This window comes from Phoenix dactylifera, chromosome 8, assembly GCF_051530095.1.
Source record: "Phoenix dactylifera cultivar Ajwa chromosome 8, Ajwa_hap1_PhDact_Kaust_v1.1, whole genome shotgun sequence".
In the NCBI taxonomy this organism is placed as follows: domain Eukaryota; kingdom Viridiplantae; phylum Streptophyta; class Magnoliopsida; order Arecales; family Arecaceae; genus Phoenix; species Phoenix dactylifera.
Genome location: NC_143197.1, coordinates 31915099 through 32048999, shown reverse-complemented (window position 1 = coordinate 32048999; position 133901 = coordinate 31915099). Strand labels below are relative to the sequence as shown.

The window sequence follows — 133901 nt, the reverse complement described above, 5'->3', positions numbered from 1 at the left end:
TTTATGCTTCTTGACCGGCTTTTGCTGTTCTGGTTATCGGTCGGACTCGCGTCTTCTGAGACCCCTGCGCTAATTAAGTGCGGACGTTAGAGGTTAACCTCCGTACACGTTCTGCTCGCTCATTAATTGGGGTTCAGTTGTATCTTTCGCGACATATACCGTTGGATCACGCAGCAGCTACTTCAAAAACTGTGCAGATGGATCATTAAAAAATTGTAGTGTTTTAAGATCTGTGCAAAATGCCGTGTCCTTGATATCGCAAGGCAGATCCGTCATTCTAATTGCCAGCGCGGAGAGAGCGAGCGAACTCGACTCCCAGGGTCCATGCACCTCCGGTATTCTCACCTCCCCGTTCCATGCTCCCCTCCCCCGTTTTTTTTTTTTTTTTTTTTTTTTTTGGTTGGGGGGGGGGGGGGGGGGGGGGGTGAAGTGAGAGTTATCAGATGAAGATATCAAAATATGTTTACCGTTGTCCTCTATCCGCTCCGTTTAAGGTAAGAATGCCGAAGCAATTAAGCATCAGCTGTCTTCTCACGGACAGCAATCAGCTCGACGTAATAACTCGGTATTATCCGATTTGTTGCCATATGGACCTCATTAAGACTGTGTGACTACAATGTGACACGTCATCAAAGAATGGTGTATGGTGTGCTTTCCCCAGCTCTCGATCTTTCTCTCTGTCGGGTACCGCGAAAAGACGTAACGGAAGGCTTTATTATGTCCTTTTTTTGATTTTTTCTCGCCTTGATGAACGTCGCGCTGCTCCCGAGGATGACGCCAGCACATTCCCCTCTGAGATCACCACCGACCGACCGCAAAAACTCCACCCTTCCCTTCCAAGTAACTGGGCCCCACCTTGCTCCCCCCCTTTCGCCCCCGCAACCCTTCGTCTTTTCCCTTCCGCGTGCCCTTCTTTTACGCTGCTGCCAGGGCCCCCGCTGTTTATATCCCACCATCTCATCTGTTCCCATTCTCCTCTCCCTCCCTCTCTCTCTCTCTCTCTCTCTCCTCTACTATTCCCTCCATCATTTCTCTAAGCTTCTCATCTCTCCTCATTACTCTTGGCCTTTGCTTCTTGGTGGCCTCTGGATTTTAAGGAAGACGGCGCTAGCATTTTTCTTGAGCTGTAAGTATCTCTTTACCTTGCTATCTCTTTTTTTGTAGTTGTACTTGTGGCTAACTATCACTTATTTGTGAATCTTTACAAATTAAAGTTAACATTATTTTTAGTTAACCAAGCGGAAGGAAGGTAACGTGGCACGTAGTAAGTCTAGCTGCTCTGTTTCTCTAGTCTTTTACTTAGTACGTTGGTATAATATTTGGTAGGGTACGATCTGGGTTTTTTTTTTTTTGATAGGATCTGAGCTTATTTAACTGCAGCAATTAGCATCTTGTCAGGAGATTGAAACGATTATATGGAAAGATATGGCGCCTTGGGCTCAAATGGTTTCTTGTCTTCGTAGAAATACATTTCTATGGTTTTAGACCTCGTTTTAGTTTCTCCAGGATGGACAATTTAATTTACAATTATAATGTTTCTTGTCAACTAAACTTGCTTCCGAATCTGTTGGATCTACCGCGGATCCATGTTTTTTTTTGGCCTTTTGACGTGTCCACGGATCCATGTCGACTTACTTATTCCTTCATTTTAAAAATTGTATCCTCGTAATTTAATCAAGAAACTAGCGGTTGCAAGATGGACCTAGTTGACCTGTAGACCCTCATTTACTTAAATTCTTTCTATAGATGATCTGTGTTGTTAAAGTTAGCTTAATCTGATGATGATGATATAAAATTTTGCAAATCTTTGCTCTAGATCACAGATATAAGAGCTAATGCGAAGGAAAAAAAGAGAGTCAAAATTTATACCGCACCATTTTTGAGTGTTCTGTGCTACCTGCTTGATTTTTTAATATATATATGTACATGTACGTACGTACGTACGTACGTACATATATTTTATTCTAGTTGTTGAAAACAATTACACTAATGCAGTTATATCTGTAGATTAGGACATCCATTTGGTGATGTTTACTCATTTCCTCGCAAAATCATTTCCTCGCACGCCTGCTGCTTTCTTGCTAAGCAAATTTTAATTCATCCCCGTTTTCATCTTCGCTTAATAAACACAACCATGTAACACGCCAGATAAAAGCATTGGTGATCATCAGCCCATGTCCTCTTAAGATTCTTTTCCTACTTGTTTTTGGTCATCTTCCCTTCTCTAGATGCATGTATCCGTCCGTCTCATCTTTGCCGGTTTGCCTTTCTTTTTTTTGTGTGTGTGAGTGTGTGTACACAGACAAGAAGCCATCTTAATGCCTTATATAAGGATTTCGTTCAGTAGATGGATTATTCCTGAATACTATTCTGAGATGTTGATATATGTTTCATTTTTGATGGATTTATTCTTGAATACTGTTTGTATGATGCTCGCCACCTTGGCTAACTGAATGATCATGTGCTTCTGTGATTATCTGTCATTGTTATGAGTGTTCGCCGGTTGTCTGAAAGCCTACTCCTCCACGTCCTTCGGATGCTTTTTTATATATATTTTTTGATGGATGTGCAGAAGATTTGGAGTCTATTGGTAATGGATGAATGCTAGAGTCTAGAAGCATTCATATACTGTGTTCAATCCTTCTCAGCCCAGATTCTTGCGCCTGCTTTGGTAGTGCCTCAGAATGTGTCTTTTTGCTAGCTTTCATTAGTATTTTTTCATGGTTATTTATGTATCTTCATAATTTGTTGCTATGAAACTCTTTTTGAACCATTAGGATTCTTGGACCAGCTGCTGTTATCATGTCAAGATATTCTGGCTGCCTTTGTTTCAGATACGTTATGAGGAATTCGAGGGGATGGGCGGAGGCCACTGCAAATGAAGGAAAGGCAGCGCTGGAGATCTGAAGAGGACGCAATCTTGCGCGCATACGTGAGGCAGTATGGACCCCGGGAGTGGAACTTTGTGTCCCAGCGAATGAATGTGCCGCTTCACAGGGATGCCAAATCCTGCTTGGAGAGGTGGAAGAACTACCTTAAGCCAGGGATCAAGAAGGGATCTCTTACTGAGGAGGAGCAGCGCCTTGTAATCAAGCTCCAGGCCAAGCACGGTAACAAGTGGAAGAAGATTGCCTCCGAGGTCCCGGGCCGCACCGCCAAGAGGCTCGGCAAGTGGTGGGAAGTCTTCAAGGAGAAGCAGCAGAGGGAGCAAAGAGAGAGCAGCAAACCTGTTTTGAGCTCCTTGGAGCAGGGAAAATACGATCGCATTCTCGAGAACTTTGCAGAGAAGCTGGTTAAAGAGCGCCGGATCTCCCCACTGCTCATGGCTACACCACTACTTCCTCCATGGCTTTCGAACTCCAATAGCTCCCACAGACCGTCCTCGCCTTCTGTGACTCTAACTCTCTCTTCTTCCACCGTGCCTCCTGCATCGATACCCTGGTTTCAAACAGAACGAGGAGCGCACAATACTCTGGGCTTGGCTGGTTCACAGCAGAACACGGTATCAGGAGTTCCTTCAGTTGATGGCCGGATAGTCTCAGAGCTGGTAGAGTGCTGCAGAGAGTTAGAAGAAGGGCATAGAGCTTGGGCGGCGCACAAGAAGGAAGCAGCATGGAGGCTGAAGAGGGTCGAGCTGCAGCTGGAGTCGGAGAAGGCTTGCAGGAGGAGGGAGAAGATTGAGGAGATCGAGGCTAAGGTCAGGGCGCTCCGGGAGGAGCAGCAGCGGGCGCTGGAGAGGATTGAAGCAGAGTACAAGGAGCAGATCCTAGGATTGGGCAGGGATGCTGAAGCTAAGGAACAGAAATTAGCAGAGCAGTGGGCAGCGAAGCACATGCAGCTGACCAAGTTTCTTGAACAGATGGGTTGTCGTCAATGGTCGGGGACCGAGATCAATGGTCGTCGGTGAGGTGAATTATAGTAGGAAGAAGGCAAGTTTTGAGGTCGCTTGAATCTGACCTTCTGGTCCTGTTTGATTGTTCCCTTCTCTTTATAGAACCGAGCACTAGTTGATCAATGTGTTGTTGTGATTTAAGTTTTGCCAGCCAATTAGTATGGTAAAAGTATCTGTTCTAGTTTGCCAGCGGACAAAGGAGACGACCATGTTCGATCTTCCTGCTTTTTATCTCAATAATTTTGAAGTACACTATTTCAATTCGCCAGTCTTGTTCGATTCGGATTTCCTTGTGCTGTATGCATGCTTCATCGAGCTTGCTTTGTTATTGCAAAACATCATATGATTTTTGAGGCTATTGCAAGCAAGAATCCTTCTCCATGTCGATGATCTGCCTCTAGAGGTTAAATGGTGGTGTTGTAGATGAAGACAAATTTGTGAAAAAGCTGGAAAATGAAGTCCTGCTCCCCTCCCCAGAAAACAAAATCTTGCTTCATGGAGATGGCCTACCTCCAATGGCAGTACAGTTGAAGTCAATTGTCAACTTATCTGAGCGTGCTCGTAGGCATTATGTCTCGTTAGTTAAGCTATTGCTGTTGGAAATTTTAATTGATTTTTTTTTTTTTGGAAAGGTTCATTTTTTATTGAACTAAAAAAGGAGTGGATTTTAAAATGCAATCTAATAATTTCTTATCTGCAGTTGCGCCGCGTGGATGTTGGGCGTGGGTGCGGGTGTATTTAAATTTAGATTTAAATTAGACTTACTCGTGCATCATACTGTAAGTATTACTCGTTTTCCATCCGCGTGCTGTCTCTATTAAAGTCTTTATTGAGACAGTCGCGAAGGTCGTAATAGGCTTACCTGAACCGAGCTTATATAAAAGTCCCACGTTCTTGGCCTTGAGCATAAGATAGAACACCTTGTGTGAGTTAGCGAAACCTTCTCCTTTTTATGAGTTAGCCTGCATTGTGCCTTTTTTCTAATCTTCCTCTCCTATTTTCTAATTTCTCCCTGCTCTCTTCCCCTTTTTCTTCTTGGGCAATAGGAGTCGTTTGTGTCATATCTCCACAGATCATGCTTGTGATCGGAGGATTCAGGTTGGGATGAATTCATGGTACATTGGAGATGATCTCCCAATATACATGCATGAGGGGGCTGAATTCGTTCTTAGGATTATCTTCACATGCCTTCTACTAATTACTCTATGTAGGACTAAACCTCGCACATAATCCTCAATATATTCTCCCTTTACGTATGAGCCAATAAAAACTTCCTCAATGCATTGCTCTTCGATCAAGGCTTTTGCCTTTTTTTTGTTTTTCTTTTTTTTAGTGCACTACTTGCATGCCACTTTTCACTGCACCAAACATTTACAAGAGTATTCTCTTCTAAGAATCATGCCCGAGTCTGCATTCAAACCAACACACCTATACTCCATCAAGTGCACTTGCCGCATCCACCTGAGATACTGCAGCCGCATAACTTTGTTCTAACAGCTTGCATGTTGTGTTTTTTTTCCTCGAGAGCCACCAATTCTTGCACCTTCGTAGTCTCAAGAGTTCCATTGGATTTCACTCATCATCTCTGATACCACTTGTTGGAAAGACAGAAAGTCGGAACCAAGGAACTTGATTTATATGTTGGAACTTAAATTGATCCAACAAATTAAGTTGTTAAATTTTAGGCTTAATCATGCATATCATTCTTCTACCTCCCATGGATAATTTTATATAACAAAGAAATCTAATAGGGAAAGGAACAAACTTTATCTTTGTTCCTCTTGCTTTTGCCAGATTGCCTCTCCCTTGCAGTTGTCGTCAGGCCCGTTGGCAGATTACACTCCTCTAGTCGCCGCTGCCGTCGCACCACCCGCTGTCGCGGTCCCTCCACCGGCACATGCGCAGCGCTGCCCTCCGCTGGCGCGTTCCCCGCCATTGGTACGTCCATGGTGGCGGCGGCGTCCCCCGCCGTTGGTGCGTCCATGGTGGCGGCGTCCCCCACCGCCAAGGCCACGAGCACCAACTCGCCGCCTTGCGGCAAAGCGTCCAAGAGGGCCTTGCAGTCCTCAGGGTCGAGTTCGGGGGAGGGCTCGAGCTCATCGTCGGAGGGGATTCCGTCGAGGTGGCCGGAGAGAATTTGGAATATTCGCGCGAGAGGGGAGTCCAGGAGGTCCCTCTTCGGAATCTTGGATGAAGGCTGCGGGGCGGCCGACATGGGTGTGTCCGTGTGTGATGGTGATGAATGGCTGGTGATGGTGCGAGCTACAATAGGCGGCCACGAGGCGGCAAGTGGGGGCTCAAGGATCTTCTTCTCTCTGTCCCCCTTTTCTTATATTAAAATATTGAGATTTTATGGTCTATTCATATTTTATTTAGTTATTATTAGTGATGCATGCTGTATAAACACTTGCGCCATATTTCTTGCAAACTTATCACAGCTCTGTTCTTACTATATATATTATAAATTGGTCGATTATGTTTTGTTGATTCCTTATTCATATTAAAAAATTATGGCATCTAATAAAAAAAAATGTGCCAATTTGACATGTCTAAGTGTGTGGTGAGATTTCGGATTGTTAAATTCCAGATGGTCAGTCAGTAAGCAACAACTGTGATGAGGGTTTTGTTGGCAGTTGATGTAGTGAAATGGCAATGGTTATTAAGCAAATTTGGATTGTATTAGTTTTGTTCGAGAACTTTGAATGTATCTCTATCTAATCTACCATACATGACCAGATGTTTTAATGTAGTGAGATATACACAAGATATGGCCAACATAAGATGATGATTGTCACAAGGTTACTATCAGTAATAAATTAACGTAGTGAGATGGCAGTAATTACTACTCAAATTTGGACATATCACTTTTTCTATTTAAGAATTTTGGAGTGTATCTCCACCTACTATGTAGGTTAAAAGATTTAAATGGAGTGAGATATATGCTTAACTAGTAAATTTGGATTGTGCATTTAACTTTTGGGTCATATTTTTGCCTATCATTTATTGCAATACCTAAGTGTCCGTCTACATAAAAATCTACTTTGTGTAAATTATGGAGCAGTACTCCTTATGTATATTACATCTACACTCGTGCCATATTTCTTTCTTAGTCATGACTGTTCTATGCTTTCTAAATATTGTATAAATTTTAGGTTATGGTTTGGTTGGTTTCCTATTAAAATTTTATGGCAACTAATAAATCAAATTTGCCAGTTGCCATTAGACCCATCAAAGTGGCATGTTCACATGCTTTAGGCTTTGTAGAAAATTATTGATTGATTGGCTCGAGTCGGTTGATATGTCTAAGTGTGCACGGAGACTTTGAGAAGTTCGAAAAAAAATTAGATTGTTGGGTTCAAGATGGTAAATCTAAAGTAGCGACCATCACAGAGTTTTTTTTGGTGAAGTTAATGTAATGAGAAGGCAATGGTTATTTAGCAAATCTGGACTGCCTCTTGTTTTGTTTGAAAATTTTGGAATATTCCTCTGCTTACCATACGGGGCAAGAGGTTTCAATGTAGCGAGATATATGCATTATTAGTGTGAGAAAAAAATTAGGCTTTTAGATTCAACATGGCCAACAAGAGACAACTGTCACTTGGTTTCTATCACTAATAAATTAATATAGTGAGATGGCAGTAATTACTAACCAAATTTAGGCTAGATTTCTCTTTCTTTTTAAGAATTTTGAAGTGCATCTCTATCTTCTAGAAATGTTAAAAGATTTACATGTATATATATATATGGGGATTGATAACCTACTCTCCGTTATGGTAGGTTATCAATCTACCCATTTTTCATTGGACAAAAAATACCCTTATTTTTTGTAACTTTTCAGGGTGCTTTATGTCTTTTTATAATCTCACATTAACTCACCCTCTCAACCCCCAATTAATGCTCTCTCCCTCTCCCCCTCTCTCTCTCTCTCTCTCTCTCTCCCCGGTGTATGTGTATGCATGTATGTACATACATACGTATGCATGTATGTATATGTATGTATGTATGTCTATGTATGTATGTATATGTGTGTGTATGTATGTATGTATGTGTATGTATGTATATGTATGTATGTATATATGTATGTGTATGTATGTATGTATGTGTATGTATGTATGTATGTATGTATGTATGTGTATGTATATGTATATGTAATGTATATGTATGAGAGAGAGAGAGAGGGAGAGAGAGCATTAATTGAGGGGTTAAGAGGGTGAGTAAATGTGAGATTGTAAAAAGACATAAAGTACCCTTAAAAGTTATAAAAAATAAGGGTATTTTTTGTCTAATAAAAAATGGGTAGATTGATAACCTACCATAACAGAGAGTAGGTTATCAATCCCCTATATATATATATATATATATATATATATATATATATATATATATATATATATATATATATATATATATATATATATATGCTTCTCTTTACTTTTTGGACCATATCTCTAATCTATCATTTATCGCAACAACAATATGGGAGTCTACATGGAAATCTACTTTATCTAAATTTAGGAGTATTACTCCTTTCAAATTTTTAATTTAAAGATAAGATCCCTCTCACTCATTTTAAAATTTAATTTTTCAGTCCTTGCTTTGGCCAATATTTGACAACGAGGCCTATTCATATTTTGTTTCATAGTTATGACTGCTTAGACTTGTTTGGTAGCTATTCCCATGGTTGGTTTTCTATTTATAGTAGGATTTTATGACAACTAATAAGAAAACTTCGCCATTAGAGCCAACAAAATGGTATGTTCAACTGCTTCCGGATTTGGGGATAATCCGTGGCGGATATTAGTCAGTTTAACATGTCAACTATGTATTGAGACCTCGAGATGCGTGTAAAAACTTTGAACAGTTGGATTCAAGATGGTCGATCGGAAGGGACTGTCACGGGTTTTTGTTGTTAATGTAGTGAGATGGTCATGGTTATTGACCAAACTTGGACTATATCTTGTTCTGTTTGAGAATTTTGGAGTGCAAGAGGTTTTAATGTACTGAGATATATGCACTACTAGTGCAAGGGAAAAATTGTGCTTTTGGATTCAAGATGGCCAATAAGAGACGAGCTAGTGGTTGCCACTATGTTTCTGTTGCTAATAAATTAATTTAGTGAGGATTGCGTGAGTTGTTCCTCCCTCTGCCGTGGCCTCTTTCTCTAATTGGAGTCGCACCCCTCGACCCTGAGGATTGCGTGGCCGCGGATGCATCAATGAAGTAACGGGCATCCGAATACTCAATCTCATGGACAGCGTGGCACAGTAATTACTAACCAAATTTGGACTATATCTCCTGTCTATTTAAGAATTTTGGAGTGTATCTCTATCTACCATATATATTAAGAAAAATCAATTGTGTATATATATGTATATATTCTTTACTGGCAAATTTTTGATTGTATCAGGAAACTATCTCCATCTATCATTTATGGGCATGTAATATGCTTTATGTAAGTTTTGGAGCATTACCCTCTTGCAAATTTTAAATTTAAAGATAAGCCCCTTCTTGCTCAATTTAAAAATTAATTTTTCAGTCCTTGCTTTGACTAGTATTAAGAATAGGCCTAATTTGTATTTTGTTTAGTTATTATTCCTGATGTATATTATATCACACTCGTTACGATTATTTTATATACACTCGTTTAGTTGTTATAAGATTGATACTTGCATGGTGCAGGGGAAGATACTAAAAACCAAATGATTATTTGATATAGTAGAAGAACGATAAGATCTTGAAAAAAATAAAAATATATTTAAAATCAAGGTTTGCATAATTGGCCCGAATAACTAGGTTCGGAGCATACTATACTGAACTGGTGCAGAACCAAGCCATCAGTTTGCAGGTTCAGTTTGGGACTTGATGGAAACTGGCATGAATCGAGCTAACCTGCCTTCTTCCACTCGATTTGAGTTGGTTTTGATCGCTTCTATAGCTAAAAAGAGTCGAGAAGGCAAGTGCTAGAACAAGAAGAGGGGTGGGAAGGTAAGGAAAATCATTTGGATCGAGCTGCCAGATTTTCTTGTTTTCAGTCTTGATCATTTGGAGCTACTAGATTTTCTTGTTTTCAGTCCTAATCTAAGGTAGTATTAGGTATAGACACTTCCCTCCTCCATTCCTTTTTTTCCTTCTTTTTAAGTCTAAAATATGTTGAAGATGACAAAATAAGGGGAAATCGTGCATACTTCTATTGTTAGTCTTGATATGTATTATATATACACCAATACCATGTTTCATTAAGCTTAGCTGTAACTAAAGAAAAAGAATATTCTATATAAGATTTGATTGATAACAACGCATGGTTAAAAATAATAGCACATATTATTGACTAACTGTATGACAAAAAAAAAAAAACTAATTTCTTATATTCAAGGAGGAATTTAAAATATATATTGTACTAGTTTAAAAATGGTTAAGGTTAGTTCGGTTTCAATTGAAAAGTTTAGTGATCCAAATCCAATTTATATTCAAAACAGGCAATATTTCTGAATCCGAACTTAATCTAAACAACTTCAGTTTAGGTTAGACTGGATTAATTTTGGATAGATTCCCGATCAGAAATGGGTCAATCCATCCCATTTGCAACCTTAACTAGGAATAAAGAATATTCTATATAAGATTTGATTGATAACCACACATGGTTAAAAATAATAGCACATATTATTGATGACTAACCATATGACAAAAAAAAACTAATTTCTTATATTCAAGGAGGAATTCAAAATATATATTGTACTAGTTTAAAGTTGGTCCAGGTTAATTCGGTTTCAATTGAAAAGTTTAGTAATCCAAATCCAATTTATATTCAAAACAGGCAATATTTCTGAATCCAAGCTTAATCTAAATAACTTCAGTTAGGGTTAGACCGGATTAATTTTGGATAGATTCCAGATCAGACATGGGTCAATCCATCCCACTTGCAACCTTAATTAGGAATAATAATCAATTCCATGCTAGTTAAATTCAAGAGAAGGAACCAGGTCTTATGGTTCAAGAAAATAACAACAAAATTACAGACTTTGGCATCAAATACTGGAAGAAAATTTTCAGCGCTTTCTAGCATCTTGTTAAACGTAACTGGCTCAACCTATCAGTCCATATTCCAAAATATGCCCTAATTCATTGACAATGGCAGCAAAGTGAGCATCCTACGAAGACGAACAATCCAAAAAAGTGCAGCTTAACTGTTATCCTTTAGTAGCAATTCTCGTACAGGATACCTCCTATTGCTGTGTACATTGTGGAAGAAGTTCGGATATTCAAAAAGACTACATGTTTATTTATCACCATCATATGATGGTATTGTAAAAAGAATATGTTGATTCCATCGCAACCATATAATTATAATGAAGAAATATTTATCCCATGTTTCACAGAAATTATTAAATTCTTCTCCAGTTTGTTGTATGATCTCATACAACATCTAAACATCCTTGAAAACACTGCAGAGTTTTGTAACTACTGATAGGAACATTATTGGATTTTGAAATGGTAAGCCTATACATGACAGGTTTATATAGGCACCAAAGCACTGCAGAGGGGAAAAAGAAGTGCTGCACCAATAAGAGAATTATTTACAAGGCAAAGCTGAAAAAAAAAAGCGATCCCCCTCTTCTGTTGCCTCAAAGGTTCTTGCGCTTGTGCCTCCGGGAACGCTTGAACAAGTTCCGTTGCACGCATACCTTCGGTCTACTTTTAGGTCCTTCTGCTTGTTCCTCATCTTTTCGAAGATAGACACAGAAAGCAAGTAAGATTACCAAGAAGCTGAACAGGTGCAGATATCTTAAAGCAGAAGACTTTTGTGTTCTTTTCCGCCCACATGAACTAACAAAGGAGGAACATCTCACACACCAACAAATGAGGAGCAAGGATATACCAAGCGTTCATACAATGCATGCAGTCTAAATTTACAACCCAGCAATATATTCACTTGCTTTTGTTCATATATTTTTCTCCCTGATAATATATAAGTCTAATATGTCAAACAGTCAAAAAAGAAGCCAGCAAGCGAGGAAAAACTTCGTATCTGAATCAAGTCAGGCCAGTACGCATAAAGAAGCAGCATGAAAATTAGATTGTATAAATCCAAAAAGTTTGGGAATACCGTTAGTTTGTTCTTTAGGTTCCTCTGGAGAAGATTCTGTAGCTGGTTGTGGGTCGACCAATGGGTTAGAAGAACTTCCGGCCGCTTCAGCAGGTTGGGAAGGCCGAGTTCCAGAATTCTTAGGCAACTTACAGGTAAACGATAGCAATGAAAGGAATTCTTATGGGTCATCAAAAATATATTAGAAGAAAATTCTGAGCACACTATAGCGTCAGATGTTGAATCTTACCTTCCTCCAAATCCTAGCGGGTTTTTTCTCGAGATGCCTTTGGACTTCTGGTATGGACCTGAATTTTGTGCTTACCCCCGGAAGAGTGTAATACTGTAACACCCAAAAATGTTACTTTGCTTTGGATATGATATTGTACAAGTAGTTTGCAGGAAAGAAGAGGTAGACATTTGGTGAGCCTGATTAGAAAGATTCAGAGAAAAGTTCAGGAATATTATTGCTGTTCTGCAGGCAATTGATTCCAGGGGAAAAAGGAAAAGAAATAGTGTTCTGATGATGCAAGTAATATCTTAGTTTTACAGCATTGCTATCCAGTTTACTTACTAGAATGTTGCTAGATACAATTGCAATACCGTAAACTTTGAGATGTCAGATTTTCTATGGGGCCGTAGACAGGTATTAGTAAAGCGAAATGATCCGTCATATTCAACATTTGTATGCTATGCACAATGCAAAATAGAAAATGATCAAGATTAAAAAAATTATCATCTGCCAATTATGGTATTTTGATTGCGTTAGCTTCACATGTTGCGATTAATACAGTACAACAATTAAAATCCTGGGTGTGGGTGCCAATTTGTTCAGTTGGCAACATCTTTGGGAGTGACCTAGGTTTGAATCCTGTCCACACCTAGATATTTCATCTATCCAACTGTGATATTTTACTTTCGGTAATAAATCTAGGAAATCTATCATATAAAAATTTCTTTCGTTAACTTGTTCATCACATAATACCGTCAATTCAATGCCAAACCTTAATGAAAAAGGTGGAGTGTTGACATTAGGTTGACCATTAGCTATAAAAAGCATGACAAGCCATGAAATAACTTCAAGTATGATATATATGAATGCTAGGGCATCCCCTTAAGCAGCCCTAAATATGAATGCTAGGTGAAAGAGGGTCTATAAAGCCTAACCCAATTATTGGGATAAGACTTTATTGTGCTGGTCGTGCATACATACTTACATACAAACATACACATATGTAAGTACATATGTATGTATATGTAGATATGGCCATGGAGTCCTAAGCTAAATTAAATTCTTACTTTAATCCACATGAGATTGATATTAGCCGGTCCTACATATTGGAAAGATCAAACACAACCTCTAGTACGAGGGACCGACACTGGCTAATGACTAAACAAGAAACTCAAAATACTATCAATTTGACCAAAATCATGTGGTACAATTCTAATGATAATGAAAAATGTTGAAGCCAAAATTTGTAACTCCCAAGTCTACTCCAGTTGAATCTTAAATCTTGTCGGGCACTAGGTTTACATTGTTTGATTACTTTGTAGTCTTTTGGAAGAAAATACTTGAGTTTCAACAAAAAAATATTGTTAACAATTTGAAGTAAAATCATAGCTTCCCTTAAACAAGATAAAACATGGATTACAAATGGTTCTAGAAAAGAAAAGGTTGCCTTATGAAAAGCTAATGGGATCGTCTTGAGCAGCATCACAAATACTTGCAATCTTCTTCTCAAAAATAAAAGTGAAGATCCTGCCTTCTAAGCATCATTTTACACAAGCAAACAACTTACATGTTTCCGACCCTCTCTTGGCATCCAACTAACGACCTATAAATAGCATAGAAAAGTCCTTTGCAACATAGGAAATTAAGTTCACCCCTTCAAATCTTTGGAATTAAATTTGATCATATCCGAATAGCCAAATGTAGAAAAAAATAGTGGTAATATCTATCTCCCACTACAGAAAAAGGAAGTTTTCCCAACTCTTTTACCGCGATGCTAGGTAGAAGCATCGACAAGTTTGGCACAGGCGCCAAATTTTGCGGACGCTTTTAAGAAGCGTCGGTAGGTATGGGGTGTAGACGACGCTAAGGTGCATCATTGTAGTCACCTTAGCCTCTGACGACGCTTATATGCATCGTCCAAGGCATGGACTAATGATGACGCACATAAGCGTCAGAGACCACCTCCCCCAAATACCCAGCCTGATTGATCTGAAGACTTGCCCTAGCCCTTTTTTTCCTCCTCTCTCAGCCCGCTGGACCGACCTAGCCCTAGCCCTTCTTCGATCTCCTCCTCTTCGGCACCCACATACTGACCCGAAGCCCCGATCGGTCTCCTCCTCCCTCCTCTCCGGTGCGAGCTCCGCCTCCGCCCGAGGTGTTTTCTCCTCCTCCTTCTTCTCCGGCGTCAACCGACCGGCCTTCAAACCTCGATCGGGCTTCGCCTTTGCCCGAGGTTCTGGTGTATGCCCTAGAAGAAAACACTAGGCTAGGCCCACAGAGTTGACACTTTTGTCTTTAATATAAGTTCCTTAAGAGCCACACAATAGGAAAATAGCTAGTACATTTCCTAATTTGCATCTCATACTTTACCTCTCTAACAGTGGAGGGTCTTTCAAGATGTATATAGGGACTACAAAAATGAAATCTAGGGTTTTGTTTTTGTTAAACCGAATTGTTCATACTTCCAATAAGTATGAGTACATTCTAGAAAATTAGAAAATAAAATATCATGAAATTCTGACAAAAAAATGCCATTGAAATGCTCTGCGATAAATGATGACATCCAATCTGCTGCTCGATTAGTTTCTGTGTAAATATGGTGAGCATGAAATGACACGCAATACTTGAAAAGTCTCCAGATGTCTAATAACAAGGGATGCACCGCTACATATTTAGTCTGTCTCGATACCCAACCGATCACCATTGCTGAGTCTCCTTTATGTAGATCATAATTAAATCCTTCTCATGTTCCTCTCAACTCCACCCCTCGAACTGAGATGTCAAAAAGCTATTTCCCCCAGCTGCCACCAAACTAGACTTAGCCCCTAATGATAAAACATGCGCCTCCTTTTGCACCACCATCCGCAACACTCCCAACAAAATTTATTTTTTAGAGGGCATGGGGTGGAGGCTCCCATGTAATAAATACTATTCTAGAAACAGCAGCTGCTGAGGAATACCAATGAGATCTAAGTTTGCTAGTTGATCCATCTAACAAAGACCCATGAAGAACCTTTTATGTTATTACTATGTAGAATCTTAATGTTATATTGCTGTGTGGTAGGCCACTATAGTATGTATCATGGTATTTGCTTCAATGTTTCCTCAAATTCCTTACAAGTGCACGGGTGTTTTCATGTGAATTTAAGGATACAAGTAACAACTGAATATGCCAATGTTTTTGTAACTATATTCAACATAATGGGTATTATTGCAATGACCCATCTCTATCATACGAACTTTCAGGAGAATCTTTTATGTGAATTTGGTGCCAGCGGTTCTTTTAATTTGGCTCAGCAGAGCCTAGGTTCCATTGCACTATGTAGGAAGTCCACGCAGCCAACTGAGGCCCTGCGTGCACCATACCACCAATGAATAATAGGTACCTGGCCTCACCCTAGGCAGAGTTTTTGAGTCGTGTAATAGGCGACCATTTTGCTCGGTTCGGGGGGCACTTGAAGAAGCTGTCGGCATCCAGCCGCGTCTTTACTCCTATCCAATTTTTGGGCCAATTCACCCTTTGTACTACCAAACAATGAGATTCTTGCCGAATCCGAGTTTGTAGGTCCTTAGATAATGTTAGAATTATAGTCCTTCTAGAGTGATCTCGCTGATGGATCAGGCCCCACCAAAGGAAGGCCTTCTTTGCCTTCCACCTAAGCCATGCAGGAAAGACCCAAAGCCACACAGGAAAGACCCAAAGCCAATCCCAGAGAACAATAAAGCTTCATACAATCTTTCTATTTAGGTGTAAGTAATCCATATATTCACAGACATTTATTCTACCGAGCCACTTTTTGAGACAGTGCCCAGACCATTACGTCTTTCGTGCAGGTCGGAACTTACCCGAGGAGGAATTTTATTACCTCAGAATCGTTATATTGTATGCAAGAGGCTTCTTTGCCGGCCATTATTCTCGGCTCTACGTTGGGAAAAAAATGGAAGCTAAAGTAAATCTAAAGCTTAATTGTTTTTTGCTTCTTATTTTTGCCAACCAACCACTTGGTACCAAGCAACCGGTTAGTTGTAGCACTTTCAAAGAAGAAGACTCAGAACCTTTTATAGAGAAAAACTCATTTTATTAACTCCCTTTGAAAAGGGAAGCAATAAATATGAGTAGATTGGGTTTCGTTGAGTCAAAACAAGTTGATTGGATCAGTAGCAGAGGTATGCCTCTCTTGCAAAATTACCTTCTCATACTGCTAGTCGTTGTTCTTTCCGCTAACGAGTTTATCTGCACCTTCGTGTAGTTCACTATCAAGCTTTATTTCCTTTTCCATCACCAGGTAGCAAAAATTAGTAAGCCTAGTGAGAGGTAAGTTCGGGTATTGTACTATGCTTTGTCTTTGTCCCAGTCTCGATATGGGAATAACCGTAAGTAAGACAACACAATCATATGATCCAAGAAAGCATACCATAGATTTCTTGCTGAACTTTTCTTTGCTCCTCTGCATAAACAAATTGATCGAGCTGCATTGTTGATGCAATGCACATCAGTGGGTGTTACGAGCAGATCTCTTCCATTAACAAAAACTACTCTTCCCTTGGGTAACCAAGGATTCATCCATAGCTTACTGCACTTTCCATCCCCTATTTGTTGTCTCAAAATCCAAGAAGAAAATTAACTTCAACCTCATTGATTCTTAAGATATTACTATAGTAGCAATTGCGCCCATAAAGATTTCCAAAAGAACAATTTCAACAAAATCTTTGAATTTCTTATTTTACTATATTCAATTCTATGTATTCCTCTATCTGTAGAGTCCATTGAATGCACAAATATGGTCCTAAGAAAAGATCATAATATCATATTCATCTAGAGAAAAAATAGAAATTATATTTTCATCATAGTCTGACAAAGTGACAATTAGTTAGATATGTACAAAGTTAATTTAAAATAAAAAATTTCTAAAATAGGTACTTATCATTCATTGGCGGAGGATAACCATATAATAAAGAACTCGAGTTTGCTTGATACTATCAAGAATTCCTTACTATTTATTGCATGAGAATAGATTCATATTAGAACCATTTTCCCCTCCCAATATTTCTTTATTGGAGCTTCCCTCATTCCTTTTATCAAGCATAATGATATTGTGATTTAATGAGTTCTAATATGCAGCGCCAAGTAGTTCCGCTTTTTTATTTGAGAAGTGCATTGTTGGAATTGGGTTAGAACAATAAATAGCTCTAGATTCAGAGGTTTTAGCAAATGCCTCTGCAAGCGACTTTGATCTAATTGGGCGAAAGAAAGAATTTCTTTTAAACGACCCAAGTGGGACCTCTCAAAAGAATAATGAAAGTAAAAGAATTTTGAAAGTAGAGTTCTAAGTCTCTTTTTTTCTTTCATCAATTCTCTTTCTAACATTCGTTTCACTCATATACTTTGAAATGGCAAGCATTTAAAGAACTTTTACTTTGAATGGTACCAAAGCCTTCCAAAGTTGAGGCACCCATGGTTGCAGTGCTTGATTAATGAAGTTGTAAAATAAGCTGAATAAGGAAAGTGGTCCATTTCAATGCCAAAAATGTTAGTCTTCATCGTCTAATAGTTCTCTTTTTGTTGGAACACATCTTTTATGTATCTCGTATTGAACCAAAGTATGAGGAAAAAAAGACATCCAATGCTTGAGGCTTCCACTATTATATAGTATGGAGAGTGTCAGATGTACATTGCCTTATCCCTATATATAAAGAGGCTATTTTCATTTTTTGAACTCATGAACTCTAGGTCCTAATGGAGCGACCTTACATTGCGCCAAGACTCGCACTCAAAGTGCAAGAAATTAAATACAAATGGATTCATATAGCAATATTTCATAAATTCGAATTAACCATAAGCTTTTCACTGCTTGGCAATTCCTATTCAAACTTCTCCTTCCAAGGTTACAATTTGGAGCAATGGCTAGCACAGACAATGTTTAATAGAGAGTAGCAATAGCAATGGTTGGTGGTTGCACCTCTCTCTCTCTCTCTCTCTATCATGTGCTTTCTCAATGTCTTTGTCTCTTAGCAGCAAGAATCTCCCATGAGAGTAGTGTGCCCCCTTCTAAATCTCCCTTAAAACATGTCCCAACACCCACTTCCTAATTAATTCTTATTAATTTTTGTAAGAAATGTATTTCCATGCAACGACACTTGATGTGCTTCTGACAATCATGTTTTTCTCTTTATCCTTAGTCTTTGCTCCATTATTAATGGAACTAGGATTGGTCAAACATGGGCAGCTTAGCATCTTCTCCGGTTAGACTAGAGATAGATTGACACATTATAGAAAAGCTCACCTTTTTTTGGCGTTTTTTACAACCTTTAGCAACGCTTATAAGCGTCGGCTAAAGTTCCGCCGACGCTACTCAAAGCGTCGCCTATGTTGAAGTTCTCTATAGCTTTTTCTTGTAGTAGTTACCTTGTTTCTGTACGGGTGGCAATGTTTAACCCGTTTAATTTAATTCAATCCATTATGGCTTAGGTGCCACAATTGGTTGGGTTATTTGTTTAATAAAATGATCAGATTTGGATCTGAATTTTTGATCCATTTGATAAATAGATCAGGTTCAGGTTGATAGATGTTTAACTTATCCCATACCCTACCCAACTTTATTTGGTCCAACCTAGCCTAATTGCCACCTCTATTTGCAGCATGCTTCTAATTGTAGGAAAATATAATAGGATTCATTTCCTAGATTCATTTTGCAGGATGCATTAAGTAGAGTAGCAGACACATATTTCATGGTATTTGCTTAAGAAGAAAGGTTATCTATATATAGTAGGGGGAAAGAACTCTCTTTCAAAGGAGATGGGGCTTTTGCTTAAAGAGTTCTCTATGGAAGCATAATTGATCTAGAAGGATCATCGGACTCGATGTGGACTACTTTAACCACTATGAGTATTCAGAAGGATCACCAAACTCAATGTGGATCACTTTGGCCACTACGAGTAGTATCAAAGAAGATTACCAAACTCGATGTGGAATACTTTGACCATTATAAATATCTAGAAAGATTACTAGACTCGATGTGAAATACTTTAGCCACTATAAGAAGGGCTGGACAGGGTTTAGAAGCGAGATTTCTCAGACCGAATAGTCGAGTCGCATACCAAACTTTTGAAAGCCATAACTTGGTCATACGATGCTCGATTGAGATGATATTTTTTTTAAAAAAATTGCGTGTCTTTTCAAAATCTATAACTAGAAGGCTGAATTAGAATAAAATCCACCATTAGACTCCAAAACAGGACGGTCAAACCAAGAGTTTTCTTTTTGGGTTTGACTTTAACCGAGCGTAGCTCTCTTTCTGATTAAAATTTGGCAGACAGAAGGCAGAGTTGATGTAAAAGTTGAGATCTATCTTTTCAATTTTTTTTAACTTTTTTCTACTAGAAATATCTATTTAAGAAAAAAGAGTCCTACTAGGATTAGAAAAATGAATCCAACCCAAATTATGTTAGAACGAACCTCACATTATAAATAGAGGTTATATACCTCATTTTTTGGAGGATCAATAAAAAAAAAGACTTAAAGTCCTACTTTTGAGATTTGTCTATCTTTTTCTATTTTTTTTTGAGAGATTCGAGTTGAGTTGGTTGAAGAAAATCTTTCTTCTTTCCGATCGGATCAAGTCTCTATCGCTCTGCTTGATTCTTCTCGATATCTATTTTGGAAAAAAAAGGTACTTTCTACTACTATTACTGATCGACTCCAAGAAAAAGTTTGTCAATATATCCCTCTTACTGATGCTGGTCAACTCTCTTAGAGGAATTGAAAGTATGAGACTAGACTCACTTTCCACAATTGGATGAATCAAAAGAAAATAGGCTATACTTAGATCGATTAGTCCAAAAGAGACCTATTATCAATATGATTTCTCTACTAGGTGCAACAAAGGAAGATCTATGTGAGGTTTAGTGCTCTCTTTCTTCAATCAACCAGGGCTCTTTGGATTGATCACCTGTCAAGGATAGCCCGTAATTTCTGCTATCCATCCAACAATGGAGCTATAAATAATAAGTTATATTATCGAGCAACTCCATCCACGACAAGGTCCCATAGATCTTGGTCGAGGGCTTCGACCCATAGAAAATAGTGTGGGTCTCAAACTGAAACACATGTGGTAATTAAGGACTTTCTTTGTGTGCATGCCAGCCCAAGTCGAATCAATAAGGATGGTGTGATGTAACCTCTCAATCATTGGTTTCACCATTGGAGGACTCCCTCACTTTTGTCTTTCATTTCGACAAAGAAGAACATGGAGAAACAGAAGGGGAATCCAGATTGCACTTGACCGCAAACTTGTAGCATAGGTGAAAATTCTTCACTTTAGGTAATGAAGGTGGACAATTCATCGTCTTCAAAAAAATGAAGGGATGATTCTTGCCAAACTCTGTCATGCCCGTCTTCCTTGGAGTTCCAAAAGAAACGCCATCTGTATAGTCAAGCCCCATAGTTTCATGCCTATGCTCTCAATTGAAGCAAGACATTCATGTTATACATGAAGATGTTTGTTTGACAAACTTAGTATTGCACACAATGCTGCAAAGAAGACCATTGTGACAATTTTGCTCAACAAAACCATTATAACAATGGCGGATCTACAATTGCCATTGTTTTGTATGTGTATGATGTAATTGAGATGTAAGAGAACCACCAATAACAGCTAGCCTTCATATATTACTAGGTCTGTTATTTGATCCTAACATATGACCAGGAATTTTGGCTTACAAATGTAGCATATTCACTGGCCAACAGACTTGTAAAAAGGTGTTTCAACATAAATTAATTAACTTTGTAACAATATGCTTTATTTGGTGGCTTTTTCCATCAAAGCAATGCATCATTCTTCGAACCTTGCTTTTCCCTTCCGTTTTTGTCTGCATGCGTCTTGCGTTCTGTGACCCCTATTTGTTGTCATGTTTAACTGCAGCTTATAGCCATGCACCGATCTTTCACTTGATATTTTAACTCCTCGATCCGTTCCATGATTGAAGTTTTTCACGCTAACTTTTGTGTTATCCGTGGATTTCTTATTTCTAATTTATATCTTCTTCAAAAAGATAAAAAAAAAAGAAGAAGAAGAAGATTAAAAAGGAAATCCTATTATAACGAAGCTGAAAAAACAGATCAGCTTATCAATCACTCTAAGAATAATACAAATCTTTCGTGCTTAGCAATAAATCTAAGATAATGATCACATGGATTCATTTCATTCAAACCAAACACCAAAAGATCAAGAACAAAGAAAAGATATATAATTAAGCTTAAACACAGCTTATCAGACAATCACTTATAATGAAAAGAGTCAGTTTCAGGTAATGAATCCAAGAAACCTATCACACAAATTCTTCTCACCGACCTTATGTTCGTCCCTTGCAAGCTTGCCTTCTATAAAACAACGTACATACGTAGCAGGTTAGAAACAGCTTGTTCTCACCTGCCACGTTGTTCAATATAGCATGCATGCTTGCAGGTAACAAACATAACGCTAGTTTTATCTAAAATTCAAGAACGTACACGAGAACAGATAGAAGGAGAAGAGCAAGATGAAAGAAAGAAATGAGATCGGGGAAGAGACGAACTGTATCTTTGTTTCCCTTGCTCTTGCCAGATTTCCTCTCTAGTACAATCGTTTGCATGCCCTCCGGTGGAGTCCACTCCGCCCGCCGCCGGGATGCTCGCCGTCGCGGTTTCTCATTCAGCGGCGCCACCTCCAACGCCGGTGCATCTGGGGCCACGAGCACCAGCTCGAGGCCTTGAGGCAGGGCCGGAGAGGGGTCGGGCTCGTAGTTGGAGGGGACTCCGTCGGGGTGGCAGCTGGAGAGGGGTTGGAGCTCCAGTGGCTGGGGAGAGTCGAAAGGCTCCCTCTCTGGACTCTGGGACTTGGGCTGGGAGTCGCTCGACATGGTGCCGGTGGTTCTGTGGTGGCGATCAACGGATGGTGACGGGGCGAGCGCCACCGACCGCGACGGCGGCGCTTCGGGCAGGTAATAAGTTATGGGGGCTCTCGCGGGTCCGAACAATGTTTTTCTCCGGATTCGCATTTTATCAAAATTTTATGGCAACCAACGAATGGGACTTGGACTCTTGTTGACGTCGCATATTTAGATGCTCGATTTTTTTGAGATGAGCGGTGGTTGATCGTTAGGGTTACTTCGAGTACCCATTCGTGGGTGTCATTCTTTCAAAGCAGCGGAAAATTGTGGGCCGGTGGAGTTAGGACGGAAAACTGGGGGTTGCGACCACCTCGTGGTTTCCGTCGGGGAAAAGTTAGCGTAGAGAGATGGCAACGGCTGCGAGCAAATCGTGACTGTATCTCTTTTTCCGTTTTGATATTTTGGAGTGTTATCTTTCAACCAGCCATGGAAGACAAAAGGTTTAAAAAGAGTAGGTATATGCTTTACCAGCGCCAACAAAATTCCGAGCTGATCATGGATTTAAGATGGCCAATTAACAGTTATGAGGTTCCTCTTGCTACAAATTAAAGCAGTCAAAAAAAAAAAAAAAGAATGGAGAATCTCATACTAGATATTTCTTCTCAATATATAGCTTTTACAGATATTCTTTCTAAATTTTTGAATATATTAGATGTATTCATACTAGATTGACGTAATAAATTCAACTTACTAAAATATAAAAAAGAAAGAGCGTTACTAAATTAACTTTTTTCGGTTGAGAAATTTGGACTGCATCTTTACCTACCATATAGAACAGAAGATTTAAATGTAGTGATATATGTGCTTTACTGGCGAAATTGGACTGCATCTTTGTTATCTTTTGGACCATATCTCAACGTACTATTTAATGCAACCCCTATGTCAGTTTGCATGGATATGAAAATCGGTTTTAGATATATTTTGGTGCATTGACCCCTTAAAAGAATTTATTTAAAAATGAGTCCTCAATCACTAATTTCAAAATTAACTTTTGATTCTTGGTTTAGTGATAGGTTCTTCAATTTGGTTTCTTCTATATATATGCACGCTTGTGCCATGTTTTGCATATAGTCATACCCACTTTATGAGGTCAGATATTATTGAATTCTAGGTCAATTTTCAGTCCACTCCCTCGTATATGAAACTTTTATGCCAACCAATGGATAAAACTTGTGCTTTTAGGCCGTTCAACATGACAACTACACGTCTGTCGGGTTTTGAAGACAATTGGTTGCGCTGACTTTAAACGCCAACAAAAATTCTGGTTATTGGATTCAAGATGGTCAATGAGAAACCCCTGCCGTCATGATGTTTTTGTCGATAAAAAATAATGTAGTAAGAATGGCGACAGTTATTGAGCCAATTTGGATTTTATCTCCTTTTTTTTATTGGGGTGGAGTATGGCTCTACCTATCCTACAGAACAAAAGATTTAAATTTAGTGGGATGTATATATACTTGGCAAGTTTTAGAAGAATTCTAGGTCATTGGATTCAAGATGGCCTATCAGAGGCAACAACTATCATGAGATTTTCATTGGTAAGGAATTAATGCAGTAAGATGATAATGGTTACTAACTAAATATGTGTTGAATCATCTTTTCTGTTTGGAAATTTTGAAGTATATCTCAATCCACTGTATAGGACAAAAAGGTTTAGGTTTAACGAGATATATACCTTATTAGTGTTATAAAATATCTCGATCATTGGATTCAAGATGACTAATCAAAGGTGACAACTATCACGAGATTTCCAATAGTAATAAATTAACGTAGCGAGATAGAAGCAATTGATGATTAAATTTGGATTGTATTATTATTATTATTATTTTCAATTTCAGAAATTTGAAGTGTCCTGGTTGAATTAACTTAGTCAAATTTGTTATACTTTCTTTCCGGGATGTAAGTTTTATATGATACATAGAAGAAGTCACGATTTGGTGAGAGATGTTTTTTCTTTATTATAAGTTATAACAGCACAATGCAGGGCAAAAGTGTTAAATATAACATGATATATACTTTGCTAATTCCATAAAAATTTATGAAAATTTATTTCAAGACAACGAATTAGACCTGACAATTATCAGGGGGTCTTCATTGGTAATAAATTAACAAACTGCTACTTAATTTCGACTGTATCTCTGTCCGCATTTTGAGAATACTAGAGTTAATTTTTACATAGCGATCAAAAGGGAAAAAGGTCTATGGATTGTGAGGTGCATGCTTCTTCTCTTCTTTTTTTTTCTTTTTCTTCTAAGAAATAGGAGGGGGGAGGGGAATTAACCCCACCCGCATAGCAGCCCCCACTGACCCCCCCCTTCCATCAGAAAATGTTCGACGCAGGTAGAAAGTTTCTCATACCCTCCCCATTCGTGTGAGTACGTCACCCCAGCACCACCTCAGTATCAGAGAACCAGTAACGCTCCTAACGGACAAACCAGACGGGGTCTCCGTATTTAATCAACGCCCGCGCGTTTCAAATCTAGGTCACTCCATTGGAAACAAAGCCTTGTTTTAACTGTGCTACCACCTCGGTGGTTGAGGTGCATGCTTTACCAGCACAAGAAAAATTCGAAAATGTTGGGCTCCAAATGGCCAATAAGTGACAATGACTGTTATGAGACTTTTATTAGTAACAAATTAACATAGTGAGACAGAAGCAGTTGCTAAGTGAATTTACACTGCATCTCTCTTTCTATTTGATAATTTTGAAGTGCATCTCTACAAATTGTAGCAAAATATATGCTGCGAGTACCAAAAAATTCTAAGCTATGGGACTCAAAATAGCCAATCAAAGCCAACCACGGTAACAAACTAAAGCAAGGACATAGAAACAGTTGCTCCGCAAATTTGTACAGAATCTTGAAGTTTATCACCTTCTATCATATTAGGCCTTTTTTTTTTTTGAAAACCAGCGTCTCATTACATAGTATAAGTATGCCTCGAACAGTCACTGAACACGGGCTAAACCCTGTGGAATGGGGAACGAAAGGTTTAAATATAGCAGATCTTTTAACTTTTGATCCATCTTTGGATATATATATACATATATATATATATATATATATATATATATATGACGACCAATGAAGTTGTTTGCGTGGACATGAGAATCTACTTTGGGTAAATTTTCAGTGATTGCTCCCTTATGAATTCTTAATAAACATGAGCTCCTCTTCCGTAGTACTTCAAAAATTAATTTTCAGATGTTTTGGATTGTCCAGCATTAATGATAAATTCATTCTTTGTTTAATCATCAATCCTGGTATGTGTTGTATAAACTCTTGTGCCATGTTTCATCATTCATGGTTATGCCTTTGAAGATGCGTTATACGTACATATATTTTAGGTCAAGTTGTGCTTTGCCCTATAGGCTTTCCAACCCCAGCTTTTGTCCCACCCAAATTTGTCAGCTGGGCCAAGTAGTTGTACCTTTGACATCAGTTCAGTCCAAAACATATTGGCCCAACCCACTAAATATGTGAATTGAGTTCAGCACGTCACGCTTTGGACTACTTCGAGGTCTATATCATCTAGGAGGTTTACTGTGTTCAATTGTTGCTTAATTTCAGGCTGTTCAGAAGGGTGATGTAGATAGCTTTGATACCTTGAATGGCGACTTTGTTGATAAAGAAAAATTTTCTTGCAAATCAAACTAGTGTAACCTATAGGAGATTGTCCATCCCAACATTTGGGGTGCTAAGGGTACGCTTGTAAGTCATATTGGATTAACCCCTTGTGAGAAGTCACAAAGCTGTTCGGTCTCATCAAATTTGTCAACTTGGCTGTCGAGGGAACACCTTCGCCACTAACTGGACTAAGCATCATGGAGTACGGACACTCACATCCCGTTTTGTCCGCTATGACTACATAAATGGAGCAAGAGACTCTTGACTGGAAAATGGAATTGCCGAAGGATGTCTGCTCTTGCTTTTAACCAACGCAGAGCAAGCCTTGACATTTCGCTTCTTGCTGACTCATGAGGTGCGTTTCTTCTTTCTATGAAATCCTGGCTTCAAGATCTCGCTTTTCCTTTTGCCCCTTTATATCATTTCCTTGATGGTTCGACTGCAAAAACTGGTTGTTACTGACGCTCTTGTTCTTATGCATCTTTGGTTTGCTTGTCTTTATAATTCTATGTTGATAACTTCTATTATTTCAATATTTTAATACATTTTAGAATATCTGAAAGTAGAAGGAATCTAGACTCCGCTAGCCATCAAAATGATACAATTCTTAGAATACGCTGAGCTTAATACTACCACAGCTTGATGAATGAAGTAGAGGTTCCAACCGATAGTTTTTTCACTAGTCTCAGTTGGCTGATCATAAATAAAAATAGAAATTAGTGAGGTCTAGGAGCTGATTTTTGGCACTGTAAACTGCGATATAATAGAAAGGGAAAAAGGAAAGGGTGATGGATATAATTCTACCTGAAGCTCTCATTCAACTAAAAGTTTCTAAGGCCACTTATCTTTTTGCGAAGGTCTATGTACAAGTTATTCCTTCTCTAACATCTGAACATCTTGACTTTATGTATATCCTGGTTCTGTACTGAAAAAATTACATGCAGCATGAGAGATGTTATCCAAACTGTTTGACGGTGCAACGTGCAAGCTTCTTAGATTTTCTCACCACTATGCCTGACGCAGAGACCGTGGTTTTGTCCAGAGCATCAATCTACAATGGAATTTTTACTCATATTTTCTTGTTTGGAGCTATCATCCGGTGATGAAGACATCTTGAGACTTCAACCCTTCTGGATCAATGTGAAACTTGAAACCTACAACATACAAAAGAACATAATCAGTGGTCAACTCATAACCACAACATAGTTATAAAACAAACGCAAATAGGACTCCAGAATTCAACTCCAAAGTCGGTTCCTGGAGAGCCAGTATCTTTCATTTCAGCTGAGATGGAGAAGGACAAAGTGATGAGGAGGAGCAAACTAAAAGGACATTGAGCCTGAGATAAGAAAAATTTGAGACCCACAAATCACCATTTAAATGGATTGTGATATCCTGCTAGTCACTGTAGATGGCTGCTCCCAAACTAAACCAAGTAAAACATCAAAGCAAGTAACAAATAAATGCCTGTCATTTCCTAAACAGCTACATGTAATTCATGCAGTGAAGGAAAAAAGGGTGTTTTATGAGCTTTTAAATATTCAAGCTGAACTTGGTAGATTTTGAACAGCCTTTTGTCAACAAAGAAAGACAATTACATGGCTGTCTCATCTATCACTTATACCACTATAATAAACACACATCTGAGAAAATTATCACACAGATAAATATAGTTGCCAAAAAATTATCATGCAAAAGTTTATGAATTTATCAAACTTTTTAGGTATCTCAAGATAAAATTGGCCTAGTATACAATTATTACTCCAACTAAAAGCCTTGTCCCAACTACTGTGTTCAGAAAATTTGTAGAATATGAATTTCTTTTGTCAAATTAGGGCAAATTTAGTTTTTTGAAAATGCTTTGGGGCCCAAACCCGGTACCAAGAAAATGCTTTGTCGGGCAGCCCTCATTTATGAAGCGCCTTTTTTGGCTACCATGCTTGGCCCCCGTAGCATTACTCTTAGTTTTATTTACGCATTGGATGCACAGGATTGTCCCCTAAAAATAGTACTCAAACACATTCTGCGTGCATGCCTGCATTCATGCACACATGCACATATATAAATATACACAACAATATTCAATGATTGTATATCAAAAAGAACTTTGATAAAATGATTTAATAAGGTATTAGTATTTAGCCTCACTGAATATGGATCTAAAAAGAAAATTAAAATAATTAATGAAATTAGAACATAATCTATACTAATGGAATAATGAAATGATTACATGACAAGTTATCAAGTCTTCAAAGCTGTCAAAAGTATTAAAGCAAATGAAAAGGCTAAATAACAATTTCACAAAAAGGGCTGATTTGCTCATCAATGAGATGAATTTTTTTTTATAAAAAAAAAAACCTATTCCATGGGAAAGTAAATGCATCGTACATTCTAAGATATCCATAGACAACAGAATATAGCAACTGATATGCATTTATTAATTGAATAAAAGCTCACACTTACAGTTTGTGTTTAGGTCACACCTAACTTAGCTGTATGGGCTAAGTCATTGGCCAAACTTTCCAATCCAACAGGACATTCACTCAGTTTCCTCCCCTGCATGCTTGGAAGGTTGCCATTGCAATCAGCGGTATGAGAACTGCCATTGATAGCCAAGCTCAGAGACTTGGTTTTACCATCAATATTGTCTTCCTTCAATGTAAAATCAAGCTGCTTCTCCACAGATTTGATAATTGCAGTTCTTTTGGACCTCAACCGATATGGAGGAGAAACATTGAAGTTCTTACTATTATATGGCACAACTCCACCATTACCACATGGACTTTTAGAAGACTTAAAGGGCTCTGGTTCACTTCTAGATTTTCCTTCTATAGGAGTACAAGAACTGTCCTGGATTTTTATCCGATCTGTTTGTGCAGTTATATCAGGTGGAAGAGGTGTGCTTCCCTCTCTTTTTCTTCTTCGTAAAATAGAGGGAGTATTAGGAAAGCTCCTAGCTGCATTCTTTAATATGGATTCAGCATTATGTTGACCTGAACTCTTTCCACTCACAAAGGGTGGAGTGGAGTAGCCAATGGGGGATGTAACCATCCCTGAGCTGTATGACTGCTGAGCGGGATCATATGTGCTTAAAAGAGTAGAACCTACAGAAATACCAAGATCTTCTAACTGAGGTGGCTTATAACAGAGAGAACCAAATGCAGAAGAAAGTTCAGAGTGCAAAGTTATCCCAGGTATCTTGTTATCTTTATCAATTTCACCAGTGTTGGTACAATTCCCCAACCTTACTCCTGGATCAGATCCATCGCACAAATTATCCACTTGCAGGGTTTGTGCCTGGCATTCAGCAGTGGAAGTATTAAGTCCTATTATTGGTACACCTGTAAAAGCTTCTGAACAAGAAATTTGTACGGTCGTGGGCTCCAACAACTCCCTATGCTCTTCCAATTTACATGATTCAGAAGGCAGGAGAGAATGTGTGGAACCAGCAGTTTCTGAGAAAGCTTCAGTACTTGTATCTGACCCTTTATTCGAAGAAAGAAATAATTGCCCACTAGCCTGGTTTACTATATCTTTTGAACCACCATGGGTACCAGGATTTGGAACTGGCGGAAGTTTACCAGTTGCCAAGTAGAAATCTAACTTTTTCTTTAATGAACTATTCCAGTGATTCTTTATCGAGTTATCAGTCCTAGACACAAAAAGAAAAAAGGAAGAAAACAAACATAGATCAGATAGCCGCAGACCATCAACTAGGATGAGCAGTTAACCATCCATAAAATGGCGACCACATTCTATAGAATTATACAATTTCTAATTTAGTAAGCAGAAGGAAGCAAGCATTTAGAAGCCAGTATAACATGGATAGAGTACCCTCAGAAATAATAAAATTTAAAAGAATGATTACAAAAGCAAACTATGGTATCAATGGACTCTTGCACCAAACTGGTGGAGCAGAAACAGCAAAACACAAGCATCAAGAAAAAATTCATACTCCAGTAGAAAAAAAAGTTATCACTATTCAAACCTCAAGCAGTCAAACCAAGTGAGAGTAATTTCTTAAGAAGAAACAGATATCTATACTCATTTCAACATAAAGAAATTCATTACTTTCATTTCTCTTAATACTACTAAAATACTACTATAAATTTTCCAATGGTTATACCAGGCAGGTAAATAAATACATAATATAAAAAGGTTGATCTAGCTTCTGTTTTACTGATACACACACACACACACACATATATAAATATATATAAGGTTCACTGCAAATAATAGATTAAGAGAAAAGCACTTGAGAGCTGGTCAATCTGTAGGAAGATTGGTGACGACAAAATTGAAACAGAGGAACTGACAATGTTCATTCACAGAGATAGATATTATATCCACTCAAAGTAAAGACAAAATGTAACAAAAGCTAAATATGCTAATAGCCAAGTCAACCAAAATGAAAGATAAATCAACCTAATTCACTCAATTGATATGTTAAATATTGTAAAATTCCCTTCTATGTTAATTGAGAAGATTTTTAGTTTGTCATGTGATAATGAAGATACAATATGGCATTATAGCATATCGAGGCATTGTGGTGTATGAAAAGGCCTCCCTGATTAGCTACTTTGACCAGTTGACTACTTCCCCTTTTTGTGAAGAAAATCATAAAAAAGTTGGTAAATTTTAGTAACAGAATTCTGTTCTTTGAGAGAATTCAGCATAAGATCAATTTGACAGTCTTGTGGTTATTTCTATGACTAGGGATGAGAAGGTAGGTTTATTATCATGGAAATTCAAAAATAGCTTTCATTTGGAGCATCATGGAAGCCTTTGAGGTTGGATAGACTTTGAAGCATGAACTAAATCATGTCACAGAAAGGGTTATTAAGATGTTAGTGGGGCAGGGGAAGAATCGACCTACTGAAGCAGTTATTGGCCTCCTGTATGTGATATGTCTAACCTTTATAGCTCTACTTTTCATAATCGCTTAAACAAGAAGATTGCAACATAATAATCTGTAGAGAGAGAGGATGTGAAATGGTTGAAAATAACTTCTCTACTAGCTTTTAATAAGAAACAAGGAGGGCTCTAAGTAATCTAAGAAATGGATATGTGGTCCCCTTGGTAAGTACTTTTGAGGTTCACGATGATAAGAATTTCATGAAGTTCACTTGGACAGATATGGTATAGGAACTCAGGGATGGGATGACAAAGTGATTAAAATCATGTCAAGTATGCAGAAAGACATTCATCAGGAAAGGGAGTGGCTTGTTATAAGGTGAGGGTTAGGTTTCTTGGTGGAAACGTGACAACATCCAAATTAACATAATAGGTGGTCATAAGGACAGTGTTTGCAATTCCTTGTCCATTAGGACTTCAGCAGGTGCAAGTCCTTGATGCTTCTATGAGGAGTTACCTTTGTGAACAGGAATACAGTATGTAATCATGTGTTTAGGAACCTACAATTAAGGAAACTAGTAAAGCTTACCTTTGTTATTCATGATCTCCAAAGTGGTAGAGAATAAAGACTGAAAATTACACATGTACAAGATGGAAGTCCAATGGGGCATCTTCTTAGTTGAATCTTTCTATAACTTTCTTTATTCTAAAGGCACACCTTGCTGTTGGAAGAAATATGTTTTATTATCCTCTTGATCACATAAAATCCAAGCCTTTTTATGCACTGAAATTTTAGAGGGCATCACTAGAGAAAATGTCAATAAAAAAGTGATTGAGGTCAATGTAAAGTGACAAGCCTTTTACTTCATTTGACTTTGCTAACAATGTCACTCCAAACAAGAGTGGTGCCACAAGTAGCATGCTGGGGATATTACAAACAAAACACAACCTTTTGAAGATGTTCAAGAAATTAATACTGTCCTTAATAAAGTAGTTGGAAGATCTGTTTGTTTACCAACTTGTACTCTCCTCAGTTTTAGATGAACTTATAGACATACATGCTCATGCATGCATGCGCATCTATGCATTTCAATTTTCTAAATCATAGGATCCAATATACAGCTTCTACAATAAAGGGGTACATGTTTTCAAAAGATGTTCAGTCATTGCTAATAGTTAAAGAAGCAAATTAAAGGGGACATTAAGACACTGTTACTTTAGGGGGAAAATAGGAAAAAGATGTCAAACGAATAATATTCCATGGGATTCAATACCTTCCAGGTAAAACTTTTGCAATTTCTGCCCATTTATTTCCATGTATGCGGTGAGCATTCATGAGAGCGAGTTCCTCCTCTACTGTCCAAGCATCTTTTTTTATCATAGGATTCAAATGATTATGCCACCTAATAAAATATTAGAGACCCAAAGAGTTAAGCAAACTTAATATGATAAAAACATAGAATCTTATGATGTCAAGTGGAGCAATTTACAACTGTAAGAAACTTAGTTTCTCATATCAATAAATTTTAAGGAGTTAATGATGCAGGATTTTACTTCCAAAACAAAATGGGCGATTAGCGAGCCAATATTTCACTTGTTTTGAACATATAGAGAAGATACTTGCAAAGTAATGCAAACAAAATACCTAGAAATCGTTACTAGGAGGTGATGAGCCCTTAAAGTGCGCTCTCTTAACAGTTCTTGTAATAGATAATAATGATCAAAACAAGGGGAAAAGGTGGGACCTACTCTTTAGCAGATGCAAAGTTTATCTAAGTGAACTCGTAACTTACCACGTACTAGTCACCTTGCATGAGATCAGATATAAGGGTATTATAGCAAGCCTAGCATAGTTGTGTTCCTATAAGGCCTCGTATTTAACATAAGGATACAGCCCCTGAAGCATCTTTTGCCTCAAGACTGCGCTGTGAATTATCCTAAACACCACTATAATAAGTAATCTCATAAATACCTGATACATGAGCTTAAACCATTCTGTTAGGCTTTAAGCTACCTATTTGAGGAACTCTTTACACTTCTCTATAATTGACAACATAATAAATCCAACAAAACATGATAGCAATAGCATATAAAACCGATCCTAGTTAACATTGATCTTCATCCAAAATCACAGCCAAAAAATAGCACAGGAATCCACATATCATGCAACTATGTTTACCTCTTGGGAAAACACAAAATCGTAAAACAATTTATCGTGGAAAATGGAAAAACATATTAACAAATAGTTTAGAAAAAAATAAAAAGTTTGAAATAAACAATATATCATCATTTAATTACGTTCCCTGACAGGCCCTGCTACATGAGTCATGATAATTTTGATAAGGAGATGGGTAGGACTGCTGTCCCACTTTCTTTCTACTCTTCTATTCCTAATGAAATCTTCTTCTCAAAAATAAATTATGGGTCAAAGAGTTGGAACCTGCCACCAATTTGCAACTATTTGCCAATGATGGTAATGTACAGCGAACAGTAACATATTGGGATTCATTACACCATCTTTTCTAAATCCTGATTATGGTTATTCTGCACCTTGCATCATACAGCTAGCTAGTATTAAACAATCAATGGACTGTAAAATTTCTCCACGAAGTATGTAATTACAGAACTAATACAAAAAATGATTTTAGTAACTAGTACTTAGAATATTCGGAAGTACCTCTCCCGACATTGTTTTCCAATGCGGCCAGGCAGAGATTTAGCTATAACAGACCATTTTGTTGGCCCGTACTTCTGTACAAGATTAATGATTTTTTCATCTTCCTGTAAGGCAAAGGAACCATGGGAAAGAAAAAAAAATATTTATCTCAAAGTATTGATTTGTTAAAACTGTTACTGAACTGGGGTAGTAGGCCAGCATCAAACCTCTGGAGTCCATGGACCTTTAATTAGTTCAGGATTGAGAACCTTTTGCCACCGATGCAGACATTGCACTTCTGTTCTATCAGGAAAAAACTCAGCTGCACAGGCACATATAAACAACCAGAAAATCAGACCAAATTCTTATATGGATTGCATTAGAAAAAGTTAAAATTGGGAGAAGTTAGTTTTAAATAATCAGAAAGCTCCTCAGATTTCTAATGCTCATAACTATGACCATCAGGACTGTGCCAATTTGTTCAAAGACTATTAGCAAATAAGTTGATCTAAACATGCATGAGAGACATATAAATGCAATAATGCAGACAAACAAGGCTCATTCAATTATTCAAATTGGCAAGGGAAATCTACACCATATTGAAGTTGCACTATTCAGAGTTATGGATATTAGATATATTAAAGATCAGTATTAGGTTATTCTATCAAAGGCCGTTACCCCTGTTATGGTCCTAGCAATCCAGGTTTCTGGGAGGGGCGGACTGAGGACAGACCTAACATTTGGCATCATTTTTGCACAGAGTGGCTGCCCTAATACTCAAACCTACACCATTGTGCTTGTTGGCCCAAGCCTTTTAATCTATCTATGTGAATAAATCAAAGCCCAGATGTTATAAGTTAGGGGGTTAAAATTTTTCTAAATCAAAGAACTGCTGTAAACTACCAACACTAGCACTTTAAGTTACATCAAGATTGCTGCAATACCTTCAAAGAGTCACCATTAGAAAATGGCACATCCATTGCCACTCCATGCAAATAAATTTAACCTCCACTCCATCCTCCCCGCACCATTTGCCAGCAGGTTTCAGTGCCAAAGACTGGCGACTTTGTAAACAGCAATCATCAGAGAAGTTGATAAAGTTGGATTTGTTAGACAGTTTTCCTTATTTTTTTCATTATGGAGCGCAGCTCATTATAAGATTTGAAAGAAAAAGCTCAGCCCCACCATTATCTTGCATGTCCATTTCACCAATGCATGGGAACTCAAAATATTATATCTGATTTATCTCCATCAGAGATGCTTCAAGTAAGGCAACATCTACTGCATTTGCATAGATTTCGAATGCAGTTTTTTTTTTTTTTTTTCAGCTGTCAGGCTCTGATTCTATAGATGTTTTCACCTATCAGAGCCAACATCCAATATTAAGTCATTCTATCAATGTGAATAAATCAGAGCCCAAATGTTATAATAGGGGCTATTACCTTTTCTTTTGAAAAAAATTGTATGTATCCAGATATCTCTCTCAACCATGGGTTCATTGCATTGCTGTAAACTTCCAAGACTGGCACTTCAAGTTACTCTGAGATTGTTTTGATAGCTTCAAAGAGTCACCATTGGAAAATTGCTCATCCCTTGCAATCCACCCAAATAAATCTAACCTCCACAGCTTCCTCCCCATGCATTTTCCAGTAGGTTTTAAGGCCTAAGACCGGTGAATTCTTCAAATGACAATCATCATAAAAGCTAATAAAGTTGGATCTGTTAGACAGTTTGCTTTAGTTTTCATTATGGAGCACAGCTCATAATGAGTTTTGAAAGAAAAGCTCATCTAACCATTATTTCCATGTCCCTTTCACCAATGTATAATAGCTCGAGGTATTTTACATAATTTATCTTCATTATAGATGCTTCAAGTCACTAAGGCAGCATCTGCTGCATTTGCATAGATTCTCAATGCAGTTTTCCTTTCATCAACCAGACTCCAAAATTTTATGGATGTTTTCACGTATCTCCCCATTTATTTATTTGATCGAAGATAATGAAACTAATCAGGTTGCAGCAGCAGCACCACCCCCACCTGCAGTGCCATTGATTCTAACTAGTCTGCATCTCATTTCCATTCTCACCAATAATTGCATCCAAGTTACCACTTTAGATTGCTATAGCAAAAGGTAAGTCACATGAGTGCCCCCTCCCCTCCTTAGTGAATGAGTGAGTGAATAAATAAGTAGGTGAGTGAAAGAGTTTTGACTTGAAAATTTTCACCTATCAAATCTTACATATAACCAGAAAGATGACTCTAGTATTTATGACACTAATCTGTTGGAATTTATTTGCAAATCTCATATTTGGTACTAATACTTGATCATCAACCTTCATTGACCGGCCTATGACACTTCTTTTTTTTGGTACTTTCACTTTCTGTTGTCCCACTTGCTGAAATATCAAGTTATTCAAGGCTTCATAACACATCGGATCTTCAGTGCATGCACTAGTTGAATGCATTAGGTTAATGTGCAGTTCAGCTTTATGCTCTGATTTTTACACAGACCTTGCTCCTCATTCTCCCTCTTCTCCACCTAAGTTAAAAAGTGAAAGTTCCATCCGTTTCACCTCTTCTTTTAAAAGGCATAATCAAAATCACCTCTATGTCAAATTATATATCACTACAAAAACCTATGTAGACAACATAAAACAGGAGAGAAAAAAGTAATGAACACTGGTGTTCAGAATGATTTTCATTAGGTAACAACCAAAAACTATGAAAGAGAGAACAGGTAGGTGGAAACCTATTTTCTTCCAACATCTTCCCTTGTAAGCTTCAACTGCTTTCCTTAGTGTCTCGTCCTGTGACATGTTAAAGGTCAGCAAAGTTGGTAATATGATAAGAATTATAGAAAACATTATTACTATTCAAGCATCCAAGTAGTTAGAATCCAAAGGTACCATGGCCAAAACAATCTTCAAAATTCGAGAAGTCTAATCCATGGGGCATCAATTGAGGTAGAGGAAGGCCAAATGAAAGCAATGCACTAATGCACTCAAGGTTAACATACAGATATCTAACATGAACCTGCAATTATCCTACCAATGCAAAAGACATGGTACAAGGAGAGGCAACTATTAGGTTCAGATGTATCTACATATTTTTAAAAATAATGTTTGTGACAAGTAGCCTTCTGTATCACATAAAGAGAACTCCATAATCTAATAGTCATGAAGGTAAATGTGGGTGTGAGAAGAAAATGCATAGAAAAACTCAATTAAACCTTCTCCAAAGTCAACTTCATCGAGATCTTGGACAGCCTAAATTGTTGTGTGATATATAGACATCAAAGAAAAAAAAGGAACTGCAATAATGCTTCTCACCTCTTGGGGTGTCCAACCACCCTTAGCTCGCCTTATTGGGCCACTAGTCCTCCTACAGTAAAAGTAGATCAATAGCATCAAAAGAAAAAGTAGTAACAAAATATATTTTGCTATGGGAAATCTAATTGTTGCATCAAAAATCAGGTAATGACTAGGAATTTGTGACCAATAGAATAAAGACAAATATAATCATCAGAAGCAGGTAAACGAATCCAAACAACAAGTCTACTTAACCACTTAAAAGTTCAAAAGATGAATGAAAGCAGTAATTTTAGCACAAGGAAAAAAGTCACATCTATAGATGATGCGCAATAATCCTATCTACTTATTCACTGGGCTATTGAACTTATATGCGGTTGCTTATTCTGAACTCAACTTTCAATGTATTACATTTATGTTGTACTCCACAAAAAAAGAAGACCAGTTTTGTCTAATATTAGAAGTTTGACCACTTGAAAGCCTCTTTGGCAAAGGTTAGTAATGATTGTACAGCCCAATTGAAAGAGTAAGGACTCCTCTACCAGGAGAGAGAATAACATCATGCAATGAGCTCAGCCTGCAGTAACCAAGACAGCTCATGTGGCAGCTACTATGAGCTATAATTTTAATACACAAAACGAGTGGAAATTAGTCTGTTTAATTCCATTTAATGGATATGAAAATAACCATCTCCTTGATGTTGGCTTCACATGCAATTAAAACTAATGTATGTTTTAATCATCAAATGTTTCACAAATACTCCACTTGTCAAATATTTTGGATGCATGTTGTGCATATTTAAGATGATCAGAGTACCTTTATTGTCTTCACTTGCGTGAAGCTATCTGCAAATTGTGGTTTAGCCACTTTCATGGTGAATACGAAGTCTTTCCATACTCTCTCCCTCTATCAAATACAACCTAATCCTATATAATATGTTTATACAGATGCAATACAGTAACTTTGATTTTGAGGTGAAATGTCATCAATTTTGTGACAACAGATCACAAAAACATCAGATAAAAACCTGACAAAATTATGGACTAGAAGATCAGATCAAATGCAAGTAAAACTAGAGCAAAGTTAAAGTTTTGGACTTGAACTTGTATTATACCAAAATGAGAGAACAACCGGGAAATTTAAGTCATTGGAGGATCATTAATTGGGGGAAATGCCACAAAACAATTAAGAAGTGTCATGTGTCAATATCTTGATTGTGAAAGACCGTCTAATATAAGGAAACATGTGCTGTCATCTGCTACTTTAAGCACATAAATTAATATAAGTTTTGAATGTAGTCAATGTATTCAAACTCTTTACATCTATTTTCAGATCACTTTTTTTATAGATGAGATATGACATGAGTTCATCAGATGACCTTTTCGATGTTATGCATCTTTTATCTTAGGGGCACAGAATCATGTAAGTTATTCGATTCCTCTAGTTTGTAGGAGCCCTCATTTGGGTAGGATTAATCTTTAAGAGTCCTTTCAAATTTGTAGGTGTAGTTAAGAAAGTCCCAAGGATTAAGCATTTTAGGTGTCAATATAAGGAGCTCCATGAAAATCTAAGTTTTCAAAGAATTCTAAATAAAAGTTGTACTAACAAAGGTCATCTTTAGTAACAAAACATTCTTTTCTTTACTTTACTAAAGAATTTCTGATTGCAACAGGATTCCTACAATATCCCACATTGGAGTATGACAAGTATGGCCCTTTATCCTCATTTCCGCATACAATTCAATATCCATTTTAAGCTTAACAGTTTCTGTTTTCAAGAAAGGTATAATGCTTTTTCATCCTCATGATAACAAATCCAGGAGAAACTTTTGGAGACAAAGGTGACTACTACATCAGAGCTGCCACAGCTTCAACAACGCTCATTTTCTATACTTGACTTTTTGGAATCTCCTAAAAGCTTTTCTAACCCTTTCCCACCTATATTGGCGTTGAGTTAGAAGTTCAAACTTCAAATCAACACCCAATCTTGTTTTCCTGCAGTAATTTCAGTAACAAAGCTATCTCAAGTCCTTTCCTGCACAAGTGTTCGTAGTAAAGCTTAAATCTGACTCATCAATCAACACCATGGTCATACACAGTTACAAAAACTTCTAGAGAAAGATATCAAAAGGCCATTTTGACTAATAAATGTAAAGAAGATGAACAACAATCATTCATGTAGAAACCAAATGAGAGTGATTGAAAACTACATGAACATTCAACAATATTGAGAGACTTTGGAGACTACATGACGTAGAAATTCTTCATGTCAAAAAAAAAAAGAAATCAATCCATAACATTCTCCCTGTAGCAGTCCATTTTCATGTAAAAGTTTTAATATCCTCCACTTCTAAATCACACGCTGTACGATTTCTATTTAAGGAATTTAAGTAGATAGATCAACTCATAGTTTTGGTAGTATCTAGATAAGGTTTCATCGGAATCTGGAATTTGAATTTTGTAATAAAATTCATAGAAGCCTTAGTTATTCTTAGGGAAGTTTTAGTTTGAGACATGGGTTATGAATAGAATTTAATCCATAAACGAGATAGCTTTTCTTTTTGTAATGAGTTGCATGCAAAGTTTACTGAAATTGCTACTTCTTAGCACTCCCGTAAATAAGGCAACCATAAGTGGCCTTGCATTCTATTTTGAAGACACTGCGTCCTCCAAAGCAGAAGTATACTATCTAACACAGACGGTTGGAAGATCAAAGTAGAATACCAGTGATCCAAAAAAATTACTTCATTATGCATATTAGAAATCAAAATAAAGGTTGTTTAATTAGGCAAATTAATTAATTGTTGAACACCTAGCTGTGGCCACATTGGACTGTGAAGGAATTATTGAAATTTATGATCCAATGGAACGATAAAGTGAACATCTATTTCTTATTCTAAGTTCGGAAATCACTTACCAATGCTGCAACTGCTTAACAATCTAAAGAGTAGGGGGAAAATAGCTTAAGAAAAATTTCAATTCGAGAATTTAATTTCCCGTAATCAGATGTATTATATGTAAACTTGCATCAATATCCATTTTGAAGTAGCTTTAATCTGTAGTCTTCCCAAGAATCTCGCTATGGTGGCTTGTTTGATAACTACAGGACTTTTGAGTTGCATGAAGATATTTAATTCTATTAGCAGTATGACTTTTGGATATCCTAGAAAAGATTCATAATCAACTCACCATTAACTTACCCATATAATAATGCAAATTTCTGAAATTAGGTGAAGATTGTAGCATTCTTCAGATGCTGAAGAAAGCCAAAATCAAGCATGAATGAGTTAAATTAGATACATGATAATTGAATGCAACTAAGTGACAGTGGACTACCAAGAATAATTGCAGTTCAACATTCATAAGTGTAAAAGATAGGTTGTGACTGAGTGCCAAAAGGTATCAATGATTTCATTAACGAAATACAAACACAAGTTGTACACAAATCCCAGAATATAGGATGTCTGATAAGATGAGTTTAAACTGAATTCTATTTAACATGAGGGCTGCAAACATGTATCTTGATGATAGAGGCCATAATTGTTATGCTTCAGGATACTACAGATAAAACACTTTACAATTTTCTGACTTGCTTGAATACCTATGAGATAACAGAGAGTACTCTATCGTGTTAAGCATGGGCTGGCTGTTGCATCGTGACATGGGTGATATGCTAGATTATCATCAACAAAAGCTCCATAATCATATCTATTGAAAGCAAATGTGAAAAGCTTAATGTATCAAAACATGAAGCAGGTTATCTTGTTGAAAAGGGTGGCCCGAATTATCGATAAATCTGCAGACTTCACCACCACTATAATTAATTGCAAGCTAGCAACCATTAAAATTTATGTTTTAAAGAAGATCAGGAAACTTCATCAATTAAAATGGTCAAGTATGGGCATAATACAGTGAGCAGATTCTAAGAATTGCTTCCAGAATTTATTCAAAAAAAAATCTCAAAATTTAAGTAAGATTTCTGAAATAGGAGCACTGATAAGGAATAGCAGCAGCAAGGGCAAAAAGAAAAATGGAAGGGAAGAGATAGTCAGATTGATGAGAATTAAGGAGTGAAGAATAAGGACCTAAGAAATTTACCTACTTCACCCCAACTTATGCTTAGATCAGAATGATTAAAACTTTATAGCTGAAAAAGTGCTAAGTTTATCATTAGCTCATTGCTCTTCCTTTGATTTCACATACGGTAGTTGCTCATCAAATAAACTTAATTGTTTTGCTTCAATAATGATAATTTTGACCTTCTATCATCATATCAAAAAGTTGAAGACTCATATATATTCACAAGTTTCATTTTTACCAAGATGACCCCAGTAGAATATGATCGCCATGTTTTGTGGAATCTGAAGTTCTAACCATACTAGGATGTTTTCAGGAGTTTCAGTATTTTAGAAGGCTGTGCTTGGGGATAGAACTGCGTTACATTCAAAATAGCTGCCATGATGACATTCAGTGAGAGGTCTTCTTTGAAGTGTGCCAAACAGAAGATGTATTAACAAGTAGCAAGTGCACAGGTCTTGACGGCATTAAATAAAACATGAGCAACAGTTAATTTTGCTGTTTTCTGCTGAGATAATCTAGGTTCCGGAACCTTTCCAGCTAACTGAAGACACTTGCTCTTTTATTTTTCTTGCCTTAAAGCATGCATGTCTTCTTGTATCACTTATGTCACAACGCTTGGCAACTGTGTAAATTTTATTGATATGTGTTGCACTTCCGACAGAGAAACTTTCTAAAGCTGCAAGAAAATTGGTCCAACCTGGAAGCCTAAGCAATATACATAATCACAGAAAAATCAAGAAATCGAACCCTAGCAATCAACACGGAGCTAGTTCTTCTTTCCTACATATTCCAGCAGTTGGAACATCCACATCACCACTTCAAATTTGCAACTTACTTAAATTCAAACTCCAAGAATTAAGAAACAAGAAAAGTCACGGATTTAATCAAGAACATTCACATAGCACTAAATTAAAGCAATAAAGATCGAGTCCCCATTCAAATTCACCAAATAGACCATTACCTATGTGATGGCGAAGATGTCGCCAGGCTGGAAACAGCAGGGGACATCCTAGAAAAGCCATAACTACCCTCGGAGAGAGACGAACTGTAAGCAGTAGCTGATTGCTTGTTCTCCACACAGCTCTGCTCTATCTTCACAGCCGCCATCACCTCCATCGATCACCTCCCCAACGCCGCATCCTAAATCAATAAACCCCACAAGAACCCTAGTGTCACTTCCAAGAACTTATCAACAGAAAAGATAATAAACTGACAAAAAGAACTCCAACGTTCGAATCCCAATTCAAGAACCACGGATCTTGAACACCAAGAATTAGCAGTAAAAACGGGAACTGGAACCAGACCTCAGATTTCTAGGGTTTCAGATCAAGAAACCGGAGGAATCAAAGCGGGGACGGATCAAGAACTGCGATCCAACGCGGTCGGTGGGAATTCAAGAACTAAGCTACCTCCAGGGAGAGGCCGAAAGAATCGAAGAGGATCGACAAATCGAGAACCTTCGGGCGGGGATGGGCGGGTGCGGCAATCGCCGGAGAAATCGCCCGGGGGTGGAGGGTTTGGAGAGGTTCGAAACCCTCGAATCCAAGAAAGGTCTCGCCAAGCCGAGAAGCCTTTCAAAAAAAAAAAAACCTCGCCCGTTGAAGGAAATAGAAGAGAAAAGGGGGGAATTAAAATACTAATATTTACAGAAGGAAAGAAATGTTAGTGGAAAGCGACCGCGTCACGGAGTAGTGACGGCGCCATCAGAGATACCTCCAAGTGACCTGGAAAGCGCGTAACGGTCACGGACGGCTCCCGTTACCGTTGCCGAACTAGTTTGAACCTCAAACGGCACTCCCCCTTTTATGGTGAGGGTTAAGGAGCGGGTGGGGTCCGTCGGATCGTTCGCGGGTTTACGCAGGCCGTCAGATCGGGAGTGACGGTTTTAATGCAACGTTTTTGAGGCTGGAGGGTTGTGAGAGGCACCTTTTTAACTAACTGGAGATAACTAGGGCGTTATGGTGTTTTTAATGGCCGGGATTTAATTGGTGAGTTGATGGATTAAATGCTGTTCGTTGGATGAACGATGGGAAGGGGATTTAGCTAACTAGTTGAAGGAGATTAGTCGGATTTGGACGGCCCATATATGTTTTAAGTTTAATTACTGTGGTGGGTGGACCTCACATCAATATCATAATTCTTGCTGGTGTATGATTGGCATATTGTGATGAAGATATATATAAGTATTCATATATCATAGTTATCTAATCATTGGTTGACATGGTGTGTGTTTTTTTGCTTATATTGAAGTCATGCCAGAATAATTTATATTGAATCATATGATTCAAACCAACTTGCCAATGATTTCAGTTGAATCAAGTTTCCTGCAAAATAACTAAGTTCTGTGAATCAATCAATTTATTCAAACAAAATCATATCTGTAATGATTTGACATTGAATAGGCAACTAAGATTTGTCAAACTAATTCCATTTAAAAAATTGGGGTAGTGTCTTTCAAGATCATCATTTATCTATCTCCATGATTTAAATATTTAAAATTTAAAAGTTGAATATATATTTTTTTTGAGAGCTCTTTCATTGTTAAAAGGAGAAAGCTCAAAAATAGAAAAAAAAGAGTTAAAAATAAGGGAGTGAAAGAGCGAATGGAATAGAATGTGGAGAACTTACTGTTTAAGATTCAAAATTGTAGTTAATGGAAGAATAATTGGACGTTGAAAATTCTGGTTCTTCGACGTTTATATTCTGATATATAAAAAATAAACAAATTTTAAAAATTTGTCATCTCTAAGCCGCTAAACATGTGTAAAGGGCTTAATTTTCAAAAATTTTTATAATTCTGTTAAGACTTTATTTCTCAACTTTACATCCTTCTAGCATTTCTTGATAACAGACTTGGACTGCTTTATATAATCCTGACCTCCTTTTGAGCCAACAAGTCATCGTGGAGGCATCAATCTGTGTAGCTTTGCATCGTTTCTGCTCATTTTATGTGAGCCAGTAATTTTACATAGTTGGAGTGCCCAGAAGTATGACACTTGCACTAGAAGAGATTGTATTGAAGTTGCAAGACCTCATTACTTGTTTTTCCTCCAGTGTAATAAGAGGGTATTGTGTCAGGGAAAACTTCTCTAGTGAACATTTTGGAACTCATGAGGAGATAAGTTTTAGTAAAATACTATGTGGAGCTTGGCATGGAAGAGAGTAGTACCTCGGAACTTCTACTGTTCCTTGGTTCTTTTTTTGGGTTCGAGTTGTATTTTTCGTACCAAAGCATGATTGATCTTCTTTTGCGATGTCCAGTGTTAGATTGCAGGGCCTGCATCAATTTTGAAAACAAAAATAAAATGAAAGCAATATCACACTGGCCCTGCATCTAATTTTGCTTTTTTTATGACGAAACACTCTGAAAGTTTGAACAACTTGCATGAAAATTTGAAATGAAGTCAACACAGTAATATAGTTAGCCTGTTGATTTTAGCTGAAGAAGTGCTAAGCCGAGGCCTACAGGAGTTAGTATCATTGAAAATGATAACACCTTACCATGGTTTGAGATCGTGCCCAGCACTCTCCCACCTTCTCTTTGCGAACGATTTTGATATTATTATATAATGGCCATAAACAGAATCTTAAGGAACTGAAAATCTTTCTGGAAAGAAGTAAGAAGCTGATTGTAATGGCCAAAAGGTCAATTTCGATAAGAGCCAGTGCTTCTTCTCGAACAGAGCTGCTAGCAGAAATTCCAGATCATTGAGGAGGAATAAAAAAAGGTAGTTTTCCTATAAAGTACCTGGTTCTTCCCTTGTCCCCCAAGAGAATAAAGAGAGAGCATTGCCTTCCTCTACTGAAGAAAATGAAAAAGAGAATCGACAGTTGGAAAAGCAAATTGTTGTCCTCCGGAGGTCGACGAACGCTTATTTAAAGTGTTAAAGTATTCCGATGCACATATCAATTTATCTATTTTTTCATTATTGGCTGCTCAAATATCTCCGAGACAATTATATCAAGAGAAGCCAGCGTCCACCAAAAAGGTCCTACTTACCAGATTACTATATGTTCAATAGACAGAAATTATCTGTACATCCATTAACTCCATAAGAATCTACTTCTTATATTAACCGTTGCTATTTGCTAATCAACATCCTTCTCTCGAACATCGACAGGCCATCTTAGTTTGGCATCTTTATTTCAAAATATCAGAGAAGTTGCATGGCTTGCAGATTTTGATTTCAAACAATTTCTAGTAATTAAACAATCATGCTTCCAATAATGAATATAACGCTGGAAGAAGTACTCCCCACATAACTGTTGGTATATTTCAAATAATCAGAAACTGGAACCACTACTGTTGGTATATTTACTACCTCATCTACCTTCTTTAAAGTCCACATTCAGCACGAAGGAAAACTAGGGCATCTGTGGTGGCATCATCCATCAGTCACTGGTTCATAAATAGTCACTCCTCCAGGCCCACCAAAATAAAGTATTGAATTCAAAACCCAGCAGACCTAGAATACCTCTGATTAATTTAGTGACTTGAATCCTTCTCTCCATAATCTGCAAGGGGATCATCTGCAATTCAGAGATGAGTATTATGCTTTTAACATCTTTTGAAACACTGCTGTCACAATGCAACTTCTGCCTCATGTTTTAGGTCTTTTCCACAACCATCCAATTGAAAAGGCAACCATATTGCTTTTTGAGAGTTAAATATCAATTTCCATTCTAAAATAGATTATAGCTCAGTTGGTAGAGCTCCGCTCTTGCAATTAGGTCATTGCGATTATGCATTGGATGTATAATTGTTCATGCGGTAATTAGGGTGCAAATGGATCGGGTTGGGTCGAGTCGGGTTCTGGGTAATCCCGATTCGATTCGGTTTTTTGTTCGGATTCTAATTTTGGACCCAGAACCGACCCGGTTGAAGATCGAGTCGGATTCGGCTCCGAATCGGATTCATTTTTTTGTGCTCTTGGGGAAGAATTTGGCCAAATCTAATTTGGTCATATTATAATTATGAGGTGCTGGGTGACCCATAACTTGAAAGACTTGCAATTGATCTCCAGTCAGGACGGATGACCCATGACTTACTAAGTCGGTCTACAAGCCAAATTTCATATCACACTATTTTTTGTCCATATGACTGATTGGACCGAACTTGGTGTCTCCCAGCTCCCCACTCACGAGGACAAAAAAAATTCCAGACCTTCTTCCAAAATCCAATTCCATTGCACATGACCCTTATTCAGTTCAGTGCTCCCTCACTTCCTGCAAAAGTTTAAAAAAAAAACAGGAACAAAAAAATAGAAGGAAAAAAAAAAAAAAAAAGCCAGCTACCGAGACACTAGAGGTATCAACAGTGTAATAGGGGAGAGTATTCTGGCGGACCAATAGTGCCACGACCTACACCAAAAAAAAAAAAAAAAACTCTTTTTTGTTTTTTTCCCCCTCTCTCTCTCTCTTTGGGTCCATTCGGGTCGGGTCGGATCCGTTCGGTAAACCCAGATCCGACCCAAAAAATGATTCGGATCCAATTTTAGGACCCGACCTGGATCCGCGGGTCCTAAAATTCGGATCGGATCGGATCTACATGGGTCGAGCCGGGTCCGGTCTCGGGTCGATCCGATTCATTTGCAGCCTTAGCGGTAATGATAGTATTTTGCATTTGAACCGATGGCTCGTTTTTTCTAGGTAATGAGGAAGAGGACTGTCGTGATTCATCTTCACCTACCAACCATAGGAACTTACTTATGAATCTAACTTTTTTGAATAAGCTGTCAGCTCATGGAGCTACAGGAGAAGGGTAAACTGATCACCTCGTCTTGCCATCATCCTCAGCTTTGGTGGCAACTTGTCTTCTCTCGGATCTGGATTGATAGCATCCAAGTATACAGCTGATTTGCATCCTGAAGCAAAGTATGTAATCAGAAAAGATCGACGTAGCCCACATGGCTTGATCCCCACATTCTTTAACAAGGGCTCAGACTTTAATAGCTATTGATGCTGCAATCAACTCGGTGCTTGTTGATGTTGCTCGCTGTCAATGTTGCAACCTTCACTTGGATCCTCTTTTGCAACCTTAATATCCTATGGATTGCTCTGGCTTGTTCATCAGAAAACTTCTGAAGCATTTATGGGCACTTCAGCTTGGTATCGACCGAGGCGAGTCATCACCATGCTCCATTCATCAACCTAACTCTTTAGCTCTGCGTGCAACTGATCTCACCTTTTCACCTACCGACCTCAATACCGTGGTTTCGATTCTAGCGGCAATAGTGGTAAGTTCGGTTTGAAATGGTCAATACCAATTTGATTTGAAGCCAGTTTGATGACAAAAAGCAATGAACACCCTATCCAACTCTAACGGCTTGGCTCTAAAACCTTTGCCTTTTACTCATTGTAACTCAAAAGAAAACTCAGAAGACACGTTAACTACGCTAACTTAACTTACATGACCATTCCAAGGCTAACTAACATGCAACAATCCTGCTCAACTCGAGTTAGCTTTGGTTAAAAATCTTGGGAAACAAATTGGCTTGGTTGAGTTTTAAGTTAGGGTAGTTAAAACTCAAGTTATTAGCTCTATACTAGACCCAACAACATAAATATATATATGCATGAATATAATTGAGTTAAGTTTCTAAAATGGATTAGCCTATAATGGAAACGACACGACAGGGTTTTAGACCTTGCTCCGAGAACCAGACCCAACCAATAGCCTATTGAACCCGTTTTTTGGATTGAGACACCTTGTCACCATATTCTGCCTTCAACGCGAGTCCTATTGCCACCCCTTGGATCCATCTCTCAGACAAACAATCAAAATCAAGTGAAACTAGTTGGTCATGCTTAGTTAATTGGCTGTCCAAAATAAGACATGCTTAGTTTTCCAAAATCAATGGCCTCTACCGCCCCAGATGGCAACCAAAAGTACACAAACCGAGGGAACACATTAGAGAGCTCCATGTAGATGCAACGTTGGAAAACTAATTACGTCAAGGCGTAACGACGACAGTACTTATTTTACATTCTGAGAATCATGCAGCAATAACGCTAGAGCTTTCCCACCCTCTGGAATTGTATCTCTACAAAGTAAATAAATAACTTTTAGGAATTTAATAAGAGAACCCAATAGAAGACGACAAGATCTGAATGGAGAGCTTTTTAAACGCCAAAAAGCCTACTAATAAATGATTAACAACATTAATTAGTTGAAACCGTTGTTGCTTCGCTGTTAAAGTGTTACAGCATCAGACTCAAAACTTCCACCAATTCAACTAATACATAGATAGATACAATACTAGCCAAAAGAAGCTCACCAACGATGAAGGCCGAGAGAACTCAGCGAGTAAAATAAAAGCAGGAAATAAATAAATGAAGATAGACACCGACTCCGGAGGCTAGCTGCGCGGTCCGACGTTCACGAGCTAAGCTTGCAGCTCCCCAAGCCTGCAACCAAAAAAGATTAAAAGATAAAAATGAAAAATTATTACGGAGATCAGCCCAAAAAATAATGAGAAGAGAAAGCTCTCTGAAGTTTATCTTACTGGGGTCGGCGGTGGTGATGACGGCGGAGTTGGAAAAGTCGCAGTTGAAGTCGTGGCGGCCGGCGGCCTGGTAGTAGGCGTTCATGGCGAAGGCGGCGTGAGCCTGGATGGTGTTGGGGAGGAAGCACGCCCCTCCTTCCTGGATCGGCTTGCAGTCCACGATCCCGCTGCTGCACACGTAGTTTATGTCCGCCTGCAGCGCCGCCTCGCTCGCGCCGGACTTGGGCACGCACCACTTCCTGCTCGACCCCACCGACGGCGCCGGCGCCGCACCACCGCGACCACCGGACTGCACCCAAAGAAAGAAAGAACCAAGCTTGAGATCAAACAAAGTAACGTAATTAAGGGGAAGAAGAAAAGGTATCGTCGAAAAATAAATGAGACACGTTTCGTGCAATGAACCGCTTTGCCTTCTAAACGACAAAAATTGGACATCACAAACATGTGCTACGGGTGCGCCCATCAATTTGAAATAAAAGAAAGAGCCGTTAGATTGGATTGAGAACACGAGATCCGCGAGCGCGGCACACAGAAAGAGGTTATATTCCTTTTTTTCTTTATCCCTCTCGTCTCGGCTTTCAGCTAATTACGCGAACCACGAAAAACAAAACGCGTCGTGGCTGAGCTGGAAACCCACCAAGTTTGAAGTTGCCTATAACTACGAAAATACCACCACGCGCTGCATCGAGAAGCGGAGATAATGCCGAAGCATCATGTCCCCCCCTGACAGTCCGACACTACCAGCTGGCCGCTGGCCGCCAGCGTGATTCCACGGATAAACAAAACCCGAAAAAAGAAATCACACATCACGAGAAGCACGAAAAGGTGCGAAGTTTACCGGAGTTTTCGTAAGGCCGACGTTGTAGACCGGAGTCAAATCCGGTTGAAAGAGTCCCCAGTTGCGCTCCGCGATGGGCCCGGGCTTCAGGTTCTCGTTAAACAGGGCAAAGATGTAAGTCTCGAACGTCCGATGCGGCATCAACGGCGTGCCTTTCCCGGAGTTCACGTTCCGTATCAAGTTGCCGTTAAACGTCGCCGCGTCCTCCACGCTCACCCCGGCCTGCCCCGGCTCCGCCGCCGATGGCCACCCCGTCTCACCGACGGCGATCTCCACGTCGCCGTATCCGAGCTTCTTCATCGCTGTGTAAACGGCGTCGAGCTGCGCGTCGAACATGTTGGTGTAGTTGATCTTCGTGACGGGATCGAACACCCCGGCGTTAGGCTTAAACAGGGCGTAGTTTAAGGTCCTCGGATTGTAGCCGAAGTAGGGATAGGGGTTGACGACGAACGGGGATTTGGTTTTCCGGTGGAACTCCAGCATCGGAGCGAAGACGACCCGATCGTAGCCTCGCCGGAACCGGGAGGAGGACGGCGGCTCGGAGGCGGAGAGAATCCCGAGGGAATGGGGCGTGGAGACGCGGATCTTGGGGAATCCGGCCTGGCCCAAGGCGGCGGAGAGGGAGCGCATGGCGGGGACGAGGTGGGCGATGAGGGAGCGGTCGCCGGTGGCCATGATCTCGTTGCCGACGGCAATGAGGGAGATGTTGGTGGCGGGGTACAAGGGGGCGACGTTGGCGGCGACCCAGGCGCGGGCGCCGGGGAGCTTGGCGAGGGAGGGGATGTCGCCGTTGGGGGCTGTGATCATGACGGAGATGCCGGTGCCGGCGAATGCGCGGATGAGATCGGGGTTGGAGTCGAACAGCTTGACGCGGTCGATGAAGGTGCTCTCCTTGAGGAAAGCCGCCACCTGCGCCGGCGGCGGAAGGTTGTCAGCGAGGGTGCCGTAGTTGACGCCGATGGAGAGCGACGCCGCCGGCGAAAGGAGGAGGCCGAGCGTGAGGCCGAGGAGGAGGAGGAGAGCTGGTGGTGGCGCCATTGGTAGCGGAGACGGTTCGCCGTAGGGTCGGAGAATTGGGTCCCGAAAGGGGGTGAGATATTCACTATTTATAAGGGTCTCTGGATAAATACACCCCTTTTTGTTCCGGGGCTAAACTACCAGAGGGAATGTAAACATAATAAACATCCGGTTCGACCGAAAAAAAGAAGAAGAAAACTATACTGGAGGGAAGTCGGGGTGTGCATATCAAAATTGCCCCGTAATCTAAGAGAGGACGCTGGATTCGTTTGACGCGCTACAGCGTGAGACGCGTGTTCTGGCGTTCGTGGGGCGGTGCGGCGCGTCGAGCGATAAGAATTCCACTCACCGATCGGGAACGCTGATCTCTCTCTAGCTTATAATTTCGGATAGGGAAATAGGAAGATCGCGGCCGTCCGTTATCGTTCTGAATGGATGCCGGGTCAAACCAAAATGCTTTCAGTCTGGGATGCCGCGGTACCCAAATTAGTTACGACATATGATGACGGTAGGGATCTTGCGACTCGGCTGTCTCTTCTGGAACAGCGGACGGCAACCTGGTGTGGCAAATTATCTGACACGTTTCCTGCGCTTACGTATGTCACGACCGGTAATGAAGAATGATCGCTCCCCTCTTCCTCTCCGGCCGGGTCAGGTATAACCTCTCTCTGTGTACGAGGAGCAACTAAGGTTAGAATTTATTCTCAACTTTTCCTTTACTTCAGGTTACCTCTCATGTGACTGCAGGCTTTCTGGAGATGAAACTAACTTGTTCGAGAAAATGTCTCAAAAAAAAAAATTGTTTAGTTCAACTTCGCGTATCCACTGCTTTCTCCTTCTTAGATCAACTACTCTACATCGAATGCCACGTTTATTTTTTTTGGAAAAAAAAGAGAGAAAAGTTTAATAATGGAATCATGAACAGACGCCTGATTGTCAGAATGTTATTGTTATTAATGATAGTTCTTAAGATGGATCTTTCTCAAGTGGTTGCTACAATTGTTTTATTAATGTAGACTTGTATGGATATAAAAGGGCCGTCTTGGCAATCGGGCATCCTTCCAAACTGAGAACAAACCTAACCTTTGACCTTTTTTTTTTACTTTACAATATAGCTTCTCAAGGCTCGAACCTACACCATTGCACTTATCCGCCTAAGCCTTTCACTATTGCACCAAGCTATATAAACAAGAGAATGCATATATGGAAGCAAGCATCATATATATATATATATATATATATATATATGCACATGGCATTTGAATTGGTATATCTCATGTTATGCTTCTAGGTGGATTTCACTTGATTTGACTATTCTCAAGGTAAAGAAAGAACGCTTTCCTATGCAAAGTTGTCTTGCTTAGGATTAGACTATGGTGCTGTCATGATGTATATTCTTCTTATGAAACCTTAAATAAATGAGGAAAGGTATATAAATTTGTAACTTCTAAATGGTAGGAATCATGAACCTAGGTTCGAGAATTTATTCCCTTAGTTTTAACATGCTTCCCTGACATCGGTACATGTGTTGTTTCAGAAAAATAGAATCAATTTTCAAGATGGATGTGGTGGGAAATTTGCATGGTTCCTGTGATTAAATTAAAGACCTTGTGCTTATGAGCATAACGGTGATTTGCTGAGAGAAAGCATTCATATTATTGGTCCATCAAAAAAGTAGGTTGGGCTATTGCCTCACTGATGAATCAATACTTGCAAGTGATTCCAGATGCCTTTAGCTCATCGCAGTTCAGAATGTCTTAGGCTGCAGAATTGATTTTCCTTTCAAGTCTTTTTTTTTGGTTTTTTGGTTTCAGAGCAACCAACTTTGGTGTCGGCAGGGGTTGGAGGATGATACTTGCACAGTTGCAAACACTTTATTGGGGAAGGTAATAAAAATAGGATTGTTATGCATGATTGGTTGCTTTAAGATAGCTGCCGGTCTTAAAGTAAATCTGGTCATCGTAGTATGAGGAACAATAATTTCTTGCACTAGACTATATTTTTGTCCAAATTCCCCATCTAGACGAGAAATTCTTTTAAAAAAAATCCATTTGATCCTCTTCTTGAGATCACTGGCAATATTCATTTTGATTTGGGATCCAGAGGATGAAAAGAACTGAAAGGTGATTGTGGAATAAAGTGTGACTTCTTCTTTGCTGAAGGATAGCCATAGTCATGATAAGTGGCATTTTATGAAAGGAAAGTCACCTATCCTCTGGTTGTTTTTTGCTGGTGGGGGTGCCAATGGACCAGCCATGACTGCCCAAATTTTTTTTTTTCAATATCAGCATTATTTCCCTTTGAAAATGGATCATTTCAATAAATTGCCCCTTTATAGTCTTCTTTTATCATTATTTGGGAGCCATCCATTTACAGTTGTTAGAATAAAGAATCTCAAAAACACTTTCTCCAAAGTGTGAATGAAGCAAAATTGTTTGGTGATGGAAAAGGAAAATACAAATTTAAACAGGTTTGGAGACTGAAGTGCTTGAAGAAGAAACTGCGGTTACTTGGTAAGCAACTACACAGTAATGCAAGGCATACAGTAGCTTATCATTAAAACTTTACACAAATAATAAGATTTTGAAGATGGATGGTGGTTCAGTAGAAGTTGTAGATACTGTAGTCTCTCTTGCTTTCGAGGTGTATTGAAACATACGATACAAAGTGAGTGAGGGAAGGGTATGAGTGAACTCTAAGCTTCGGTCTGAGTTGCCACTGCCTCTGTAAAAATGGAAATCCTCTTTTTTTTGGAGGTAGCAGCCAAGAAGAACCCTTCTGGTGAAGTATAAGACCAAAACAAATTCTAGTTTTTGGACTATAATGGCCATATATGCATTAGAAACAAGAAGGCAGAAAATATAGTATCTTTCCTTGAGTAATTAGGATACTTTGAAGCTATTCAGGGTAAATGTTGACTCCATTGTTACATTGTTTGCCCATCTGCATATAAGATTGGAAAGCTAATCTCTCCAAATACCATTTGCTTCATAAGAGTTACCTGGAGAGAGGTTTAGGTCCCAAAGACTGATGAATCTTTGGCCATAAATTGTCACTGAAAGAAGTAATTACTGGTAACATAAATAATAAGACCTTTTCGATGTCTTATTCTTGCAAGAAATCTAAGTTTATGAAACTGAATTTGATTTGTGCCTGGAGAAAAATGTGCCACCTCCAGTCAAAGCTTGATAAGCGTGATATAGGTTAGTTTCCTCATCATGTGGCTAGAACAAAATGAACTCTCAGGGAGCCTATAATAGGACCCTAGATTCTTCCAGTGTATGAGGTACAACAGAGTGTTGAGCCTTAGGATGAAGGAGAGCACACATACACACTTTCTTCTACAGTTTGTAAGACATTATAATTGACATTGTTGTATCATTGATTGAATATTGAATAATTCAATGAATAATTCTTATTAATTATTATTGGCAAATGAGGATTTGAAAAACCAAACCCCAACTAGTTGGATCTTTGAATGAAGCTCAACAGTTATGGCTATAGTTATGAACGACTGTGAGAAACCAACAAAGAACAACTTATGTGACAGAAATCCACCAAAGGATTGATTTTTGTTCGAAAAAAACTGTTTCATTCTGGAAGTAATTTTTTTCCTTTTAATGGGCGCTGGCAATTCATTGGTGCTCTGCTAATGAACTACAACAATCATAAAAGTGCTGATCTTCGAGACTATTAAATTTCTAATTAACATAGAACTTGAAATGAATTACAGGCGGCTGTATTGTAACTTTCATCTATTTAGAATTGTAGTATATGATTAATAATACATTTGTTTTTTTGTGATCCCAAATACTCAAGAGGTGAAAGCACCATTAGTTAGAATGAAAAATATGTACTTTAGGCCTAAATATTTAGCAACCAAAAGATTTTTCTTTGTCGTGATCACAAGTGTAAAGACTGACACTGCAGCATCTTAAAGAAAGAGAGATCTCTCTTTATCTCATCCTTTCTTGGTTAGGTAATGTTCAAATCCATGACCTCACATTCTCAAGTATTATTCTATAGACTGGGAAGTTCTTCGGTTATTAGAATATTTAATTACTTAGAAGTTCTTCAGATACAGGAAGCACATTTGTCGTGATTCCTGACTTCAGGTGCATCTTTCTTCCATGTACACCATATAGGTTGGGAATTTATTGTTTTTTTTTGTGGTTTTTTACTTCTGTTAGATTTGCGTATATTTATGAGATTAACCAATTAGTTGGATTTAATTCACATTGAGAAGCATCTGTCCCTTGTTCCGAAACCAACTTACAGAACACAGTTATAGTAATAGCAAATCATGGAAAATGGATTCAGAATTAGGTACCTCTCATTGTCAGTGTCCAGGCATGATTTTCCAGCAGCATCAAGATTCAAGATAGTCAATTTTATGATGTTATCAACCGTATATAAATTAATAAAGAAGTTTGTATTCTTCTATATCTCATTTCTATTCCTTGGAGACTAATAACAGCATGATTGACCGTGAGTTGGCCTGTTCCAATGGTGGCATTGGATAAGCTCTTTCATTTAATAAAAACATGCAATGTTAGTGATAACTCCATTGTCCTCATTGTCTCGTATAGAACGCACACTTGTTAGGTAATATTATTAGTTGATAATTTCTACTAAGATGTCCTTTTTATGAACTCTACAACCATCAAATCAAACATTCATTATATCAAGGAGGATAAATACATTATAGGAGGTCCAGAACTACCAACCAAAACTAAACAAGCTGCTTATCTCCTTAGTGATTCAGAGCACTACAACACCTATGTTGTTAATTCTTTAAACTGAATAAAAGGAAAATAGACAAGTTCATACATAGGTTTGCATTGATGGAGGAGATATTATGAGGGAGAGACCATATTGCTAATTCAGAATATACCTGCAGAAATTAAGGACATCCATTATTTATATTACTGTAATCAACTTGTAAGATTAATAGAGTTGTTATCATACTTAAAGTTTGTTATAGCCGTGCCTATATATGCACCCTATACATATTGTTGTAAACAAGCAATTCGTATACAAACCAGAATTACAGAAATTTCATCTTCTCATTCTTTCCTTGTTTTTTCCTTTTTCTTATCAATTCAAATATGCATTCAAATGCTAACACTATCTCTCTGTTAGCATGAAGATATATACATCAAATTAGACTATACATCAATACCTCAAACATGCATAGTTGCTGGCTGAAAGCCGATAAAATATTATACAGCAAGCTAGTATTGGTTGGTGTAGCCCCTCTGTTGCACCATCGAAGGTTTAGATCTTTTTAGGAAGCAAGTATATTGTACCTTCCACTTCAAGAAGGGACCATTTCTCACTTATACCTACTCCCATCGAACAAGGTAGTTGATCAGTCTCTGGATGACTGCTCCCTCCAATTCTAGCCTGCAAGTAAGGCATCAGGACCATCGAGGTCGAGGTTCATGTGGAGACATTTTTCTTTATTTTTCTCGTCTTTTTTTTTTTGGTATACTTGCTTTTATCTTAAGGGCAATGAATAGGAAAGAGACATCACACGTTAGATTCATGAAGAATCAAAATTGCCTTCATATGAAGAGAAAGATCTTGTATTGCTTGACTTTAGCGAGCCTTGGCCGCAATGCTATAACTTTAGGTGTGCTTATCTTGATCAGCAGTTATGTGTTGCACATGCATTTTAGTAATGATTTATAAAGATCCATGCAGGATGTATTTAGTCTCATATCGATTATTCATTGGAAAAATTTTGGATGCTTGTACAAGACTCAGAAATCCAAAACTACATTCTGACTAACTATTGTGAGTGAGATTCTAGATTGTGACAAATATTATCAGAGCAGACTTAGTTCATAGTCTATGTAAACTAAGCGATACTGTAGTACAGACTCATGGAAATGAATTACGAGCCGACCGTGACGTCCAGCAAGATTGTCAGAACTTAAATAGAGAAATTATATGTAGATAGCATATGAAGAACTGTGTGGGTATGTGTTAATTGGCACGGAGATTTAACCTCTCCAACATCAACTACAGGGTGGATGGTCCTTCCATTTGACTATGGTGTGATGCAGCACCAAAAAAGCAAAGCAATAAAAAAAGAAGTTGGTCCCTGACCAGCGATCTCATTATAACTTTTTAGTCCACAAACAGCACGAAGCACTCAGAACCACCAAAGGCCAAAACCAAAAGCATGGCCGAGGAGAAGAAGAAACACAAACACAAACACCAAAATCAACAACAAAAGCAGCAACAACAACAGGCCAACAAATCCACCTCAGTCCCTCACTTCAAGCCAAGCTCCGACGTCAAAGGCATCCGCTTCGGCGGCCAATTTGTGGTCAAGTCCTTCACCGTCCGGCGGGCCACGCCGCTCGAGCTGCTCCGCCTCCTCGACATCCCCCCTTCGTTCCTGAGCCAGTGCCAGACCCTTCCCTTCCCTTCAACCACCACTTACCTGCCCACGAACTTCACCATCTTGGCACACCACGCATGGCACACCCTCACCCTCGGCCTCGGCACCAAGAAGTCCAAGGCGGTTCTATTCATCTTCGAGTCCGAGAGCATGAAGTCGGCCATAGACCAGCTCTGGCCGCCGATGACCTCTCTGGGCGACGTCAACAAGAAGCTCATTCGGGGGCTCTCGGGATGCGAGATGGCGAGGTTTAAGTTCAGGAAAGGGTGCTTGACGTTCTACGTTTATGCCGTGCGGCGGCTGGGGGCCGCCGGCTTCTCGTGCGCTGATGATCTGAGGAGCATTTTGGAGGCGGTTGTAGCTCTCAAAGACTTTTTGGACCATACGGCGATGCTTGCCCTCCCCAGCCAGCGAAGCATCACCTTCCCACCGCCGGTCGCCATGGCGCATTGAGTTCTTTTTTCCCCTTCTCCTGGCATGGCAGGAGCAGTAATCTGATGTTGTTTTCCAGCGTTCTCCTCCTCTTTAAATTATCGACAACTAAGAAGGTAACTTAAAACATGTTGTTGAGATTTTTTTGATTTGTTCAATATACCCCCTTCTGCTCCTCCCTCCTTTTTGCAGTGCATTTGTCGAGTGTGCTTAAGTCTTTCTCCAGTACAAGCGAACAGAGTGGCGTACGTGTCGGTTTTAACAGAATTCTGTACTCTAAATTTATGTGAAAAACATTTGAGCTTTGATCCAACAAATATGGTTGTCTGTCTCCGTTTATTTATTTATCTGTTTATTTATGCAATGCTTCGTTCTGTGCGCTTTACCTGAGGACAGGCGTTCGGTTTTTCTCGGGCGGGTTGGGTAGTGTTATGATTTTGATTTCCCTCAAGATAAGATGATATTGATCTTTCAATGCGTGTTGTTTACTTAAATTTGTTGGCGGTGACGGGAACTGAATTCCATGGGGGTGAAAGCGACCCGGCACAGAATCTTTGAGAAAGTGGGATGCTTTAGGTGGGGAGCAGTCATCTGGAAAGACGGGAGGAATTTTGCGGTGCTGCTTCCTTTGTTAAGAAGGGAAGGTTTCTATAAGTCCTATGAGGGGCCTAAGTGCTGGGACATCGACACTAGAATAGATTTTAGAGGATACAACATCAAGAGGGATAGGACTAGGGTGCGATCTTTGGAGACAATGAGATGGGCAAAGGGTGGTTGGGCGGATGGAGTGATGATGACTGAACTGTAAGAAAAGATGGCTTCCATTATGCAAGCAGTACGAGAATGGGGGCCCAACCTGACCGACTATGCTCATAATTTCCCACTTTTAGTCTACCAAAAAGAAAGACAAGCCTGCTTTACTTCATACCCCTTTAATCATGCCCGGGACCCAACCCCAACTCGCCCTCCCCCCCACCATCCCCCTTCCGGACCCGAGGTGGAACCATAAAATAACCACCAGGTTCGTGTACAAAAGCATGGACATTTTAGCACATCGCGCACCCTTGCGTTCGAGTGCTACTGTAGATTCCGCTGATGGAGCATGCATGGCTAAATCAGGGCATTTTCTTTTGAAAAGAATAAAGAGGAATAGATTAAGTGACAAGGCGTCCGCTGTTTTTCACCAATGTAAGCTGCCTTTTAAACCCAAATTTATTTCCATAATTAATTAGTACATGCGCAATTTTTGTACAGATGAATAAGAGTAAATATATAATAACATACAAAAAAGGGTTGCATACTAATTACCTTATGATTAAATAATATGAACCACCAATCACAGAAGGCCAGGTTCATGGTCGATCGGGATATGATAACAGGGAGCTCCTCAAAAAGGCAGTACTCTGAATTTAAATATAAAATATTTTAAGCATCGTTACAACAATTTGTTGCATAAGATGGTAACGGTCGACAGAACCATCATAATGTGGCAGAAGAGTAAGAGTAAAGAAAGGTCACCACCTCCATCTGAATTGACATCAAAAACTAGCCAACAAATATACAACCATCACAAGATGAACCAGCATCGGCTCCCCTCCCCACCAAACACTAATATATAGACCTGGTCCCACTCCAGCTGCTAGGAGCGTCGACCCACCCAAAGGGGTTCGGTCAGATGAGTTGGACAGCCTCATTCTTGCTGGATAAAGGTTTTCCATGCTATGTTGCTGGCCAAGCATGCTGTTCCGAGACCGCATGTCTTGGTCACCTTCAAGCTACTCGGTGTTTCGAGAAACAGCGTCACTAATGGATCACAAATACACAACCAAAAAAAGAAGAAGAAAGAAAAGAAAAGAAAGAAGAAAGTAGTACAGAACAGTCATAGAACAGCATAAACCACACAAGCAACTACATCGTATAAAATCATAAACTAAACTATCCATGCAGGATCCACCAATTACCAGATGGTCACATTATGGAAACCAATTTACCAAGAACCTGCTAATACAGCTCAGACACGTGTGTATTTTAAAGTAACTGAAAAATTAAAATGCAAAGATTTCACTAATACCACATGCATCATCATCATCATCATCATCATCTAATACAAAACGATTATGGTAAGAGAGGCTCTGGTTCAAGTTATTCACCTGCCACAAAGCTATGGACGCATGAAAATCAAAGGGGCTTGAAGCATCAAGGCCATCGGCAACATAAGAACCATTTACAATTTACAAGATAATTACAACCAGGTAAATAACAAATGCAAAGAACAGATGCAGTAGTTAAGATCATATGACATCAAAGAGGCAGGCTACCTTGCCATCATCATGTACATTACTCTATAGAGATGCAAAATATAGACCATTTGCTTTTCCCCATAGCTTGGTTAGATGAATCAGAAGATCTTCGATTTAGATTTTCATGTACAAAGTGAAGAAAAGCAAACTTCAAAATTAAATATAAGTAAATAATGTTGATTTCATTAATTTGAAATTTCCCCTACAAACTGGCCAAGTCATGGTAAAACACTTCACATTGCTGCACCTAAAGGAACTACCTTCAATAAGAAGTCAATCCAGAATAAAATAGCCAGCTAAAGAGAGAGATATTGAGAGAGAGAGAGAGAGAGAGAGAGAGAGAGAGAGAGAGGGGGGGGAGAGAGAGAGCTGGAAGCTTGTTAGTGCAAGTTTCCAGGTACAAAGTGGTGCTTGCAACTATTACAGAATATGCATATTTGAACCATCATATGCCAAAAGGAACTTAATGTCCACATTGGTTCAAATTCAATCATGTATATGAACAACTTCAACCTTAGATTTAAAGAGACAATTCCAAGTTGAAGAACTATATAATGCAGTATAGAAAAATAAAACCAATGATACGCCACTTTCTCACAACAGAAGATTAAACAAGATATACTTGACTCGTGATAAATCCTAAGATGTCCAGCAAGTACATCTCTCAGATCTCAAGCCATAAATAAATAGCAAGAAGCTTCATCGGCTGAAGGCAACAAGCTTACAAAGCAGAATTAAAAGAAAATGCGCATAAGATCCAATGATAGTATATGGAACAACAAAAGGATGGTTTCCCCTTTTCAGTTTTTAATAGGAGACTTCATCAGAAAGTTGACCGGTGGATAATCAAAGATAATTTATGCCATAGTCCAGATGTTCAATGCCACGAAACCATCTCACAGCAATTAATCATTAGTTTCGAGTTTAACTCACCATGTTTTCTAGGTTATGGGATTAGAGTAAAAACACAAATAAGATATGTACTCAATGTAGTTCATAAACCACAGTTGATTTCCAATTCCTTAAAGACAAACTTTTGGTTCAAAGCTGTTACATAAGTATTTAACAGGAGAAATATGAAGAAAATTTTCCGTTGGATGTCCTATTTTCAGTGAAATTAGATTCCACAAAAGTGATAGCTAGGTTGCAGGATGTAATGACAATGGAAGTTCCAAATTCCTGAATATGGCCAGTAAACCAGATCAACATACAGTTGATTTTTTAAAATAATGGAAAAAACCATCTATAGAAAATCAGTAATCCAACAACAGCTGAAATTTAAGCAATTGAAATTGGTTATAAGTTTGATGTGTCTTCCAGGTGATGGATATGCTACCAACCCAGAACACCGTATTGTAAGTTGTAACACCAGCACTGGTTAAGAAAATTTGTCAATTAGTTTTATACTTCCTTAAACAATGTCACGACCCCCGCCCCCCCGGCGGGCCGCCGCGACGGTCCTAGGGTGCGGGTAGGCATAAGGCCACCAGCCACCGCGTAGAACCCTACTACCTATCAATCATCAATAAATCTTGAAAAATTTGGCATGATACATGCACAAAATGATCACTTTTTCTATAGTGACCTGTCAGGATTATCTCAATACATACAACAACACTACCTGTCAGAGCAGCAATCACATAATCTGTCACATAATGAACCTGGACAATATATATCAATACATCATCTCAGGCATATAACTCATCTGCACACATATATATATATATACCTGCTTCCTAATCCATCCATGGTCAAACCCATATCCACAACAGGATCTATGACTGTAACTATGCACTATATACAATAGAAGGTTTATAATACACCAAAAGATATAAACCTCTATCTACATTATACTATACTATACTATGGAGCGGCACAGCTAGCAGGCAACCACTAATCCTGCTCCTCTCTATACAATACCTTTCCTGCAATCAAAAACATCAAACTGGAGAGTGAGTATATAAATACTCAGTGAGTGGAGTAGAGAGTACTATGCACATGAGACAAGATATAATTATGGCTCGAGGTAAAATCTCAAGATCAATAACAAGATGAACATGAACTCAACATAAAGAATATGGAGTAAATCATCAATATCACCACAATCAATATCAACTCATCTGAAGCATATATGGAATAATCAAGTCAACATATATGCTACTCATAAATATGTTCAACAGGTCATAGTACTGAATCATATAAATCAGGTGTCAATAGGCTGAATCATCAACAAGACAGCTATCGGGAGGTGGGTTTTACGCCCCAGGCGAACCAGCAACAACTCCCTACTGCCATATGCATACATCGAATATGACACCACACCAATATGTAAATCATCACTAGACAGCTGTCGGAAGGTGGGTTTTACGCCCCAGGCGAACCAGCAACAACTCCCTACTGTCACATGCATATGCAGGATAAGACACCATACCGATAACATAAATGCTAGACAGCTATCGGGAGGTGGGTTTTACGCCCCAGGCGAACCAGCAACAACTCCCTACTGTCACATGCATATGCAGGATAAGACACCACACTGATCATATAAATGCTGGCCAGTATCCAGAACAGAAATCCATCTCACATCTACATACTAAACGGCACCTCGCGGGAATTCTACATCCGCGGAAAGCCATACTGCACCTCGCGGGGTCTTACTATGCCCGGCGGCAAGCAGAATATAAGTCGTAGGACCGGCCGATCCTACGCCTAGGGCCGTGTCCCCCCTAGGAAGGGACTGGGCTCCGCCCACCCAGAAGGCTACTATGTGCACAAAGGCCGATGTTCAACCCCATCGACTATAGGTGTCCTGCAGATACTGCCAAGCCATGCATGAATGCCATAATGCACCCTCCCAATGCTCTACTAAAAGGAGCATAATTAAGACTACCACTCACTCGACTCCGACCCAATCATAAACTAACATCAGGGTTGGGAGTGAGGGGTCAAGGATGTGCAATGCAACTCAATATACCACGGAAATGGGCTCTACAAATCTTTGAAATAGAGGAAATGAAATCAATTTACAAAAGAAATCATTTCACAATTCGGAATCAATTTGATTACTCATCAACCCCTCGTAATTCCTCTCAATGTTCCCTCAAATGCATGTACAGAATAATCAAGCATGGAGAATCAAGATTATAGAGGAATCTACTACAATATCAGTCAATATGCACAAGTGGAATCAATTCACACTTGGCGACATTCATGAAAATGAATTAAGAATGCTCATGGTGCAAAGTACATGACTCCCACTCACCTGCCAATCCGGCACAGCCCTGATACGCCTCCAAAAATCTACAGCAGGCAGTGGGGAACTTCTTCCTCTTGTTCCCTAACTTCTTGCCCAACTGTGACATGCATTTACAATACATTTAGTCTTGTATCAAGGGCTATAATCTACGTGCCAATTATAACATAGGAAACTTTAATTGATTCAACTCCCCTGTTCCCTAAATCTTTTCTTTTCTTTCTTCTTTTTCTTTTTAATTAATTAACTCACCATTTATGTGTATTAGGGACTCCTTTGCATGAGTACAAGGTCCCTTTTTGCTTGATCTAGGCTTAATACTCTATTATAGCATGAAATCCCTTATTTTCCACCCGGATGAACAGTAACCCGGACCGACAGCCGGTTACTTCATCCCGGGTTTGATCCACTTTTCAGACTTCAAATTTGATGAAATTTTTACCTAACATTCTACACTCATAGAGGATTCCAGAATAGTAATATGCATCACTATCGGAGGCCGTTTGACCCCCGAAATAATTCGCCGAAGTTGAGACTTCGACACAGTTTTTCCGTAATACCGGAAAAATTTGTCGAAATCCGATTCTTCCTCTTTTAACCACCTCTACAACCCTTATCCGACCCCTCTAGACTATATCCACCCTTTGTATAGCCTAATGTCACCAAAAGACTAGATAGGGACGGATATTTACCTTTTTTTTTTTGGAAATCGAGGTCCTTGCGTAGAGGGGAAGGAGATCTACGTTTTTCCCTTCAGCTAGAAGTGCAGCCGGGATCTCCTTCCTCTTTCTTTCTTCCTTTCCTTTCCTCTTCCTTTCTTCCTTTCCTTCTTCTTCTTCTCTTTTTCTTTCTCTCTGTGTCGTCTGAGAACCCCCTCCCTCTTTCTCTCGGTTTCACCAGCTCAAACCCTCCAATTAAATCACATCAAAACACTATTCACCCTTTGTTTAATATTATTAAATTCCCATTTTGCCCCTAACACTTCAACATATCTACCGTTATGCCATTAACTTTTGATTCCTTCCAATTTTACCCTTACCACTTCAATGCATCTACAACTATGCCATTATCTTTTGATTCCTTCCAATTTTACCCCTTATATCAATTTTAAAGGACTATTCTATCCCTTTTTATATATAAAAAAAAAAATTTGGGGTTATTACAAGTACTGTTTGCAAGTACAAGGATTTCCTTACAAGTACTGTTTGCAAGCAAAGGTTCAGCTCTCATTAAATTATAGGAAGTTAATTAGAAACATTTTCAAATGAAAATAATTTTACCATTAGTATAGGTTTATCACATAAAAGTCAGAGAATAAAATCCAACAGGCTTTCATGGCCTAGTTGAATATCTTATGTATGAACCCAGAAGCGTTTTCCAACATGTGTCTATGTACAAATGCAATATGGAATAATACTTCCATGATAAGCTGAGTTTACCAAACTAGAAGTGCACCTCTCACTTGCAAGAGTTATAAAGCAGCTATACACCATGAAAAATAAAGTTAGGGAAAAATGGGGCCATCGGACAGAATACATGAGGTTCCCAAACCAGTCATCATCCTAACCTATTTGCAAGCACAAAACTTCCAGAAGGGATTCTTAAAGATCCACAAGATCCATTAGATAGAGATTGATCCAAGAATATCTATTGCAAATAAAAATGCTAACCAGGCAATATTTGTGCCTCAAATGATGGATGTTGAGCAACACATAGATCCGTTTTAGCATGATTCGCCTATGTCATCCATATGACCTTCCAAGGTTTATCATTTGATCAGAAGCAACATAAGCAAAGGAGCTTGCAATATTTTATTGCTAATCCAATTGTTTGATAACTGCATTCATCATAAGGTTTTCTTGCAAAAAGTATATTTTGCACAAATTATAAATAAAATTTCCCAAATTATAAATAAAATCTGCACAAAATCTTATACAGTTAGTATAACTATAAATTTGGGAAGATGGCTAAAATAAGTACTCATTGCTATATTTCTAAGAACCACAAAGTATGTAAGTAACCCTTTTTTTCATAAACATAATAACCTAAGTGTAATCTTGAGAAAATAGTTTGAATTGCTAGATTTGTCATTTACAATCACAATGAAAAAAGAAAAGGACAAACATATGCATCTCGTTGAACATACATCTAATTTAACCACTAGTCGACATCTAAATGAAACCAGCTAGTTATGACAAAATTAGCTGAAATTGATGAGATTTATACAGGTGTAAATCAAGTTTTGCCAGAGTCGAAATATTCTAGCTGAGAACAAAATGATCCACACAAAACTAAACTTATAAGATGAGATTTCACTCTAAAAACATAACATGAGTTACTAGCCATTATGGAGGCATAAATAAATATATATGATCCATTTAGGCATATTACTAGTAGTTCAGAGCATCACTCGAGTCACTCGATTCTTTTGGAAAAAGGACAATAAATGAAGTCCAGTGTTATAGCATCTAAGAAAATGCTTCTTCTCCCCAAAGTCTCCGCAAAACTTGTTGAACTCAGATTTTTTTCTGAACTGTCAGGGGAAAAGTTAGAATTTTGGCCCCTAATAAATCACCTATCTGCCCTGTTTGGCACAAAAAACAAAAATGATTTGTACCAGTTCCAGGGGGATTATTGGGTAACGTAGCAGTATCCTAGGATTTAATAATTGGATCAGCCTACAACACAGGATTGGTGTATAGTCTATTTTATTTGGGTGGGCAATATTTTGGAGTTCTTTGGTAACTTTATAATCATGGTTAGACTGCCATTAGTACAAAGTTGTTTGCAATCTTTTGAAAAACTGCCAGCTCCAGGGCCTAGGTGGAGCTGCCTCAGGGCTGACTAGGCGCCCATCTTACTACTACAAGTTTAAGTATGAAGGATGGGAACAATTTATGAATTAGTATTCAATGTTGCCAAGTTTGTACTTTATATTGACTTACTACATCAATTTTTTATTCAGTGTTTCATTTGACATTTTCCGAACTCTTCTAATTTATAACTTCCAGATGCTAGTTAAGCAGAATAATATTACTAGTTTGAGATTTGTTTCGGTGGCCTTACATGTTCAAGTTGCATTTAGAAAACAATTGATTGCTTAGAATTGAGTTTCCATGTGCATTTTTTTAAGGGACTGACAAAATACAGGACAAGGTTTCGATTCGTTTGATATGGAACCTAGCAGGCATTGAGAACTATTCTCTTTATTTTCTATCATATAATAGACAACATGGATCAACCTTCACCACTTTTCTACCCATGATCATTTGGTTTTTAGATTTCAATTTTCAAGGAAAAATGTAAACCTGATCTAAAATCAGATAACACATACCCCTAGAGCATAAAATACCATCTGCTGACTTAGTCTCTTAATTAATTACTAAAGGTTAAATATCCTTCTTCCGTATAGGATAAGCCTATTCATATGGATGACTGATTATTTAACACTAGTTCATTTTAAGCACAATGATACAGCTGTTGACCGGCTCATGGAATTTCTTATGATGCTATGGAAGTTCAGAGTTTTGAGACCATGCCATAGGAGGAAGAGCTCTTACAATTGCAACAATAACTAATACAAGATAAAAAAACAATGCAAAAATACAAGGAGAGAAAATAGTTGACATAAGGCCTAAATAGTTTCTATAACATGGCTATATCAGCGGAAGGCTCTTACAATTACTACAATAATGCACAAGAACAAAAATAAATAAGTTTGACACCATATGAGGATACAATGGCAGGGAGCAACATTAGCAGATTACATCCACTATCACAAAACATTATCGAACTCCAAGCATAATGGAAATCAATAGTACCCAGTATTGTCTAAACATGCAATCTTGAAGTTAATAGAAAATCCACATCACTAGCAATAGAAAGGTTGCATCAATGACGCACAGCAATTACCATTCCCTTCTTCGGTTATTCTCTTCACGCCTATGGTTCCTGCTCCTGTCCTCATACTGCATCTTCCCCTTTCTTCCACGAGGATCTTCATCATCCGATCCACTACTTTCAGAGGAAGTGGACCTCCTCTTCCTCCGGCGCTCGTGGTGCCTGCTGGACCTCTTCCGATCATCCAGTGAATCATCACTGCCATCCGAGTCACTCTCAGACACATCCTTCCTCCCATGCCTTCGCTTATGTCGGCGGTGCCTATCAGATTCTTCCGACGACTCATCGGATTCGTCCCTTTTATGATGGCTCCTCCGCCTCTTCTTCTCCTTCCTACTCTTCCTGTGCCTACGGCCCCCATCGTCCTCTTCCACAGCATTATCCGAATCTCCATGCGTCCTCCTCCTCCTCCTCTTCTCCCTCCTCCTATCCTCCTCCTCGCTATCAGTCTCATCGCTCCGGCTCGACCTCTTCCCACTCCTCTTCTTGGACCTCCCTCTCCTCCTCCGACCCCCCTTCTTCTGCTCCCCTGAGTCCTCCAACGCTGGCGATCTCTTCTTGGAAGAAGATTTCTTCTTTCCAAATCTGTCAGCAATGATCTTTTCAATTTCCGGATCCATGTCGGAATCCGAGTTATCACTCTCCTCTTCTTCGTCGTCCTCCTCCTCGCTCTCCTCCTCCTCTCCGTTCTTCCCGGCGGCCTTCTTGATCTTCTCGAAGACGGCGGAGGCGGTCTGGAGGGCAGCGGCGTCGGCATCCTTGTCCTTGTCGTCCTTGACGCTGAGGAAGTTGCGGCACTGGAACGTAAGGTGGCCTACGCGGCCGCACTTCTTGCAGGCGCCGCGGGTCTCGTCGGAGTTGGAGCCGGTGATGCGGGCGAGAGCGAGGAGGCCCTGGAAGCTGGCGTAGGCGTTCTCGGGGCTGTCGTCGTCGTCGGGCTTGCCGGAGGGGCCGCCCTTGGAGGCCTCCTCGTCCTTGTTGGTGGGGGCGTAGGGATCGTATCCGATGGCGCTCTGCCAGATCCCATGGGTCTGGAGGGCGGCGCTGCTGTGGACCCGGTTGTTCGCCGGCATGCGCACTCTTCCCGCCGTCGCTGGCATCTTGGCAGCCGATGGAGGACGCTGTTGAGATGGATGGATTAGGGCTAGGGTTTGGAAGGATGGAGGTCGAAGTCTCTCGACTCAGAGAAAAGGGATCAAAAGAAGGGGTGGGATTTTCGGTTTGGAGAAGGACTCGGCTTGGTCCTCTTAATTACCCTCTTGCCCGCCTCATCAAGGCCGGTTTGGTCGCCAGGTATGAATACGACTTTAGGTGGTGATAAAAAATATCTTAGACGAGATTTCTCCGCTCCGCTCGAGGTCATGTAGATCACACGTACAATATTCTAGTTTATTAGGATGAAGGTGTATTTATGAGACTAGTGGAAGAGAATGCTGTCACGCCTCGTTATAGGTGTACTCTTGAACGTACAAACCATAAACAAAGGCTCAAAGTAGCCGATTACATTGATCGACAAAAAAAAAAAAAAAAAAAGTCTTTTATGATATTCCGCGAGATGAGCTGGACTGCTGACTGAATTGATTTTTTTTTACTGTTTGTCGTCCTGAAAAATTCTCTATACTTGCTTTGTATCTATTTTTCCATCTCTGTACAATATTTTGTCTCTTGATTTAGACAGTGCTCACTCAAAACTAATGTGAGCTGCTGATGTACCGAACAAAAAAAAATTCTTTAAGTATAATAGTATAAAACATATATATTGGCACTAGGATGGTGCATGAATGAGTGGCATGGAAGATTATCTTTGCCCTCAAATTGGTAAATTTACCATCGGATGAACTTTTCTCTTCTCGATGTGAGAGGATACCTATTTTTGATTAATAATAGAGTATCAAATTAAAAATTTATACCATTGGTCATAATCTCTGTCACTAAAAATAATTAAAAATTTTAAAAATTTTGTATTTCTGAAGTCCTTGATGTATATATCAAGTTAGTGCAAAAATAAATAATTAAAACAATATAAGAACACTTTTTATTATATTTTAAGCATTAAAATCCATAAAATTTTTAATATATATGTGCATGTACATTAACATGTATAGATAATGACCAATAAGAGGGAATCTCGATTTTAATTTTTATTATGTATTATAGTATACAAGCACAATAAAAATTATTTATTTTTGTGTTCATATGAAGCATAAGTTAGAGACTACTAAAATATATGGTATTTAGTTTCCAAGTATTTTCAGTAGTATAGATCATGATCAATTATGTGTATCTCTAATTTGAATGTTGTGTTATTAATTTTGGACTTGAGATAAGCGGATATCTTCTCCTAAAGAAGGGCATATTTATCATGTTTACTCTATTGCAATAATATCATTTATTTAGCCTTGCTAATGAGGCATAGGATAAAATCTTGTACCTAATTGTACACTTGACTAAAGAGACCGTGATCACAACAAATTGCACTTAGGGTTGTTCTATTGTTTTATTCATTTGATCATGAGGAGAAGAACGAGGGAAATATTTTTTTTCTTAATATCACACTATTTCCATTTCTCCATTATAACATCAGTGTCACGGGGTTGAAAGCATGATATCCTCCACCAAACTCTTATTGTTTTAAATATAATGCCATTCTACTCCCCTAGATATTCCAGAGTAAGGCAGCTATAGTAAGATCCCAACTATGATGTTCCTCTCTTCTTCTTCTATTGGTTTCAAATGTTCCAAGTCCTTCCTCCCTGATTAATGATCAAATAAGTAGATTTAGATAAGAATCCCTCTATTTAAACAATATGGGCATATTTATCTATCAAACCTATTTGGGTCAATCATAGGTTTCAAAGGAGTAGCAGCAAAAAGGGGAATAAGACATAATCAATCAAGGAAGCTGAGGATATTTAGCCGGTGCAATTATTTTGCATGGTATGAGTTGAAGTGCTTTGAGCCATTTAGAAACCTGCAGATAATCCAGATGACAAACAAAAATGAACAGGTCGCGTGCCATTACTAGTTAAATAACTGGTGATGAGACCCAAAGAACTATTTATTGAAATAGGAGGAACTCTAGTATTTGAAACCGGTCTTGAAGCGTGAATTAATACTATCCTTAAGCGAATTTTGCCCCACTATGTTGCTGTTGGTGATCCAGCAAATTCGCTCCAAGATACAACAAAACCAAAATAGAATCCTAGCTAGCAAAACTAGGATTCCCCAGAACAACGAAATGAAAGATTTTGTAAAATAAGTTATATTAATCTGTGAAGGATATTGGCAATTTATAACCCTAAATTAAACTCTGAACCAACACAACCTTTGGAATGGTGCCTGTTCAAAACGTAACTGCAGTTATTTTGTGCAAAACGGATAAAAACTACTAATATGAATTTTATTTTAGTCCAAGTGCCAAGTGTCAATCTTTGATAATATAATATTGGCTTTCCCTCCACAACTTCCCACCAAAAAGTTACTTTAACATGTGTAGGATATGGATGCTTATAAAGCTATCTAAAAAACTCTACACAAGCAATGTGGGACCAAAACCCCTCTCAACATTACAAACTATTAAAGGAAGGAGACTTCCAACACTTCTATGGTGCCATTTGATAAGATTTAAAAATAAACTTTTAGTTTCAAAATTTTAAAATACAGATAAATTTGGTATAGTTAATTAGTTTTAAAAATATAAATATTAAGGTAGTGGAGGCCTTGGTAGTAATGGTGGTCGAGGCATAATGAAGGCGGCAATGAAAACAATGATGATGTGGTAAAGATGATAGCAACAATGTGCGATAATATTATAAAAATTGCAGAGATAGATATAGTCGTGGTACAGTAATAATTAATGATGGTGGTTTAGCAAAGACAGTTGTGGTAGAGATGATCGGTAGTAAAAAAATATAAGTTTCTTACTTTTCAAAGTATTAAAAGTAAAAAAAAATATTTTAATTTTTAAAAATATTAGAAAGTGAATTTTAGAAATAAAAATAGAAATTATAGCATCAAATATGGTTTTCAAATCAATCTCTTTATATATTTTTTTAAAAAATAGAAATAAAAATAAAGGAGTCCATGAGTAAATCTGTCTTTTTTTTTTTTTTTAAGAAAAGAAAGGCGTCTTCTCAAGCTACCGGCCGATTAATTTTGTGAAAAGAACTGGTCCGGCCGTGTGCACCGCCGAGACGTTCATCTTTATGGCACCTGGTAGGGTAGTAATTAGCTGAAAATAAAAGGTATTTGGGGACGGTAGCTTAATATTTTCAGCCAATAAAATTCAACCATTACCGGCACGCCGCGTGCCGGAACTGGTTCAATTTTATCCCCGCCGCAAGGGTAGCAAGCCAAAAAAATAACTCCAAGCACGGTCAGGGACCTTGGAGTAATTTACTGAGCTGGTTTAAAATGGAATATAGCGTACAGCGTACTTTAGCTAACTTTATCCAAACTAGTTCATGTTATTTTTACCAAGTCCGGGGCTGGAGTCGTAGAGCTTTCGTTCATGGCGGATTAGGGCAAGGGATAGGTTTTCTGCCGTAGCGAGGGATCCATCCCGTTACCAGATCACAAGCGAAGAGGGCGAGATGCTGAGGAGTGGCTTCTCCGGCTCCGTTCCTCAATCGGACGCGTAACTGATTCTTGGAAAGACCGGAGCCGTAATCTTCCCTACATCCCTGTCCAATCCATTCTCTTCGTTCTTATCAGATTTCAAAAATATTTTCAGCTGTTTTTCATATATCGGAAACGCTAAGCGTGCTTACATGGATTTTTTTCGACAAAGCTCTAAATTTGTGCCCTTCCTTTAATTGGTTTGACTGTGTCGCTCTGGCGGCCGATTTGAGTGCAGTTGGTCTTTGATTTCTTTCTTTCTCGGACTAGATGGTAGAGTTTAATTGATTTCTAGACCTTCAAGTTAAGTAATTGGCCTTGGATTGGGTGTGCGAGGGACTATCCATCCGTGCTTCAGTTCATGAACTTATCTTCAAGAGGTGCTGGACCTGCAAGATTAGCTTCACCCCGGAATATATCGGGTCGAAGTCCTAAATTGCCAGAAGCATCGGAGGAGTCACAACAGCAACCACAGAAACATAGCAAAGATAGATAAAGGAGAGGAAATTCTTTGAATGATTGAGTTTACATGTATAGAGATGAGAATATTCAGTTTATTCGTTTTGTAGATTTGTAGAGGAATACGTTGTTCAAACTGTAATGAGTTTTTGGTGGATCAATAGAAATCAACACCATTACCTAACATAGCTGGTTCAAGTTTCAGATAGCACACTGGCAAGTAGATATACTACTGCATCAGATCTCTTCTGATTCCTGTGTTGAACATTCTCTGATGCTCGTTTCTTTGACAAGTTTAAAGCAAAGGTCAAGCTAAACAGACGAAGTGAAACATTCCCTTGGTTAAATTTATGTTAGTATGAGTTATCTAGGTTTACCACTTGAAAAAAGAAGGGGGTGGGGAGGGTGAGAGCATCCAGATGCAAGCTTCAACCATGTAGAGTTGGAAATGACTGAAAGAGGATGAAACCACAGGCATTCGCTTTATATATACAAAAGATTTTATCATATCGTGACTTAAATTCCATAATCATAGAGGTCAAATCTTTTCTCCTGTTTGCAGTGCAGGTTATAACAAAGAGTCTTACTTCTGTCTACTTCTGATCATATCCTAGAACTGACATATTGATAAATTATGGAAAGACCAGTCCCAAATGGTAGCAAGAAATTTGTTTCAAGGCATTACTTCAGCAGACTAAACTGATGACCGAGTATAAGCAAGAACCTTGGATACAATCCTCTGAAAGTGTGAGCCATTTTAAACATTATTATCTAGTCGGGGAAAGAAAGAAATCCTTCTAGTTCTTGATATATTTTTTTACAATTTCAAACACATTAGCTTTCCATCAATTCCTGTTTGAAATTTTAGTAATTTTATCAGCTCAGTGTTCAAATTTGTTTGAAATTTTGTAGTGTTGAATTCTATGAAGATGGTGTCAAATATATGGGTCCAAGCTTCTTCCTCTAAAGCCATGTTATTGTCGCCAATATGCCCTCCTATTAATAGGTTACAGCATCCTGCTCCTTGTCTCCCCATGAAGCCCTTGAGAAAACTTACCCTAGTAAAAGCAAAGTCGACGGATGACAATCAAAATTTACCACCGTCTTCAAAAGGAAAGAACCCTCTTGCACTTGTTCTTGAGATTCCACGGACAATCTGGAGGCAGACCTTGCAGCCAATGAGTGATTTTGGGTTTGGTCAGCGGAGCATCTGGGAGGGCAGTGTTGGGTTGTTCATTGTTTCTGGGGTGGTTCTCTTTGCTCTAAGTATGGCATGGTTGAGGGGATTTTATTTGAAGTCACGATTTAGGAAGTATCAGGCAGTGTTCGAGTTCTCTCAAGCTTGCGGGATCTGCGTAGGAACGCCGGTTAGGATCCGAGGCGTGACTGTTGGAAGTGTCATCCATGTTGATTCTTCTTTGAAAAGCATTGACGCAGTTGTTGAGGTGTGTAAATGCTCTAGAGACACCAATATGGATGTATATTATTGAGTTTTCTTGAGATGTTATTGATATGCTATAGATCTCTTATGTACTAGGATCAACAAAATAGCTTTTCCATTTTGCACCTTTCATCCGTATTGTTGCAATTTTCCAAGGAATTGAAAATGAGTAGTAGTTCTTTTATATGATATCACATACAGTCCTGCTCATAGCTGTTAACAAGTTGTTAAAATTTATTTATTAAGCAGACACCAGTTAACATCTGCAATATAGTTTTTTGTTTTCCCAAATATCAGTTTGTTATATTATTGAATGTAAATTTCATTCTACTCAATTTCCATTCCCTTGTTAGTTTTTTTTTTTTTTTGAGGAAATCCATTCCCTTGTTAGTTGTTACTTTGTTTTTGCACTTTGAACATGTAGTTGAGGATCCAGGCTTTGCCTATATTTTTTATTTTGTCCAAGCTTGATTCAGGGTTCAGAATATCCTGTTACTATGTTTCTATATCCAAAATAGTCACATACACACACATATGTATGCATGCATGCATGCATGCATTTTCCCAAGTGTTTGACACCAATGGTAGTGAGTGATTTGCAGTAGAAGCTCTTTTCCCAGCTTAAACTAAATATGACAGCTTTGTACAGAGAATCATGACTATGTTGGTTTGTGAAGTTGCACAATTGAACATGCAGTCTGTACATTTCTAGTATCCTACATTATCTGGAAAAGGTTTGCTGCAGTGATGAGCATAAGATCACCATAATTCAAACAATACGGCCTACTTTTTTTTTAACAAAAAGTTGGCCTTAAAATAACTGAAAAAAGGCACTATTTTTTTTAAATAGGCACAGTGGGCCTAAGATTGCCAGCACTATCTAAGCATTTATGTTTGTATACTTAACTATGTAATGACCAGCTTGTGCCTTGTTGCTGTGTTAAATGTCATGAGCTTGCATGTTGCCATCCACATCCAAGAGACTAACATATTTCTCATGCTACTCTTTTATTACTTAGTATGCATTTTTCAAGTGTTGATTGCACAGGCAACCTTCATCGATCATTCAATGAAGTAAGAATGTTGATATGAAGCGTCAGTACAGCATGTTTCTGAACATAACATCTGCAGACTTCACTGATGTTTGTAATGCTTTATGTGCACCTGGAGTTATGGAATTATTAGAGATAGCTTAATACCTATATGGTTGTTCATGCCTATATAATGTTCGATGTGCTATCCTAATTTGTCCTCGTTTTCTAGTCATTATATTGGTCATGTTATATAATCAATGTGTTGCTCTTATACATCAACATCTCAGTGTTCTCTAATGGAGGTTGTCAGTCCCTTCTAATTGTACATATTCTGCTTTTAGCCTCACTTAAATATTCAGTTCTCTCCAGTTGCTTTGGGGTGTTGTGGTATTTGAACACAAAATTTCTCTCTCAAGTTTTTTCCAGAATTTACAAAATTTTACTGTGAGACCTTCCTCCTTTGGAATATTCCATTATTGGTATGCTAATCATGCCTCTCTTTCAGTTTAGCCCCTTATTCTGTCCTAATTGTTGAGCAGGTTTGAAGCAATGCCAAAACAGAACCCTTATACCATTAAAGAAAAATAGAACGTAATAATATGCCAAAATGGTTTTCTAGCTTCCCCCCACCAGATGAGCAAGCCTAGGCAGGCTTGCTTTTACTACATCTCCTTTAGTCACACTTTTCTTTCCAGGTCAGAATTTGTTCCTGAATTGATAGAGCATCATTAATTCTTCATTAATTCTACCAGTCAGCATCTTTTCATGTGAATTGACTAACTCAGCCACATGATTCACCACTGCATAAATGGTAAGTGCCTTGTTAATGTCAGCCTCTTCTGGTCAAAACGCTTTGATTTTTTTTTCTCTTTGGCTTCCAGCTCATTTGTGCATATTCAAATTCTGATAATTAAAACTTCAGAAATTTATACTTCCAGTTCATGTTTTATTGCTGTTCATGTAAAAACTGATGTTTCTTGCCATATTTTGATGAATCAAACATCCTAACTAGTAAGAAGTTTTATCCAAAAAAAAATGTAGAAAATTATCTGAAGATGTTTTTTGTTTGTATTACATTGTTTAGTTCTAGGAAAATGTATTTAATCCAAGCAGTCATGCTCAGTGAAAATTATGTATAACATCTGGAGAGAAATTAGGAAAATGGAAAGTGGCCGGCTGTCTCAAACAGTGAAAAAAAAACAGGTATTAAAAGAAATTCATGCCAAAGTGGTGTTCCCAGACAGCACAAATGCCACACACTTTACATATTTTAATGTTGGTTGTTGCATGATAAATTATTTACCTGAGATTAATTTCCTTGTCATTTTATTCTGGCAGGTTGAAGATGATAAGACTGTTATACCTCAAAATTCATTGGTTGAGGTGAACCAGTCTGGCCTTCTTATGGAGACATTGATTGATATTACACCACGGGATCCGATACCAACTCCCTCAGCTGGCCCTCTTGATCCAGATTGTGTTAAAGAAGGTCTTATTGTTTGCGACAGGGAGAGGATAAAGGGACAAGAAGGGGTGAGCTTGGATGCATTGGTGGGGATACTCACTCGTCTTGGACGGGAAATGGAGGAAATAGGTGTTAAAAGAAGCTACAAGTTGGCTGAAAAAGTTGCAGCTGTTGTACAAGAAGCACAACCTCTGCTTGCGAAGGTTTGAGCACTTTAAATGCCTAACCATTTGTAGTGGATATTTGGAGTTTATTCATATATCTCGTTCTTAGTAGCGGTAATTATAAACATTCTGTTTCCTCTGTAATAAATTATGAGTCAACTGCGATAAAATCTTGCCAATTAGTTTATTTATGACATTCTGCAACAGTATCAGTAGCCTGTTATTTGGTGACCATAAAAAGCGGGGTAGTGACATGAGAACAATTTAAACCCCATCCGGCTTTTCCTCATGTTCATATAAGAATAAAAAGCAGAGGTTGAGAAGAGGATTATTCTTTGTTAACTTTCTTCAACTTAACAAGAGTTCAATTTTAACATCAATAGGCTAGTTTTCTGAAGATTCTTTAGCTGGCTGCACCACAATTACTTGCAAATTTTTCAGAAAAAGCTAATCGACACAAGATAATTTACTACACTTATCCAAATTCATCTTACTTTTCTTTTGCAGTTTAGTGATCCTTCCTTATGGCCAGCTTAGTGGATTGATTGATTCTAAAGGTCCTATCATATTTTTTTGTTCCCAATGGGAAGTCCTGATATGTTTTTCTTATTGCCAAATTGTGTAGTCTATCCGGATCAGTACATCGCACTGGAAAGCTTCATTCTTAATTTCCTGGATGATGGGAGAAATCTTGCAGTTAGGAAAAAAAACAATTTGCATTATTTAGTATTGGTAAACATGCAATTGTGAATGATAGCCATACCTGCAAATCTCTGGATCCAGGACCAAAAATATATAGTATTTCTTCTTTATATTTGAAATACTATCATAAGCTTAATAAGCACATTAGCACCTATAACCTAGTGTACCTTATGTCGCTTTCTTTCTATCAGTTTTGTAGCTAAGTAGACTAAGAGCACACTCTTGTGCATGTTGTCCATGTTTCATTGTTATCTGTTCTATTTACTGCATTGCTTCACTTCCTTGCTTAGAGAAAGACCCTGGACTTGGAAAATCACCCCTTTTTTTTGATAAAATGTATAGTCTTGGATGCATGCAACTAGGAACACTCATGGAAATGTGCTTGTTGTAGTGATGCAACAGATTGAAGCCATGGCAGAAGCATCTCAACCTTTGCTTGCTGAGATTCGTGATAGTGCTTTATTGAAGGAAGTTGAGAGTTTAACTAAAAGCCTGGCTGAAGCAACTGAAGATCTGAGGTATGTATAGTATATACCGTAAATTGCATAAATCAGCAGGTCTTACTTCAAAGCCAAACTCTAAACCCTGCCTAGCCTTTTCCTATCCTTCTAACAAAATATTACTAGTTCATTTCTTGTATGCTAACTAAACTCCTTAAGTGATCTCACTATGAATCCTCACGAAAGTGTGGTCTCGTGGCACTTAAGAGGTTCATACCCCAACCCTCTAAAAACAGATCTGCTCATTAAGCTTTACTCCAGCATCTCTCCACTATTTTATTTAGGCATAAGTTATAGAGAGAGAGGGGAAGGCCAATGGGAGCAAGGTGGGAGATCGTCCTGGGTTCTACAGTCAAACACTGGTTCACCCATGAACACACTTGTTTGAAATTATCATTCGTGTCTTGCAGGAAGGTCAACTCTTCCATCCTCACTCCTGAAAATACTCAACTGATCCGGAAGTCTGTTTCCACCCTCGTTATCACATTAAGGAATATTGAGGTGATGTTTTTGCCCTGATCTTAGTATTGTATACCTGGGGATGGTTTTATAATGTACATTTCTATTTTTTTCATGCATTTGCAGGGTATAAGCTCCGACATTTCAGGTTTCACAGGTGATGAGGCCACCAGGCAGAATTTGAAGTCGCTTATCAAGTCACTCAGCAGACTGCTGTGAAGACGACTGGAACCTGGCAGCAGAGTAGTATGTCAATGACATTGATCTGTCAGCAGGGAGGAGGCAACATGTATGAGACAAAAGAATATGGCAAACATAGGATTTGTTTTGCCTCAAATCATTATTTCTTTTTCCCTTCATCCAATTATAACATATATTTTGTTATTATATCCGACTTCTATCTTCAGATTTGAACCCCACCCCTCGTTCGGATCCAAATGCTAAATTCAGTTTTCTCTCGTAGTCAGCAGGTAGAATGGCTTTTCAAATACCAGTTTGTATGAAATGTTTGCCACAAAGCAAGATTATGATTTACAATGTGTCAAGTTCTTGGGCTTTCGTTATATCATGACAATCCTGGTCGTTCCTTAGCTATTACCAGTTAGACCAGCAAGGAATGAACTTTACAGGAGCATATTCAATACCAGATCTTTTGTTTTTAAATAAGATTTTAATGTATATATTCCTCTTGAATCGGCTTGTAAAGGTTGGTTCTTGCTATGCTGTTATATACGTTTTTTTTCTCTGAAGGGAATTTTTTTTACAAAGAACCCTCTCACAACAATTGTTCCCGGCGCTCAGCCGTCAACGCATACAACTAAAAGCGCGACACGAGGGCATATAATAGATAATAGTTCATATTATTCGCTGCACCTGTTGATAACAAACAGTTTAGAAATGCTATTGGTGCTGAATACAAAAATAACGATGTTAGACAACTGCCAAAACAAAAACTTGTTGCAAGTTTTTTAACACTCAAATCTCCACCAAGACAAATAAAAATTCCTTCATCCCCCTTTCAGCAAGGGTACAACCACTGAGCTGAGAAATAAATCTGCTACAGAAAAAAGAGCACCATATTAGAACCAAAGTGATTTCTCCAAAAAAAATAATCACTGAATCAGTGACTTGGTTCTTTTGAATTTGCATGGGGACTAATCCTGTGTGGCAGCACCCTGGTTGAGCTCTGCAAATCTCATTCCAACCCTCATAGAGTGCTTCAAGAACTTCTCTGCGCATCGTCGGACACATGTCTCTTCCTGCTTATCAAGAGACTTGCGCCGAAAGTTGTCCACACAATCAGAGAAGTATCTCTCTACCAGCGAATTATACATTCTTAAACTGCAAGATAGTATAACAATAAGTAAGATCCAACTAGAAACAGGCTAACAGCCTATTTTGTCATCTAACTAGCAGTGATAAAAAGATAGTCACTGTGTACACTTGAAAAAGGTCTCAAACTACCAATCTCTTAGAGGTGTCGTTCAAGTTATTTAACTTGGTGACCATGCAGTTAAGCAGCATTATCAGATGCTAGTTACGCAACATGTGGGAAACAGCCCATGTCACCAAGTGGTTGGCCATCCATACTTAGGAACCAACTTATGTTTATTCTTGATGGGCACTGACCGAGTATAAATTCTTATGCAAATGGCTCTACCATATAACATCCTCGAGTTTCTATTTGGGAAGACAGGACCAGGTGGACTGACAAGCAGCCCCAAGGAAAAGCAAGCCAACTTGTGTTCCCACCTTGTCAAAATGAACTTGAAATTGTACCATGCTAAACAAAAATGTAATATTAAGAATGATAATTCCAGGTGGAAGAGCAGAAGAGTAAGTACATTATACAGATACCATTGACTAAAACAATCCATATGCCTAGCTAGTCAATACGATATTAGAGTTGTAACATAGTTCAACGAAACTATAACAGCACCTCCAAGGGTTGTTTAGGAAATCAAACAGGATTGGGTTGGATTTGCTATAGGAATCGGGTGTGTTAGCTTGCCCGGCCCATTTTTCTCTAAAAGCCCGCCTTAGTTCTCATCCAAATTCCAATTATGGGCTTGTTGGACAGCAAGAAGAAAGGACCTCTATAGATCTTTTTTCCCACATGATTTGGGCTAGAGAGGAATTTGGTTGATATGGGCCTTATCTATTAAATAGGCTGTGTAATCCATGATCCAATGGAAAATCTAACCCAATCTTGCTGATTTCCCAAACAGACCCCCAGTACGAAAATTAACTTTCAATTATTTACAAGTGAGCCCCTCTGTGTTGGACATGCCATAGTGCACTGTCCAAGTTTATCCACATCTTCCAAGAAAGAACACTACCTCTAAACCTAGTTATCCCTGAATTTAAAGTAGGCAATCTACATTGAATGCCTGAACAACAACTACATAACCATGTATAGCCTAATAGAAAATCATACCTTTCTTCAGTATATGCCCTGGTTACCGGAAAATCATTGAAACAATCATATCATGAATGGACCTTAAGAAGTGAACCAAGTAAAATCAATCCTATTTGCTTAGATGATAAATCAATTGCCTGCGGACAGACTTTCTTGCAAGATTAACTGCAAGAGTAGTGAGAAATACAAAAGGTAATATAACATATATATATGTATGTATGTATATGTGTATGCATGTATGTATATGTGAATGTATATGTATACATATATATCTCTCTGATATGTTCCCTTTTTTTTGCATACATCATCTCTGAAATATGCAATTAAAGTTTGAGCATATTTACCCTTCTGATACCCTCAAAACTTTTTAAAAAATTTCACTTCAACCTCTTGAGGTCAAATTGCGAGGTCAAATGATTAGAACTTAACTCTCACTTCACAAAAAGACATCAAAAACCTAAAAACCTATCCGTAAAAATCTATCTTAAGAGTTAAGGGTACCAATAGACCAACCACACACACACACACACAAAAGAAGAAAAAAAAAATCTAAGAATCAGTATTTGATTATAGTGAACCAAGCGCTTAGAGAAAACTCACTTTTTATACTCCATTTGGAATACCTACATCTTCTTTTTCCTTTCCCATGAGTTTCCTTGCAAATGCCTTTCAGGTTCTAGGAAATACAAAAACTTTTCATTGTAATTTTTAGGTGGCAATTATATGAGTTTTTTCTTGAAACTAACTAAACACATGAAAAATATTGTTTGTAGTTGACTTCCATGAATAAATTGTTATTTTGATTGTTGAAATTAAAGAGTGTAATATTGAACTCTAGAAGCTGTTACACAAGACACAAACTTACATACAAACTTTACATAACAAGAGAGTCGACGAAGAAAGTCATAGAAGTTCCAAGAGGATACATTTGAAAGTCACCAATACCGCGAACAAAAAGCTCAAAAGTAAAGCTCTTATAGTCACAGCAGAATTAATACATGCAAGTTGAGCACCACAAACTTCTTTCTAATATGGCCTATGAGCTAAATTTTGCACTAATTATTGTAATTCCCACACCCCTTGCTTTTTCAAAATGGGAACTGCAAATTATCTCATCTGCTACATAATGTTTGATTCATTTTTCAAGAATAATACTCTCTCTCTCCATGACTAGAATTCCTAATAGATAACTGCTATAAAATTTTGACATTCACATTGTGCTAAGTGCTGACACCAAAAGATCAGCTTGCGAGTGGACTTCTTATCCTTGAATGTCACTTGCCTACCTTTGAGACTAAAAAGAGACAACCAAAAATTCAATCTCTTAAACCCACTCTACTTATCCTTTTTTGTGTCAGAAACCACTCTAACTAGAACGAAAATTCAATCTTTTGGTCCTACTCTAACAAACCAAGCCAAAGCAAACGCATCCCTTCTATTTTCGTTTTCAAAAATGCGTTTATTCTGCTCAATAAATTGCGCGAGGGGATAACCAAAAAGTAAAATCGATGCAAATGATGACACCAAGAAAAGATGAATCGCATGAGAAGACGTCTCTCTACGCTTCAGTGATCACTATAGGATGTCATTTATCAAACATTTCAAAGGATTAAGCGATATAGTGAAAGATGGAGAAAATAACCGAAGAGGAAAGGGGAATCGATGGAGGAGGTTAAGACCTGTCGCGGATCTGGAGCTGGTCGATCATGGCGGACATCCTGATCTTGTCCTCCTCGGGAAGCGAGTCCAGATCTCCCAGCATGCTCTTGTCCATCTTGTCCTCCTCGTTCGCCCTCTACCTTTCCGGGGTTCTACGGTCCTGGGGCGACGGAGGCTGCGAGCTCCAGACGACTAAAACCCTAGTCAAGCCCTTCGTTCAGAGGCGCGCAGAAAGGCCGTGACTCCAACCGACACATCCGATACTCGACTTGGGGCTGTAAACGGGTCGGGTTAAACTGAGACACTCTTGGCCTCGACCCAGTTTCATATACAAGTTTTGATATTAGTCATTAGATCTGTAGATCCAATTCAATAATACAATAGATCATCGTCTGGGTTCGAGTTGGTCCTACGCGGAAGACCGTTCAGATCAGATCATCATCGTGTACGACTCGGATCCATTCCAAAATGGTCATGTATTATTCGGGTTCGAGTCAAATCCAGTCCAAATCGAGTCCAGTCTAATTTTGCATCTTTATTTGTTTACTGACAATCTACTTCAAGTAGTTAATAACATCAACAACGATCTTTTTTAATGTAGTGAGATTAATTCGGGCACTTTTCTCTTAATATGGTAAAAGAAGAAATGGCTCGAAATACTTTTTTTGGGTCAATTCATATGGGGTTGGATCAGATTATGTCAAAATTTGTGAAATCCATACCCAACCCGGACTATGGAATAGGTCTAATATTTGAATATGACCCGACCCACAAGTCTTCAAGAACAGGTTGGGCTAGGTCTAACTAGGTTAGGTTGGATTTTGGGTAACCCGGACCCATTTCTAGCCTTGCTTGCCCCAAACCCGTCATAACCCAATCCTACATAAATTATGTGATTTATTATATATAATATTAGTTATATATATATATATATTTTAGTTGGAAAGATAAAAAAGATAACGACGTGTTAGACCATATTTGGATATTAATACTTGACTATGAATAACATATATCTTTTTTATTTTTGCTCTATTGTTATTATAGTAAAACTATTGAGAGCTTGTTGTTCATGAATTAATTTTGTTGTATACATTGGATATTTCACTAATAAACTTTTTAAAGCATGAATTGTTTCGCTTGTTTTTTTTGTACTAATTTATTGATTAGCTTAATTAACTTTTCAAGTTGTAATTACATCCTATGGGTTTCTAAACCTGACCCGATCTCTGTCTTATCTGGACCCCATAAACACTTCTATTGTTCGAGCTCGAACTTGAGCTGGTCCCTTCAATGGACCACGTATGGAATAAAACTTAGTCTAGGAACATCAATGCGTATAGGTTCGGGTTTAGTAAAATTCGAACCGGACTTGACTCGGTAGCACATCTAAGCATATGTCTAGAGCCACAAATAGGTCAGACTAGGATAAAATTCGAACCCGACTTGACGCGGTAGCACATCTATCCAAACTTGATATACACTTTTATTGTTCGAACTCAAGCCTGACCCGATCCCTTCTATAGACCATGTATGGAACAAAATTTAGACCAGGAACATCAATGGGTACATGTCTGGGTTTAGTAAAACTTGAATCCAACCCACCCCCGGGCATAGATCTCTAGGGCTGCAAATGAGTCGGACTAGGGAACTTTGTTGAATTGCTCTCTTTATCTTTTAATATGTTTCTGAATGAAGCCAATGTAATTTACACTCTAAAAGCAAGAGCCAAGTTCTAATGTCCCATATAAATTTAGTCTTGTAAGTGATATAGAAAATTGTTTGTGCTATCAAAATCCTCAGAGTTGAATTATAAACGTTATAAATATAGTCATTGAGCTTGCCAAAATTTGCTACTGCTGCTATTAAATTTGTTATTAGTGTGGGGATAGAACACAAAAACCCAATAAATTACGATGTTGTAATTTTGCCGATATTTTCTTGTCAATTTAGTTGAAGATCAAGAAAGGTGCATATAGGGGTGGGAAACGAATCATTGCACAAGCAAATTGTTGAGATTTCTATTCCATGTTTATCTCATCATTCTTTTCTTATCTAGTGAGCATATTTTATCTAGAGTGTTTTTTTACACTCAAAAGCAGGAACTATGCTAATTCCAGATTATGTATTTCTTCTAGTTAATTACTTCCACATATATAAATTCATTACTAAGCATAAATTATGCAGTAATTTTAGTTCGCGATCGAAATAGGAATAGATTGGAATAGGAATTGGAACGGCTATATCCCCTAATGTGTTTGGTTCGTGATTGGAATAGAAATCAGAATAGAATATGAATATTATGGAAGAGTAGGGAGTAGGTTTAGAAAAATCAGAGTATTTCCGTTCTTTTCTGGAATTGAAATGGGAATGAAATTTCTCCCAACCAAACTGTTGGAACGGGAGTCATTCATTTTCCATACCAGAGTTCAACTCCTTCCAACCAAACATGCCTTAATAACTGAGATTGATTGTGGTGTCAAATTATTTGCTAGCTATATTTTTTATATAGACATATATTGTTGGGACTCCATCAACAAAATAAGCAAAATGGCTAGTGTTCTTCATGCAACTATTTTATGGTCTCATGGTGGGTCCCTCTATTGCATGAAGTTGCTGCACTAAGCAATTTGATATCCACGAAGGGCTGGCATCAGTTCGAGAGCTGATAGTTTGAAAATTCTCAAAGCCTCCGTGGGTCATAATTTTGATCCACAAATCCAACCTTGAATCAATTGGATAGAGATTACTGACCAAGCCTTCTCTTCCCCATACACATATATGTTATCTCTATCTTAGACAAGACAAACCTTTATCCAGTTTATGATATTTTACGTCTTTATAAAGAAAATCCTTTTTCGAGGTTTGATTTTTCGACTACAAATCAAAAAATTAATCAAAGTAGAGCAAAGCACATGCAATTCAATTGTGCCACCAAGTTTGAACCCCTGACCTACATGTCAAAATCTTAAATTAAAACTCAAATTCACTTACCACTAAGACAATTAATTGATATGATATCATTTTTTTTCTCTCCTTCTGAATGTACATGCCAAACTAGTTAGTATTTTTATGTTTATTTCTTGTATAATTCATGGGGAAACAGATCGCATGTAGTTTTATAGAACTAAAGTTGGCTATATAGATGATTTTCATGGGCATATGCTGACACTGTTGTCATTACGAGCTTCATAAATTCTTGAAAACATATAGTTTGTACTATAAAATGCTTTCTCTTGCAGGTAAAGATGGTTCAACTTAAACTATGTTTTCGTGGAACTTCTTTCATCAACTATTACATAAGGGTACAAACTAGTTCTTTAAGAGTTGGTATTAAAAGAGTTAGATTTTAGCCCAGCATATTTTCTTCCTCCTAATTTTATATCAAAAATATATATATATATATATATATATATATATATATATATATCAATTTTAACAAATCTGAAATTTTAACCTAAGAAATGCTAAACCGAACTCTATAGGTGTCATGCAGCCCCCAGAGCCAATAGCTATCTCATGAATTCGATTCATGTATATTCTACCATTATACTTGAATTATTCTGTTTTGTTAAAAAGGCGGCGAGATGATTAATGAGAAATCATAATCGGTTGCATGCTTGTATTTGCATATCCGAGAATTTGTCATTTCCTTTTGACTTAAGATTAATAAATTATCCAATTTTAAGATTATTAAATACATTTCAGACAGAGAATATCAAGGGACCAAACACTGTTTGATTCCCTCCATTGATTACATAAACAAATTACGTAAAGCAGATGGAGCCTAGATTTGATGGTGCTTGTATTAAAGCTGACGGATCCATCCACTAGCTTTTACCTTTTTCTGCGGTGAGAATTTGAAGTTCGAAATTTAAATTTAGCTCGGCGTACCGCAACCGATGCGAAACCCTCTACGTGGCCTTATCCATTTTACGACTTCACGAGTTTCCCGTTTTGCCCGCTCTGTGGTATCCCCTGCCTGCCCTTCGCCCCTATTCTGACACGCGGTCCACCAGACCGTGACCTAGTTCAAATTCAAACCGCTCTCCGCCAACGGTCCTCAAGATCCAACGGTCAACCACCCTGCGACCCCGGCCCCCTTCTCCCGCACCTCTGGTTCTCCCTGCTTCTCTTCTTCCTCTAGATCTCTCTATGCGATGGCAAATCCAGCAGCAAATTCGCAATCTTCCATGGGACACGTCTCGTCAAATACGTTCTCATCCCAAGTCAGAGTTGTGCTGCGAGTGCGTCCTTTTCTTCCTTCGGAGATCACGTCCAAGGAGAAGAGCCCGATCCCATGCATCACTCTGCTCGACCTGGATAATCGTATCGGTAAGGAAGTCACCGTTCACATCAAAGACCAATGGACAAGGTGACACCCCTGTTCAATTGTAGAGTTTGCAAGTTAATTACATTTTCCTTTGTTCTGGGGTTGCCAGTTCTGATCTTGATCTCCGCATGCAGCCGAAACGAGTGCTACAATTTAGATTCATTCTTTGGGCAAGAGGACCGCGTGGGTCATATCTTCCAGAGGGAGGTCAGTACTGTGATCCCGGGAATCTTTCAAGGATTACATGCTACTGTCTTTGCTTATGGGGCAACAGGAAGTGGAAAGACCTACACAATGGAGGTGAGTTGATTCGAGAAATACGAGTCCTGATACCACGACATTCTCCACTTCTGTTCTCTATTAGAGGTATGATGACTCGATTGGTTGACGAAGCAGGGGACGAAGGACGAACCCGGCCTAATTCCCTTGGCCATGTCAACCATTCTCTCTTCGTGCAAGAACGCACAAGGCTCCGTGGAGATCGCGTACTATGAAATTTACATGGAACGGTGTTATGATTTGTTAGAGCCTAAGGCGAAGGAGATCATGACTCTCGATGACAAGGAGGGAAGGCTTCAAATGAAGGGACTTTCTTGGGTAAGGTCTTCCAGCCAGCCGCGTAGCTAGCCGTCCACCTTTTTTTGAGTTGAAAATTGATTAATTTTCTTGTTCTTACTTTTTTTTCGATGATTTTAAGGCCCCCGTGCACTCGATGGATGAGTTCTGTGATGTCTTTTCTACCGGTGTCCAAAGGAGAAAAGTAGCACACACAGGTCTTAATGATGTTTCTAGCAGAAGCCATGCAGTGCTTGCCATCGCTGTTACGAACGGTGCTGTTAAGGGGAAGCTTAATCTCATAGATTTGGCAGGTATTTGCCTTCTTGAGAGCCTTTTGTTTCCATTTTTTTAGATTACTGAAATTAATGCTCAAGCGGCATTTTTATTGTTTACATTTTCGTTTTAAATCTTCTATAGGTAATGAAGATAACAGAAGAACCTGCAATGAAGGAATCCGCCTACAAGAGAGTGCAAAGATTAATCAGTCTTTATTTGCTCTATCGAACGTCATATATGCTCTCAACAACAACGAGCCACGGATTCCCTACCGAGACAGCAAATTGACAAGGATACTGCAGGATTCACTGGGAGGGACGAGTCATGCTCTGATGATCGCTTGTCTCGTAGGAATTTTAGATATTATGCTAGAATTCTTTTTTGATGGCTTTGTTTCAACGTGCACTTGAAGCTTTACTGGATCTTTTGGTGCAGAATCCGGCGTCGTACCAAGAAGCTGTCCACACCGTCAGCTTGGCTGCTCGCTCTCGCCAGATTGTAAACTATGTGGGTTCTGCCAACAAAAAGGAGACTCCAAAGGTGAAAGTTGATATGGAGGCAAAGCTTCGAGCCTGGCTTGAATCTAAAGGCAAGAACAAGAGAATTCAAAGAATGAATGGCTCTTGTTCTCCGTTTTTGGGCAAAACTCCAACCTCTATTCGCTATCTAAAGCAACCAGGATCAGTTCGGTCTTCGGCGAAAGTAAAGACTACTGATAGGTCAGTCTCTCTTTCAGTCTTTTTATCTACCTACTAGTTTCTTTTCTTATGCTCTCTATTTGCTTACAGTATGTCTTGTTTTACTTGGTGTGTTGTTCACAGGAAGCTATTTGATTCAGGGGCTCCTATTTCAACTACCAAGAAAGTATATGCTCATCATCAACCAGATGACGCATTATTCACAGACATGAATGCTCTCACTAATTTACATTCATTTTTGCATCAGAGAAACATATTTTCAAGTGATCTTGCTGCAAATGATGCATCACTCTTGAAGCAAGTAAGTTTGGTCCCTTATGAAGTATGCTTCATGCGCTTCAGACTTCAGTTTTTCCTTTTTATGTTATATTTGATATATATGTTTCTTAACCAGAAAATAGGTCCATTTGAAGTAGATGAAGTAGTCCAGCATGACATCAGGCTTGACAGCTCTTCATGCGTTTTAAAGGATGAGATCTGTCAAGGTTGTACACATGCTTTGCTCGACAGGGATCAAGAAAAGACATCTGAGGTTTGTCGTTATACATTCTTACTTGAAAAAAAAAATGGAAATGTGTATCATATGTGAATGTAAATTCTCCCTTGGTGTACCTTGAATTATGATCATTTCTTTCCTGAATTTTTTAATAGAATTTACACTCATGCGGAGCTAGCTATTCTAAAGAACATGATGATGGTCTGCTAAATTATTGTTCATCGCTTCACGCATATGAGAACTCTGACACATATATGGCAACTCAAGATGACGGCGAACGGTTAGAGCCATCTAAGGTAAAGTTTTAAATCTTAAGTCTTGTTAGAGACAACATATAAATTTAAAATTTCATTGTGAAACTCTTTTGTAGGCTGTACCATTGTCCCTCAATGGAGCCAATGATGATAAGAGAGAGAAGAGTACCAATGATGCTAAGTTTTTCAGGACATTCGATCTACCTGGTATCATCTAGTTCTGTCAAATTCAGTAACGTCATATAAATTTATTAGTTTGTAATGAGGAACTTAGATCTAGGTTGTTGTTTTTTATGTCATTATTTGTGCAGGAACCCCTTTTAACGAGGAGAATTTACATCTTCCTTCTATAAATAATGTGGGATCACCAGCAACCACTGAAAGGATCAGAGAATTGCAGAATTCTCCTAGAAAAGTTCTGTCTCCAATTTCATCCAACATAGGACCAGTCAAGCATCTATCATCCGATGATCGTGTTTGTCTCATTTTGTTAGACCCAAAAACTCCAAAATCAGCTTGTGAGAAGGATGAAGTTGGAATTTTTGGCACCCCTCTTGACAAATTCAATGCACTGAGCTCTAACTTGAAGGTTTGCCTAGATACTTAATTGCATCCTTTAGTTGGCAGTCACGTTTTATGTTACTGATGAGGCCATTTCTATTCACAGGAGTCTCTTCTTCAAGAATATCTTGCATTCTTGAATATTGCTAGCAAGTAAGTTTTGCTCTCCCAATGTGATTACATCATCTGGAAAGTTCTTGCAAATTTGTCATTGCATGCTTCCTTCTATCTGCATTCTGAAGTAATTTCTGATCGACGAATTGTTTGTGGTATTATATTCTTCGACCATGAAAGTTGCTAGTTCCTGTTTAGTATAGAGTTTAGTGGTGATTATGTAGAAGCATGATAAAAGGAATTAAGAACTGCATAATGTGATTAATATGAAATTTAAAGATATCTATTATATTTCTGGAAAAGTTATAATATGACCTAAATAGCATAGACTTTTTTTTCCTTTAGGAAAATATAATATGGATTTTGTAAGAGGAGGTTGGTTCGTATCAAAAGTTTGGACTAAAATGCTTGCAAATGTTTTTGGAGATTAACTTCCTTGGTGAAAATATTAAGTAATTATTGAAGTATTATTGGGTTTCAATGTTACTGATGGTTTTTGATCTGGAACTTGTTGAATCCATTAATCAGTCAAAGCAAGATTGGGTCTGTTACTTTCTTCTCTATGTTTGGGTGACTATGAGGGATTAGGAATCCTAGGTTCACAGGGACAAAATCAACCTATAATGTTAGAATGGGTTCATTCAACTTAAGCCCATCAATCAGGTGAAAGATATAAATAGCAGAAAAGCAAAAGACAACAACAAGTGATGATTATATTTGTTTATCTTTAGCAGATTTGAGAGCATCCATGATAGTGATGTTGGGAAGCTTGGAAATTGTATCTATTTTCCATATCTTCTATTCTATCTTCTGTATCTTATTTATCGTCGATTTCTGGTGAATTTTCTTCTCTCATATTCTGTTTCTCCTTTGTGTTTACATTCTGTTTAACCTACGCCTTAAAGCAAGATTGAAGAGAAAGAAAGAAATGAATAATGAAATGGAACATGTTAGAATATCCCTTCCATCCAGTATGATTTGAACACAGATGTGATAATACATATTTGAGCAGAACATTAATTACCAGATAATGGAGTGATTTTGGTAGATACAGAGTCTTGGTGGAAATCAAGAACTTTATGTAAGCATCTACAGTTCAACTGATGGTGCTAATTCTCTCTTAAGCTTGTTAGTCTACATTATTGAAATTATTAAACTCTGGTATGAGGTCATTATACTTTGGATCATGGAGATCTCTCGAGTGCCAACGAAAAAGTTTTGCCACGAATTACAGATTGTAGTGATGTTTATACTATTTGTTTTGGAAATGAAGAAAATTGTTTTCTCTCGAGTTTCAATGAGCATGTTATCATGTTCTTATCATTCAGGAAGGACCTCAAACTGTAAAACAACATTCAAGTTTGACACATGTACAACTCAGATATGCTGTAGTATTTTTCCTTAACATGCTATATGCTGTCTTATTACAAATGTCAAGTTGAATATTGTTCTGTAATTATTTTGTATATTAAACTTCTAGGATATGTTTGCATTCAAAAAGTAACTTTTTGAAGTGGGGAATGAAGGATTAATTTTGTTTTTGTGTGCATTAATGGTATACCATATTCGAAATTGTTAACTGACTTGGTATGAAATTCTCCTGCTTATTAAGGATTATTACAAATGTCAAGTTGAATATTGTTCTGTAATTATTTTGTATATTAAACTTCTAGCATATGTTTGCATTCAAAAAGTAACTTTTTGAAGTGGGGAATGAAGGATTAATTTTGTTTTTGTGTGCATTAATGGTATACCATATTCGAAATTGTTAACTGACTTGGTATGAAATTCTCCTGCTTTCTACAAACTCAGGGAGGAGCTTATGCAGTTAAAGGTAATAAGAGATGTTTGTTAATCATATATCAAGAAGAACCAATTCATCATATGCAAAGGCTAATTCTGGATACTCTATCACCAGGGTATTGGTCAAAAAAGAGCGGAATACATCCTCGAGCTGCGGGAGCACACACCCAGACCTTTGAAATCAGTAAGCTAATCTAAACCCTTAAAAGTTAGATGGAAACGCATGACTTGAAGCTGGTGCTGAAAATATAAATTAATGATGATTACAGCTCTCTGATTTGGAGAAGATAGGCCTCTCTTGCAAACAGGTAGATTGTCAAGTCTTTTATTAAATGCCTCTTCATTTTATGATCCAGATATTTTGAGATAACTTTTAAAGAAACTAGAGAGAGAGAGAGAGAGAGAGAGATGCCACTGACCTACTCCTTTCTTTCTACAGGTGAATGACATGTTCAGAAGAGCAGCCAGAGGAATCTTTAATTAACAAGACCTTTGCTGTGCAATAGGTTTCGAGGAGATATCAATTCATCCGGTCTGATCTAACGACCCACTTGTACTGATTGCTGAATTGTGGCTACAGCTTCCATCTGACAGAGGCTCAGCAATTTCTTTGACAATGAAGCCAGCTAAAACAGCTTGTTCTAAACTGAAGTGTGGCAACACCATAGTTGCTTTCTAGAAGTTAGAACATTCATCAGTTAAGGAATTATTCTGAGAGCCTGAGTTGATAATCTCCTTTAGGGTCAATGCCAATGGTGGTCAGGTTTATTGTTTTCCTCCTTTGGATCTTTTTAATTAATGGCTGCTGCTGCTATTATTGTTGTCCACCATGAACATGTTATATAGGTTTTTAAGTTATTGCTATGTATTCAGACTGGGTTTGCTTGGCAAATCATGTGATTGTTACCATGTCTGAAGAGTATTTTAGCATTAACACTAGCCTTTACTCACCGGAATGATGATGGTGTATCGTTTAACCATGAATTTTTTGAAGAGAGCCATCAATCTGTCTAAAGGCACAGGCCAGGCAAGTTTTGGAACAATAAGAACATAGACCACCTTATTGTACAATACAAGCAGAGCCAAATTTTCACATGGCAAGTTCCAGACAGTACACAAATATTATTTTTATGGATCCAACTTTTCCACTCAGATCAACAAGAGCATCAAATATAACAAGCACATCATACACAGTAGCTTGGCAATCCGAACACAAGATGGCCACAGCAACAACTATTACTGAGAGGACCTCGTCATGTAATTTGTAGCCATGGCCTCTTATTTAACTTACCAGTCTTCACACAAAGCTAAACACACCACACCATCATATCTGCAAACCTAGAACTCATTCTCTTTTTAAGGCAAGCAAGCTTCTCACTGGGTCATTAGCAGTTGCAGGGGTCACAGGTGCAGTTAGATCCGCACTTGCAACCTTCGGTCGTGGACCCAGTAGCCATCTCAAACCCTTCAGAGTGCCTATAATCAAGAAAAGAAAAGCTGAAGAGTTATGTATAACTAAAATCTATCATCAGTAATATTAATGTCTCTCTCTTAAACATTAATTAGAGAGAAACTTAAGGTTGGTTGATCCATGAAGCATAAGTAGTAATTTTCTGAAAATGAGCTAGGAAACTACGGATACCATATAATGTGATCCTATACTTGTTTTTTTTTTTTAATAATTTGGATTTATGTCAGTTTTAAGAGAGGATTAATAATTAAGATTCTAGGTAGAAACAAAACCCCTTCAGAGGTGCAACCCCAAGGACCATGCTTTCAGAGGTGATGGTCTTCTCAGCCGACTCAGGATACATGTTGCATCTGCACGCCAGAACAGAATAAATTAAGAAATCAAAATAGTATGCAAGAAAAGATATTCTCTACAACCAGAATTCAGAAGGTTGGAGAAGGATGAATTTGTAGTGGATATTGGTAAAAGGCAAAGAAAATAGTGGAATCGCAAAAAACATAAATTAATCCAAGGACAAGAAACAGATAATAGGGAAGAAAACTTCAGCAAGATAGCATGCAATTCCTACAGCGACAAAAGGAAGTGCATGGATTGATGAAAAGAAAAGAAAATGCATCTATGAATCCTCAAATGATCAGATAACAAATCACATGCCTGGCCTCCCATATCAATAAGTGAAAACAGAATACAGAAAACTAGTCCCTCTTAATTTTTTAAAAAATAGTGATATCAATTAAGAGAAGAAGAAGAATTAAAAAAAAACTGTCCAAACTCCTTATCACAGCCTAAATATAAAGAAACATAAATAACTAGTCAGGGGAGGAGAGAAAAAAGAAAGAAAGAAACCCATAATGAAATCATGAAGAAGAGTGACACAGTTAAAGATTAATGATATTGATCATATTTATACCCTCCACATCCACTGCTGCAGTTGCAGCCATCTCCACAACCACAGCTCCCGCTACAGCAAGACATTTTCTCCTCCTAAAATGAAAGATAATTTGAAGAGCTACAACAAGGAAGAAAACTCTAAGCACGACGCAGAGAAGGAGGCCGAGGTCTGAATTTATAGAAGGGAGAGGAGAGAGCGTCGCCTATCCGCCGTCTACGTGTCAGCATTCTATGCGTAAAAAGTAGGGAGTCCACTATTTGGTACCATAAATTTGAGTACTGTTTGATTGGAAAAAAATTTAGGTGATGCCACTTTTATGACATGCAGCATCTCGTGCTAACTTTTTATGTCAACGGTATGTTGATGTAAGAAACTTGTAGGATTAGGCAGTATCTTATGACATTTTCTTACAAAATTTTAAAGTATATTTGAAAAAGTCTACAAGCTAATCGGCAAAACATTGATAGTGTTTATAATTGGTGGAGGCCTAAGTCATTGCAATGTTATTATACTAACTCTCTTCCTCATTAGCTATGGGGTAATTAACTACACATTTGTGGAGCCTACAATATTATATTTTGAATTATCACGATTTTTGCTTCCTCGTTAAGCAAATAGCCGATTGCCTTCCCAACTTTGCTGTCAATGATATGGATGAATTGTGTTATTGATTATTCTGATAGGGTTAAGTTTAATGGGATAAGATTCTTTGTCTATGCTAAATACTAGTTTTAGTTGTGCATTATTATAGCGACTAAGCAAGCAATCTCATGCAATTTGATGTATTTCATGGATTATGTTCGGCTTCTTATCATTGGTCATGATATCCTTTGGAAATGCTTTCATTGTCATTTTATTTGATTCAACTTTCAAATCCGGCCAGGCTGAATGTGAATTGAACTTGGCCTCACCTATATTTCACCAATGGACATCAACTAAAAAACAAAAAAATAAAAAATAATCCTATTTGTTTTTGTTTCTTTTGTTGTCAATGAAAAAGGAGAAGAAGAAGAGCTGGGCGTGAGGATGACTTGAAAGGTTAAATAAATTCCAACAGGATTATAAAATATATAAATGCTAAATTTGGTCAAACTAAACCCTAACACCAATCATGCAATCCCTTGCAAGAATTGAGGCATGATTGCATCCCCTCTTGTGTCATTCCAACATAAAACAACCGTATCATAATATTAATTACCTAAAAATTATCTAGACAGGCAAAACCTATACTTAATTGCATTCAAGATTCCAAACGATATCACACTGCATGCGTTTCGATTGTCAAGTTATTTGATCAACCAAGCCAAATGCATGATATGTATCAAAAGCTATTTATTGGAGTTATGATAAGGTATTTTTCAAGTCTTTGCATACATCGGAATAAATGTGACGTGTCAATGTATCTTGGAGGAACTAACGATAGAAAATCCTGTAGGTGGCATTCAGAAATATATATACCGTTATCATACCTTAGAAATATATATACCATCGTCATATCTTAGAAAGAGTTAGATAATATATTCACCTCCGTAAAGATATATGACATATATGCTCCACTCAAGCTTGCTTCTTCTTAGAACCTCTCTCCATCACCTTTATAGCCGAGAAAGTATTGGTCGGACCAGGTGCATCAGCTTAGTGCTAGACCATTTCAACCATGAATTAACACACACAAAGATGGACAAAATAATAATAATAATAAAGTGACAAGGTAGCAGTGCAAATGTGTTTTGGCATGTTAGTTCGTGGTTAGACTGGTCCACCAGCTTAGCAGTGGACCTAGTCCAACCAAAAATTTCACCTTCCCGCTTGAGTTTATCATGCCATGATGGTTATACATGGTTCTGTTTAAGTTTCAGACTCGAGCTGTAATGCTTGAGGCATGTACTCATTCACAAATGCATCTTGGTAATGGCGTTTGAAATGTTGATCTTAGCTTAGTGCCAATCCACACTGATGCCAACTTGAGAGAGATTTTAGGAGGGAGACAAAAGCTATTGATTTTCTTCTTGCTAGTGCAGGGTTATACATGTTTTTGTATGAATGAAATCTTGGGTGTGGCTATTCATCCATCATTCACTATTACATTCTGATTTATATTTACATATCTCAATAGATTATTATTTTTGTATAAATCTGGTAGTACTAGTGAAGAGTAAATAGGTGGTGGAGCATACGAAATCTGTCGAAGTTGGGATCCTCTTCTATTCGTACCTAAATTAGAGAGGGCCGTATCTCTAATCATGACAATTGCACCAATCATGGATGGTTGTGATTGAAGAACCTATCCTCTTCAATTCACATACGAATTGGAGAGGATCCTGGATCGATGCGATGAACCTACATATCTCAATACAATTGCTATATTCTCTCTTCCCTCATTTGCTATTTACTAAACCTTTATCTTTATTACTTTTACTCATATAAACAGTCAACAAACATCAAAACATTCACAACTCCAAACAGTAGCAGACCTCTTCCTGCAATCTCTAATACGACTCACGATGTTTCCTTAACAAAGATCTTTGTCATAGATGGTCATCAATGCCTTCGTTTAACTCATTTTTAGGAGAGAATGTGATGCGGTATGCTATAATGTTGCATGGGAAATTTTGAGCCACATGATTCTATAAGCTGATTTTTAGTTGTAACTACATGATTCTATAAGCTCTCTATATGTTTGTTATTGGAAATAATAATACAATGCAGCTTAGCATCTAATTTGCTTCTTTATAGCGTAAGAAAGGGGATGGCTGCACGTATTGCTATCTTTGTGACAAGTATAATTATTGAATTTTTGATATTTCTACTAAACCATTCTAGGAGGCTCTCTATTTATCCTTAATTTTGGACACCAGATAAGCAGCTTCCTTTCTCCTCCGAACACCAATTGTTTTGCAATTATATATCAGTTTAGCTTTTATATGAGGGAGAAAAAAATGAAGAGAGAGAGAGAGAGAGAGCGAGCGCATCATATAAGAGGGGCAGGGTACTTATCAGACATAACCTAAGGCAACTAAAAAATAAATAAACATTTAACTGCGTAAGTAGAAGCTAAAAATAAATAGATAAATTGTGATACTAGCATTTATTCTACGTGAATAAGTGGTTAATAAAAAATACATCGAGCCGAAGAAAACATAATGGCTTAAAAAAGCGCCCACCGTGGGGCTCGAACCCACGACCACAAGGTTAAGAGCCTTGCGCTCTACCGACTGAGCTAGACGGGCTTGGGAGAGGGGGTCACAACAAAATGTATTTAACTTTACTTCATAGGTATTGCATTATAGTCAGCTAAACCCTTGACATCGTCGACGCAACGGTAGAAGATGGGCTGGTGGTCTCTCTTCCCCGATCCCCATCTCGCCCTCTCCCTCTTCCTGTCCTCTCTGGTTCGTCTCCCCCCCCTCCCATCCCAAACCCTAAACCTAATCCCCCTTTCCTATCTCCTCTCACGATCGATTGTTTCTTTCGCCTCTTCTCTCTTCGCAGGCGTTGATCTTGGCGCTCGGCATTGCGGCCTTCTTCCTCGAATACGTCAGAAAGATCGGATGCAAGCACTCGTAAACCCTCCATCCTTTCACCTCCCAGTCCAAACCCTCTTCGCCTTTCTTGCCATCTATCTTCCTTCTCGTTTATAAATTTCGGACCTTATTGCAGGCTCGAAAGAACTGCCGCCTTGGATGCCTTCTTCGAGGACCCCAACTCGTTGAAGAAGGTAAGCAAGCCAACGTTATGAACACTTGATTTTTTGTTTGAGTGCTTCCGTTTTTGTCTTGGTTTTATGAACCGCTGATGAAAAATTTCTGGTATTATCGATTTTGTATTGTTGTTCCTGATCGAGTGTTTAGATAATGTAGAAAATTATTAGATAATTGGATTCACTTGCGTGGACATAGATTTAATGAATCTGGACTTCACAATGCAGTATTAGATAAATAAAATAAACTGGATTTGGGGTTTGGGCACTGAAATAGAAACGTAGATCTGGAGCTTGTGCACCTTTGTCACATCATTGACAAGAATGTCATGCGAACTAGTGGATGTGCGGATGGGATGTGAATTCATGACTTCTTGAAGTTTTGTTTACTATATTGAGTTTTTCTATGCAAAAAATGCTCTTTTCAAGTTAATTCAGTGAGTTTCATGGCTTTAGGTTCTTGGCTAGGGTTTCAATCCAGAGATTTATTATGTGTAAATTAGAGGAAACTGAGATTGCTTGAATGCGTGAGACACTACGTGTATATCTAGCATATTTTCCAAATAATTCCAGATCTATATAGAATATACACATAGTAAATTCATAGTCCTCTTTCAACTAATACAATTTACATGTTTCGCTCTCTTTGATTTCTATGATTTCGATTAGATGTATAGAGTGGTATTTAAGAAGGTAGTTTGAAGACAAAAATAAAAGAAATGCACTACAAGAAGTATAGACCAATCATTTGGAAGGTAAAGTCAAGATACAAGAAGCCCCAGCCAGACTACTAGGAAGATACAACAAAGTGCCATCAAACATGAGATGTTAATCCAAATCAAGTTTGAAAAAATTGCATGGCTGCCTTGTTAGAAGAACATGAGTGAACTCTGGAGATGGGAATAATTTAGAGACAGGAACTTTAGTAACTACCCTTCTTTTATTTCTAGATGTAATTCTGCGGCATATTTAGTGTTTAAATTTAGATTCTCTTTGCCTTAAACCTCTCGCAACCTTTTACTTTGTTTTCCTTTTTATCTTTAATGGAGATCTTGAAGCATAACTTTTGTCTCATTCAACTGTACTCAAGATTGTTGATGTGCTTCAGACTTTAATTATAAGCCCCAGGATGTGCTTCATTTGATGCATGAATTATTTATTTCCATTTACTGACTGCTTCACAAACTTATGAAATTGCATTATCAAAATCAAATATAGCACAAGTAATTTTTGACAACCTTTTCAACTTATATTGGTCGTGCTGATAGTTTTGAATAATTTATGCAAGGTCCCATGTCCTTCTATCTTTGATCCTGCTGAAAAGTATTTATCTTTGATTGTTCCTGCATACAATGAAGAGCATAGGCTTCCTGGAGCTCTTATTGAGACCATAAAGTAAGTGGTTAAATGACTTTTTGAAGTGCATATCAGTCTACTGTTGTATATCAGGTTAAAAGAAATTTCATAGTTATATTTTCAATAAACTTTGTGAAGATATAACTAGTTATTGAGGTTATATATAGTTCATGTATATTATATAGTGGTGTTTGGAGGAGGTTCTTGAGGCTAGTGGATACTAAAATTTTAAGGTATACTTAATTTTTGTGATTGAAGACAACTTGAAATAATCATACTTACCTCTTCTGTATGACAAGTTTCTTTCTGTTGGCTTCGTTTTGTCCATCCTGATTGCAAATAGACATTTCTTAGGGGTTAATTTCTTCCCAGTTAATGAAAAAACTTTTGGTTGCATTGAAATGTCTCAATATTGTGGTAGTGCCTGCTGTTAGTACTTCGAAAGTATGTTACTTCCTAATGCCTGCTGCTTCTTTCCACAATATAAGTGACAACTTGAAGTATATGTAGTAGATGAATGTCATAGTTCCACATTGACTAATTAAAGGGGTGCCACATTGGTTTATTAGCCTGGACCAGTTCTTCTCCCAACATCTTAAGCTTTTGGGCTGTGAGTTTGTGACAAGTGGTATTAGAGCTAGGCCTATTATGTGTTACAACCTTTATTAGTCATGTAGGCCCCTCATTGAGGGTTTCTTGGGTCGTGGAGGATCTAGTAGGGTTGAGTATGACCCAGGCTATGGGTGGCCCCCCTCTCTCTGGTAGGAGCCAACCGTGATGAGGGCGTCATGGGGTTGGATGGGGGAGATTGTCATAGTTCTGCTCTAACTAATAAAGGAGTGTTGTATAGGTTTATTAGCTTGAGCTGATCTTCCTCCCAACAGCTTAAGCTTTTGGGCTCTGAATTCATAACACTTGGGAAACCCTTTTTCGCTCGAAAGATATCTTTTTTGTCATCCATCATTGCATTTTTGTTCTATATGGCTTTCAATTGTAATGCCTTCCTTATCTCTTATGGCAGTACATTTTAGTTATTCAATACTGCTTTTTTGTAGCTATCTCCAACAACGTTCAGCAGTTGAGAAATCTTTTTCTTATGAGGTATGTAAAAACTTTTTAAGGTTAAGTAAACATTATATCTAATCAATTTTGCTTGCTTATGGCAATAATGTAGATTCAGATGATTGAATCTTGAACATAATTTTTACATAAATATTGAAGTGATGGAATCTACTGTACATGTCAGTAATATCTTACTGCCTACACTATATTGCTGCATAATTTGCTATTATGGGTGTTGTATTTTGTGTCGCACAAGTCTATCCAACATTTTCAAAGACACCCTACAATAATCGTGCTTGTTATTTTTTGTTCCGCTATTCATCTTTATCATCCATTGGAGTTGGGTAGTGTTTTCTCCTCGGAAACACGTTTTGCTGTTCTTTAGATACCGAATTTTTCATATACACATAATTTGCTTCCAACAGATGGAATTAACTATAGACATCTGGTATTAATTCCTTTCTTATGAGCTATCGAATCTTACTCATGCAAATCAGAAGGATATACTACAGTGACACCATGTACAATATTCTGAAAATGATATAATGAAGTGTCCTTTATCATCTGCATTGTTGAAAGGTGGGAAATAATACGACCATTTGAGAAAGAGTCTGCTATGGGTCCCAACAATGGGGAGAGGGGAGAAGGAAACTTAGGGCCCATGGGTCTTAAGATACATAGCGTCATTGCGGTATAAAGCACCAATCACCTTGTGAGACATGGCAATAGTTTTTTCTTTTTTCTAAAATAGTACCAGGGTTGGGCCCTGAAGGAATTTTTTGAGAAAACGTAGAAGGAGATCAACTTAGAAGAATGTTATTTTATTAACAATGTGAGACTTAGTAGAAGTTATCACATTCCGATTAAGCATTAGAAAAACATGGGAAAAAAAGAAAGAAACAGTGTGCGGGGGCACCTGAAAGCATGTTGATGATGTGTATCAGGTGATAAATTAATAGCAGGATCTCAAAATCAAAAGCATCTCCAAGCCCATAAGGGCAACCTTTTCCTAATAGAGCCTTGACAGTGTTGCAAGAAGATAGACCGGCATGAAAACTATATCCCTGAGCACAGAATGTTAAAGGATTCAGAGGAGCTATCTATAAATCATTGGTAAAAGAACTCAGGGAAATTACGACTGCTGCTTCCAGCTGTACATGTTCACTATAGATGTTAAATCCTCCCAAGGGATAAGAGATCTTGAAAACTTTAGCTTCTAATGAAGAGCATGTGGTAGCATTTCAAATTTAATTGCATCCTATGACATGCATTGGCAACAGCTAAGACAATCCTCTTTAAACCTAGGCGCAACCGCAATTCTTGAATAACTAGGCAATGAATGAGGTGACCTCTAGATAACTCTTGCAAGAGATGTAATCTTAAGCAATTGCCATCCTTGGGCTGCAGCACATGTTGCTTTATCTTTTCAATGGTGAATGTTCTTCCAAGGAAACCTAAATACCTGAACCTTGAACAGGCGAGCATGAAAAGCTAAATAGATTTTGGCAGCTATTATTCCTTCATAAAGGACCCAGTAGGAGGGAGTAGTATGTCTCTCAAAGAAGATAGAGGACCACTTGCAGATCAAAGTACTAGGGTATATTTAGCATGTAATCTGCATATAGCTGATGGTTGATCAACACTCTCCTTCAACTAGAGGCAATCTAATGAGTAAACCATTCTGCTCTTTTTTGCAATTATCAGACTTAGGGCCTCGCTCAGCAATAAGGAAGAGTGGTGGGGAAAGAGTTCCTTTATGTTCAAAGGCCTTTAATGGTGAGATGACTCATAGCATATACATTAATAATGATACAGAACATTCAAGAAAGAAAGCAAATCACTTCTTACCATTTCCTTTCAGATAGTTCCTTTCTTTTGGCATTTCCTTTTTCCCTTACATCATTCCACATGTATTAAATTATGTATCCTGGCTACTTTATCCAGACACAGCAATTAATGGCTGTTCAAATCTTTTAAATTAAGGGCTATGGTTCCTTGGAATGTTGAAGTGGAGCGTTTCTCTTAGAGAAGCTTAAGGTGGGAAATAAAAGACAATAGGGCTTAGTGACTATGCTACTGAAATAACTTGATCTTGCATCATAACCATATTATAATTTATAGATAACGTTTTCTACACTATTTAGTAGCTTGTAGTGTTGTTCACTGTTGCATCTATGTTGGTTACCACTTGCTCCTGATGACCATAGACTAGTTATCTATAAAGAAAATTGAGATTTTCCTGATTGTACATTGTTGGACGAGTTCCTAAGCAGGTGTTGATAGTTGATGATGGAAGTACTGATCGGACATCACAAGTAGCATTTGATTTTGTAAGGAAGTACAAGATTGATAATGTAAGGGTTATTCTACTTGGAAGAAATCATGGGAAAGGAGAAGCTATAAGAAAAGTGAGTCCTTTATAGCCTGATGTTTTTCCTCCAAGGCTATCTGGTTGATGTTTAGAGTTATATTTAATAATTATTTGTGATAGAGAGAATGATACACTTGTTATAGTTCAGGATCTTATCTGTTGATGCTGCTAGTTAGGTAAGTTGTTACATCATATGCAGTGGTGATTGATTAATGCTTCCAATTATGTGAAAGCATTGCTAAACAGGGAATGCTCCATTCACGTGGTGAACTGCTTCTAATGCTTGATGCCGATGGAGCAACCAAGGTGACTGACCTTGAAAAGCTTGAAACTCAGGTCTGTTATTCAAATTGCAAATATGTAAACCCAGTCTTCCTATCTAACTTAATCTCATGTTTGCTCTGGATTTCTTTGAGAATTTGCTGAAATAAGATAACAAACTGATTATTTACCTACCTGTTTATTTGCGAAGATACGCGCATTGGCTAAAAAGGATAAAGATAACTTATCTGCTGCAATGCCTAATGGTCTGAGTTTGAAGCTATCGGATATTGAGGTTGCTGCATTTGGTTCTCGTGCTCATCTTGAGAAGCAAGCTCTTGCTACAGTCTGTTTCTTTCCCCCCCCCAATTAGTTTTCTCTAGTCTTACCCTTCTACAATGATGACTATTTATATATTATTCCAGAGGAAGTGGTATCGTAATTTACTTATGAAGGGTTTCCATCTGGTAGTTCTGTTAACTGCAGGTCCAGGAATTCGTGACACACAGGTATGCTTGTATGCTTCATGATGATCCAATCTATCTAGCTATGATGATGATAATATGTGCTTGTAGATTATGGAGTGCCATTAAAAACCTGAGGTTTGTGGGGTTGCATACTTTCTTATAATGTAACTTGTTACATCTGTCACAGTGTGGCTTTAAGATGTTTACCAGAGCTGCTGCCCGGAAATTATTCACAAATATTCGATTGAAGAGGTATCTGCTAAGACATTGTTCATACTGATGACAGCGTTTCTTCTTCTAGAACTGATGTGCTATTTTTGTAGCATCTCTTGTTTTCCTAGCTGTGCCTGTGAGTGGTAATATAGACCTGCAGAACTTTGTTGCATGGGCACTTGAACAGAACCTATATCTCTTTTTTACGAATGCCAAGTGGAAACTTCTGTATCATTCTGACAAATAACCTTAGAGTGATAATATAATATGCAAAATGTGATCATAAGCATAAATTACAGTGCAAGCCTATCATCAGGAAAGGGGACATGGGATTCTCCAAAAATGTGCTAGTCTGACCCATGGTTTTACACTTGAATGGCTGGCCAGTCACCGATGGTCACAGATTCAGTGTCCATTGTAAACCTTGATGATCATGTTGGGTTCCAACACAATTTGAAGAACCTTGGCTAAAGCCAGCTCAACATTACATCTTACAGTCATTGCCAAAAAAAAAGAAAAGATTACTTCATTTCTGGAGAAATTGTCCTAGTCATCTTGGTACTTGCTGCATACTGAAGCTAATTCTTTGGACCGACCATTCTCACTTGTGGATGCAAGTGGAGAATTGATGAGGATCAACTGAATTGTCTTCTTAAAAAAAAACAAACTGAATTTAGTCGTAGTTCCCAACAGCAAAATGCATGCTTAGTGGCTAAATGAGATAATGATCTTGTTAACAGAGTGCCATGAAGCCTAGCCAAATAATCTTATGAAATATCAAACTTCTCCAGATATTCTTGATTTTCCATTTCGCTTTTTCTTTTTCCTTTCTTTTTCTTTGTGAAAGAAAGGGAGGGACTTCTCCAAGATACCTAGGTCCAGATTTTTAGGGCTGCAATGCTCAAAAATTAAATCTAAAACCTCTAGTTGCCAAGCAAAGGAATGTGAAAACCGGGGCAGCCCCAGTTTACAATCAATTTTGCTTTTATAAATTCTTTGATTTAAAAAAAATTAATTATGAATATCAAATTAAATTTGTTATTGGGTAGCAAACTTTGTTCCGAAAGCATGCCTTTCAATGTTGTTGGATCCTGCTCTTTTATTGACATACTCTATCATAATGCTTTCAGTAATCCATCTCTCTTGTTAGGTAGATTTTTCTATTAGTGATTTAAATGGCGTGTTGCATGCCTAGCTGTTTATTTGTTATGCTTATCAATTATGAGATACTGTTTCGAGCATGGTCAGTGGAATCGTCCTGAATCGCCCGATTCAGGGCGTCTCGCGCTGTACCGGCCGAGGACCGGAACGGTTCCAGCGATGAAAATGAAAGGAGAAGGAGAAGGAAAAAGAGGAAAAGGGAGAGCGGGGAAGGGAGGGAGAGGAAGGTTGAGGCCGGCCGGCGGAGATCGGAGAGCCGCCGCGTGGAGGGAGCCGCAGAAGAGGGGCTTCGCTCAGGTCCTCTGTTTCGAGAAATAGGGGACTGGAGCCCTTCTTTTACGGCTTTTCGGTTCGCTGCTGGCTCTTTGTTGGCCTCTTTGTTCTCTTTCTTTTCCTCTCTTATTCTCCCTCTCCTCCGTCTTTTCTACTGTATTGGTACAAGCCCGGCACGGCATGGCACAGGCCTGTACCGATCCGTGCTGCCGGACAACTGGTTCGGGGCTTGATATCGGCACAACAGACCATGGTTTCAATATAATCGTCTCACCTTTAAAGGGGTGCTGTGCGGGTTCAGGCCCTTGGGCAACTTTGTTAAAAAAGTCCACCCCTCCCGGGACTCCATATTGTGAACACCATATCGATTAACGGTCCTATCGTTGCCTCACCTTTTCATTTAAGTTTTGACTGAGTATTCCTAAATATTCGAAACTTCAGCTGAAGATCCACCAAGGAAGAAAAAACCATCCTGATAATGGTAATGAAAACTGATGTATTTAAATTTTTATGCAGGTGGTGCTTCGATGTTGAGCTTGTCTACTTATGCAAGCATCTTGGCATCCCGATGATCGAGGTTTCTGTTACCTGGTCCGAGATACCTGGATCTAAAGTGCGCATGACTAGCATCATGCACATGCTTTTTGAGCTTATTCTTATTCGACTGGGCTATGGGCTGGGAATATGGAAAATCTACACCTGACTATCTGTATTGTCTCCCCTGGAGCCAACAAAATCTCCTAATTTTGCCACCATTGGAGCAGCAGGAGGGTTATGAACCAGTCAGGAGTTTGGAATTTCGGGTAGTCTACCACTTCTGTCGATGGGGCACCGCATCTTCATGCATTTGGTGGGCAAACTTTTTTTTTTTATGAACTTGTTGCTAGCAGTAGGAAAACACCAGATCAGCATAACCGTATCCAACAAGAACTATATATAGATGCTGCATCAATCATAATCCAACTCCTCTTGGAGCATGTAGCAGCTGATGTCATACCCCTACTAACATCTGAGTATGGATTTTTCAAGCAATGCGGCCATCATTTACCTGTCTACCGAAGTTGACTCGGTTTACAGCAAGGCCAACGAATCTTCCATCTCTGTATTTTATATTTTTATTTTGGTGAGCTCATTACGTTCGTCGACAGATGCATCGAACTATATCGAGGTGAATTTGACAATATTATTGGGGCTGTAGAAAATCAGGCACAAAGTAATTTCTGCTGAATATTTAGAATAAGGTATATTTAAATAGAAGGCCAAGAGTTTAGCTTTCGTTGGGAAGACGAGAGCAAGGCGAAAAAATGAAGCCTAGGGTGGTCCTGCCATCAGCCATGGTTGAACTTGAACATGCTTCTTGGTAAGGGTAAAGGAAGCCAATGAGCTAAGAAGGTTTAGTATGTTACGAGTCGGAAACAGCAAATTATATGATAATAACCAAATTAATTATCAAACAAAGACGGATATCCAAGGCATACCGCTCGCGATTGGTGCTGTCAGTGTTTTGATGCCGGTAAGATGGAGACATCTTGGGCCTTTCTTTTTAGTTCTTTTCATCTCTACCCCTTCTTCATCAATTTTGTTGGCTGCCGCTGAAGAAAGCCGGGAGATTTGACAAACCTTCCCGATCGTAAGGCAAGTTCCCAAGTCCCAACCAGATCTGCCCGTTGTTCCCATGGGGGAATACCCTGTTCACCATTCAAGGTCATGGGCCAGAAACTTCCTCCGCACTACGTGCGCATGCCCCAATCCACGATTTCCAAGCGATCCTTTTGTGGGCCCACGAATGTCACTTGCCGAAAATAACCGGTCACCAACCCGGCCTGGCCCGTGCCAAGACCAAGACTTACTAAGAGCATGGACCTTGTTTCGGACCAGGCCCGCTGATGATATCGACTTGAAAGAAGGTGACCAGAACGCGACGTCCAACGGCTGTATATCACATAAAAAACCATCGAGAAACAAAGTCCTCCTCTCCGACTCGGAGGTCCGAGAACGCCGGCCGGAAAACAGACAGCCGTCCAGTCGGCCAAAGCCGGGTCCTTCCCCCACCCCCTCCGCACGTTCGCCGCACACCCCCACCCCCACCCCCAGCACCGCCCCGCCCTCCTCGCTTTCCCTGCGCCCAAGAAACGAATACGAAACCCTCACCGTAGACCCCGGCCTCCACCGGCGGGGAGGGACGGACGGATCCCCCTGCGATTCGCCGGCCCCTCCGGAGACGACCACGACGACGTGATGGTGCCGCACCATGCCTACAACCGCCTCGGCAGCGGGGGGACGACGCCGTCCCCGCCGGCGTCGCCCCGCCGCTCGCCGAGGATCCACCGGCGCACCTCCAAGTCCGCCTCCGGACGGGCCCTCCAGGCGCCGCGGACCCTTCTGCAGCGGTTGGCGTGGATGGTCCTATCGCTCCTCCTCCGGCGGCAGGCCATCTTCCTCTTCGCGCCGCTCCTGTACGTCGCCGGGATGCTCTTCTATATGGGCACCGTCTCCCTCGAGGGCGTTCCCCGCATCATCTCCCGCCCCGCTCCTGGCTCCATCTACCGGAGCCCCCAGCTGTACCAGCGCCTCCGCCCCGATATGGACTCTGATAACTCTTCCGATGCGGTCAGTTCTTGAACCCACCCCCTTTTTTAAAGAATCCCTCTGGATCTGCTCTTTCTTGTATTTTCTGGCGCTTCGATTTCTCTCTGAGGGCGCTCAGATGGGCTTTAGTTTCGAATTTTTGACTCTTGCCCAGAGGATGCATGATCTAATGTCTAGGAAGGAACGAAATCATCCAAGAAAGACTGGCACTCTATTTATGATGGCATAATTACTTGCGGGATCTCCCGCTTCTGAGTCTGTTTTATGTGTACATTTGCATATTATAAAACGACAATGTACCATACTGTAGATCTTGCGTTTTACTAAACTTAACTCCTGGGGCGAGATAGTGACGTTTATAGATGTTAAATATGATACTGATAGCCTATGCATGGTGACTTTCAAAACTCTTACCAACTTTTTCCCCTAAATATAACTCCTCTGCCCCCCCCTTTATTTGAGTATTTATTCACCTTATACAAGGAAACATCTTGCTGCATATCCTTAAAAGCTACTATAATGCCCAACAGTTGATATGTCGCTTTCACAGTGCAAATGATGGATGTTAGGCATCGAAACTGTTTTACCAATAAAAGGAAGTTTCTTGTTGCAGTGAATAGCATTTCTGATTTTTCATTTTTGAGATGAGTTGTGATTTTTTTTTTTTTTTAAACATGACGTGAATATAAGGCTGAGTGCTGAATTGGACTATGAAGATGTATATGGTGCATTAAGTTCTAAAAACTAGATAACAGAAAAATCAATGAAGGCGTTCGGTTTAAATTAAAATCAAGAGCACGAACTGACAAAGCACTTTTAGCTAGGATGTTATTTGACCAACATAAGATCTTAAGATAAAATTTTGTAAGAAATAATCCAAATGAAGGAGATGAGCTTGGTACACACATGTTTCATTTTTAGGGAGTACCATATTTGATTCATAATGAGCATGCCTTTTTAGGCATCTTGTTCGAGGAGTACTATGTCTTTGTGAGTTCTTTTTTTTTTCCGCTTTTTTTGAGGAAAGTGTGTAGGAATTCTTTGGGTCTAGAACTATTGATGTATGGCGGACATAGTGATGAATTTAAAATGCTTTTGGATGATTTTATTTTTGTCTCTGGGTTCAAGTATCCTGTTTTTATCATCTCCATTGTGGATATTTTAGTTTTCTTCCATTATTCTTGACCTATCACCATAAGTTCTTCAATTCTGTATCCTTGGCTGCAGAATATGTACCCACCATTTACTTTAGATTGTTAAACTGAAGCATCATCTTTTATCAAAGAAAATTTGCTTGATCCTTTTCTTCTTAACTTTTTGTTATCTTATAATTGTAATTAAAATTTTTGGGTTGGTGAATCTCTTTTATTTATGTTTTAAAGTTTCAATTTTTTTTGTAGTTAGCAGCCGTATGGAGACACCCCTATAAAGGTGGTACGTGGCGGCCATGTATAAATGTGACTATGAATGGTAATGATATTTCCCTAATCGTTAGAACTTTAAACTTTTTCTTGCGGAGTACAATGGGAAAGCTTAAATTAGTTTGTCAGTATGGAAAGTCATTAATGTTGTAATGGAGTATTAGTTTCACATACTAAGTTTTTTTTCCTTTTTTTACTTTTTTATTGGCTTATAATTCAAGTTTGTATAAACTTTGTCACAGTTTGTAGTATAATACAATTAACTTCACTGGATTCACATTTTTTGTAAAAAATATATATATGGAAACTTGTTGAAATTTCTTAATGAGGTTCATACCTATCTGCATGCTCTTGTTGGATGTTACCTATAGTTTCAATCTTTTGGATTCAGTTTATGCACTCATAAAAGTTTTGAATCTTGTTAGATATGATTTATCTGATTGCTGCTAACAAATTTTGACTTATAGAACTTTCCATCTGCTCTCTGCCCCCATATTTTCTGTATCTATTTTGTTGATCTGTTAAAGTTATTCATTGATAAAGAATTCATTGAATCTTCTCCTTTTCTAATCTCAGAACTGCCTGATTCTAATGGTTACATATATGTTGAAGCAAATGGCGGCTTGAATCAGCAACGGACTTCTGTAATTCCTGTTCTTTTTCATTGTTCGCTTTTTTTTAAAAGCTTCTAGATATATCATTTATGTTTTTGCCTTTGGTCACTTATAGTTTGTTCCTGTTGTACATTTTATAGATATGCAATGCAGTTGCTGTAGCAGGATATCTAAATGCAACACTTGTTATCCCAAATTTCCACTACCACAGCATTTGGAGAGATCCTAGGTTTGTGCATACATCTCTATTTCTTCTTCATGACCTAGTTTGTGTAGTCAGGCCTGCTATCTGATCTTAGGCATTACCATATTCTTAAGCTGAACAAATTTTGAAGGTTACTGTGATCCATCATCACATATCAGTATCATACTTCTTTTAAAGCTTGACTGATGAACTGATTCTGACATATCAGCTGGGATGTAAAAACCTTTGGTCTAAGACATCGTTGATTAAAAAGGCCCCAACAAATAGACCTATAAGTTTGTTAACCTTTTTTTATAGTTAATTGGGTTTAAACTAATTGTGAAGGTTGCGTTCAATGGCTTGTTTGCTTCCAAATGTATCTTTGCCTTTAATACGATTATAGTTTTACAAATTATACTTCTTCATTCCATATAATCCAAACATGATGTTAATATCCAATAAAAAACACTTTATCTGGTGTAGTTAAGTGAGTGGGGTATACACCTTTTCTGAATCAATTTGGCCTGTTTTTAATGGAACTATCTAATTTCACTCAGAACGTGCAAAACCAAACCTATGTTTTTTTGGTAATGGTTTAAAGTTTTAACTGCTACCGTTGACCTGAAATCTGTGATAAATTGATTTTTTGTAAACATTGATAATTATTGGCAGCAAGTCATCTGGTCTAAATATGTTTGGGTATGATATTGTAGACAATTATGTAATATCTCTGCATACAAAACGGAAATATTTCCCCATAGATTCGGGGATAATCTCATGTTGTTGTCAAAATCATTGTGAAGGAGCATGTTCAAAACATAAAATTAGTTGCTTGTGTGGAGGATGAACAAGTTGTTTGTAATGAGAAATTATTTGCCTAAGGGGGCCTTGCCCCTGTTGAGGCTTACCTTTTACCTTTTTCTAGTCTTTGTTGTTGTAATGGTGGTGGACAACACAATGGAAGAGGTTGCGAGGAAGTTTTGTTGAAATGGTCATAGGTTGGAGGTGACAGTGTCAAGATATTTGGATGGGACCTAGCAATGCAAACCTGAAAGGTTTGGTGGTCTTGGTATTGTAGAGGCTAAAGTTTAGCATGTGCTATGCAAATGCAACATAAATTGAATCCTGTTTAAGTTCAATGAATGTGAGGCCCACAAGGAAAAATCGAGACAAAGGGAGAGATTACTCAGAGAAGTCCCCACTCCAATCTTTTTTGTTCCTCTTTTTGTGATAATATATGGGAAGTCCTGGAGTCTAACACATCCATGCTGGACTCTAGGCTTTCCCATCTCTCGATAAAATGTGGAAAGTCCTGAAGTCAAACATGCTGGTGCTGGACTCCAGCATTTCCAATTATATAAAGGGAGTAGATAAAAGATATGAGAAACACATTAGCAGGCATATGCCTGCAAATTCAGGGGAGATGCTATAATTTGTGGACCAATGTGTTAAGAACAAGTTTCTCTAGGATCAAAATGGATGGTATTTGAAATTTAAAATTATATGCTTCTTATGTGAGGCTGAAATAAAGGTTCTGTCTATTTGACCTTTTCTTGAGTTAAGTATGGTTTTTTTTTGTCAACATGGATGATTCTGTGATGTTTTTGGCATGGCAAGCAGTGCATTAAGTTCTATTTGGATGCTTTACATTTTTATTTTGTTGTTGTTTTTTGATGATATGCCCTTTCTTGATTATGTGTTTGTCAAGTAAGGATAAGTCAGAGAGATAGTCTTGCAACTCTAGATTTACTGTTGTACTAGTCCAACTAATAAGTACCAAAATTGTGGAATGGGAGTCAAATAGCCTATAAGTTTCTTTTTTCATGCCATGCACATCAATTTTAACAAAGTGGGTAGGAGTTTTGAAGCTAGAAAACCTGAAATATTGGATCCTTGTTTTGTAGGAACCAAATTGTTGATTGCACGTACAAGAAATTCATGTCTGCATAGGATTAGTGCAGAATAAACAATGATTGGTAAAGAATAATTATTTAACCTTTTTGATGGAAGGTGATGTTTTCTTAAGAAGACTTGTTAAGCACCTATTCACAGGCTGCCTTGTTTATTTGATGGGAGTTGCTGTTTTCTTAAGAAGACTTAATAATTACATGTTGTGATTTTCTTCTCTGTTTTTGTATTCTGTTTTTTTTTCCCGCTTGTTTGATTTTTTTATATTATTCAAGGCATCTCTGTTGAACTGGTTCTTTCTAGAGTTGGCCAGTTCCTGAGGTTTGGAACTTTTGTGCTATATTCCCTCTTCTTCTTATACAACCTACAATTTAATTAATAAGAAAATTGTGGGTGGTTTGCTGCCAATTTTTTTCTAAAATATGTAGACAATCCAGTTGTTATTTTTATTACCTACTAGTTTAGTTTTTACTTGATGTGTTTCACATGTATTTCAGCATATATATATATATATATATATATATATATATATATATATATATATATTTTAAGAGTCTATTAGAGATTCATTACATTTAGCATGTGATGTCATTTGTAAGAAGCTGAATGTTTGGTTCTGGATATTCATAGAATGGGGACTATTGGTGATCTTGTTGCTTCTGTTTTCTTCTTAGTGTTAGATCCTTCAAGATGGCTTGGTCATGGATTAATAGGCCTAATGCAAGGATGAAAAGGGGAAAGGTTGTGAAGTTTCATTTTAATGGTGCCTTTTCACCTTTGTTAAAGGGTTTAGGGTGGATGCTGATATGAGTGTGATCTGTTAGTTGGATAGAAGTACCCAACATGATGGGTATGTTTTACCCAAATCAAGATAGAATCAAAATCTTGATGGAACGTTGCTAACTAGGGACAGAAGATGTATACCGTGTCAAAAGGCATCATAATCTCGTTGGCTTCTGTGACTTTACTAATGGCGGAGTTGTTCACTGCATGGATTTTATGTAGACTTTCCCATCATATTGTACACCAATTGAGTGGTTGCTAGCCTAGAAAGGTATGCTCATAACAAATTTGACTAGTTAGTGTCAGACAGTACAGCCACAAGCAGTACAATGAAGGTGCAAGGGTTGAGAAATTGAAGACCGGAGTATGTGTATTTCAAGCCCTTCTGTTTAGATCAATGGATCCATTTATCATTTTGGTCTGACCTGCATTGTTTGGGCCTCTGATTGGTCCAAGGACCCGGTTGAGTAACCATTCTATATGTTAGCCATCTCAAAGTTTAACTCTTAGTTTTGGAGTACTTGCTGGCTATTTGTCTTTGTTAAAGAGGGGTTCTTGTCTGGTACTTTGGCACTTGCATGTTCCTCTTATTTAAAATTGACAACTTTATACTGCTGCTTAAAAATTCTGAAAGGAATATTGTTATAGTCTAAACTTACGAATTATGAAGGTGAGTTTCAGTTCTCTTTAGCTAATAACATGGATTCAAGTGCCAGTGTGTGCTAAATGTTATGTACCACGACAACTGGATATGGGCATGATACAGCTGACATGGACTAGCATTTATTGACATGAATTGGCTATTTTCTTTATTTTTCTTCTTCTCTCTTTTGTTAGGAGACCTATATGGCATGACACAGTCTGATATTGTATGCTAGCCAATGACCAGCATTGGTGAACCAGATGGTACTTTCAGCCTTGGCTTACAGTCATCAATATTTTTTGAAATGCTAAAACTCTGTTATCCTTAACTAGCTCGTGAACTTCTAGGAGGAAAGCTAAAATAATTGGATTGGAGTCTTGTTGGCCTTCACATTTAAGACATTTTTTCTTAAATATTGACCTTATGGCTTTCCTTAAATGCAGTTGCACCTTGCCTAGAAAAAAATGCTTTTAGAATGAAAAATAAGAATTGCTCATGTTCATTTCATCCTTATTATTTCATATATATATATATATATATATATATATATATAATATTGAAGCTCAAATAAAAAATCTGTAAGAGAACACACACACATGCAGAGACATGGTTTGTTATATATATATATATATTGATAATAATGGATAGTATATTTTTATTTTCATGGAAATAGTACTCGTGGCATGGTGGCAGACTTGTTGGGTCCATCATGTTTTTATTGAGCATTAGAATGCTTTTCTTGCTGATTCTCTGCTGTTATAGGCTTTATGGGATTCTAATTTATCCATTCTGGATTTTTGACCTTTTATGCTCCTTGAGTCTTGGATATTGCAGTTCAAAGCTTTCTGAGGGGTTTCTGCATAAACCATACTGGTTGCATGAAGAAACATATAGAAAATAACATGCTACTTGTTATCACGCTGTTTGTTAAAATAGTAGGTAAAGAATCCATTTAGATGTTCTTGCTGACATATTTATCATTGTCTGCAGCAAATTTAAGGATATCTATGATGAGGAGCACTTCATCAATACCCTGAAAAATGATGTAAGAGTGGTTGATAAGGTGCCTGACTTCATAATGGAACGATTTGGTCACAATATGAGTAATGTACATAACTTCAAGATCAAGGCTTGGTCTTCCATTCAATATTACAAGGATGCTGTCCTGCCTAAGCTAATTGAAGAAAAGTGAGTTGAATATGCTATCTATCTGCCACCTTTACGTGGCAGGTTGTTGTTGTTAATTGCAGACTTACTGAATAATTGTTTGTTTAAATTTTTGGATCTGTATTTTTCTTAATTAAGATTTTTCATAAAAAGATCTGTTTTGACATGATCAGAAACTTCTAATAACATGTAGCCCTATTTCCTTGTGGTTTTATTACTGTAAGTTTCCATGAGTAATGGTTTATAATAACTCACATCATATAATTTTGATTGGAAAATTCAGGTTTATAAGGATATCTCCTTTTGCAAATCGTCTGTCATTCGATGCCCCTTCTGCAGTCCAACACCTAAGATGCTTGGCAAATTTTGAAGCCTTGCACTTTTCAAATCCTATAGCAACTTTGGCTGAAAAGTTGATTTCTCGAATGAAAGAACGCAGCATAGACAATAATGGTAGATATATTGCAGTGCATCTTCGCTTTGAAGAGGTTAGCTTGCCTTTACCAAGATTTGGACTTTCAGTTGCTCTTGTAATTTTTCATTTCATGCACTTAATTGAACATGTGGAGAGTAGGCCTTGGTGCAACAATAAGGTTGCTCCGTTGTGACCTAGGTGTCACAGGTTCGAAATACGGAAATAGCTTCTTCACACATGGGAGTAAGGCTGCGTACATCTGACGCTCCCCATACCCTGCATTAGCAGAAGCCTCGTCCGTTGGGACACCTTTTTTACTTCCTTGGAAATGTAATAGTAAATTTGATGCTGTTGTCCTCTCTTGAAGGATATGGTTGCATTCTCTTGTTGCATATTTGATGGTGGCGAAGAGGAGAAACAGGACATGAATGCTGCAAGAGAAAGAGGTTGGAGAGGAAAGTTTACTAAACGGGGTCGTGTTATACGGCCTGGTGTAATTAGGATGAATGGAAAATGTCCGCTTACACCTTTGGAGGTATATGCTTATCTAGATTTTAATACCATTTTGTATCAAAATGCTGTAAAGTTCATGATTGCTGGAACCTTCTGTGCCATGCCTGTCTTCTTTGTTAACAAAAAAATTGGCTTGGATTTGCTTTTTGTTATTCAATCAGTGATCCTTCAGAAATGGTTAGTGCAGGATTCATTAAGATGATCCCTTTAGAAGGATCAGGAATGATGCTTGTTGGTTATGCTTATAATTTTAAGGTTAATTGCTTATCTTGATACGTGTAGAATAGGTCTAAGTCTGTGGTCATCCTTGTATGCTTTTCCTTCTGCTTACTTTTCCCTACTGGCTATCATTCTAGTTTTTGACCGTACAACCACTTGTTGTTCCTTTACCTCCCACAATCATTTTTGGCTGATGCTTAACACTATATCTCTAAAGTGTGTTATTTGAACTGATAAAGCATCCGTATCCCTTGAGGTCCTGTTAGGTTCTGCATTACTTTAACTGGCTTATTTGAAATAGAGCACTCCCTCCCTCAAAAGAGAAATTGTATTAACCTGATTTTTTATTTGGGTGGTGTAGGAATGAGTTCAACTTGATTACAAAGAAATAAGCACCAAAATGATGCTTTTAGTTTTTTCTAAAATCCCAAAAGTAATTATCAATATTGTATCTTATACTTTGGTGCCCAAAGTTGTCTGCAGGAATAAACCTTGAATGATGATGATGAGGTGGACTTTAATCAGGTTGTGTTCAGCTTCACTTGCAAGCCAGAGATCACCAAATAATTATATTGCTTTATACAGAGACCTTTTATCAATCTGCTTTGTATCACTGACCTTTCGATCAGATGGTATAACCTCTGGCCTCTTTGGCTAGAGTCGGGGGTTTGATTCTACAAGGCATCAACCTTCGCTTCAGCCTCTGATTATACTAAGCGTCATCCCACAAGCGCTGGCTTAGTCAACTGGGGGCCTGGGCTTTGCCCTGGGTGGGGTGGGGAATGACCCCTCCTAATTCAGAAAACAAACAAAAAAAAAAATCTTGCTTTGTAGACTTTGTGGAATACCACTTACCGTTGCCTTTGAGTCTCTCTTGACTAACATCTATTTAAAGGAAAAGCTCCCATATTTCTGTTTTGTAAGTAAGCAAGTAAGTTTTCCCCCTTTCATCCCATTTTTGAAGGATATATGAATATATGAAAAAAGCTCTATACTTTTCTTCATAAAAGAAGTTTTTCCAGTCAATAGCAAGAGAAATATTAGGACATATCATCGTGGTAAGCACAAATTTGAGAATTGTCACTTAATTTATGGGACACTAATGGGCTAGTTAGCTAGCGTAGATCTTGTAAACTGAGCAAGAAAAAATGAAGAATTCTTAAAGCGCAATTTCAGATAGTTTAGTTATTAATCTATTTTTTTTATGAAATAAGCAACTGAGGTGACATGATTTTGCAAACTCGAATTACTTTATTTCCCATGGATCAGCTATCTTCAGTTAGTATCTTTGTACAGTTGATGATTTATGGAATAGTTTGTTATGGAAATGCTGAAATTACTGATTCGAATATATTTAGTTGATTTTTCCTTTTTTTAGATTTTTTTTTGCATTATCATGCATGTTTTACTTCATTGTCTCTTGTGCTCAGGTTGGCTTGATGCTTCGAGGCATGGGTTTCAGTAATAATACATCTATATATTTGGCTTCGGGCAAGATTTACAAGGCAGAAAAAACTATGGCTCCGCTTCTTGAAATGTTTCCCCTTTTGCAAACTAAAGAGACATTAGCATCACCAGAGGAGCTTGCTCCATTTAAGGTAACATTAATTTGTTGTTATGGTTCTTAAGATTTCATATCATAAAATGTGCCTGTTGCATAATCTTTTGCAATTAGTTGTTGTTGTAACTTGAACTATTATTTCCAGAACTATTCTTCTAGAATGGCTGCTATAGACTACAGTGTCTGCCTTCATAGTGAAGTGTTTGTGACAACTCAAGGTGGGAATTTTCCTCACTTTTTGGTCGGCCATAGGAGATATTTGTATGGTGGACATTCTAAGACTATCAAGCCTGATAAAAGGAAGTTGGCATTGTTGTTCGACAATCCAAAAGTTAGGTGCGTCTTTATGAATTAATATGAATAATTCAGTTGTGTATTTATATGATTTGTGCACAATGATTCATATTTTCTTTTCATTGAATAGCTTTTCATGTCAATCCATCCATAGCTTAAAGTTCATTAGGGAGCAAGTATATATGATCCACCAAATTATATCTAAAATCCTAGTTCATTGTAGTATTTCATCCTCTGCAGAAATACAAATTAATTTTTAACACTAACCATTTCATGATGCTCTTATGATCAAAAAATACCTTGGTGGCAAGTTATAGAACAATAATTAGGTTTGGCATGTTGCACGGACAAAATATCGGATAATAAAGAGGCCCCCAAAAAACAAGTTGAATGGGGCACATATGAGAATATTGAGGTAGATGTATAACCAGCACAGATAGAATGGGAGACAAGTATATTGGAGTTCTAGAAGTTTATAGAGAATTGATTGTAATGATATGTGCTTACACAACAAGGATCTAAGGGAGCTCCAGCAAGATGGGGTCCCTTGATGAATATTAGAAAAGGAGGGGAAGACTTCAGGTAACATGGATGTCAGTTATGAGAAAGCACATGGAAGAGCTTGAAATAGCTTCAGAGCAAACCTAAAGGAGGGGTCATTTTGTACAATAGTATTAATTGATGAGATGAGATTAGGGTTGAATGCTAAAAACTATTGAGTAAAGCCCTGAAGGTAGGGATTGGAAAATCAATAGAACTAGAAGAGAGCGAGGGAATACAACTTTAATTGAAATAAGTATAAAAACTAATACCTTGTTAATGTCAATGACTGAGCAATGACTTGCTGTGACAATATTTATCATTTGGGGTCCATTTAATGGAAGAGTGGGAAAGATATATCCTCAGGTATCTAAAAGACCTTGAGTGGGTGAAGTAGAAAGTTTCTTGTGGGTGCTTGAAAGAAAATCTCGTAAGATAAAGAGAAGGCATGTCATGTTTTGTGGATCATAATTGCAGATACTGAAGGGAATCCATTCTTCCTAAGCATTTATTTTATTGTATGTTCCACAGAACACACTCACTTCCATTTTCCAAACTCAGCTTGTTTTGCCTGTGATTGTCCATATAACTATTAAAGAAACTTGGAAGAAAAAATTAATATAATGTCTAAGAAAGAAAGTTGCATATAGGGCTAAAATCGGATCGGATACTAGTATACCCATATCCATATTTGTTTTGTTTGACAAATACAGATACGGATACGGATGTTAATCAGATGCAAAAATTCATATCTATATTTGTTTTAAACGAATACGGATACAAATCGGATATTAAAAGTATGGATATAAATACAGATATAATCGGATAATTAAACTATATGAACACAGAATCAAATATATTACTAAGTGGATAATAAATTAAGTTGATAGCTTGTTAATGTGGTCATTTATTTTTCTTAAAAGTTTATGAGTGCTATATAAAATTAAATAGGGTTACAAATTGAATTGGATATTCGGATACAGATTGGATAGTTGTCTATTCAGATCCTTATCCGTTTCTCTTTGACGAATGTGAATACGGATACGGATATTAGTCAGATGTTTAAATTTTCATCTATATCCGGATAGACTCGAATATGGAAACATATCCAGATGGATATTATCCGAGCCACTTTCAGCCCTAGTTGCCTATGTTATCAATTAGCTTTAAAGACTGATTTGCTTCTCTTTCTTGCATACTTATTGATCATCTAATCTGGATTTTCTTTTTTATCAGCATGATTTTATTGCATGTACATCACCTTTTCCCCTATGTTTTACAACAGTTGGAAGGCCTTGAAGCGTCAATTGTTAAACATGCGAGCACATAGTGACGCCAAGGGGATAGAGATTAAAAGATCAAATGACTCAATATACACTTATCCTTGCCCGGACTGTATGTGCCGCTCAAACAAATCAGAAGTTTTAAAATCTCCACCAGCTTCATAATATTAGCTAGGGAGATTTTGGTTAACATTCATTGCAATATGCCTGACTTTTGCATTGGTGTGTGATTCATTCTTTTGTTGGCATCTGGTGGGAGTGCTGTCTTTTTGAAAGCTTGCAGGCACCGGCAAAAAGCACATCGTTACAATTCTTTTTGGCCTGGGATGTATGCATCCTCTTGTAAAGCTGGAAGAGATGATCTGAGATAGGAGCCTTTTCATCCCTGGGCACTGACAGCATTTGGCTCGCATCCGCAGCCTCTGTATCTAACAATCTGAATCCATTGTATTCCTTCATTCCTGCTCCCTCAGTTTTGGCGGAGGCTTGTATATGATTTGATTTTTTTGCTTCCGTATCGTATGCAAATATTCATGTCGAGAGGGAAATGGAAATTATCAAGCATTTGGGGCACTAATACTGTGGGCTTATTTCTCTTTTATAAATTTGTATATTACTTGGCTATTGTCCCAACCAAGTTTCGATATTATTGAAGAGCAATTACATGTTGAAGGGTGTTATCCTTCTTTCTCTGTAACATTGTTGTTCAGATTTAGCCTTTAGGCCTGCGACGGGGGTGTGAAGATACACAAAATTGATGTCAAGTTATACATCATTCATTCTTTTCATAATTATTGTCATTTGATGCGATAAGGTTTGTTATCAAAACTGGTTGTGATTTTTTCAGTTTTCTTTGGTGCCTTTAAGTCAAAAATTCATTCCGAAAGTTCTGATATCATTTATGGGAAAGAGTGCTCTACCATTCCAATCTCATGCCTCTCTTTGAAGCAGCAGGAAAATTAGACCATGTTCTGCTATTGCAATTGCAAGATTGTCCCAAAATTTACAGGCTGTATCATCATCTTTGCCTGTAGATTTGCTGGTAGAAAGCTCGCACTCGAAGAAATATTTTTTCAGGTTTACCATAGTTTATTCTGCAGTAAACACCAGATTTTTGTTTGTGTATTTTCATGCTAGGAACATACAAACTTGTTCCATCATAATGTGCTGATTATTAAGAAGTGAGATTGGATAAATTTCTGCATGTTGCCAATCAATGAACGGTCAATGACACCATCCATATAGCAGGGTGCAGCGGTAGTTCAAATGTTGTTGTTGGCCTGGCGATGGACTTGAGGAGTATGGTGTTTCCCTCGGCAAGGCATTTCAAAAGCCTCCCTCCTCTGGTACGCACGGCCGCCAGAGGACGAGCAGCTGAACAGATGTGCCTGGCCTTGCTCCAAGGCTGCGAGTCTCTCCCCGAACTCCTCCAAGCCCAGGCCTTCCTCCTCAAGTCCGGCCTCCAAGCCAACCCTCTCGTCCTCACCAAATTCACCTCCACCGCCTCTTCCCTCGACGCCGTCGATGCCGCCACCTCCCTCCTCTTCTTCCCCCGTGCCGCCACCCATCTATACGACGACTTCCTCTTCAACACTGTCATCCGCTCCCACGCCGAGTCCCACCGCCCCGAGTCCAAGCAAGAAGCCATCTTTTACTACTCCCTCATGCTCCGCAGCCATCTCCACCCCAACAAGTTCACATTCCCTTTTCTCCTCAAGGCCTGCGCTGGCCTCCCCCATGCCCACGGTGTCGGTTCCCAGGTCCATGCCTCCGCCGTCAAATTTGGATTCGCCGATGATTCGTACGTGCAGAACACCCTCATCCGCATGTACTCCAGCTCCAGCACCAGCCTTGATTCTGCTCGCAAGGTGTTCGACAGGATTCCGAGGTCCAGCCCGGTCACCTGGAGTGCTATGATCGCCGGCTATGTCCGGTCGGGCCTGTCCAACGAGGCCGTGGCTCTCTTTCGGGAGATGCAGGTCGGCAGAGTCCGTCCTGACGATGTCACCATCATCACAGTGCTCTCTGCCTGCGCTGACTTGGGGGCTCTCGAGCTCGCAAGATGGCTCGGGTCTTACATTGAGAGGGAGAGCATACCGAAGAGTCTGCCTTTGTGCAATGCTCTGGTGGACACCCTTGCTAAATGTGGGGACATTGATGGTGCGGTGGCTCTCTTCGAGAGAATGCCGGAGAGAAGCATCGTGTCATGGACGTCGGTGATCGATGGGCTTGCAATGCACAGCCGTGGGAGTGAAGCGGTCTGCATCTTCGAGGCAATGAAGGATGCTGGCGTGCCCCCCGATGATGTAGCCTTTATTGGCGTCCTCACTGCATGCAGCCATGCTGGCATGGTTGATGAAGGATGCCACTATTTTGATTCGATGAGGAGAGAATTCGGCATCGAACCCAAAATTGAGCACTATGGATGTATGGTGGATCTGTTTAGCCGAGCAGGGATGGTCGAGCGGGCAGTGAAATTTGTTCGAACGATGCCAATCGAGCCAAACCCGGTGATATGGAGGACATTAGTCAGTGCTTGTCGCATCCATGGTAGGCTTGAGCTTGGCGAGAGCATCAATAAGCAACTTCTTGAGGAGGATCCGATGAACAGTTCGAATTATGTATTGTTATCTAATGTCTATGCATTGACACGCCGGTGGGACAAGAAGTGGGAGATCAGGAAGGTGATGAGCAAGCGTGGGATTAGGAAGGTGCCTGGAAGCAGTTCGGTGGAGCTAGATGGTGAGATCTATGAGTTCATTGCCGGAGATACATCACATTTGCAGTCTAAGGAGATCTATGAGATGGTGGAGGAGATTGGGAAGAAGTTGAAGAGAGCAGGGTATGTGCCAGTATCTTCAGAGGTACTGCTCGACATCGATGAAGGGGATAAGGAGGATGCATTGCATTGGCATAGTGAGAAGTTGGCCATTGCTTTCATGTTGCTGAAGACTCCTCCGAGGACACCAATTTGGATTGTTAAGAATCTGCGGGTGTGTGCAGACTGCCATTTAGCAACAAAATTCATTTCTAAGGTGTATGATCGTGAGATCACAGTGAGGGATCGGAATCGATTTCATTGTTTTAAAGACGGGTTCTGTTCATGTAAAGATTTTTGGTGAAAGGAATGCATCAACTGGATGCTTGTCTGAACAAGGAGTGAGTGAGCTTAAACTTGCTATCGGCCCAAAAGAAAAAGCCCTATTGGAGGCAAATTATTTAACAGATTTCTTCATAATTACAAAAAAATAATGGCAAAAAAGAAAGCTCTATGCACGTGATGGAGACAGGAACTAGGAATGAACATACTGAGGACTCGATTTCTCAGAGAACATATAGAGAACTCGGCAAGTCATCAAATTGAAGAATGACCTCAGCTAGCAAATCATCTAAAATCAGATCTTCCAACTCCAGGCCTATGTACTCAGTATCATGTTGGAGGCTCATCCATCCATCATCCTTCATGAAATCTTGAGCAACAATATCCTCCACAGTTTGATCCAGCTGCAGTTGAGAGCTGAGATGGTGACTAATGATTGCCCACACCTCCTCGAGCACATGGTAACCTGCTGGCATTGGCCGAACACGAGAATCAAAACGCGAGAGCCAGGGGCAGTAAGTGAAGGTACTGTCGTAGATTTCCAACAAGACTTCATTGATCAGATCAAACAGAAGCATGTGATTAAGAGTCATTTCAGGCTCGTATCCAGCAGGATCAAGTTCATAACAAGAACATTCTGCTTCTTCAAACAGTGAGGGGTCCACTGGCTGGTTAGGAGAATACCATTCTCCAAGAAGCTCATCACTGCTAAACCCAGACTTCATCAATATATCTCTCACATAATGAAACTGTGCCTCATCCTTCTCATCCACCTGAATGTCGGAAGAATTAAAATCATCGAGTTCCATTGAAGTTGGTGCCTTGCCAAAGTCTGTTTCAACACCTTCCACCACATTGGAGGCATCATCAATACCCCAGCAGCTCCCTAGATCAGTCTGCCTAGTTTTCAGCTCCGAACAATCCAGCTCCTCCAAATCTATCTGCCTAGTTTTCAGCTCTGAACCTGCTGCAGTTGGATAGTTATATGAGCAATTATTATCAATAAAAACAGGATCCTGCTTTATCTTCCTAATTAAAGATGTTCTTACTTCTTAGACTATTCATTGAGTAATCATAGAAGATAGAAGAAAAACTGATAATTGGATCAAGAAGAGAAGGCATTTCCTCAGATGATTAGTTTTTGGGAAATTATGAATATATGAGTTTGTGAATTTCAGTAAAAAATGTCTTGCTGATCTGAGATAATTTACCTTCTGAGACAGAATCCTTTGCAGGACTGACAAGGTCCTCTTGAGCACATAAGTTAGTTACAGAGATTGGACTTGGCTCTGCAGGCATATCACTGGAAATCACATGCAGGGAACCATAGTTATCCTCTTCTGAAACAAAGTTGTCAGAAATACTGTAGGTGTCACAATGATCTAGTTCATTGATCAATATGGGCTGTTCATTAGCATTTACTTCTACAATATGTTCTGTCAGTGCATCTGATTTTATGCTTTCCTCTGTGCATACAAGATTGTCAACTGGCTTGGGCTTATTATAACTATATGGATCAAGCACTGCATCATCAATTTGAGGACCTGAAGTTAGCATCTCTAGTGACTGAGAAGCATCAGATACTTCATCTTGGATATCCTTGCTTAAAGAATATGAGTCAAGTTCAGGGAGGGAGAATATCCTTTCGAAGGCTTTTGGGAACTTCCTAACCTGTAAACCACTATCTTCTTTCGTCGACACTGAACATGCAGGTAACCTTTTCTTTTCTCTGCTTGAAATAGACTCGAACAAATGAGAATACTTATCCAAGGATTCAGTTAGCGAGAAAGATTTCCTGATACTTCCACCTACAGGGCCGCTCTTTGAAGAAGCAACACCTTTTCTCCCAAATTTACCTTTTGAGCTGTAGCTATTAAGTTTGTCGGATGCAGATCGTTCCAACAGACTCTGAACTTCTTTCTTCACATCCTCGGATACCTTCTGTCCATATGGGATTTTGTGGAGAACCCCATCCATAGAGATTCTATGATGCTCCTTTTTGTTATCCTTGATTACATCTTTTATCTTCCGCTTGATGGTCTTAAAATGATTTGAAAGAGTCCTATCTTTCTTGTCGTTTGATATATAGAAAGAACCCGTTAAGTATCCAAGAGCAGGAGCAATTCCAGCAGTATCCAGATTTTCAGCTTCCACTGTTAGAATTTCGTCCTCTTCATCAGTAATTGATTCCATCGCCTGGGAACCATCCTCAATGATATTAGGAACTAAAGGTGAGCTTCCAGCTTCCAACTTCCCATTTTTTCTGGAGAGAGGTTCACTTTCCTTCGACTTATGATTGAGCCTAAGTGCCTCGCTATTTCTGCATGACAACTCTGCTGCAGGAAGTGAACTAGACGTGGTCAAAACCATCTCGGAGCCAGAAGCCTGTTGAGCCTGCAGATAATTTGCTATAATGAATGTTGGATCCTGTAGAATTTTTAGAATTAACTCCCTGTTTGCATTGAGTAACTCCATCATATCCAAGAATTCTTTTGATTGAAGGAGAGCAACACCTCTTCCCGCTTCTCCAGCATGCGTACTTTGCTGTTTTTTTAACAAGGCTTCCTTTGCTTCATTTAACTTTTCTCCAAGAAGTGTTCTTTTCTCCAGTAAATGATCTCCAAGCCGGTTATTACCCTTGTCATCCGCAATGTTAATGCTCCCACACACTTTGCATTGCTTTCGAATAATAGGACTGCCGGAGGTTTTGCTCGATGATGGTCTATTTTGGCTACTTGAAGAAGCAGCCTCAGCTGAATGAAGTCCAACTGGTGAAGTTTCGCTGCCGGAAGTAAGTTCATCAGGAAGAACATAATCATTGCATTCCAAACGATGGATAGAACTGGTACGAAGCAACCGTGATGCCAATGGAGAAATCTTTCGCTTCTGATCTTTCTGCCTATTCCTTCTTTTACAAATTATGTTTCTCATGAGAGCCTTGCCAGAAGTCCTGTTTGCAGGACTAATTTTATCTTCTGTCTGGGGCGGCATCAACAAATAGTCATCAGATGGTTCAAAAGAACATGCATTAATATATTAAGAGACAGTTTCAGAAACAACCAACACTTAAATTCTGGTTCATTTGATAAGCTAACAACATGACTTATATAGCGATATGGGCAGAACTAATTGAAGACATGACATGATATATGCTTGCATTTATTTTCAATAAAAAGAAGAAATTAAGGTTGTTTCGATCAAAATTGATAAAAAGAAATAACACATTTATCAACAGCATATTCTGAAGCTTGCAGTTTTGTCTTTCAGAGATGTATTGAGCTCACCAGGAATTTTGCATCTTTATCCAGATAGACATTGTCTTCACTGGTTGAAGGAATATGGTGCTTCATTTTTGGATTTTTAACTCCTGAATTTTTTAAAAATTTATAATGAGCATGGGAAAATGAAATTGTGAAGTGACCATCTAACCCACATGATGACCAAAAAAAAAATGTGTGATGCATTCATTAAACAGATAGAAGTAACAGGGAGCAAGTACAGGCTAAGCATTACAATCCACATGAAAGGTAAGCAGGATTATCTTCAGCACCTATAATCCTTTTTAAGGAACAAGAAACCATCAATTCTAATTGAGTTCCTACATAACTGAAAAATTCTTGAACCTCCTATCCAAGAAAGGATGTTAAACTAAGCAGATCACATCCATAGGAGCAACTAACTTTGTTCTAGTGCCTAAGACCATGATAACGGAATGAATAGTACTGTAGCATAAGGAAAGGCAGGCAAGTACAGTCTGCAATTTCTTCAGTTACAAAAGCAATAAACATAATTAAAATGTTGCTGCCTTTGTGAATTAGCTCACTTAACGTGCGTAGAATAATCAATATGATGAAATCCAGAAAAAAATTCCCTAACGAGATCAAGTGCTCAGTTAAACCAGGAAATTATCACCTTTGGAAGATTACAGCCAGATGATAATCTAATATACTACATCCCTAAAGCCATGCATTTCTAAGAAGATTTATAATAAATATTGCTTATTGACCATTTTAAAAAATAAATATGTGAAACATAACTAATTTTTGTAAGGTGCCGCTGGTTGGTAATAGGTTGTGGAACTGTTTGGATAGCAATTCTGAAACTGTTGTTAGCCTATTCACAGTCCTAACCATTGGCCATTGCTTCATAGAATCACCTTAAGATGGAAAGAAAAACTGCAACTTTGACCTTGACAGAGCAGGGATACTCTAGGATAAACCTCGCTGAAGTTAGTACAGAATTGAATGAGTTATTTCAGTAACTTATCTTAGGGCCCCTGAGAGCGAGTTGATCAAGACATAGAAACAACTATTCAGCAAAGCTTGAAGGACTTTATATGAAACCATCAGCTGATGGAGAGTCTCCGTATGTGACAAATTAGGTGGAACATGCTCTTGCTTCTCCTTGTTGGTTTGCTGATATAATTGATCAATATCTTGACAAGTGACACTGAAATAATGTAGCCTTCTTTCATGTTGTTTGCGAAGCAGGACCAATAGATAGGACTGTCAAGATACCATCTCTTTATCTTTTCTAATGAATTAGATTTTATGAGACAATCATAGACCACCTAAACATCTTGCATCATTTCCTGTTGACTATGTAATAAGTATTCGAAAACTACTACTTAACCTATTAGTATGGTGAATAATGAAAAATAAAAAGAGAGAGCGAGAGAGACAGGCTATTCATCGAGTAAAAAAAAAAGACTTACTTCCAGGCCGACTTTCACCGTCATTCCTCCGGTATCCTAGAGTCTTTCTTTTATAAAGCCGCTGGTGCAAGTCGAGGACGTGAAGTAGGCTCTGCATGCAGCCTGGATGATAGTTGTCGAGTGACATTTTGGACCTCTCGGGCTGCAAATTCTCACCCATGTCTACTGCCAGCAGCTAAAGAACAATTGGCCTCTGATGGATGCTATGCTGTAAAAAAGAGAGCAGCTGATCAAAGAAAGCGACCATCACATAAAAGAATGATACAAACGTAATTTGCAGTAGCTGGACTCCATGAGCAATATATATGACCAAGAGGAACTAAAATTAATCAAGACAAAAGGTTCCGACAGCTGCATTATCTCCAGGATAGCATCTTATGATAGCCAAAAGGAGCATCATCACAAGAACAGTGCAATGCCTGGAATTTCCATGACAACCACCATCAACCATCATAATCATATGGCCGAAAAGAACCAAAATTATTTCCTCTTCTCCTTTGCAATCTAAATGAACGGTTCAACAGATGCATTATCTCCTGGGTAGAAAGCATATAATTATAGGGAAAAAAAAGAAAAAGAGCAGCGAGGACATCACCTGAAACATCAAAACATGATCTTTTCCAAAAAAATCCGGATTAAAGAATATCCTCTTATTCAATAAAGAAGCAACATCGAAGATTTTTGTTAAAAAAATTAAATCTAACAACGACAAAAATTTCAGAAAGGAAGAAACAATGATCTTGGAATCAAGAGAAGACGTACCAAGCGATCAGGATGGTCGTGGGGAATGTGAGTTCTTTGGTAGCCTCCGTATCCAGAGGAGAATAAGGATTAGGATTAGAGTTATGGTTAGGGTTAGGAGGAAATAGAGGAGGGGATATAGGATGGAGAGAAAGAGGGAGAGAGAGGACAACGGTCGTCCGCTCCCTTCTTTCTTCCCTTGCGGTCTTCTTACCGCTTTTTTTTTTCTTTTTTCTTACCGTCCTCTCCGTGCCGTTGTTCCCGCGCGCAACTGCCAACGGCCGCAACTCGTAAACCAGCGGAACCAGGAGGAGAAACCGGTTTTCCCTTCGGTTCGGTCCGGAGCTGAACAAACCGGTCCGGTTCTGTGGTTCGATTTGGACCGTACCAAACAAAGTACGTCAGTCATAAGGCAAAGCTATGCAATTTACTGATTCCGTATCAAAATTATTTGTTTATAACAAGAAAATTTCTATCGCAAGCAGAAGAATGCGAGCCATCATAGTTACGGCGTATTAAATATATCTATAAAGTAAAATACAAGAAAAAAAAAGAGATTTTGAGAAAATGATAATTTTTTTACAACGATGCGATGGTGCCGAGTTTATTTAAGCGGATCGCTGATGTACATGAGATTTGAGGATAGTGGTTATGGTTTGAGAAGTGGCACGAAAATCTAGCTTGTAGTTAATCAATAGTTGAAACTATGGTACATCGTGCTAGTCCAAAACGAACAATATGGAGTGTAACATACCGTACCAATACTCAGTATGCTAAAAAAAATTTCGTCTCATACTGTACTGATACTGTACTAGTGTGGCACCCGCATGAGAACCGGCACTGAAATGACGAATCTTGGTTGAAATGTTTATCACTAAGCAAACATTTTTATGTAAACTGCTCTTTTTAGTTTACATTCTAGTGGCAGGATAGATGCTAATCTAAATGGTGCCATGTCTCGATCTTGTTTGGGATCTATAGAATATTTGCGGGCAAATTATAGTAGATGTGAGACTCAACAATTAGATTCCCATGTAATGGCCAATTCATTTGGGCTTATTTGGAGCCCACAAAGTCTTAATCCTATCTAGATGGACTGGAAGTTTGAAGGGGGCAGCAAACAGGTGCGGCGATTCTGTTGATAAAAGCGATGGAAGCTTGCTTTATTTTATTGTTTTGTTTGCGGGCTCTGGATGCAATCATGCAAATGCGAGTTTATGAGCACCAATCAGCTCTTACTTTTGCGAGTTTACTCTGGGAAAAAAAGAGGGGAAAAAAATGATCTTTGGAGCTTATGATGCTAGCCCTCTTACTACACGTTATCATCCCTCACAAAAGGACTTTGCTTGGCAATGGAAGCAAAGTGAAATGAGTCTCTGGTTTATGGCCTTAGATCTTGCTTCTTGCTCAAAAATCTCTCTCACACACGCAAGTCATCGCAGTTGTAAATCTCCTACAAGTTGCTCAACCTTTTGTAATTAATGTTCGCTGAATTTTATCATGTAGGATGCATGTAAAATAAATAAATAAAAAAAGGCTATAATTAACCACAATATCATCCGACAAAAAATATTTTTAGTGTAATTATTTTTTATCACTAACGATATCGCAATTTTTTTTCATATATATAATTTATCCACTCTTCTTAATGTAGGCAATGGATTGTTTATTTTCTAAAATTTAGATTTTTTACCCATTTTAATTTGTTGAACTTTGAAGGGGGATTTAGTAACTGTTTTTTACGGAGGAATTTGCATAATTCATAGGGATTAGTGGAATGGTTGAACATGAAGTTTCTTGTGTAAATATTTTTCATTTATTATACCAAAAAATAAAATAATTTTCAATTAAGAAATACCCCTTGTCATCTTAAAAACTATCAAGCTTGGTCACATATTTTTTGGTCCAACCAAAGATTCCAATATATCCAAATCTTAAAACTTTTTAGAACTCTTTTGGGATAAGGAACAATAAGGTACTTTCTCTTCGGAGAGACATGTCCTGTAAGATAGTGCACCTAGTTTTATTCTTCTTGTTCCTAAACTTTTGGCCCGTATGTAATTGGATGAAAGTTGAAACTTACCACACACCATATTAGCAATAACTTTTCTCGTACCCAATTTTTGGGTATCTTCTATATTTTAAAGTTGTGCAAATGGCTCTCCGTGAGGCTTCTCATTGCAAGCGAGCGAAGGAGTTTCAAATCTAATTTACATTAGCAAGCATCTCCGTACCCATATGTGATTATTTAAGCTTATTGTCTCTCTTTTGAGGTAGCTGGGCATCGACTGGCAACATGCAGGCAATAAGGTGAAACATTTACAGGACAGTAGGTCCAACTTTTTCTTTAAGGAAAAAAAGTTGTTAAGAGCTAAACAGTGGCTTCCACTGGATCATTTTACAATCAACACCACAATTGATGCCACTATTTGTTAAGCCGTGTCTAAAAAAAGCCGGCCAATGCCTAGTAGAGGCAATAGCTTTCTCCCTAACCGAGCTGGACCTGTTATAAAGGACTAATGTATCACAACAATAATACTATAGATCAACTTTCGTTCAACTGCTAGCTAGCTGGGTTCGGATTGTATCTTTCGCACGAATGAGCGATTGATTTTCTTTCACAACATTGATCATCGAATAGCGATGTGTACAAATCTTAAAACACCCTAGACTCTTCCGTTCATCTATCTGCATGAATTTCAAAGTGACCATCGCATGATCAAATGATAGGTTCGCACGAAAGTTACAACTCCTGCCCTACCTAGTTATCCACAGTAGGACCACACGGCCGCCATCATGACACACTGCTAGCTTCCATTGGCCGATCGAGCACCCTATTCTTCTCTCCATGCATGCAGCAGTTGAAAGAGCATAATGCATTTAGGTTCATCATCAGTCGACTTCCGGGGTTAGGTCCACCTCAAAGCAGCAGTGAACTTTTTCTTACAGACGACAGGCTTTAGGATCGATTAGTGACAAGCATTCAAAGTATGATTAACTTTAACACGCTTTAGTCTGGTGTCCTTTTGACCTGATTCTCCTTGGACTCCCTCTTTACTGTTACCATATTGACATTATGTTGATTATGTGATGGAACTGGGACCTTTCATTCCAAGGGATGATCAGTGCCCTTAGAGAATAGTCTTGGCAATTTATTATTAACTCTTAATTTAGCTCCATTAAATCCAATACATATGAAAATTAAAAGATCATGTCAATCAGACATGCAATGCACCCCTGAGGTTATGCACCATTGCCATAATTCCATCTGCACAATGTTCTGGTGCTTATTTATTTGAATTGAATACTTGAACTTGATGATGAGCAATGATTTGTAAAATATGAATGAGACTGAAATATCTAATTAATAATGAATGTTTCGCCTTAGTGTTAGGTATGATAGCTGCCAGCTGGCCTTAAGATAGGCCCACTCAATTGAGAACAAGCCGAGAAGTATTGCATGATGGCCGCATGTGCCACATAAATGCAGCTTTGTTAGGAGCTATCCCTTTACAGTGGATTCACTTTGCTTCTTTTGTCTATACTCTCTCATGACATACTTTTAAACCACCATGTCCATGTAGAATGTCAAGTATACCTATTGGTGTGCGACCGTCTTCCTTGGGACAACCTTGGATGACACACCGCTTAATTTAACTACTGCCACATTTGATCCATAACTCCTTTTATTTCCATTTGACATCTTAACTCCAATCACCAAGTGAATAACCTCTCTCTCTCTCTCTCTCTCTCTCTCTCTCTCTCTCTCTCTCTCTCTCTCTCTCTCTCTCTATATATATATATATATATATATATTGCTATAACAAGGGACTCGCACTCCTCTAGTATGAATGTATTAAAAAATTAAAAAAATAAAATATTCTATAAGGCTCTCAATAGCTGAGCAGCATCATCAGACTTCAGACTACTCTATCGGTGTGGTTTATCATAAAAAAATTCATTCATTCAGCAATACCATTCTGTCTTTGCAAAGATGAGCTTGACCTCTAAAATTTTCGAAGTAGGGTATGAATCCGGACCCCCCTCCTTTTAGCATAAGAACGATACTTTCACGGGTGAGAAAAGAAAAGTAGAAAAGTGGATACAAATATCAAGCCCTTCCCACCAACCATTTAATCAAATCGACTGGCCTGGGCGGCGCATAAAGCAAACGTCCACGCGTCCAACAACCACTCGTCCCCATTCCATGTCCCCTAGATGAGGCGGTGCACTCTCGTCGCGTCTAATCCCCGTGGATGCGGACACCTCACGCGGAACCGCCGTTCTTTATTCCGGATTTACAATCCCCGCTTCCGCTCGCCTCCGACGTCACGGCTCACGAACCAAGGAGAACAGAAAGGTGAACGTACTGAACGGTGAGCAGATCGCACGCGAGGCATGAAATTGCCAATATTAAAGGACAAGAGAAGGAAAAAAAAAACATTATTATAATATTCTCATCGTCGTCGTCATCATCTCTCCCCCGTGGTCCTCTAGCTCTCTTCTCAGTGGAGTGGAGTGAGTGGAGAGAAGAAAGAAATGGCTTCTCCGTCTCCTCCGTTCCTCCACTCACATTGTCGTGTTCGCCATTCTGCTCCTCTCCTTCTATTTCTTGTAGTTCTTCTTCCCTCCGTGTCTCTGGCGGTTAACGTCACCGCTCTCCTAGCACCCTTCCCGGACCTCTCTGACTTCAACCGGCTGCTGGGCTCGACCCCTGTAGCTGGTGACCTCACCCGGCGATCATCCTTAACCCTCCTTGCCGTCCCCAACTCCTACCTCCTCCGCCTCGGCGACCTCGGCCGCTCCGCCGCCGACATCGCCGACGTCCTCCGCTACCACGTGCTCCTCGAGTACCTCTCCTGGCCGGAGCTCCGCCGCATCCCCGCCGCCGGCAAGCTCGTCGCCACCCTCTACCAGACCACCGGGCGCGCCTTCAACAACCTCGGCGCCGTCAACCTTACCCGCGACCCCCGCGGCGGCGGCGTCACCGCCCGCTCCCCCGTCCCCTACTCGCCCTCCAACGCCACCATCCTTTCCCTCGTGGAGTCGCTGCCCTACAACGTCAGCATATTCGCGGTGGATGCGCTGCTGGTTCCGTACGGGTTCGACCTGGCGGCTTCGTTGAGTCGGCCGCCGGCTGCGCCGCGGAACATCACGCAGGTGCTCGTCGACGGGCGGGATTTCAACGTGGCGGCGTCGATGCTGGAGGCGTCCGGGGTGGCGGCGGAATTCGAGGCGGACGAGCGCGGGGCAGGGATCACGGTGTTCGTCCCCACCGACGAGGCCTTCGCCGAGCTGCCGGTGACGGAGCGGCTCCAGTCGCTGCCGGCGGAGCGGAAGGCCGTGGTGCTCCGGTTCCACGTGCTCCATTCCTACTACCCGCTGGGGTCTCTGGAGTCCATCGTGAACCCGGTCCAGCCAACGCTCGCCACGGAGGCGACGGAGGCCGGCCGGTTTACCCTCAACATCACCCGGGTCAACGGCTCCGTGGCGATCGACACCGGAGTGGTCCAGGCCACCATCACCCGGACCGTCTTCGACCAGAACCCCGTCGCCGTCTTCGCCGTCTCGAGGGTTTTGCTTCCGAAAGAGATCTTCGGCAAGGATTCGTCAGGCGGCGGCGGCGGCGGTAGAGGTGGGGCTAAGCCGAGGCCGGGGAGTGGAGCGGAGGTGGCTCCGCCACCGGCGCAGGCTGGGGCGTCCGCGCCGAAGGGGGCGGACGGGGTGGAAACGCCGCTGACGAGGCTGTCATCGCCGCCGGAGTTCAGTGAAGACATAAGATCAGCCGCTGCGGCGAGGAGTCGGGGTTTTATCATCGTCGGCGATGGAGCTGCTCTGTTGTGTATAGGCTACCTGTATCTACTATGGTAGGAGATCTGAGATTCTTCCTCTCTTTTCTTCCTCTCTAAATGTTGCATTTTTTTTTTTCAGAATTTTGTATACGAGATTCCAATTCTGGCTGCAAAGCAGCGATTTTTTTCGGTATTTCGGGGTGATATTGATGAGGGAAGAAGTTTACATTTAAATTTGAATTAAATTGGGTTCTTGTTGGAATTGGAATAATTTGGGAGAATTCTTCAGACAATCAGAACGCGATTCCTTCCTTTTTCTCTCTCACTTCTTTTCATCTTCCTTTCCTTCCATCCACGAGCTGGAGAAATCGAAAAAGGTTATTCCTTTCTTCTTCTATCGGGCGAGCGAGGACAGGTTCTTCCCCTTCCAAACTTCTCTCTGCTCTCAAAATTTGAACTTCTCCTCCCTCCCTCTCAGTTGGAGCTAGAAGATGAATAAAAATCCCATCTTTATCCGATTTCTCCTCTCGAATGCCTTCGAATCCAGATAAGGGTTATAATTCAACAAGCCAGGGAGGGGATCGAGAACATAGAATCACGAAATTCCTATCAATTCTCGAAAGCCATCTTCTTCTTGTTCGTCTTATCCTTCTCTAAGAGACGAGCGCTCTGCAGTCGGATAAGTACACCTCGGCCGGTGACGGGACAGCGCTGGATTTGGGAATGAGCTGGCCGGATACGAAGACGAGCAATTGGAGGCTGTCCGTGATTATAATATATATATCATATTTCCTCTCTGATAACGTCATCGTTCGTCGGCGCTCTTGTTTGTACATCGCCGGTGCTGCTCTGGATCGCGCGTCCTTTTGCTGTCAGAAAGTTCGCAGCTAGGGGTAGAAGGGGGTGGGACAATATTTTTTTTCGGATTTGATTTCTTATTCGGATCCAATCCAGTAAACAAGAATAAAAATTTAAAAATTTAACTAATATTATATCTAAATTTATATTTATAGAAAAATAATGGACATAAATAGACAATTATTTAATATTTAAATAGCATTATTTATTTATAATTTATTTTATTTTATATAATACTTATATATTTTTTAAAAATGATCATATTAATATACTATTAATTTAATTTTTCATTCACTTATTAATATTTTTTATTCTATGTTCATAGAGTTTAATTATCTATACTTATATCTATACTTTCGATATTCTATTTGTGTCCATATCGGTTTAAAATAAATTAGGATATGAATTTTTGCTTATGACTGCTGTATTTGTATTTATCAAGCAAAATAAGTATGAATATGAATATACAAGTATTTGATGTATATCTGATCCCATTTTAGCCCTGTTTGCAGCTAATCTCTTCCCCTTCCTACGATGCTTGTAGCAAGGTTTTAAATGGGCCTCCTTTGATGAAATGGGCTTTACTACCGATTGCTCCATTTGCGAGCCGATTTGACCGGTACAAAGGGGTTGATTTAGCTGCCACCGTGCAACTCATTGGGCATGAGTTGCGGATGTTTAGAAATAATAATAATAATAAAAAACTCAATCTTAAGACTTCTAAGCTTTTATTTTTTAAAAAATAAGTAGAGATTTACTCAGAATTTTTAGAAGCTAAAAGACTTAAGACGACAAGAAGAGAAAGATGTAAATTTTGTTCCGGTTTCATGATTTTAGAGCTTCTATTTAATTTCACTGCATAATCAAATGTAGAGTATTATCTTTTTTTGAAGAAAAAAAAAAGAGTGTACAAAACATCCAGATGAATACATTGGGTTTAAATAGGATTTAAATGTTTGATAGGGACTGGGGCTAAGTTAGAGGTGCTAATGTTAGGTAAGCAGTATGGCA

The 133901-nt window shown here is 38.8% G+C and overlaps 14 protein-coding genes, 1 long non-coding RNA gene, 1 other non-coding gene and 1 pseudogene across 30 annotated transcripts; 9 read left to right on the top strand and 8 right to left on the bottom strand.

Moving 5' to 3' along the window:
- The first annotated feature begins 922 nt into the window (after nt 1–922).
- LOC103716486 (transcription factor AS1-like) lies at nt 923–4156 on the top strand. 3 transcript variants are annotated; one of them, XM_008804504.4, is made up of 3 exons: nt 923–1126; nt 2573–2671; nt 2835–4156. In XM_008804504.4, exon 3 carries the CDS (start codon nt 2879–2881, stop codon nt 3905–3907), a length of 1029 nt encoding a protein of 342 aa, XP_008802726.2. In that variant the 5' UTR covers nt 923–1126; nt 2573–2671; nt 2835–2878; the 3' UTR covers nt 3908–4156. The 3 variants fall into 3 exon arrangements, with proteins under 3 accessions (XP_008802726.2, XP_008802727.2, XP_008802728.2); XM_008804505.5 differs by having other exon boundaries at nt 947–1126; nt 2778–4156; XM_008804506.5 differs by lacking the exon at nt 2573–2671 and having other exon boundaries at nt 947–1126.
- Nucleotides 4157–11241: 7085 nt separating this feature from the next.
- Nucleotides 11242–25177, bottom strand: LOC120110315 (uncharacterized). The gene is made up of 4 exons (XM_039125041.3): nt 21781–25177; nt 12226–12318; nt 11997–12123; nt 11242–11612 (listed from the first exon to the last, which is right to left on the bottom strand). Exons 1-4 carry the CDS (start codon nt 22240–22242, stop codon nt 11515–11517), a joined length of 780 nt encoding a protein of 259 aa, XP_038980969.3. The 5' UTR covers nt 22243–25177; the 3' UTR covers nt 11242–11514.
- Nucleotides 25178–26549: 1372 nt separating this feature from the next.
- Nucleotides 26550–42367, bottom strand: LOC103716487 (transcription factor MYB3R-3). Of its 4 annotated transcripts, XR_001879963.5 has the most exons (10): nt 41963–42365; nt 41620–41798; nt 36601–36652; nt 36021–36078; nt 33498–33592; nt 33292–33395; nt 31889–32017; nt 28224–29412; nt 26767–26914; nt 26550–26685 (listed from the first exon to the last, which is right to left on the bottom strand). XR_001879963.5 is itself a non-coding variant. In XM_088703652.2 (9 exons), exons 2-8 carry the CDS (start codon nt 41772–41774, stop codon nt 28233–28235), a joined length of 1773 nt encoding a protein of 590 aa, XP_088559778.2. In that variant the 5' UTR covers nt 41775–41798; nt 42068–42367; the 3' UTR covers nt 26550–26914; nt 28224–28232. The 4 variants fall into 4 exon arrangements, 3 of the variants coding, with proteins under 3 accessions (XP_088559778.2, XP_008802732.4, XP_088559780.2); XM_088703652.2 differs by having other exon boundaries at nt 26550–26914; nt 42068–42367; XM_008804510.6 differs by having other exon boundaries at nt 26550–26914.
- A 5456-nt stretch (nt 42368–47823) lies between these two features.
- On the bottom strand, nt 47824–50489 carry LOC103716488 (glucan endo-1,3-beta-glucosidase). The gene is made up of 3 exons (XM_008804512.6): nt 49002–50489; nt 48164–48452; nt 47824–48065 (listed from the first exon to the last, which is right to left on the bottom strand). The coding sequence occupies exons 1-3, from the start codon at nt 50037–50039 to the stop codon at nt 48037–48039; spliced, it is 1356 nt and encodes a 451-aa protein (XP_008802734.2). The 5' UTR covers nt 50040–50489; the 3' UTR covers nt 47824–48036.
- Nucleotides 50490–50533: 44 nt separating this feature from the next.
- On the top strand, nt 50534–51004 carry LOC148702820 (uncharacterized). Its single transcript, XR_015968454.2, has 2 exons — nt 50534–50673; nt 50766–51004. It is a non-coding gene; the product is annotated as an uncharacterized LOC148702820 (long non-coding RNA).
- Nucleotides 51005–53457: 2453 nt separating this feature from the next.
- Nucleotides 53458–57248, top strand: LOC103716489 (uncharacterized). Its single transcript, XM_088703657.2, has one exon. It carries the CDS (start codon nt 56209–56211, stop codon nt 56881–56883), a length of 675 nt encoding a protein of 224 aa, XP_088559783.2. The 5' UTR covers nt 53458–56208; the 3' UTR covers nt 56884–57248.
- Nucleotides 57249–58232: 984 nt separating this feature from the next.
- Nucleotides 58233–67611, bottom strand: LOC103716490 (uncharacterized). Of its 4 annotated transcripts, none has more exons than XM_026808230.4 (2): nt 66328–67609; nt 58233–58637 (listed from the first exon to the last, which is right to left on the bottom strand). In XM_026808230.4, exons 1-2 carry the CDS (start codon nt 67413–67415, stop codon nt 58553–58555), a joined length of 1173 nt encoding a protein of 390 aa, XP_026664031.2. In that variant the 5' UTR covers nt 67416–67609; the 3' UTR covers nt 58233–58552. The 4 variants fall into 4 exon arrangements, with proteins under 4 accessions (XP_026664031.2, XP_088559781.1, XP_089781254.1 ...); XM_088703655.2 differs by having other exon boundaries at nt 58233–58665; nt 66328–67608; XM_089925128.1 differs by lacking the exon at nt 58233–58637 and adding an exon at nt 60809–61087 and having other exon boundaries at nt 66328–67611.
- Nucleotides 67612–70753: 3142 nt separating this feature from the next.
- On the top strand, nt 70754–77701 carry LOC103716491 (protein TRIGALACTOSYLDIACYLGLYCEROL 2, chloroplastic-like). 2 transcript variants are annotated; one of them, XM_039125037.3, is made up of 7 exons: nt 70755–70979; nt 71954–72138; nt 72304–72836; nt 75205–75534; nt 76600–76715; nt 77108–77198; nt 77283–77701. In XM_039125037.3, the coding sequence occupies exons 3-7, from the start codon at nt 72315–72317 to the stop codon at nt 77373–77375; spliced, it is 1152 nt and encodes a 383-aa protein (XP_038980965.1). In that variant the 5' UTR covers nt 70755–70979; nt 71954–72138; nt 72304–72314; the 3' UTR covers nt 77376–77701. The 2 variants fall into 2 exon arrangements, with proteins under 2 accessions (XP_008802738.1, XP_038980965.1); XM_008804516.6 differs by lacking the exon at nt 71954–72138 and having other exon boundaries at nt 70754–70979.
- A 365-nt stretch (nt 77702–78066) lies between these two features.
- Nucleotides 78067–81482, bottom strand: LOC103716492 (mitochondrial import inner membrane translocase subunit Tim9). The gene is made up of 2 exons (XM_008804518.5): nt 81255–81482; nt 78067–78497 (listed from the first exon to the last, which is right to left on the bottom strand). The coding sequence occupies exons 1-2, from the start codon at nt 81347–81349 to the stop codon at nt 78311–78313; spliced, it is 282 nt and encodes a 93-aa protein (XP_008802740.2). The 5' UTR covers nt 81350–81482; the 3' UTR covers nt 78067–78310.
- Nucleotides 81483–85265: 3783 nt separating this feature from the next.
- LOC103716493 (ATP binding microtubule motor family protein) lies at nt 85266–91274 on the top strand. 2 transcript variants are annotated; one of them, XM_088703649.2, is made up of 17 exons: nt 85266–85606; nt 85699–85864; nt 85961–86161; nt 86262–86433; nt 86540–86745; nt 86834–87117; nt 87220–87262; nt 87344–87397; nt 87491–87628; nt 87748–87888; nt 87963–88053; nt 88158–88435; nt 88514–88560; nt 90334–90355; nt 90440–90508; nt 90594–90632; nt 90764–91274. In XM_088703649.2, the coding sequence occupies exons 1-17, from the start codon at nt 85392–85394 to the stop codon at nt 90806–90808; spliced, it is 2211 nt and encodes a 736-aa protein (XP_088559775.1). In that variant the 5' UTR covers nt 85266–85391; the 3' UTR covers nt 90809–91274. The 2 variants fall into 2 exon arrangements, with proteins under 2 accessions (XP_088559775.1, XP_008802741.3); XM_008804519.5 differs by having other exon boundaries at nt 87220–87397.
- A 137-nt stretch (nt 91275–91411) lies between these two features.
- Nucleotides 91412–92863, bottom strand: LOC103716494 (metallothionein type 2b). The gene is made up of 3 exons (XM_008804521.4): nt 92706–92863; nt 92068–92145; nt 91412–91800 (listed from the first exon to the last, which is right to left on the bottom strand). The coding sequence occupies exons 1-3, from the start codon at nt 92768–92770 to the stop codon at nt 91710–91712; spliced, it is 234 nt and encodes a 77-aa protein (XP_008802743.1). The 5' UTR covers nt 92771–92863; the 3' UTR covers nt 91412–91709.
- Nucleotides 92864–95844: 2981 nt separating this feature from the next.
- Nucleotides 95845–95917, bottom strand: TRNAK-CUU (transfer RNA lysine (anticodon CUU)). The gene has a single exon. It is a non-coding gene; the product is annotated as a tRNA-Lys (tRNA).
- Nucleotides 95918–95956: 39 nt separating this feature from the next.
- On the top strand, nt 95957–104638 carry LOC103716495 (uncharacterized). 2 transcript variants are annotated; one of them, XM_008804522.6, is made up of 11 exons: nt 95957–96079; nt 96180–96250; nt 96348–96405; nt 97676–97782; nt 98799–98844; nt 101079–101213; nt 101423–101512; nt 101649–101783; nt 101863–101946; nt 102092–102156; nt 104068–104638. In XM_008804522.6, exons 1-11 carry the CDS (start codon nt 96017–96019, stop codon nt 104252–104254), a joined length of 1041 nt encoding a protein of 346 aa, XP_008802744.2. In that variant the 5' UTR covers nt 95957–96016; the 3' UTR covers nt 104255–104638. The 2 variants fall into 2 exon arrangements, with proteins under 2 accessions (XP_008802744.2, XP_008802745.2); XM_008804523.5 differs by lacking the exon at nt 101079–101213.
- Nucleotides 104639–104739: 101 nt separating this feature from the next.
- On the top strand, nt 104740–118382 carry LOC103716497 (protein ESMERALDA 1-like). 3 transcript variants are annotated; one of them, XM_017845047.4, is made up of 10 exons: nt 104740–106161; nt 107541–107610; nt 108138–108205; nt 108316–108404; nt 112684–112881; nt 113144–113348; nt 113643–113810; nt 115438–115605; nt 115714–115904; nt 117688–118382. In XM_017845047.4, the coding sequence occupies exons 1-10, from the start codon at nt 105790–105792 to the stop codon at nt 117848–117850; spliced, it is 1692 nt and encodes a 563-aa protein (XP_017700536.3). In that variant the 5' UTR covers nt 104740–105789; the 3' UTR covers nt 117851–118382. The 3 variants fall into 3 exon arrangements, with proteins under 3 accessions (XP_017700536.3, XP_038980963.2, XP_088559776.1); XM_088703650.1 differs by having other exon boundaries at nt 105536–106161; nt 117639–117879; XM_039125035.2 differs by lacking the exon at nt 115714–115904 and having other exon boundaries at nt 105524–106161.
- Nucleotides 118383–118864: 482 nt separating this feature from the next.
- LOC113463351 (pentatricopeptide repeat-containing protein At4g21065 pseudogene) lies at nt 118865–122497 on the top strand (annotated as a pseudogene). The gene has a single exon (XR_015968453.2). The product of XR_015968453.2 is annotated as a pentatricopeptide repeat-containing protein At4g21065 pseudogene (transcript).
- On the bottom strand, nt 121010–124148 carry DAU1 (TRM32-like protein (DUF3741)). The gene is made up of 3 exons (XM_026808232.4): nt 124070–124148; nt 121997–123764; nt 121010–121752 (listed from the first exon to the last, which is right to left on the bottom strand). The coding sequence occupies exons 1-3, from the start codon at nt 124133–124135 to the stop codon at nt 121010–121012; spliced, it is 2577 nt and encodes an 858-aa protein (XP_026664033.4). The 5' UTR covers nt 124136–124148.
- Nucleotides 124149–130188: 6040 nt separating this feature from the next.
- LOC103716498 (fasciclin-like arabinogalactan protein 4) lies at nt 130189–132328 on the top strand. The gene has a single exon (XM_008804524.5). The coding sequence runs from the start codon at nt 130780–130782 to the stop codon at nt 132109–132111; it is 1332 nt and encodes a 443-aa protein (XP_008802746.3). The 5' UTR covers nt 130189–130779; the 3' UTR covers nt 132112–132328.
- Nucleotides 132329–133901: the final 1573 nt, after the last annotated feature.

Excerpts from the sequence above, each read along its gene's own strand:
- LOC103716486 (XM_008804504.4), top strand. The coding sequence starts at position 2,879 with ATGAAGGAAAGGCAGCGCTGGAGATCTGAAGAGGACGCAATCTTGCGC.
- LOC103716492 (XM_008804518.5), bottom strand. The coding sequence starts at position 81,349 with ATGGACAAGAGCATGCTGGGAGATCTGGACTCGCTTCCCGAGGAGGAC. Across the intron at positions 78,498-81,254 it reads CAGCTCCAGATCCGCGACAG|TTTAAGAATGTATAATTCGC; the intron begins GTCTTAACCTCC and ends ACTATCTTGCAG.
- LOC103716487 (XM_088703652.2), bottom strand. The coding sequence starts at position 41,774 with ATGGAGGTGATGGCGGCTGTGAAGATAGAGCAGAGCTGTGTGGAGAAC. Across the intron at positions 36,653-41,619 it reads ACATCTTCGCCATCACATAG|GAGGACTAGTGGCCCAATAA; the intron begins GTAATGGTCTAT and ends CTTTTACTGTAG. Across the intron at positions 36,079-36,600 it reads GTGGTTGGACACCCCAAGAG|GACGAGACACTAAGGAAAGC; the intron begins GTGAGAAGCATT and ends AACATGTCACAG.
- LOC103716498 (XM_008804524.5), top strand. The coding sequence starts at position 130,780 with ATGGCTTCTCCGTCTCCTCCGTTCCTCCACTCACATTGTCGTGTTCGC.
- LOC103716490 (XM_026808230.4), bottom strand. The coding sequence starts at position 67,415 with ATGCCAGCGACGGCGGGAAGAGTGCGCATGCCGGCGAACAACCGGGTC. Across the intron at positions 58,638-66,327 it reads AATAACCGAAGAAGGGAATG|CTTGAAGGTGACCAAGACAT; the intron begins GTAATTGCTGTG and ends AACACCGAGTAG.
- LOC103716494 (XM_008804521.4), bottom strand. The coding sequence starts at position 92,770 with ATGTCTTGCTGTAGCGGGAGCTGTGGTTGTGGAGATGGCTGCAACTGC. Across the intron at positions 92,146-92,705 it reads TGCAGCAGTGGATGTGGAGG|ATGCAACATGTATCCTGAGT; the intron begins GTATAAATATGA and ends TCTGGCGTGCAG. Across the intron at positions 91,801-92,067 it reads GGGGTTGCACCTCTGAAGGG|GCACTCTGAAGGGTTTGAGA; the intron begins GTTTTGTTTCTA and ends TCTTGATTATAG.
- LOC103716493 (XM_008804519.5), top strand. The coding sequence starts at position 85,392 with ATGGCAAATCCAGCAGCAAATTCGCAATCTTCCATGGGACACGTCTCG. Across the intron at positions 86,746-86,833 it reads CTCTGATGATCGCTTGTCTC|AATCCGGCGTCGTACCAAGA; the intron begins GTAGGAATTTTA and ends CTTTTGGTGCAG. Across the intron at positions 88,054-88,157 it reads CAGGACATTCGATCTACCTG|GAACCCCTTTTAACGAGGAG; the intron begins GTATCATCTAGT and ends TTATTTGTGCAG.
- LOC103716488 (XM_008804512.6), bottom strand. The coding sequence starts at position 50,039 with ATGGCGCCACCACCAGCTCTCCTCCTCCTCCTCGGCCTCACGCTCGGC. Across the intron at positions 48,453-49,001 it reads TCGGCCTTACGAAAACTCCG|TCCGGTGGTCGCGGTGGTGC; the intron begins GTAAACTTCGCA and ends CTTTGGGTGCAG. Across the intron at positions 48,066-48,163 it reads CATCACCACCGCCGACCCCA|GCTTGGGGAGCTGCAAGCTT; the intron begins GTAAGATAAACT and ends TTTTGGTTGCAG.
- LOC120110315 (XM_039125041.3), bottom strand. The coding sequence starts at position 22,242 with ATGCGAATCCGGAGAAAAACATTGTTCGGACCCGCGAGAGCCCCCATA. Across the intron at positions 12,319-21,780 it reads GCAAGGGAAACAAAGATACA|TATTACACTCTTCCGGGGGT; the intron begins GTTCGTCTCTTC and ends TGGGTGTTACAG. Across the intron at positions 11,613-11,996 it reads ACCTAAAGAACAAACTAACG|ATGAGGAACAAGCAGAAGGA; the intron begins GTATTCCCAAAC and ends ATCTTCGAAAAG.
- LOC103716491 (XM_008804516.6), top strand. The coding sequence starts at position 72,315 with ATGAAGATGGTGTCAAATATATGGGTCCAAGCTTCTTCCTCTAAAGCC. Across the intron at positions 76,716-77,107 it reads GAAGCAACTGAAGATCTGAG|GAAGGTCAACTCTTCCATCC; the intron begins GTATGTATAGTA and ends CGTGTCTTGCAG. Across the intron at positions 77,199-77,282 it reads TCACATTAAGGAATATTGAG|GGTATAAGCTCCGACATTTC; the intron begins GTGATGTTTTTG and ends ATGCATTTGCAG.
- DAU1 (XM_026808232.4), bottom strand. The coding sequence starts at position 124,135 with ATGAAGCACCATATTCCTTCAACCAGTGAAGACAATGTCTATCTGGAT. Across the intron at positions 123,765-124,069 it reads ATAAAGATGCAAAATTCCTG|ACAGAAGATAAAATTAGTCC; the intron begins GTGAGCTCAATA and ends ATGCCGCCCCAG. Across the intron at positions 121,753-121,996 it reads AAAGGATTCTGTCTCAGAAG|CAGGTTCAGAGCTGAAAACT; the intron begins GTAAATTATCTC and ends ATCCAACTGCAG.
- LOC103716489 (XM_088703657.2), top strand. The coding sequence starts at position 56,209 with ATGGCCGAGGAGAAGAAGAAACACAAACACAAACACCAAAATCAACAA.
- LOC103716497 (XM_017845047.4), top strand. The coding sequence starts at position 105,790 with ATGGTGCCGCACCATGCCTACAACCGCCTCGGCAGCGGGGGGACGACG. Across the intron at positions 107,611-108,137 it reads TATAAATGTGACTATGAATG|AACTGCCTGATTCTAATGGT; the intron begins GTAATGATATTT and ends TTCTAATCTCAG. Across the intron at positions 115,905-117,687 it reads TTCGACAATCCAAAAGTTAG|TTGGAAGGCCTTGAAGCGTC; the intron begins GTGCGTCTTTAT and ends GTTTTACAACAG.
- LOC103716495 (XM_008804522.6), top strand. The coding sequence starts at position 96,017 with ATGGGCTGGTGGTCTCTCTTCCCCGATCCCCATCTCGCCCTCTCCCTC. Across the intron at positions 101,214-101,422 it reads AAGGAGAAGCTATAAGAAAA|GGAATGCTCCATTCACGTGG; the intron begins GTGAGTCCTTTA and ends ATTGCTAAACAG. Across the intron at positions 102,157-104,067 it reads ACAAATATTCGATTGAAGAG|GTGGTGCTTCGATGTTGAGC; the intron begins GTATCTGCTAAG and ends ATTTTTATGCAG.